Source organism: Manihot esculenta, chromosome 4 (genome assembly GCF_001659605.2).
Source record: "Manihot esculenta cultivar AM560-2 chromosome 4, M.esculenta_v8, whole genome shotgun sequence".
Classification (NCBI taxonomy): Eukaryota; Viridiplantae; Streptophyta; class Magnoliopsida; order Malpighiales; family Euphorbiaceae; genus Manihot; species Manihot esculenta.
In genome coordinates this window covers 32522873-32667051 of record NC_035164.2, presented here as the reverse complement: position 1 = coordinate 32667051, position 144179 = coordinate 32522873, and the positions used below count along the sequence as shown (strand labels likewise).

General features: G+C 31.8%; 8 protein-coding genes and 2 long non-coding RNA genes across 37 annotated transcripts in view; 4 read left to right on the top strand and 6 right to left on the bottom strand.

The window, feature by feature from the left end:
* LOC110614210 (proline-rich receptor-like protein kinase PERK3) overlaps positions 1-47002 on the bottom strand; it is a 57335-nt gene extending 10333 nt beyond the window's left edge. For 2 of the 10 annotated variants that reach the window (XM_043955758.1, XM_043955759.1), the window contains exons 1-5: positions 46835-46996; positions 46683-46727; positions 46556-46609; positions 46424-46468; positions 46009-46341 (exon numbers count right to left, since the gene is read on the bottom strand). In XM_043955758.1, the coding sequence (XP_043811693.1) occupies positions 46009-46341; positions 46424-46468; positions 46556-46609; positions 46683-46727; positions 46835-46904 (547 nt within the window). In that variant the 5' untranslated portion in view covers positions 46905-46996. Of the gene's footprint in view, positions 1-38480; positions 39235-39623; positions 39810-39951; positions 40097-40191; positions 40269-40868; positions 40940-41033; positions 41121-46008; positions 46342-46423; positions 46469-46555; positions 46610-46682; positions 46728-46834 lie in introns of those variants that run through there. The other 8 variants (XM_043955752.1, XM_043955753.1, XM_043955754.1 and 5 more) reach the window with 8 other exon arrangements.
* Positions 22836-60921, top strand: LOC110614208 (proline-rich receptor-like protein kinase PERK3). 6 transcript variants are annotated; one of them, XM_043955738.1, is made up of 16 exons: positions 22841-23017; positions 23193-23243; positions 23819-24151; positions 24220-24306; positions 25911-25981; positions 26193-26275; positions 26987-27125; positions 27632-27790; positions 30870-30942; positions 31113-31439; positions 31754-31834; positions 31943-32013; positions 32220-32293; positions 32820-32943; positions 33396-33563; positions 60544-60921. In XM_043955738.1, exons 1-16 carry the CDS (start codon positions 22933-22935, stop codon positions 60631-60633), a joined length of 2016 nt encoding a protein of 671 aa, XP_043811673.1. In that variant the 5' UTR covers positions 22841-22932; the 3' UTR covers positions 60634-60921. The 6 variants fall into 6 exon arrangements, with proteins under 6 accessions (XP_043811677.1, XP_043811675.1, XP_043811673.1 ...); XM_021755718.2 differs by lacking the exon at positions 60544-60921 and adding an exon at positions 33777-34074 and having other exon boundaries at positions 22842-23017; XM_043955739.1 differs by lacking the exons at positions 31943-32013; positions 32220-32293; positions 32820-32943; positions 33396-33563 and adding exons at positions 58692-58762; positions 58972-59045; positions 59558-59681; positions 60114-60275 and having other exon boundaries at positions 22848-23017.
* LOC110612679 (proline-rich receptor-like protein kinase PERK1) lies at positions 47876-57685 on the top strand. Of its 2 annotated transcripts, XM_043955773.1 has the most exons (10): positions 47876-48075; positions 48251-48301; positions 48411-48461; positions 48566-48898; positions 48967-49053; positions 50704-50774; positions 50978-51060; positions 51790-51927; positions 52461-52619; positions 57607-57685. In XM_043955773.1, exons 1-8 carry the CDS (start codon positions 47991-47993, stop codon positions 51917-51919), a joined length of 891 nt encoding a protein of 296 aa, XP_043811708.1. In that variant the 5' UTR covers positions 47876-47990; the 3' UTR covers positions 51920-51927; positions 52461-52619; positions 57607-57685. The 2 variants fall into 2 exon arrangements, with proteins under 2 accessions (XP_043811708.1, XP_043811709.1); XM_043955774.1 differs by lacking the exon at positions 48411-48461 and having other exon boundaries at positions 47878-48075.
* A 7500-nt stretch (positions 60922-68421) lies between the features above and the next one.
* LOC110613429 (proline-rich receptor-like protein kinase PERK5) lies at positions 68422-84476 on the top strand. 3 transcript variants are annotated; one of them, XM_021754543.2, is made up of 15 exons: positions 68422-68652; positions 68855-69496; positions 69933-70013; positions 70139-70209; positions 70304-70386; positions 70560-70722; positions 71269-71430; positions 79562-79634; positions 79765-80130; positions 80220-80306; positions 80408-80478; positions 82460-82536; positions 82690-82837; positions 83270-83431; positions 84247-84476. In XM_021754543.2, exons 1-15 carry the CDS (start codon positions 68595-68597, stop codon positions 84337-84339), a joined length of 2337 nt encoding a protein of 778 aa, XP_021610235.1. In that variant the 5' UTR covers positions 68422-68594; the 3' UTR covers positions 84340-84476. The 3 variants fall into 3 exon arrangements, 2 of the variants coding, with proteins under 2 accessions (XP_021610235.1, XP_021610234.2); XM_021754542.2 differs by having other exon boundaries at positions 68424-68652; positions 69930-70013; XR_002487619.2 differs by lacking the exon at positions 80408-80478 and having other exon boundaries at positions 68424-68652; positions 69930-70013.
* Positions 75152-78569, bottom strand: LOC110613432. The gene is made up of 3 exons (XR_002487620.2): positions 78254-78569; positions 75304-75349; positions 75152-75196 (listed from the first exon to the last, which is right to left on the bottom strand). It is a non-coding gene; the product is annotated as an uncharacterized LOC110613432 (long non-coding RNA).
* A 5426-nt stretch (positions 84477-89902) lies between the features above and the next one.
* Positions 89903-91501, bottom strand: LOC122723520. The gene is made up of 2 exons (XR_006350437.1): positions 91032-91501; positions 89903-90907 (listed from the first exon to the last, which is right to left on the bottom strand). It is a non-coding gene; the product is annotated as an uncharacterized LOC122723520 (long non-coding RNA).
* A 583-nt stretch (positions 91502-92084) lies between these two features.
* On the top strand, positions 92085-106657 carry LOC110613430 (proline-rich receptor-like protein kinase PERK15). 5 transcript variants are annotated; one of them, XM_043955895.1, is made up of 17 exons: positions 92085-92103; positions 92838-93045; positions 93319-93479; positions 93597-93743; positions 97508-97591; positions 97713-97783; positions 97881-97963; positions 98133-98268; positions 98845-99006; positions 102998-103070; positions 103202-103567; positions 103644-103730; positions 103892-103962; positions 104445-104521; positions 104635-104782; positions 105152-105313; positions 106080-106657. In XM_043955895.1, exons 2-17 carry the CDS (start codon positions 92873-92875, stop codon positions 106170-106172), a joined length of 2094 nt encoding a protein of 697 aa, XP_043811830.1. In that variant the 5' UTR covers positions 92085-92103; positions 92838-92872; the 3' UTR covers positions 106173-106657. The 5 variants fall into 5 exon arrangements, with proteins under 5 accessions (XP_043811830.1, XP_043811829.1, XP_043811831.1 ...); XM_043955894.1 differs by lacking the exon at positions 92085-92103 and having other exon boundaries at positions 92702-93045; XM_043955896.1 differs by lacking the exons at positions 92085-92103; positions 92838-93045 and having other exon boundaries at positions 93345-93479; positions 93611-93743.
* A 2393-nt stretch (positions 106658-109050) lies between these two features.
* LOC110612981 (60S ribosomal protein L37-3) lies at positions 109051-111785 on the bottom strand. Of its 3 annotated transcripts, none has more exons than XM_021753863.2 (5): positions 111627-111785; positions 111397-111532; positions 110624-110725; positions 110422-110511; positions 109051-109371 (listed from the first exon to the last, which is right to left on the bottom strand). In XM_021753863.2, the coding sequence occupies exons 1-4, from the start codon at positions 111627-111629 to the stop codon at positions 110465-110467; spliced, it is 288 nt and encodes a 95-aa protein (XP_021609555.1). In that variant the 5' UTR covers positions 111630-111785; the 3' UTR covers positions 109051-109371; positions 110422-110464. The 3 variants fall into 3 exon arrangements, with proteins under 3 accessions (XP_021609555.1, XP_021609556.1, XP_021609554.1); XM_021753864.2 differs by having other exon boundaries at positions 109051-109329; XM_021753862.2 differs by lacking the exon at positions 109051-109371 and having other exon boundaries at positions 110256-110511; positions 111627-111784.
* A 5597-nt stretch (positions 111786-117382) lies between these two features.
* On the bottom strand, positions 117383-120215 carry LOC110613340. 3 transcript variants are annotated; one of them, XR_002487592.2, is made up of 3 exons: positions 119764-120215; positions 118828-119326; positions 117383-118703 (listed from the first exon to the last, which is right to left on the bottom strand). XR_002487592.2 is itself a non-coding variant. In XM_021754416.2 (2 exons), exons 1-2 carry the CDS (start codon positions 120015-120017, stop codon positions 118430-118432), a joined length of 363 nt encoding a protein of 120 aa, XP_021610108.1. In that variant the 5' UTR covers positions 120018-120215; the 3' UTR covers positions 117383-118429. The 3 variants fall into 3 exon arrangements, 1 of the variants encoding a protein (XP_021610108.1); XR_002487593.2 differs by having other exon boundaries at positions 117383-118538; XM_021754416.2 differs by lacking the exon at positions 118828-119326 and having other exon boundaries at positions 117383-118538.
* Positions 120216-121549: 1334 nt separating this feature from the next.
* Positions 121550-127248, bottom strand: LOC110613061 (kinesin-like protein KIN-13B). 3 transcript variants are annotated; one of them, XM_021753982.2, is made up of 12 exons: positions 126802-127248; positions 126220-126450; positions 125778-125969; positions 125410-125511; positions 124938-125015; positions 124762-124843; positions 124304-124463; positions 123917-124219; positions 123054-123272; positions 122599-122953; positions 122461-122526; positions 121550-122045 (listed from the first exon to the last, which is right to left on the bottom strand). In XM_021753982.2, the coding sequence occupies exons 1-12, from the start codon at positions 126967-126969 to the stop codon at positions 121866-121868; spliced, it is 2136 nt and encodes a 711-aa protein (XP_021609674.1). In that variant the 5' UTR covers positions 126970-127248; the 3' UTR covers positions 121550-121865. The 3 variants fall into 3 exon arrangements, with proteins under 3 accessions (XP_021609674.1, XP_021609675.1, XP_043811657.1); XM_021753983.2 differs by having other exon boundaries at positions 125778-125870; XM_043955722.1 differs by lacking the exon at positions 126802-127248 and having other exon boundaries at positions 125778-125919; positions 126220-126354.
* Between the last annotated feature and the right edge of the window lie 16931 nt (positions 127249-144179).

The following is a 144179-nucleotide window of genomic DNA, read 5'->3' as shown; positions in this document are numbered from 1 at the left end:
GATAATTAATAGATAATTTATAGGCTGCTTTTTTTATTAATTTTAATTTTAAAATTTATTTCTCATATAACGCTTCACATATTATTTTATAATTTAATTTTTTAATTTATATTATTTTTATGTGAAACTGTAAAATAAAACTCTTTAAAATTTTGCTTTTTTTTTTAACAATTTTTTTACAAATTAAAAGTGAATTTTAAGAGATATATAAGAGATAAATATAAATTTAAATAACATTGTAAGTGGAGTAAAGTTTTAAAGTTAATTTAAACTTAATATTGATATTATTTTTTAATTAAAATGAATGAGTGTTTGATAAAAATATTCGATATAATATAAAATCATTGATATATTAAATTTATATTCTCGTCTTAAAAATTATCTGGTAATTATCGAAATCTACTGTTTTATTATATTTATCTAAATTTAAAAGTTTGAATTTGATGAGAAATGTATTTACCAAAAATTTTTCTGAATGCGAAGTATCGTCCAACCCAAATAATTATCAATATTTTTTTTGACAGATGCGAGGTATCATCTAATCTAAATAATTATCATTTAGATTATAATTATTTTATCAAATAATATAATAAAATCATAACAGTTAAATTTAATATTAGAATTAAATATTAAATCTACAATAATAAAAAAATTTCATAAATAAAATCTTTAACGACCATAAAATTTTTTAAAATTTAAATTTATTTTACAATAAATTAAATATAAAAAAAAATGGATGTTAATTATCTCATTAGATCACCATTCCACATGTAATTTACATAGAATTATGAAGTTTAATTATCTTATTAGATCATAAAAAAGCAAAATAAAAATGTCTATCTTCTAAAAGTGTCTTCTAAAAGTAGCATCAAGCAACAAAATTAAAGAATGGTGTTCCGATTCAAGTAAGCTTTCATGAATAACATAAACTCGAGGAAAATATTTGTGTCACTCATTAGAGACTAAAGCACGATCAAGACATTATTAAATAGCTTGATCTTCAAAATGCTTATTAAAGCGTGTATAAGCAAAACCTTTACATTCTATCTCCATCAAGGCAATTGATTGAATAAAATCATTAAGTCTATTATTTAAGAAAAACGTATCTCACATCCCCTAATTTATCGTCCTAACACCTAATCACATTAAAATCGTCAATACAACACCATAAAATGTCATGAGAACCTCGAAAGCATAGTAAATCATTTCATAAAAGAGCTCTATTACTTCGATCAAGATAATTATAAACAAAAGTTATTTACCATTTGAAATTTATATGAACTAATTGTATCTGACAATCCATAAAATATTGTGAAGCAATCTGCGGTTTCAACAAAATTAAATTCCTCCATAATGAAAGACCCCTGTCTTGCCCATTGGATCAACAAAAATCGAAAAAGGATACTCATATTGTCGTTGTAAACGTTGCATATATGCACACTAATTCTTAATCTCCATAACAAAGACAATACAGTATCTATATTTATGAATAAGCTCTTTCAAAGCTTTTATTGCCAAGAATAACAACTACCTTGGCAATTCCATGCTAAAGATGTCATATTGACTAATCACAAAACTCAAAATACAGAAGCAAAATGAGAGGCTCAATTGTAAAAAACCACTACTATAAAATCTGTAGCTTTAATTGTCTCCGACAGAAGCATTGTTGCCATGTTAATAAAGGGTATCAGGCTCCGTAATCACAAGCTCTGTGGATTTTGCCAGATTCCTGCTTGGTTCCTTTCACAATCAACCATTGACTGATTTAGTATTTTTTTTTCTTCACACAAAAATAAATATTATTTTACACACATACTTTTATTTTATTAATATAATCATATGAACATTTTACCTGATACAACCATTATATTTTATAATTTTCCGCTTTATAGCACCGCCGGCCTTGGGGCCTCTGGTAATGGAGCGTAGGGTGATCCTTGATATAGGTACCAGGTGTCATTTCTCAGCCATATATAATCCATAGGTTCTTTATTTCCTTTTAAGTACTTCAATCACAAAACATATAAACACAATTTTTTTAACATTTAAAGTGGCTATCATATAATTAAACTATAAATTCTTCCGTTTGATTTATATCAAAATCAAGCTTTGACAGAAATAAAATCATGTACCAACGATTGAATTTTCAGAGCAATAATTTTTTTCAAAAAAGGGTTGCTGACAATAAGTTTTTCTTTAACAAAAAATTCAATATCTCTTATGCATGCTGATTAGTGATTATAATTTATAATACACTATTCATTAAGAAACTGTGTGTGCTTAACAATTTATTTATTTGATTTTCCATTGTATTTCAGTTTCAAAAAGTGTCTTACATAAGTTAAAATGATATAATAATAATAATGAGCTCAGAAACAAAAATATAATCTCTAACTTGATCTTTGTACTTACTTGGCTCATTTTTGGACCTATGTCATAGGTTTATAGATACAAGCTGCCTGCACAATAAATCACTCGACTCATTTCTTTTTTGCTATTGTCCTTTTGTAATTTCAAATCAACAAGATTATCCAAATCTTCTTTATTATCTGTTTTCAGAACTTGATTGAAAGGAAAAAGTGTCTGAAATTTAAAAAATATAAAGTGAATGATATTCAAATTGATGCACAAAGGTTACTTAAATATTTCATTAAGCAGAAAAAAGATATTAGTTTCTACTTCTTTTTAATTATACTGGCAATTTTTTTAAAAAAAAGTACATACCCAATTAACTAAGCGCTCATTGTCTCCAAGTATGGCAAATTTCCCTGTAATTAACTCCAAAAGAACAACGCCAAATGAAAAGACATCAGACTTTTCAGTGAGCTTCCCTCTCAGATCAGCTATGTAATACTCAGGAGGTTCATAACTGCACTTTGAAAAAGTTTGCATGAGAATATGAAAACTAAGGCAAGGCAAGGAAAGGTGATAAGTTTAGGTAAGAAACAGAAACAATTAATCTTACGAAATAGTTCCCCTTGGGCCAGTAGAAACGTGAGTATGAGAACTCATAAATTCTTTGGCAAGACCAAAATCTCCAATCTATAAAAAATTAATGAAGAATTTATTGATATATAAGTAAGTTTATTACGTCATATAACATAAACTCAAAAGATCTCCTTACAATTTTTTTTCCATCTGTCTCATATTATAATCCACTTTCATTTTTGAAATAGTAGTTCATTTGTTGTTTTCCTAATATGCCTTCTATTTAATATATCTTGAAAAAGTAAATTTTATTTTAAGAATAGCTTAGTAACATTAGTTATTTAATTTTTAATAGAGAAATATAAGTAGTGCATTAGAAAAAGACTAAACAAAATTTATTACTTTAATCTCCACGTATTTATTTTTTGAAAAATATTTTAGTTAATAAAAAATATTTTTTTATAAAAAAAATTAAACAACTTTTTTAATGACGTACCGAATCTCAATTTCAAATTTACTCCCTTTTCTCGATTGACAATAGACAGGGTAAGTGAGTATCGATCCCACCTTAATCTTGTTTAATTTAGATGACAAATTTAAAATAAAAGAATAGTTTAATCCAAAAAGTGAGAATAAGAGAATTTTTTAATGAGAGGAGTTTTGTCTTGGACAAGCCTGTAAAAATAAACTAAAAAGAAAAAAAAAATAAATAAATAATGTAATTGAAAATTGAGAAACAAACAGTTGATCATTGGTTAGAAAACAAAATATTTCTTATTATTATCTATTGTTTGGTTATAGTGGTCAAACACGCGAATCCCACCAATTCTTCCTTATAAATAAATTAATTCACTTCGCGCTTAAATAAATTCCGTAGTTAACTAACAATCCTAACACGCGTGTAAATTTAATTAGTTAACTGCATTAAGAGAAGAACCCAAACTTGATCAATAAAAACACGCATTTTATTTAAATCAAATCCACTAATTTCTTAATATAAACTAATATATTAATTGTCACTTGTTATTAATCCAATTAAATAATTACGGATTTAATTAGATTAATTAGCAATATGTTGTCTTCCCAAGAGATTCAATGGGCCTCTTGAATTCTCAAGAAAACAACAATGGAGGCGGTGTTCCTCGAATTCAGAAATTAATAGAAAATAGAAAATAAGATGAAAAGAATTAAAGTGCATAACCTCAACTGAAAAATAATTGTTTAGCCACTCATGGCCATAATAAAATTATAACAACTAAACAAAAGAAGAAGAAAAAGAAAAATGGAGGAGAGAGTGGGGGCAGCAAGAGAGGAAATGAGGGTGAGAGGTAGAATATGTTCCCCTAGGTTGAATGCTAGGAGCCTTTATATAGGTACAAAAAGATAAAACTTAATAATTAAAATAAAATCTATTATTCCTATATTATCTCTATCATAATCTTATTTCTATCATCATCTTATCTCTACCCTCATCTGATTGAGTTTGTTTCAACTTGACCCATTTGAATCTGATCTTATCATTGCTTAGGTGGCAAAATCTATCTTTATCTTCCCATCGATTGTAACTTTCCAGTATAAAAATCCTTTAATTTTCAGCCTTTTTTTTTTCATTTTTTCAACTTCTGCTCACTAACCTGTTCAAAATCAAATTCAAATTAAAATTTAAATATTTATATTAAAATTATAGTAAAATCAAGAAATTAAATGAGGAAAAAAAAGTGAATTTTGCAACTTATCAATGACAATCCTATAACCTATGTCTAGGTCTCATAGCTAAGCCATGAGGCATGCAAAAAAAGAGCTATGAATTTTCCCGTTTTGAAGACTCTAATTTTATTCGTCCTCTTTAATTTCATAAATAGCCATCCTATGTAATTAGATGATATCAAAATTCAAACTATAAACTATATAAATGTAAGTTTCTTTATAAAAAAATCACATAATTCACATTCATGTGTTTAGAACGATCAGATTGATTAAAAAATTTCTTACCACGTATTCCAAATTCTTCAGATTTAATAAATTTTATCAACGCCTACTCTTCAACAAAGTTTTTATTAATATTTTTATTATTATTTGAAATTTATTGACAGTTTTTTTAAAACATGGCATTGAAATAACAAGTTTAACTTACAAATTCTCCATAAATTTTAGTTATAAATATAAATAATTATATAGAAAAAGTCTGAGAATTTAAAAAAATATTACATTTGGGATAAATTTATCACCAAGAAGAATATTAGCACTTTTAATATCTCGATAAATAATTTTGGGTTCACTTAAAGGAATGAATGGAAATATATTAATCAGGAAAAAAAGAAAATAATAATAATAAAATAAGCTCTGAATACTCACAGATTTCATGCAAGTATTTTAATCCTTCTGCAATGCCTAAAGCAATTTTCAATTTGTCTAACCACTTAATAGTCTGCTTTTCGTTTCCTGCAATGTTATTTTCCTAGTATCAAAATGAAGAAGAGAAGAAAAAGATGAAAAAAAAAAAAAGATAATTGTAAGGAATCAACTATTATAGTTGTGTGATTTGAATAAGTCTAAAAAAAAAAAAAGATAATTGTAAGGAATCAACTATTATAGTTGTGTGATTTGAATAAGTCTAAGCTTATTTAGGAAACACATTAGAATTAGGATTTAAGCGTTTGAGATGTTGTATTATAATATTTTTCACAAAATTTTATCTCTGATTTACTTGTATACGGCGAATTGAATATAGTTAAATTTTTGTGTTTATTTTCTTTCTCTTTCACACATGTTGTAATTGATGAATGTATTATGTATATAATATTTTGTGCTTATTTCAACTCTGATATATATTTTTTAAAAAAGTTTTACTAGTATAATTTATTATATTTTTATATCATAACAATATATATATATATATTATTGTAAATATTTATAATTATTATGTTTTTATTTTTAATATATTAATAATACTGTAAAGAGAGGTAAGAAAAAAAACATTTCAACTATATTGAAATTTGTAAAAAAAGAAGGTTGCGTCTGTACAATGGTCAGTTAGACTTGTATATAGTCTTTTAATATCGTGGTGAGAAACACGTGAGGAACTAATATAAAAAAATAGTCCTTGTACTTACAAAAACAATAAATATGCCCATATTCTAAAATAATATAATATATAGCATTAAACAACATTTATTTCTATATGCCCCTTGTAAGTTGGAACTAAGATGGAGACCAATGGCAACTTAGAACATAAGTGCTGATGTTGATATGAAGACAGTGGCTTTGTGAGCAGATTTGCAAGTTGTGCAGTGTTGGAGATACGAGAGGGACTAATGAAGCCTCGTTGAAGTTGTTCACGAACTATGTAACAACCAATTACAATATGTTTCATACGCTCATGAAAAATTGGGTTGGCCGTAATGTGCAAGGCAGCATTGTTGTCGCAATAAAGAGTGACTGGCAACTGGATAGGCACCTACAAGTCTTGAAAAATGTAGAAAATCCAGAGTAATTCACACAGAGTACTAGTCATCGCTCGATATTCTGCCTCAGCAGAAGACTTGGACACAGTGGGCTGATTATTGGTTTTCCAAAAAACCAGCAAAGAACCAAAGAATATACAAAATCTAGTAAGGGATTTCCTAGAGAAAGTGCAAGAAGACCAATCAGAATCACAGTATACTGTGAGAGGCATTGTTTCAGTGACAGAAAAACTAAGCTTGGTTTATAGTGCCTTTTAGATATGGAAGGACATGCAGCCTCCCAATGAGGCTTTCTGGGTTGAATATGAATTGACTTAGATGATGAATAGCATAACTAAGGCCAAGTCTTGTTAAATTGACATAGAGTAATCTCCCAATCAATCGTCTGTAAGCATGAGTGTCAGGGAAAATATCCCCAACATCCAGAGAAAGATGCAAACCTTTGGGCAAAGGAAAAGGGCTTGGTTTGCATGACTGCACACTAGCATCCTTCAGAATGTCACAGGTGAATTTAGTTTGGCTTAATATGGCGGCAGTGGAGGATCTAGCCACTTCAAGACCAAGCAAATACTTTAGGAATTCCAAGTTTTTAATAGTGAACTTTGAATGCAAGACATGTTTAATGTCAGTCATGGCAGTGAAGAAGGTACCAGTGAGAATAACACCATCCACATATATCAAAAGAGCTAAGAAATAATTATCAGTATGTTTAACAAAGAGGCAATAATCATAAGCAGATTGATTGAAATCCAAGTACTTAAGAAAACTTGAGAACTCAATATTCCATTATCGAGAGGCTTGTTTAAGCCCATATAAAAATCTTTTCAGGTGGTAGACTTGCCCTAGCAAGGCCTTATAATACCCTTGTGGAGGATGCATATAAACTTATTCTCCTAGAGGGCCATGCAAGAGTGCATTGTTTATGTCAAGTTGGAATACAAGCCATTGTTTCTGAGTACTCAATGCAATAAGAATTCTGACAACAGCTAGTTTTGCAACAGGAGAAAACCTGTCTTTATAGTCTAGACCTTCTATTTGGTTGTAGCCTTTAGCCACCAAACGAGCTTTAAACTTATTAATTTCACCATTGGGTTTGTATTTCACCTTATACACCCATTTACAATCGATGGCTTTCTTGCCTTTGGGTAAGGTTGTAGCTACCAAGTATTATTTAGTTCCAATGCATGCAACTCATGTTGCATTGCATTGATCCAATTGGGATCTTGGGATGCATGAGCATAAGTAGTTGGCTCTTGTGTGTGGAAAACATTCAATATAGGTCTGGTGTGAGGATGTGAGGCAAATAGATGAGAGTGAAGGATGGGCAACAATGGTTGCAGAAGTAAGGTTTAATGGCTTTAAATGACCTCCTAGGACCAGAAGAATAAAAAATAGGTGAAGTGTGAGAGGAAGGAGAGGATAAGGGTGGGAATGGTGTATTTTTTAAGTAAGGTATCAGAATAGGTAACACAACATTTGGAATATCTTGTGATGTTGTAAAAGGGAAGACATATTCATAGAACACAACATCTCTACTAATAAAGATGTTTCCTGTAATACCCGGCTAGACTCCGGTATCGGAATTCCTACCGTCCGGTGGAATCTCGAATGTCGGAGACCTCTAGAAGGGTAGAACCATACTTTCATAAAATGTTTTCATGTTTTTAATGGTTTTAAAGTATGAAACTAAATGAGTTTTTGCATGAAAATAGCATTGGAGGAAAACCCAGGTTCGGCCGCCGAAAGTCAAGTTCGGCCGCCGAACATACATGCGTTTTGAAGGCACGTTAGGCCCCCGAAAGCATGAGTTAGGGAAGTCCAGGTTCGGCCGCCGAAAGTCAAGTTCGGCCGCCGAACATTGCATGGATGCGGAGGCACATTCGGCCCCCGAACGTGGCCTGGCCAGCCACCTATAAAAGGGGCACTTAGCCGAAATGGGTGAGCTTTCTCCCATTTTCGGCCACGGCAAGCTTCCGACCTTCCCTTTGCAAATCTTGTGTTTTTCCTCCAAATCCCCACCATTTTTCTTGAGTTTTAAGCTTGCATTGAAGGTTTTGAGCTTTTAAACCAAGTTTTGAAGCCTTGGGAACTCGGGAGCTCATTTTCGTGAATCTCCAAGTTCGAGTCGTCTTCCTCTCGATCTTCAAGAGGTGAGGGCCGATCTTAAGCTCCTTATATGTTTTAAAGAAGTTTTAAGAAGTTTTATAGGGTAGAATGGCATGTATAGGGTTGTATGAGTTTTTAGGCTAATGTTAGGTTTTATGTGATTTTTGAGCAATGTGGCATGTTTGAGTATGTTTGAAGTGTTGTAGTTGGGGTATATGCTTGTTTGAGGCCCCTAGGAGCTTGTATGCATGTTTTGGTTGAGTGGTATGCATGATTGGTGAGTTTGGAGGCGAAAATGCACAAAGGAGCCAAGTTTCTGCCCTTTGGCAGAAACCAGGTTCGGCAGCCGAAGGCACTTTCGGCCGCCGAACATGGCTGGGGAGGCAGGCCTTTCGGCTGCCGAAGTTGCCCCCGAAAAGAGACTTTCGTCTCTGTCTGGCACTTTCGGCCGCCAAAGGTGCCGCCGAACCTACCTGAGTTTCGTCTCTGTCCAGGACTTTCGGCCGCCGAAGGTGTTAGGAAATCCGGAGATTAATTGCAATCTAATTGCGCAGCGGAAAAATAAAATTTTGGATTTCCTTTCCCAGAATCCGAGTGCTCCGTTTAAATCATAAGAAAGATGTGAGACTAACCTGTTAATCTCGTAGTGAAGATACACTAGCGGACTGATGGTGCTGCCTTTTCAAACGAACACCCTCTATGGTATTCACACGAACGTCTTCTATCCTTCTAGAGTGCTAGCTCTTTTCAAGATGGATAGATTATGTGTTCTATGATCTACAATCTTTTAGATTGAGTTTTCTCAAAACTTTTACAAAACCAAAAAAACCACCTACTCAATCTGTAGAAGGAGTATTTATAGGCCTCAGTCTTTTTATTTTCCCACAACTCTTTTCCTAAAAGAGTTGTGCTTAGAACCCACTATCACAATCTCACAGATACTCAAATATCTTTATGTGATAGAGTCCTTTATCTGTAACACTTACAGATAGACTGCAGATCTTTTAAATATTATTATCTCATAATAATAAATTATTATTATTAATAATAATAACACTTATTATTATTAATTATATTAATAATTAATATTAATAATAATATTAATAATAATAACACTTTATTATTATTAATTATACTAATGGGCTTTTAGCCCATTAATATAGCACATCAACAACGTTCTTGTGTGTGACCCAATAGGCTCATATTAATTGGCAATAGGCCCAGTCCAACAAGGCCTATAAATCATAAGTGGCCTCTAGCAAGACATTATGACTACCCAACTAATATGAGGATCAATAGTCCGATAAAGCCTATTAAATAGAACATGTATTAATCCCTTTGTCTCACGATATCTAGTTTGAACATAAGTCATGGTCAATGTCAAACTTATAATGTTCAAACTTATGATTTCTCGATCTCTAAGTAGACTGATAAATTCAAATGATATTGATCACACTATCAATTCATTTGAGCACGGCCATGCATTTCTCAGTCTCACTTATCGAAGGGCCCAGAAGATATCTCTCTCATAAAGAGGGACAAATCCTATCTTGATTGTTCATTTTCCTCTACATAATTTCTATTATGTTCAATCATAACCTTTATGATTGTCCGATTAAAGACAACGTTTGATTATGTCAAAACATAATAGTCCTTATGTTGGAAACTATGACAATCTCAAGTCAAAGGATTAAGACATAACTACTTTGAGATTCACTTATGACAATGACCCATGTAGTGATCTCAATGCGGGTCCATCCAATACTTTGTTCTCCAACAAGTATTTATGATTATTGAATTATATCAACATATACATAATCATCTCATGATTATCAATCAATAACCATACCAGTTATATTATTATCATCATAATAATAAATAACCAGGGATGATAATCATTATTATGTAACATGCAAACAAATAATAATGATAAAAACCTCTTTTATTAATAACCAAAACGACATACAAAAAGGTCCAAGATAATGGCCTAGGGCATATACACTAACAATCTCCCACTTGCACTAGGCCTAATCATACAAGTATATAATACTTATAGACCTAGTGTGCTGATCATGCTTGACCTGTGAAAGAAGCTTAGTCAGTGGATCTGCAATGTTGTCATTTGTGTCTACTTTGCATATTTTGATATCTCCTCTATCAATGATCTCTCGAATAAGGTGATATCGTCTGAGTATATGTTTAGATCTCTGGTGAGATCTGGGCTCCTTTGCCTGTGCTATGGCACCGTTATTATCACAATAAAGGTCCATAGGTTTTGCAATGCTGGAAACCATTCCCAACTCTGAGATGAATTCCTTCAACCAGACTGCCCTTTTAGCTGCATCTGATGCTGCTATATACTTAGCTTCTATTGTAGAATCTGCTATAGTGCTATGCTTGGAACTCTTCCAACTAACAATTCCACCATTTAAATTGAATACGAATCCTGACTGCGATCTGAAGTCATCTATGTCGGTTTGGAAACTAGCATCTGTGTAACCACTTACAACTAGCTCGTCTTCCAATCCTCCATAAACTAGGAATGCATCCTTAGTCCTTCTAAGGTACTTTAGGATATTCTTAACAGCTGTCCAGTGACTCTCACCGGGATCTGTCTGATATCTGTTTGTTGTGCTCAAGACATATGAGACGTCTGGTCTAGTACATAACATGGCATACAAGATAGATCCAATAGCGGAAGCATAAGGGATCTTATTCATCCGTTCTCGCTCATCAGATGTCATAGGACATTGATTCTTGCTAAGATGAATACCATGAGACATGGGCAAGAATCCTCTTTTGGAATCTTGCATGCTGAACCTTTTCAGCACCTTGTCAATATAAGTACTTTGACTCAGACCGATTATCCTCTTGGATCTATCCCTATAGATCTTAATACCAAGGATATATGCGGCCTCACCTAAGTCCTTCATTGAAAAAGAATTCCCTAACCAAGTCTTAACCTTTTGCAAGGTAGGGATATCATTTCCAATGAGTAATATGTCATCCACATATAGAACTAGTAACACAACTGCACTCCCACTAACCATCTTGTAAACACAAAATTCATCTTCATCAATGAGTAAAAGTTCACGATTATCAGTCATGAGAAATCCATATCTCTCAGGCTGATGACGTGTCTTATCAGATCTGCATGGGACTTGTGTCACCCTTTCAGTCTCCACAACTGTTTGTGGTATTGGAAGTGGTTCTACTGGCGGTTCAATGCTCTCTTGTGGTGCTTGAGTTTTCTCAAGTCGCACTGTACTCCCACTGAATCTCTGAGAGATAAATTCCTTTTCCAAAAAGGTACCATTTCAAGCAACAAACACTTTGTTCTCTGAGGGAATATAGAAATAGTATCCTTTGGTTTCCTTAGGATACCCCACAAAATTGCACTTGATAGATTTTGGAGCTAACTTATCTGAAACTGGGCGTTTCACATAAGCCTCACAACCCCAAATCTTAAGGAAAGACAAATTGGGCATCTTGCCAGTCCATAACTCATATGGTGTCTTTTCAACCGCTTTCGATGGTACTCGGTTTAAAATAAATGCAGCTGTTTCCAAGGCGTAACCCCAAAACTATAAAGGGAGATCTGTTTGACTCATCATAGATTGAACCATATCTAATAAAGTTCGAATTTTCCTTTTAGAAACACCAATCCATTGTGGATTTCTTGGAGGAGTTAATTGTGAAACAATTCCACAGTTTTTAAGATGTTCATCAAACTCTTGGCTCAAATATTCACCACCTCGATCAGATCGAAGCATCTTAATAGTTCTACCAAGTTGATTTTGTACTTTATTTTGAAAAGTTCTAAACATTTCAAAAGATTCATGCTTATGTTTCATTAGGTAGACATAGCCATACCTACTGAAATCATCAGTGAATGTAATGAAGTACTGATAACCTTCCCTGACACTAATGCTTAGTGGGCCACATGCATCTGTATGCATTAAGCCCAATAAGTCTGAAGCCCTTTGACCTTGTCCAGTAAAAGGGTCCTTTGTCATCTTACCTAGCAAACAAGATTCACAATTTTCAAATGATTCAAAATCAAACGAATCTAATAAACCATCTTTATGGAGCTTAGATATGCGATTCTCATTTATATGGCTAAGACGACAGTGCCATAAATATGTTGGGTTTAACTCATTTGGCTTAGTTTTCTTAGAAGTTATGTTATAGATATTGCTGTCTCTAGAATCATCTAGATAAAGGACATAAAGGCCATCATATGAATTTGCAATACAATAAAGCAAATCATCTTTATTAATGGAGCATTTCTTATTCTTAACAAGAAATGAAAAACCTTCATCGTCCAAAACTGAAACTGAAATAATATTCCTACTCAAAGTAGGAACATAAAAGCAATTGTTCAAAACTAATAAAAGCCCATTGGGCAACACAAGTTCATATGTCCCTACAGCTATGGCAGCAACTCTTGCTCCATTGCTTACACGTAGGTCCACTTTGCCCTTTTTCAGTTTTCTACTCCTTTTGAGACTCTGCACATTTGTACAAATGTGAGAACCATATCCGGTATCTAATACCCATGAAGTAGAAATAGATAAATTAATATCTATAACATAAATACCTGAAGTCGTAGTCTCACTACTCTTCTTCTTCTTGTACTCATCCAAATAGAGTTTGCAATTTCTCTTCCAATACCCTGGTTCCTTGCAATGGAAGCAGATTCCTTCCTTAGGAACTATTTCCTTAGGAACTTTTGCCTTGGATTGCCATTTAGGTTTGCCTCGTCCCTTAGGCCCATTTCCACCTTTAGACTTGGGCTTCCCCTTATTTTTCATGGGCTTTGACATTCAAAATTTGGGTAGGCCTTTTCTTAATATTTACCTCAGCTGTCTTTAGCATCCCATGCAACTCAGGAATGGATTTCTCCATATTGTTCATGTTATAGTTCATGACAAATTGAGAAAAACTGCTAGGTAAAGAATGTAGGATCAGATCCGTAGAAAGTTCTAAACTCAAAGGATAGCCAAGCCTAGCAAGGTGATCAATGTAGCCTTTCATCTTTAAAACATGAGCACTAACTGAATCACCTTCAGCCATTTTGCAATCATGCAATGCAATGGTAGTTTCATACCTATCCTGCCTAGCTTGTTGTTGGAAAGCTTGTTTGAGATGGACACTCATCTCATAGGCCTCAAGGTGCTCCAGATCCTTCTGAAGTTCTGGGCACATAGTCGCCAACATAAGACATCCAATGTCATTAGAATCATCCATATGCTTCTTATGCTTGTTCTTAACAGCATTAGTAGCATCAGCAGGAGGTGGTTCAGGGACAGCTTCATCAAGCACGTAGGACTTTTCTCTTGCTTGAGAACAATTCTCAAGTTTCTAAACCAGTCAATAAAATTAGTCCCATTTTCTTTCAGTTTATCCTTCTCAAGGATGGATCGCAGTGATAAGGTGGAATTGTTATTAGCAGCCATAATAATCTACAAAATTATGCAAATATAATTAATTTAATAAACAAATTAATATTGAGGTGATAATAATCTCCCACTAAAATATAACCCTCAAAATAATAATAATATTTTAGTGGGCTAAGATCCATATTTCACCTAATTCTAAGTCAGCTTTGGCATGACGCTTAGAATTAAGTTATTTAGGTAGGTAACCCCTTACCAATTACATCTAATGTAACTCTTATATTATGAGGTATTGACATCATATGTCAAATGCATGTTATACCTCATCTAATGCCTTAGGCCCAAAACCGTTTTGATAGCCTAATTAAGCTCAACCAAAATTAAATAAATGAGTAACCATTACTCATCCTACCTTACTAGGATAACCTAATGCACTTTGCTTTGGCAAAACCTGCATTTTGGTGATCTTAGTCTTGATAGGTTTTTAATATATGGGTGGCATTAAAACTTAAAATTTTGAAATGAGGGTTCAATTTTAATTTTAATTATTTTGTCTTGCATGTGTATATATTATGACATCCAATATGCATACATATATAAACCATCATGCATAGTATCTCATACTAATGTATAACAAAATAATAAAATTATTTTACATAGTCATTTAAATCTGATTTAAAGACTAAAATAAAATAATTTATTTTCTATTTTCTTATAATTATTTTGTCTTGCATATATATATTATAGCATCATATATGCATATATATATATAGACAATAATGCATAGTATCTCATACTAACACATGACAAAATATAGTCATTTAAATCTAATTTGAAGACTAAAAGAAAATAATAAAATATAGTCATTTAAATCTAATTTAATGACTACAAATAATAATAAAACATAGCCATTTAAATCTAATTTAAAGACTAAAGAAAATAATTTAAAATATAGTCATCTAAATCTAATTTAAAGACTAATAATTTTAAAATTTATTTTCTTATTATTATTATTTTAAATGTTAATTTATTTTCCTTTTTTTTTTTTTTAATTTTTATTCAGGGGCAAAAACGTAATTTTGGGGCATCATCTTCTTCCCCCAGCTTCTGCCCGAAGGTCCAGAAGCCCGCCGGACTCTCCGGTCGTTGCCCTCATCGTCGCGCGACTCACCGGCGGGCGAACCACCGATGCATGACCCACCGGCGCGCGAGGCACTGGTCGAGCGATCCCCGGGCGCGCTACCCCTTGGGTCGCGCGACCCACGGGAAGGCGCGACCCACTGGGAGGAGCGACCCTCCGGTCGTGCTACCCCTCGGGTTGCGCGACCCACCGGTCGCGCGACCTGCGGGGAGGCGCGACCCTCCGGTCGCGCGGCCCTTCCAGGGCGCGCGATCCTCCGGGGCCGGCCTTCTCAGTCACTGCGTTCCAGGCAGTGACGCCGGCTAGGCTATTGACGGCCGAAGAATCAGTCGTTCCTCGCCGGCGGCGGCAAAGACACTCTCTGCAGGTGGTCGCGAGCGTCACACGCCCTCCACGTCCGCCCATCAGCCTCGCCAATTTCTGGGTTCACGATGACTGTTCATCGTGAATCCAGTTGCAAATATTTTTATTTAATTAATTTAATTTTCTAACAAAATTAAAATTATTTAAATGATCTAATCATTTATCTGTAACTATCATGCCATTCTTATAAACATATATCACATATATAATATCAATCATAGCATAATTAATTTAAACGAAAAGCACAGGTAGGCTCTGATACCACTGTTGGAAATCCCGAAATTAATTGCAATCCAGTTGCGCAGCGGAAAAAAAAAAATTTTGGATTTCCTTTCCCAGAATCCGAGTGCTCCGTTTAAATCATAAGAAAGATGTGAGACTAACCTGTTAATCTCGTAGTGAAGATACACTGGCGGACTGATGGTGCTGCCTTTTCAAACGAACACCCTCTATGGTATTCACACGAACGTCTTCTATCCTTCTAGAGTGCTAGCTCTTTTCAAGATGGATAGATTATGTGTTCTATGATCTACAATCTTTTAGATTGAGTTTTCTCAAAACTTTTACAAAACCAAAAAAACCACCTACTCAATCTGTAGAAGGAGTATTTATAGGCCTCAGTCTTTTTATTTTCCCACAACTCTTTTCCTAAAAGAGTTGTGCTTAGAACCCACTATCACAATCTCACAGATACTCAAATATCTTTATGTGATAGAGTCCTTTATCTGTAACACTTACAGATAGACTGCAGATCTTTTAAATATTATTATCTCATAATAATAAATTATTATTATTAATAATAATAACACTTATTATTATTAATTATATTAATAATTAATATTAATAATAATATTAATAATAATAACACTTTATTATTATTAATTATACTAATGGGCTTTTAGCCCATTAATATAGCACATCAACAACGTTCTTGTGTGTGACCCAATAGGCTCATATTAATTGGCAATAGGCCCAGTCCAACAAGGCCTATAAATCATAAGTGGCCTCTAGCAAGACATTATGACTACCCAACTAATATGAGGATCAATAGTCCGATAAAGCCTATTAAATAGAACATGTATTAATCCCTTTGTCTCACGATATCTAGTTTGAACATAAGTCATGGTCAATGTCAAACTTATAATGTTCAAACTTATGATTTCTCGATCTCTAAGTAGACTGATAAATTCAAATGATATTGATCACACTATCAATTCATTTGAGCACGGCCATGCATTTCTCAGTCTCACTTATCGAAGGGCCCAGAAGATATCTCTCTCATAAAGAGGGACAAATCCTATCTTGATTGTTCATTTTCCTCTACATAATTTCTATTATGTTCAATCATAACCTTTATGATTGTCCGATTAAAGACAACGTTTGATTATGTCAAAACATAATAGTCCTTATGTTGGAAACTATGACAATCTCAAGTCAAAGGATTAAGACATAACTACTTTGAGATTCACTTATGACAATGACCCATGTAGTGATCTCAATGCGGGTCCATCCAATACTTTGTTCTCCAACAAGTATTTATGATTATTGAATTATATCAACATATACATAATCATCTCATGATTATCAATCAATAACCATACCAGTTATATTATTATCATCATAATAATAAATAACCAGGGATGATAATCATTATTATGTAACATGCAAACAAATAATAATGATAAAAACCTCTTTTATTAATAACCAAAACGACATACAAAAAGGTCCAAGATAATGGCCTAGGGCATATACACTAACAGAAGGTGCCGCCGAAAGTGCCCTGTTCAGCCACTTCATGCATATCTCTATGTGATATTTTCAGGATGTTTTAGGGGGTTTTTGGGGAATGTAATAGAGTTATGTTTATGTATGTTTGGTCCCTCATTGGAGTCCACCTGTGTAGGTTCGGACCCGAGGAACCAAGGACCCCAGCAGTGAACCAGCTGCTACAGAGTTTGTCAGAGTCAGCCAGAGGTGAGTGGAACTAAACTTAACTTTTTAAATTAAGAAATGAAATGCTTTATTCATGCTTCATGCATCATGATCATATTATAGGTTGTTTGCATCAGAATGCACGACTATGCCGCATTGTATTGTTGTGATAGATGATAGTGGATGGACATTAGGATGATTCATTAGCCTTCTGAATACGAAGTCCTGTGGTGCCCATAATAGGGCCGGGCAATACGAAGTCCTGTGGTGCCCATAATAGGGCCGAGCAATACGAAGTCCTGTGGTGCCCATAATAGGGCCGGGCAATAACTCCGAGTACGAAGTCCTGTGGTGCCCATAATAGGGCCGGGCAATACGAAGTCCTGTGGTGCCCATAATAGGGCCGGGCATGGAGTTGAGGGATTTTTGAATCAGTCCATCCGTGGTGTGATTTGTTTGTGCAGTGACGCATTTCATGATAGCATGTTTTAAATATTCTTTTTTACAGTTCTACTCACTGGGCATCTAGCTCACCCCTCTCCCCTAACCCCAGGTTTGCAGGTACGGGATAGATAGAGAAGGCAAGAAGAAAAAGTCATATGTATGTAATAGTTAGTGTGTGGACATGACAACTGTATTATGATGAGATGTAGAAATATTCAGGATGTTATGTAATGAAGTCATTGAGGATAGAGTTGTGCTTGACCATAATGTATTGTTAATCCCTTTTGTATATACATGATCTTATGTTATGATGTTTATGTAAACTAACTCAACACAGGTTGTTTTGCCTTTAAGGCTTGATGAGATCCCACAGAGGGACTATGTTATGTATATGTTCAGAGTATGCACAGGTTGAGTTAGTTGATGACAGTATGTATGAAGAAAAGTTTTAATTTTTATGCATGTTGTTGATCATGTATGGGATTATACAGGTTTACAGGTTATATGTCAGGCTTGCTACGGGTCCCGGCGGCCTTAAGTCGACCCGGATCCTAGCGCCGGTAGCGGTCCGGATTTCCGGGGCGTTACATTTCCAGTAGCTAAATCATAAGGTTTATAGGCCTTGTGGTTGCTGGCATAGCCAATTAAAGCTGTCTGAATGGATTTTGTGCCAATTTGTCTTTGTGATTACTGGTTTTCGTGGCAAAACAAAGGCATCCAAACTTTTTGAAGTAGAAGTAATCAGGAACTTTTCCATAGAGCCGTTGATAAGGACTCTCCCACCCAAATTGAGTCATAGGAAGGTGTAGAGATAAATGTTATTTAATGTTGTATATTATGTTATTTTAAGATATGAGCATATTTACTGACCTCCTGTTGTAAGGAGTTTAATATGTCATTGAGTTCATTTATTTTAGTAGATGTGTCAGGTATATCAAAGGGTGTATCCTTTCCTTCAGGGAGACCCTCAATAACAGCTACTACCTTTTTTTCAAGCTCTATGTTTCTATTTGTTTTGAAGGACTGCCCACTAATCTTGGTTTTGGTTTTAAACCACTCAGAATATCCTATAAGTTTAAAACAACCATTAAGAGCAATGTCCCTTTTGATAGTCAGGCTTTTTCTGTCTCCCTTGGTATTGTCCCGGTGTCCTATTTAGCAGAACAAGGGGTTCAATATTCCCACTCATACTTTCTAATATTTTCTTTTGAGACACAAACTTAAGTACCATAGAGTAAGCCTTATTTATACAGGGTAGCGAGTCCATACCAAGAATCTAGTATCTCACAACCTTGTAGGTATCACTTAAACTCATGAGAAACTACATGAGCTTGTTTCTATTATTTATCTCATTAATGGCTTTGGATGGTCCACAAGTACATGGAGGAGGATTTCCATCGATCCCAATTCATTCTAAAGCCTTTTTAGTTTTGTCAAATAAACAGATGCAGATGCATTGTCTTAAGATATTAAGGAGATCTTCCTATGTAATTTATAGATCATGGTCCCATTACATTCACCAAATCTTTCAGTGAATTCGAGTCAGAGGTCCCTAGGTAAGGTTGTGTAAATGAAGCCATCGACTCATTCTTTAGATATAGAGTTTAATATCCAGAATGTGATCATGAAATCACATCGTTTCCATTGTTCATAGGAATCAAATACTTTATCAGGCACAAAAATTGTACCTTCTATGAATTCTAGTTTCTACTTGGCTCTTAGGACTATCCTAATGGCTCTATACCAAAATCAGAAATTGGTTCCTATCAGAGGAGCTGAAACTAAAATCATACCTGGATGGTCTGAAGATTGGAGAGTAAGAGGATCTCCAAGATTTTGAGTCGCGATCTGGCCTTTGTCCTTCGCCCTTGTGGTTGTGCCTTCTTTGCTGTTATTTTCTCATTCTGCTATTATTAACGAGATATACTTAACATGCAAGGGAAATCTTGGTGTGAAGGCGTGAGATCTGGTAAAAAGAATGACCGATTTTGAGAAGGGAGAAGATGGGGACAAGATAGAAAACTTAACCCGCTTTAATACCATGTAGAGAGAGGTAAGAAAAATACATCTCGACTGTATTAGAACTTATAAGAGAAGAAGGTTGTGTCTGTACAACCGTCAGTAGGACTTACATATAGTCCTTCAATACATATGGTGAGAAACACGAGGAACTAATATTAATGTAAAAACTCGGCCCAAAATGATCCAGATAACTTTTAAATCCATTTTTCACTTATTTGAAATGGTTAATTCAAATTATTTAATAGTTGCATGCTAGTTAATATGTACAATTCCATTTTTTTCGTAATTTTTTGATTTGGGACATTTCATTCTCCTATGCTAAATTTTGCGACGTTCTCATCGCAGCTGAATTGAATACAATTGCTAAGTCAGGACCGTACTCTCAGGTATTGTGGTTTACTAGTATTTCGGGTGGCTCTATCTTGTCTCGTATGGGTAACCCTTTTCTCACAGACCCACTAGTTTCGCACAATTCAAGATAGCTCTAATACCAATCGTAACAGTTTGGTCCAAACTCATTCAAATAACTTTTAAATTCATTTTTCACTTGATCCAAAATAATTAACTAAAATTATTTAATAATTTTGTACTAACTATTATATATAATTTTATTTTTTCGTAATTTATGGATGTGAAATGTTTGAATAAAAATTGTTTCTACACTTAAAAAACAGCAAATATGCCTATATCCTAAAATAACATAATAAACAGCATTAAACCCCATTTATCTCAACAAATACTTTTATTGATATTTCTCATGCTCTGGGTTAGCTTGATGTTTAAACCTCTTAATTGCAACAACTTCACCATTTGGAAGTTCTCCTTTGAAAACTTCACCTGTAAGACCATCGCCTAGCCGATTATTGTCGCTAATGGAGAAACAACGAGCTGCTTTTGCTAGTTCTTCATGAGAAAACGTCCGAACACTTGAACTACATAATATAATTAAATATGAAAATTCTACTTATTTTTTGTTAATCAAAACATATCAATTAAGAAAAAAATATATTATTTTCTCTGTTAGCAGCTGCCTCAATTGGAATAGCACTTTCCTCAATGATCTCCAAAAGAAAATAAAAATCAAGAACTTATATGTGGGATAATTATGTGCAAGATGAAACTTCAAAAGATATTATATGTCTTTTTCTGTGCTGATATTTGCCTCAATAGCAATAGCAGCTTCCTCTTTGATCTCTAAACGAAAATAAAATAGAAGAAAAATTAAGAATTATGTATGCAAGATGAAAGTTCACAAGATATTGTATACCTTGTTCTTTGTTGACAGTTGCCTCAATTGGAATAGAACTTTCTTCTATGATTTTCAAAAGAAAATAAAATAGAAGAAAAATCAACAACTTATTAAATGGCATGGAATTTATACGCGAGATGAAATAGATGCTAAAAAAAATACAGAACAATTTTTAAATCATGCATGATATAAAAAATAATTTTAAAATTATGTAAAATTTAAAAATATTTTCAAATTTAGTATATACTAATTCGACATCCATAATGCATGCAGTAGATGGCCTGCATGCATGCACCTATGGATGCAGATAAGGAAATAAAATTTAATATTTATTTTAAAAATATTAAATTAAAATAAATATTAAATTTTATTATATATTAAAAAATATTTATAAAAATTTAAATATAAAATAAAATTAATACTATATAATTTATTTATTATTATAATATGAAAATAAAATAAATAATAATTTTAAAATAATAAAAAATAGAACGGATGAAATATTTTAAAAAATTAAATTATTATATTTTGAGAAAAATTATTAAATTTTATTACCTATTTAGTTATATTTATTTTCAAAAATTTAACTTTTAATAAATATTAACACAAATTTATAACAAAAATTATTATAACAAAAATATTAACTAATTAAAAAATTAACTATTTAATTTCTAAAAATTAACTATTTCTAAATTTCTAAAAATTATATAAAAACTTATATTAACAATATTACTTCATCTTAAATATCTTATATTTTTTAAATTAAAATTTAATATTTTAATTTTTACTTAAGTGAGAAAATTATATATATATTTAAAAAATATAAAAATTTAAAGAAAAATCTTATTACAGTAGAGTGGAAGAAGATAAATTGATTAGTATTAATTTTATTTTATTTTTAAGTTTATGTAAATATTTTGTAATATATAATAAAATTTAATATTTTTAAAATAAATATAATTAAAAAAATAAAATATAATAATTTTTTTATTAATATAATAATTTAATTTTTAAAAATATTTCATCCGTATTAATTTTTTTTAATTTAAATATTAAATTTTATTTTTTTACCTGCATGGACTTTTTAAATTTAAATATTAAATTTTATTTTTTTATCTGCATCTATGCAGGTGCATGTATGGAGTGCATGCATACAGCTCTTCGGCACTATAAGTGCCGAAGAGTTTTCTGACTTTTGACACCGTCTTTTGTTTAACATCGGCAGTCATTGACACCATCATTTATTAGACGTCGGCTATCGTTGGATTGCCATACAAAATTTAAAAATATTTTTAAATTTTATATAATTTTAAAATTATTTTTTATATTATACATTAGTAAAAAAATTGATATGGATGGGTGATTGCTGCTAAACTTGCGAGAAAATGAGAAAGGAGCAAGGTTTTATTTTTATCCTATAATATGTATTAACCACTGTCCTTCCTTTTTTTTTAATTAAAAATACTTTTATGATATTTATCTTTATCTTTATTTATTTTATTTTTTTAATTCCTAGGCCAGTTGTATTTTTGTGAATCCAGCTAGCTAATGGAAAGATGATCACATGAAAAACAGGTATGCTTTTTATAATTTTTTTATTAACTTTTTTATTTTTTATTTATATTTTATATCGAGTAATTGTAACACATTCAAATAATAAGATAGTATTCGCTGCCAACTTGCTTTTGCCTCAATTATTGAATAAGACGAAATATTACAAATATCGAAGTCTTTAAATATTAATTAATAAATGCAAGTTGACAAAGACTCATGGAATAAATTTCTGTGGGGGCTGTTCTTAAAATGTTTGTTCAAGATTAAAATTTATAAGAGAAACATGTCCAAGTTAAAAGCATAACGCATTCCGCCCAGCATTTAGGCACCATGGGGAAAACTGTAGGGACTCTGCAACTTTTGATCGGCTGCTGCAAGACCACTTCTGAGTCAGATCGCTGCCAAAACGACACAGGTATTATTTACCGGCTTTCTGTAACTAATCGATCCAAAGTAATAGAACGCAGAGCCACTTGAGTTGTATATGCTTCCATCGTAAAACTGATGCTTCTTTCTTTCAATATTGAAGTTGTCTGTGTACTCTGTTTTTTTTCCCCTAACTAATTGTGGCTAGTTGTAATTTTTTTCAGATGATAGATCCAAGTTACCTGCACCGCCACCTTACCAGTTGAAGGAATATGGTTATAAAGAACTAGCAGATGCTTCTTTCTTTCAATATTGAAGTTGTCTGTGTAACAGCCCAGCCTTCCTCTGGGTCCGGCACTGTTACCGCTCACGGCTCAGGGCTATCCCTCGCCTGGCCTCTTTGCCACCTCGGGCGTTCCACTGGCGTCGTGAGCAGCTCTTAACATCCCTTCACCCTCACGGGTTCCAGGCAGGATTTGTCCCTCGGGCGAGCGCACAATTGGTACTCACTCTCACCAGACTATTCCCTTAAAGTGGGAGGTCAAGGGTTCGAGCAGTGGGGGAGGCGACCTAATTCCCAGAGAAAGGAATTGGGCCAAATCCACTCGGGCTAGGGCGGGCCGTAATGGCTCCCCGAGGGACAAATCCTGCCTGGAACCCGTGAGAGTGAAGGGATGTTAAGAGCTGCTCACGACGCCAGTGGAAAGCCCGAGGTGGCAAAGAGGCCAGGCGAGGGATAGCCCTGGGCCGTGAGCGGTAACAGTGCCGGGGATCACGTCCGGGCTGTTACAGTCTGTGTACCCTGTCTTTTTTTCCCTAACTAATTGTGGCTAGTTGTAATTTTTTTTAGATGATAGATCCGAGTTACCTGCACCGCCACCTCACGAGTTGAAGCTATATGGTTATAAAGAACTAGCAGTTGCAACTGAGTATTTCTCCCAAGACTATCTCCTTGGGGAGGGTGGTTTTGGACAAGTCTACAAGGCAACCTTAGATGGTGAAGAAGTTGCTATAAAGAAACTTAAAATAATAAAGCTGGAAAAAAAATTGGAGGAGAGTGAGTTCCTTACCTGTGTGAATCATCCAAACATTGTTAAGATGATTGGGCTTTGCAGGGAGGGATCCAATAGAGTGCTTGTTTTAGAGTTTGTTCCTAATAAGACATTGACATATCATTTACACGGTGAGTCCTTTTACTCAAATCATAAATATAATCTTATTTTTTAGTATGATTTATTATGTCTTTAACAGATGAAAAGAACAAGATTCTGGACTGGCCAACCAGAATGAAAATTGCCTTGCAATCCGCAAATGGGTTGCTATATTTACATCAAGGCTGTGAGTATTTTTACTGCTTTCTATGATTTTTTTTTTCTTTTTCAAATCATGTTGAAAAATTAAAAATCATGTATAACTAAAATGTAAGTTCGGAGTGTGTGGCATACTTATTCAAAGCGTTGAATAGCCAGCTTGCTGACGTGGCAGATTTATTCGACACACATACCATTTCAATAATCATTTCAATAATTATGTAGCTCATTTTTTAATATTAAATTTATATTATATTTTTTATATTAAATTTAGTTATTAAAAGATAAATATTTAACAATAAATTTTTTTATTTTGAAAATATTATTTTCGTTATATAAATTATTAAATAGTTTTTTTTAACAATTTCAAAACGAAATGAAACTTTTTAATTTTTGAAAATAAAATTTTAATGTTAAATATTTATTTTTTAATAATTAAATTTAATAAAAAAATATAAAAATATTTCTTTTTATCAGTTTTTTTTTATTATAGTAAAAAAAAGAAATTGTTCTGGATTTAAATAAAGAAACTAGGTGACCGTTGTGGTTTTTGAATGGTTGGGTCTATAAGTGTCAAATAAGAGTTGAACACTATAAGTATTGAAAAAATTATTCAGTAGTTTATATAATGAAAATAATTTTTTAATTTTTAAAAATAAAAAAATTTAATTTTAAATATTTATTTTTTAATAACTAAGCTTAATACAATAAAAATACAATACAAATTCAACACATAGATATAATTTTCAACCTCCAACGCATCACTATCATGCCAAAATTTATTTTTCTAAATTTTCAACATTGCTATTTCATAGGCATCCATCTTAGAATTGACTAGCAATTTTCACCATTGATTTTAGTCCGGCATGCTTTATTGTCCTCTTGTAAAAATACAAGAATTAGTCTGTAACTCTCGTCATTGCTATTTGATTTTTTAATTTATTTTCGGAGTAATCCCAATATCGTATTTAATGTTATTATACAATTCTAGCATAATACACAAGAAGCTACTGTCTCAATTTTATTTAAGGAGATCACTACCTTAAATTTATCTCATGAGGCTATTGCCTCACTTTTTATTTAAGAAGGCAATTACTTCAATTTTATCTCAAGAGACCACTGTCTCACTTTACTTTAAGGAGGCCATTGCTTCACATTCATTCAAAAATATCACTACTCCAAATTCATTTACTTTTGTTTTAAAATCACTCAATTGGTTGTCATTTCTAAAAAAGGAATTTTGGGTTGGTTCCACCACCTTAGGCTACTTGTCACTTATGGACAACTTGATTATAACAATTTTTAGTGCCATCCTCTCTTGGATGCAAGCTGGTTGGAGGCTTTGGGCTGTGCTGGTTGATTTGCAAGGGCTTAACTTGAGTATCAGTTTAGTCCATGTATTAGGGGAAGTTGCCACATCAGCAAGCTAGTTATTCAACACTTTGAGAAGCATGTCACCCATCCAAAATTTAAAAATAAATTTCGATTATACTTAATTTTATTTTTTTTGTTTTTCTGCATGATTTAAAAAAAAGAACTGATTTTCTATGCTATAAATAATTGTTCAAAGTATACATATATTGTTAATTAAATTTTTTTAAACTCTTATTATATGTGTAATTTTTTTTTCAGGTAAACCGAAAATTATACATCGAGATATGAAAGTAGATAATATTCTCCTTGATAATAATTTTAATGCGAAGGTATTACTTATATATATATTAATTAATAGTGTTTAAACTTTAACCTAAATTTTAAGATATCTTTTGATAATATTGAAAAACTTGTATGATTTTATCAATTTGCAATTTGAATATAAATAAATAAATTTATTACATTCTGTTTTGTTTTCAAAAAAAAATAATTATATGTTAAAAAAAATCTAACAATTTATATGAATCGTTATTGATTCAGGTTGCTGATTTTTCACTTTCTAATTTTTTGTCGGATACTGATAAAGTTTCCCACATCACCAGTCTATTTAGGGGAACTAATGGGTAAGTATATATACTTTTTCCTTACAGTACACTTTTGAATTATAAAATAAAAAGTATAAAGTAAAATAATGACGGGAGCTTATGAAAACAAAAAAATTAAGTAAAATGATAGTTACTTTTGCAAAGTAATTCTTTATATAAAAATTTTAAATTAATAAAAAAGACTATTTTTCAGATACATATATTTTTTACAATTATATTAAATTAATAACATTTAATTAAGTTATTTAATTATAATAATAAAAAGTTATAATACAATTATTAAAATATTTTATTCTATTGTCCATAAATTTTTTTTTTGGTGTTTTCTGAAAATATCACTATATATTATTATATATCAATTTATTAATTTTTCATAAAATAATCACTTTAACATACCTACAAATTTATAGAATAAAAATGTAAATGTCAGAGTGTTTAATTTTTTAAATTTTACCAAAAAAATATATTTGCATATTTTTTAATTATTATCATGTTTTGTTAATGTAGAGGATATTCTCTGTATTATGGTTGATTTATAAAACTAGATATTACTTTAAAAAATTTGAAGTAAAACATAAAGTTTCTATAAAATTTAATTTCTTTTCATCTCAAAATAATTATACTTGATTTAAATAAAATGATGGAGAAAAAACTTTATTTTCAAAGATTTATCTAATTAAAAATTTTAACTTATGAAAAATTTTTAACTTAATTTTTTTATTATTGCAGTTATGCAGATCCAGAATATGGTAATATTCAAAAAATTTCAGATAAATTAGATATATATTCTTTTGGCGTTATACTTTTAGAATTAATTACCGGACGAAAACCTTGCTCTGATTACGGTGATGCTACAATAGTCAAATGGGTAAGACACTAACACATGCATATATGTTGATTTAATTATAAATGATTAGATAAATATTTCTTTTCTTTATAATATTCAAGATTTTTTTATAAGTGAGAGCTTTCTAATTTTTTTTTCCCTCTAAAACTATGTTTAGACTAATTGAGAACTCTGTTTTCTTTTTCTTTATAATGTTAAGATTTTTTATTAATTGAAAGCTTTTTAAATTAACATTTTTTCTTTATAACTATGTTTAGACTAATTGAGAACTTTGTTATAACTAAAGTTATATAATTCAAATAAATTATACCTATTATATATTTACATTTCAAATAAGTTCACACCTCTTATTTTTTACTTTGACATATTATAAATAATCAATGGAAATTTTCAAGTACCTTAAGTCATATATTTTTCTCTAAATTAAACTATTACATCTAGAAAAAGAAATATTGTAATGATAGTTATAGAAAATTAAAGCTTTAATTTGATAAAAAAAATTATTAACAAATTATATTTTCATTCAGGCTAAAAGTAGGATTGGACAAGCTTTGTACGAGAATGACTATACGAGTCTTGTTGATCCAAGATTGAAAAAGTATGAGGAACTAGAAATGATAAGAATGATTTATTGCGCTGCTGCTTCTTTATATAAACCTTCATCTTTTCGACCAAATATAAAACAGGTAAGAGTTTATATATGTAATTAATTAAATGTCGTTATTTTATTTTTTAGCCTTAATTTTATTTATTATATAATTTATATTTTAATTTTAATTTTATTTATAATATAATTTATACCGCATTACCTAATAATAATAATAATGGTTTTTAAAGATATTTTTATTCAATATTAATATATAACATTTAAAAAAAAAGTAATTTCATATAATTAATAAAACTCCAATAAACATTGGGAGTCTCATCCCAAACATGAAAGCAAGAATGATTAATGAACTCTCTAGCTAATGTGTGAGTTGCGATTGTTGCTTGTCTCCTATCCCACTTAACCAAGCTATCAACTCTAGAGTTCAAAATTTGTTTATAATATGAAATAACGAGACCAAGCTCTGAAAAGTCTCGAAGAATGCTGTGTAAAGATTGGACCACATGCTGGCAATCCGAGATGATGCAACCATTTAATGGCAAGAATTTCTCGTCATTGTTAGAGTCCTCGATCACAAAGCCATATCCTTTCGAGAAATCAAACACAGCTCGTCATTGTCAGAGTCCTCGATCACAAAGCCATAGCCAACGAAATTCTGAGCTGGGAACATTGCTCCATCAACTTAACTGAACCATTCACAAAAGTTTGTGTGAACAAAGTAGGTGTATAAATTGGTTTTGAGGCGTGAAACAAAAGGAAAAATGCATTTTTTTAAAAGTTAATTATCTCCTTAAGCTTATTGGAGGGTTGTGGGATACAATAAAGTCAAGAAAATTACATGCAACAATTCTGTAACCTTTTAGAAGAAATTCATATTAAAATTTAAGAAGGAATATGAAAAGAGTTAAGCATCTCTTCGATAAATACAGACATGTTTGAATAGAAAACAATAAAAATATTATTTGTCTCAATTAACCACGTGTTCAAGTGACAAGTCTTTGATTTATAATATAATATATCCAAGGAAAAATTACTTTTTTATTCCTGAAGTATAGCGTAATTAACGGATTCGTCTCTCTATTTTTAGAACCCAACACTTTCATCCCAGTCCTTGAGGTTTAATTTCTTCAAAATTAGAGATCCATCCATAAAAAATGTCGTTAGTGACACAAAAAAATGACCAAATTACCCTTTTTAGAACCCAACACTTTAGTTCCTGAAATTTAATTCCTATAAATTTATAGGTCGCTTTCTCAAAGAATTGAATGAAAAAATACGTTTTCATCCCTAAGATATTACATAATTAACTGATTTGTCCCTCTATTTTTTGAATTCAACACTTTATTCTCTAAAGTTTAATTTCGTCAAAATTCAAGGAAGAAAATCTCAAATTTAATCTCCATAAACAAATAAAACTTTTAATAAATTTAGGATTCAAATTGAGCAAAAATAATAAAAATTAAAATATATAAAATTTAAATTATTAAAAATAAAAAGTTAAAACTCAATATAAATTATTTTTGTGATGGTGCTCGCTGTCGATCGTTGCTTGCTATTTGAAAAATTCATTAAAACTTTTCTGACATTTTAAAAAGTTTATTAGTTAGTCTTTTCATTAATTTTATCGTTAAGTATTATAAAAAAAATTTAAAATACCCTGATATGGAGGGATTAATTAGTAAATTTTTTAATAATTTGAGGGACCAACTAATAATTTTTTCTAAACTATAGAGACTAAATTATAAAATATTTAGTGATAAAATTAATAGAGGAACTAACTAGTAAACTTTTTAAAATGTCGGAAATATTTTAATATATTTTTTAAAATTGAGGGACTAAATAGTGAGTTTTTCCATACTCTAAAAACTAAAGTCATTTTTTCATTTTATTATTAATAAGAGTATTTTTGAGATTATACTTATTCTCTTTGATTTGATCGAGTGAAAATTATTGACTTAACAAAAATTTTTGATGAAAAAATCTTAAATTTTAAGGGAATTAAACTTTAAAAACGAAAGTGTTGGATTCTAAAAATATAGAAACAAATCCCTTAATCATACTATATTTCAAAAATTAAAAAATATTTTTTTCTATATCAATTTTAAATTCTCTCCAAAATATTTTATATTTTAATTAAATTTTTTCACAAAATAAATACTTTGAAAAATCATATAGTCTTTCTATATGAAATTTTTTACTTTCTATTTTCGCAATTTATTAAACAGCTTGTTGACGAGACACGGCCGGACGGCGAACTAATTTCCATTGTGGGACAGTTAGTCCGCTGCTGTCCACTTGACTGCTGGATGCTGACACCTGGACCTGTTTTGCTATTCTGACAGGCCTGCCAGTCAGATATCCATCGAGTAGCGACCTCTACTATTTTTGCGTTGGTTTGGGAATTGTGCTGGCATAGTTCCAAGTTGCGAGCTGACCATAATTTCCAAGCAATGGCAGCACATTCAGCTGCTATCTCTTGTCCCTTAAGCATCAAGAACTGCATCAACGAACTCTCCAATGAACATCTAGTAAATTGCAAACAGAAGACCTTAACCTTCATTCGATCGGGTCCGCCGACAGGGAAGATATACTTTTAGTATCATAATCAACGAATTCTCCAATCAAAACCCAGAAATCAACATATACAAAGGTATATGCAGTGGGTCTTCATTATGCTTAACCGCCTTCTACACCAGAAGAAACCTATTAACCATGGGCCTCCATCCACCACCCGTTCAAAATCAACGATGTTATAAAAACGAAACAAAAATCTTTTCGCTTCTAGGGCACCATAGACACTCCACCCAACGGATGCCTCAGATGGGCCATCATAGATTTCATTGACTGCACATTAATGGAGTTGTAGGTTAAAAACATTCCTACCATGCAAAACTCATAGTTCGGTTTGGGTTCCTCTTTAGAGATTCTAACAAGTAGAGGAATAGGAGTATCTTCTTCTTCATCCAATGAAAGATGGGTGAAATCTTGTTCCATGATTAGAGACAGTCACGAAGAACAGAAAAAAAAAGAGACAAAGAAAATTACAGGGACATAGCTACCACATAGGGATCACAGAGGGAGACTATTACCTGTAGTTAATTTATTTAGTTGATTATATATATGGAGTAACATTTAAAGATTATATATTTGTGATGCAGATAATTGAAGTTCTTGATAGAAAAATGTTGCCCGAGGAGATAATGGATAGGAACGACATCGACGGTCTGCTGGGTATTATATATGAATTTCCATTTCTAATAAATTTGTCAAAAAGTGCTTTTTTATGGAAATTCAGATTCTCAAATACATGAGAGTGTTCATATACCAAATCAAAAGGAAGTTTTATGCATTTTTGCTCTGTTTTCTGTTTTACTAGCTGTGGCTTGTTATTATTTGGTCAGATGGAATACCTCCAAATACTCAAATAAACATGCCAAAGATGTATGGTTTTGAAGAACTAGCAACAGCAACTGAATTTTTCTCCAACGCACATCTCCTTGGCGAGGGTGCTCTTGGTCAAGTGTTTAAAGCTACTTTGGATGGTAATGACGTTGTCATCAAGAGACTTAAACGAATCCGACCAGAAAATACGCTGAAGGAGATGAAATTCCTTGGCGTTGTGAGGCACCCAAATCTTGTCAAAGTGATTGGGTACTGCAGCGAGGGAGCCAATAGAGTGCTTGTTTCAGAGTTTGTTCCCAATAGAACCTTGACATATCATTTACATGGTGAGTGCTTTTTTATTGCCATCTTCCCTATAATAATTAAATAATTTAAGTTAATCATTTTAAATTTAAATAAAAAATAAAAAAATTATTTGGAAATACGGTGTAAATTAAGTTTTTATTTGCCATATAATGACTTGTTAGAGTCTTACAACTCAGTAGTCTATTCCTAACATTATTTCACAGTTACATAGGCAAAGCAAAAATCTGATTCAAGAAAATTAATCATATAAATCCTAAATTAATTAAGTAAAATAAAATCATGATAAAAGAAATTTAATTAAAATATATATTCTAATTTTAACTGATGTATACAGGAAAATATATTTTGGATTGGTCAAAAAGAATAAATATTGCCATACACTCTGCAAAAGGGTTGGAATATCTTCATGAAAACTGTGAGTATTTCCACTCTGTATAGTTTGTAATTTGTTCTTTATATATGTATTTTTTTTATTAATTTTTTTATTGAACCTTTTAATATCTTTTTGTATTTATATTTTTAGGCAAACCTAAAGTCTTACATGGATATATCAAAACAAATAATATTCTTCTTGATGATAATTTTGAACCGAAGGTAAGATATTTTTATAAAAAATATTAGTATTTTCATTTAAATTTACAATTAAATGCTAAAAATTTTGAAAGATATTTGAAAAAATTTTGTGATTTTATTTATTTAATTAATGCTAAGATGTAAGGAAATCTTATTCCGGTTGCTTGCTTTTTTTCCATATATAAATATGGGAAAATTTTTTTAATTTTTGTAAATTATTGATTCAGATTGCAGATTTTGGTCTTTATGATTTTTTGCCGGATCGCTTTTTTAGTACCCACATATCGACAGGAAGTATATTGTAAGACATTTTTCCTTATTAATTAAATGATCAATGGAGTACAATTACACTTTAAACAGTTAAAATTTTAAAATAGAAGAATAACAGAAAAAAAATATTAATTTTAAAACTCTATTTATCTGTGAAAAATAATTTATATTTATAAAGTATTTTTATCTTAAAATAAATTTTATGAAAAATATTTTTTATAAAAAATATTTTCTAATCAGATAATTTATTTTTTATTAGTTGATTTTAATTTAAAAAATAAAATTTATTAATAAATTTATATATAAAGATTTTAATAAAAATATTAATACGTAGAAAATGATTTATTGCTTTTAAGAATGAAGTCTTTTTTTTAAATAATTTTTTTATTATGAAAATATTTTTTATTAATTAAATTTTTTAAATGTTAAAAAATATGAAGAATATTTTTTTAAAAAATATTTTTTATAAATTAAATGGAATCTAATCGTTCATTAAACGAAGATTTTTCATATTTTTTTGCAGGAAAAAGAAATTCTAACCTTACTTTTCATTGCAGTTATGCTGATATTGATCAACAAAAACTATCAGAGAAATCAGATGTTTATTTTTTTGGCATCATACTTTTGGAACTAATTTCTGGAAGAGAATATATAGTTAATGGCTTCCCCATTTTTTCTTGGGTATGACACTAACTCTTCATACGCATAGCTTTTATTTATATATAAATATGTGGTTAACAATTTTTTTATTTTTTAAAAGGTGTTAATTTCAATCATAAATTATTAATTAGTTTTGCACCCAGTCCACAGTCAACCCATAAAGCTATTTAATTTCAATTAAAAAAAACTTAAACTAATTAATTAAATTTAGAAAATATATATGTTTAATAATTTTACATATTTTATCTATATGCATGATTAAATATAAGGAGACCAATATTTTTTTATAATTCATATAATTTATTTATGTCTTCTTTTCTAATTTATTTATAAATATATACGCACCAATATAATTAAAATAATTAGAGTTTTATAAATTTAATGATAGTTATAGATTATTCATGACACAAAAAAAGTTTATTTCAATTTTTTTTTTAAAAAAATAACAAATAGTTTCACTATTCAATGTTCAGGCTGAGGATCTGATTAAGCACGCATTGGATAATGGTGAATGTGAATATACCAATCTTGTTGATTCTAGATTACAAGAAGAATATGACAGGGAAGAGATGCTCAGAATGATTTACTGTGTTGCAGCTTCAGTATATAAACCTCCAAGGTTTCGACCAAACATAAGCAAGGTAACTATAAAATTTTAATTAAACCTTAAAAAAGATTTTCTTAAATCTTGAATTTGTGATTATATTAATATTATATAAATTAATTGTTGAAATAATTTTTTAAACAAAAATTTTGAATTAATTGGGTTTGCTACTTACCTGTCAATACTAATTTATTAATTAATTAACTAAGATTTATACGTTTAAGCATTCTTCCCTTGCTAATTGATGCAGATTGTTCAAGTCTTAGAAGGGAGGATGCCTTGGAGCATAATCTGGGGAGAAAATGACAACGCTTTCCTTAACTCTCTCGTTCGACCCTTTGATCTTTGATTTTTTATTTTTGTCCTCGTGGCTTGATCCATCTTTGTGGTTTGATTATGGTTATTAGTTCAAATATTGTGATTTCGTTGTCTATTCTCTTATGATATTAAGTTTGAGGTTTTGAATTGTTTTAATTGTAATCTCAGCTTCTTTTGATGAGAGATTCCTACGAGAAAATGGTAGAAAAATATGATCGATTCCACCGCCAGTACATGCATGTAAATTTGACAGTTTTTTCGCTTTGCATAATTTATTTTAATTTTCATCGAATTTGAAGAGCCTAATGATCGGATTAGTTACTTTTTCAAACTAAAATTTTTTAATTTATTAAAAAGAAATTTTATTTATAAAATAAAAGATTTGCTAAATTTCATTTTTTAAATCATTGTAAGCTCCATTATTAAAATGTTTAATGAGAACATTATATTCCTTGTCATTATTAATTATTAATAATAGTAAAAAAATTATTGTAAAAAATAATTGATGATCGTGATTACTTATTAATATTAGTAAAAAAATGATTGTAAAAAATAATTGATGATTGTAAAAAGTAATCGTAGTAAATTATGTTAAAAAATAATATAAAATAATAAAGTTTGAGTGGTGTTAGATATTATTCTTAAAAATTTATTTCGTAATCATTTAAAATTAAACAAGTTTTTCTGAAATTTAATTTTTAGGATCAAGATAACATGAATTTGTCTTTAATTTATAATTTAGCAAAAAGTATGGAGAAGAGAAAAAATAAAATAGAAAATGATTTCCTTTTTGAAAATGCGAAAAAAATAGCAGTTCTAAACTGTTATAAAAATTTTGAGATAATATAATAAAATTATAACGGTCAGATTTAATATTAGATTTATATATCAAACCTGTAACAGTTTAAAAATCTCATAAATAAAATTTTTAACGACCATAAAATATTTAACGATCACAAAATCTTTTGAAATCTAAATTTATTTTACAACAATCCCCCTACATATCTCAAAAGATTTTTGTTACTGAATTTAAAAATTTAGTGTATATGTTTTAAATATGGTATTTTTTGAACTATAAACTAGACCTGGATTAATGAGATTGGACATACAGAGTAATTTGTGAAACTTTTGTTTCTATGAATCAAAAACTCTTTTTGTATACTAATATCTCATCAATCTCATAATACTCTATAGATCTCGTTGTCAACACTGTTTTGCGCTAATAAATCATACAAACACTTAGTAATTCATAGGTGCTCTAGAAATTATACAACAATCTCATAGAAGTAACTCCACTCTACATTTATATAGGTGATATCATTAAGTGTGTACTGCAATTTATACACTATCCATAAGGGATAAGAATATCATTAAGAGTTTTCATCTCATCCTTTCATTAATGCAGTCTAGCACTCTTCACACCATAGAAAGGAACAATGTTAAATAGTGCTAATAAAACTAACACGTTACTTGTTATTACCCATAGGAATCTTCAATAACAAAAGTTGAGTTCCTATCACTGTTAATTTCATATTGCCTAAATCCCATTCCTCTCGATATTTTATTTATTAACTTTTTTCTTAAAAGATTTTTTCAGAAGATTGGCCAAATCTACTTCTGACCCTACATAATTAATAGATATAATTTTATTTCTTAGCAACTGCTCAACCATATCATGACTTAGACAACTATGTCTATTTTTATCATTTAAAGTTTTATTCTTTGCAATAACTACTACCGTTTGGCAATCACAATACACGAATGATATTGATTTTATTCTCAACATAGTATTTGTTAAGAAACTTCTTAGTCACTCAAGTCTCATTGTTATTTAATTTTAAAGCAATAAACTCTGACTCAATAGTGGTTTTGACATTGAGATGCCTAATTTTTTTTAGAAGAAACTCAATACTAATGCTCTTATAATATAATTATATTATCATTCATCCTTATAAATTTAATATCCTAAATCAAATTTATAAATAGAAAAGCATTTAATTTCACATGCTACATTATAACTTGTCTCGAATATAAGTATATCATACATATATAAACAAATAAGAATATGGATATATATACTAACCAAAACTTGGTAAAATATCTCATGTCACTCTTTAGATGCTCATTTCAAACCATATAAAAATTCAAGAATTTTATTTTCTTAATTAAAAACAAGACAACTCTTAACCACACAGAATATAAGCATATTTTTAGCAAAATACTTTTGCACTTTTAAATATTTTAGGTTAATCTTATAAAAAATTTCATAATTCATAGGATTCTTATGAAATTATTATTTTATTTTGTTCTATTGCATTACTCTTAATGCTACCATGAATAAAATAAAAATAAATGCAAGCATACGTAAAAGTAATAGTATTTCATAATAATTTATTACTCTAAACTTTTCAAAATTAAAAGCCCACTAAAACTCCGCTAAAAAGAATTTAGGTACTACTTAGAGTTCAACGATAAAGTTGTTGTATCTAATAAAATTCTTAAAATTTTTTTTTAATTTTTCTGGAAACTTTCTCAACATGTGTTACAAGAATATAGCATAATTATTTATCAAGAATTAAATTAGAAAAAGATTAACATTGAATAGCCCAAAGAATGAAATACTTTTAAAAAAATCACATGTGTTACATTAATGCACGTTGAACTGTTAGAATCAATAATTAATTTTTCAAATAAACAAATTATTATCTTATGACATATTCAATAAACAAGGTCAAATAAATTAACGCTTACTTGCTTTCTAAAACAAATATGGATTTATATCAATAACAATATTATAAGAGTGTGCATTTCTCAATAAGAATATGGATATTATATAATAAAATAAGAATTTTTTTCTAATAAATGAAACTAAAAAATAAAGATAAATGGATAAAATTTAAGTAAATAATAAAATTATTAAATTTTTCCAACAATATCAGTATTTGCAATTTGGATACTTAAAAAAAAATGATTTTCTTATCCATCAAAATCTAGTTTGTCGGCTATTATTTCAAGTATTTCCACTTCAAATCATGATAAAGTGAAATTTTACAATTGACATATTCATCTCAATATACAACCTCAATTTAGATAATGGAAACCAATTAATTAATATCTCTTTCAATTTATAACTTAAGAGAAGCATAGTGAGTTTCGGTGATCATTATAAAGTAATTAAAAAAAATGAATTCATCTAAACATCGTTGCACAAGCTTCACAGAATCATATGAATAATGACTAGAAAGTTTTACAAGTGCTTTCTACGACACTTTTTAAATTAAAAATAGCTAAAGTCATAGAAATAAAAAATAAATAAAAGCATAAAGCCATAAAAATAAAGAATCAAAATAAAAGAAAAATATTAAAATGTAAAGAACTAACCTTAATAGAAATTTTAAAAGTGATATCCACTTTAACATTGACCTTAATAATTATGATTCTTTCAATCTTTCAATATTTGATATTTCAATCATTATCTCAAATTTTCGGCTTGCTATGATTTCCTTTGTTTCATTCTCTTTATTCTTAACTACCGTATTTCTTTTCTATCATTGAAAGAATAAATCCTTAAGATTGTTGAAAAAATATGATAAAATAATAAAATTTGAGTCGTGTTAGACATTGTCCTTAAGAATTTATTTTACAATTCCCCAGGATTAAACAAGTCCTTTTGAAATTTAATTTTTAGAATCAGAACAACAAGAATTTATCTATAGTTTATAACCCAGCTGAAAGCATAGAGAAGAAAAAGAATAAAGTAGAAAATGAGAGTGACTTTCTTTATAAGATGCATGATATTTATAGTGAAAAAAATAGCCATTGTAAACTGTTATAAAAATTTTGAGATAATATAATAAAATCATAACGGTTAGATTTAATATTAAATTTAAATATCAAATCTGCAAAAGTAAAAAAAATCTCATAAATAATTTTCAACGATCACAAAATCTTTTGAAATTTAAATTTATTTTACAATAAATTACATATATAGTAAAAAATAGATGTTAATTATCTTATTAGAGCACCATTCCACATGTAATTTACATGGAATTATACAGTTTAATTATCTTATTAGATCGTAAAAAGCAAAATAAAAATATTTGTCTTCTAGAAGTAGTATCAAGCAACAAAATTAAAGGATGATGGTCTGATTCAAGTAAGGATTCACGAATAATATGAGCTCGAGGAAAACATTATTGTCACTCATTAAAGACTAAAGCACGATCAAGACATTGTTAAATAGCTTGATCTCCAAAATGCTTATTAAAGCATGTATAAACAAAACCTTTACATTCTAACTCCATCAAGGTAATTGATTGAATAAAATCATTAAAGTCCATTACTTGAGAAAATATACCTCACATCTCTCTAATTTATTGTCCTAGCACCTAATCGCATTAAAATCACCAATACAGTGCCATGGGATGTCATGAGAACCTCGAAGGCGTAGTAAAGCATTCCATAAAAGAGCTCTATTGCTTCGATCAAGATAACCATACACAAAAGTCATTTACCATTTTAAATTTGTATGAACTAATTGTACCTAACGATTCATAAAATATTGTAAAGCAATCCGCAGTTCCAACAAAATTAAGTCATCCCACCATAATGAGAGACCCCTGTCTTACCCATTAGATCAACAAAAATAGAAAAAGATACCCATTATGTTGTTGTAAACGTTGCATATATGCACACTAATTCATAGTCTCCATAAGAAAGACAATACACGATTGATATTTACGAATAAGCTCTTTCAAAGATTTTATTGCCAAGAAATAACCACTACCTTGGCAATTCCATGCTAAAGAAGTCGTATTGACTAATCACAAAGCTCAAAGGTACAAAAACCAAATGAGAGGCTCAATTGTAAAAAAATACTACTATAAAATCTGTAGCTTTAATCGTCTCCAACAGAAGCATTGTTGCCATACTAATAAAGTGTTGAAGCTATGCCTTTACAAATAGTGTTGGCATACAACTCACATGCCCAAATTCCTCTCCGTCCTGTTGGCCACTTGCACCGCACAGAGATTGGAAAACAAAAGTTCACAAAACTGGTATCAGGCTCCTTAATCACAATCTCTGTCGATTTTGCCAGATTCCTGCTCGGTTCCTTTCACAATCAACCATTGACTGAATTAGTATTTTTTTTTTCTTCACACAAAAATAAATATTATTTTACACACATACTTTTATTTTATTAATTTATTATATCATATAAATATCTTACATAATACAACCATTATATTTTATAATTTTCCGCTTTATGGCACCGCCGGCCTCAGCGCCTCTGGTAGAGCGTAGGGTGATCCTTGATATAGGTACTGGGTGTCATTTCTCAGCCATATATAATCCATAGGTTCTTTATTTCCTTCAAGTACTTCAACTATCTGTATCACAAAACATATAAACACAAATTTTTTAACATTTAAAGTAGCTATCATATAATTAAACTATAAATTCTTCCGTTTGATTTATATCAAAATCAAGCTTTGACTTGTACCAACGATTGAATTTTCAGAGCAATAATTTTTTTCAAAAAGGGTTGCTGAGAATAAGTTTTTCTTTAACAAAAAATTCTATATCTATTATGCATGCTGATTAGTGATTATAATTTATAATACACTATTCATTAAGAAACTCTTAGCAATTTATTTATTTGATTTCCATTGTATTTCAGTTTCAAAAAGTGTCTTACATAAGTTAAAATGATATAATAATAATAATAATAAGAGCTCAGAAACAGAAATATAATCTCTAGCTTGATCTTTGTACTTACTTGGCTCATTTTTGGACGTAATTTCATAGGTTTATAGACACAAGCTGCTGCACAATAAATCATTCGACTTATTTCTTTTTTGCCATTATCCTTTTGCAATTTGAAATCAACAAGATTATTATACTTTTCCATATCCAAATCTTCTTTATTGTCTGTTTCCAGAACTTGTTTGAGAGGAGAAAGTGCCTGAAATTTAAAAAACATAAACTGAATGATATTCAAATTGACGCACAAAGGTTACTTAAGTAATTCATTAGGCAGAAACAAGATATTAGTTTCTACTTCTTTTTAATTATACTGGCAATTTAAAAAAAAAAAAAGTACATACCCAATTAACTAAGCGCTCATTGTCTCCAAGTATGGCAAATTTCCCTGTAATTAACTCCAAAAGAACAACGCCAAATGAAAAGACATCAGACTTTTCAGTGAGCTTCCCTCTCAGATCAGCTATGTAATACTCAGGAGGTTCATAACTGCACTTTGAAAAAGTTTGCATGAGAATATGAAAAGTGAGTAAGCCAAGGAAAGGTGATAAGTTTAGGTAAGAAACAGAAACAATTAATCTTACGAAATAGTTCCCCTTGGGCCAGTAGAAACGTGAGTATGAGAACTCATAAATTCTTTGGCAAGTCCAAAATCTCCAATCTATAAAAAATTAATGAAGAATTTATTGATATATAAGTAAGTTTATTACGTCATATAACATAAACTCAAAAAGATCTTCTTACAATTTTTTTTTCCACCTGTCTCATATTATAATCCACTTTCATTTTTCAAATAGTAGTTCATTTGTTGTTTTCCTAATGCAAAAAAAGAGCCATTACAGTATAAATTTTCCTGTTTTGAAGACTCTAATTCTATTGAGATGATATCACAAATAGTCAACCTATGTAATTAGATGATATCGAAATTGAGAAAAACTTATTTGAACTCGATACACATAAATTCAAACCATATAAATATAAGTTTCTTTATAAAAAAATCACATAATCCACATTCATGTGTTTCGGACCTATAAGTTTCTTCACCACTTATTTCAAATTCTTCAGATTTAATAGATTTTATCAACCTCTTCTCTTCAACAAAGTTTTTTATTGATATTTTTATTATTATTTGAAATTTATTGAGAGTTTTTTTTAAACGTGGCATTGAAATAATAAGTTTAACTTATAAATTCTCCATAAATTTTAGTTATAAATATAAATAATTATATAGAAAAAGTATGAGAATTTAAAAATATATTACCTTTGGGATAAATTCATCACCAAGAAGAATATTAGCACTTTTAATATCTCGATGAATAATTCTGGGTTTACCTATATAAATAAATATTATTATAGAAGAATTAATGAAAATATCTTAATTAAAAAGAAAAAAATAATAATAATAAAATAAATTCTAGATACTCACAGATTTCATGCAAGTATGCTAATCCTTTTGCAATGCCTAAAGCAATTTTCAATCTATCTGACCACTTAATAGTATGCTCTTCCTTTCCTGCAATGTTATTTTCCTCGTATCAAAATAAAGAAGAGAAGAAGAGGGGTAAAAAAAGAAGGATAATCGTAAGAAATCAACTATCATAGTTATGTGATTTGAATAAGTGTAAGCTTATTTAGGAAACACATTAAAGTTAGAATTTAAGCATTTAAGATATTGTATTATAATATTTTTCATAAAATTTTCTCTCTATTTTGCCTATATGGACCTTACGGCAGATTGAATATAGTTAAATTTTTGTGTCTATTTTCTTTCTCTTTCACACATATTGTAATTGATGAATGTATATAATATTGTGTTTGTTTCAACCCTGATATATATATTTTTTAAAAGTTTTACCAGCATAATTTACTATTATTTTATATCATAACAATAGTTATATATATATATATATAATATTTATAATTATTATGTTTTTATTTTTAATATATTAATAATACTGTAGAGTGGGGTAGGAAAAAAACATCTCGACTGTATTGAAATTTGTAAAAAAAAAAGAATGTGTCTGTACAATGGTCAGTGGGACTTATATAGTCCTTTGATACAGTGATGAGAAACACGTGAGGAACTAATATAAAAAATAGTCCCTATATCTACAAAAACAACAAATATGCCCATATCCTAAAAAAACATAAAATATAGCATTAAACAACATTTATCTCTATATGCCCCCTGCAAATTGGAACTAAGAGGAAGACCAATGGCAACTTGGAATATAAGTGTTGATGTTGGCCTAAAAGATAATGGCTTTGTGAGCAGATTTGCAAGTTGTGCAGTGGTGGAGATATGAGAGGGACTAATGAAGCCTCGCTGAAGTTGTTCACGGACTATGTGACAATCGATTGCAATATGTTTCATATGCTCACGAAAAATTGGGCTAGCATTAATGTGCAAGGCATCATTGTTGTCGCAGTGAAGAGTGACTGGCAATTGGATAGGTACCTGCAAGTCCTGAAAAATATAGGAAATCCAGAGTAGTTCACACACTGTACTAGCCATTGCCCGATATTCCGCCTCAGCGGAAGACTTAGATACAGTGGGCTGATTGTTGGTTTTTCAAAAAACCAGCAAAGAACCAAAGAATATACAGAATCCAGTAAGGGATTTCCTAGAGAAAGTGCAAGAAGCCCAATCAAAATCATAGTATGTTGTGAGAGGTATTGTTTCAATGACAGAAAAACGTAAGCCTTAGTTTATAGTGCCTTTTAGATATGGAAGGACATGCATAACAGCCTCCCAATGAGACTTTCTGGGTTGATGCATGAATTGACTTTGATGCTGAATAGCATAACTAAGGCAAGGTTTTGTTAAATTGATATAGAGTAATCTCCTAATCAATCGTCTGTAAGCATGAGCGTCAGGGAGAATATCCCCAACATCCAGAGAAAGATGCAAACTTTTGGACAAAGGAAAGGGGCCTGGTTTGCATGACTGCATACCAGCATCCTTCAGAATGTCAGAGGTGAATTTAGTTTAGCTTAATATGGTGGCAGTGGAGGACCTAGCCACTTCAAGACTAAGGAAATACTTTAGGAATCCCAAGTCTTTAGTAGTGAACTTTAAATGCAAGGCATGTTTAATATCAGTCATGGCAGTGATGGAGGTATAAGTGAGAATAATGTCATCCACATATATCAAAAGAGCTAAGAAATAATCATCAGTATGTTTAACAAAGAGACAATAATCATGAACAGATTGATTGAAATTCAAGGACTTGAGAAAACTTAAGAACTCAATATTCCATTGTCGAGAGGCTTGTTTAAGCCCATAAAAAAAATATTTTTCAGGTGGCAGACTTGCCCTAGCAAGGCCTTATAATACCTTTGTGGAGGATGCATATAAACTTCTTCTGCTAGAACACAGGCCATTGTTTCTGAGTAGCCAATGCAATAAGAATTCTGATAGCAGCTAGTTTTGTAGCAGGAGAAAACCTGTCTTTATAGTCTACGCCTTCTATTTAGTTATAGCCTTTAGCCACCAAAAGAGTCTTAAACTGATCAATTTCACCATTGGGTTTGCATTTCACCTTGTACACCCATTTACAATCGATGGCTTTCTTGCCTTTGGGTAAGGTTGTAGCTACCTAAGTATTATTTAGTTCCAATGCATGCAACTCATGTCGCATTGCATTGATCCAATTAGGATCTTGGGATGCCTGAGCATAAGTAGTAGGCTCTTGTGTGTGCAAAATATTCAATATATAGGTCTGGTGTTAGGATGTGAGGCAAACAGATGAGAGTGAAGGATGGGCAATAGTGGTTGCAGAAGCAAGGTTTAGTGGCTCTGGATGACCTCCTAGGACCAGAAGAATCAGAAATAGGTGAAGAGTGAGAGAAAGGAGAGGATAAGGGTGGGAACTGTGTATTTTCTAAGTCAAGTATGGGAATAGGTAACACAACATTTGGAATATCTTGTGATGTTGTAAAAGGGAAGACATATTCATAGAACACAACATCTCTACTAATAAAGATGTTTCTAGTAGCTAATCATAAGGCTTATAGGCATTATGATTGCTGGCATAGCCAATGAAAGCTGCCCAAATGGATTTTGTGCCAATTTGTCTTTGTGATTACTAGTTTTCGTGGCAAAACAAAAGCATCCAAACTTTATGAGGTAGAAGTAATCAGGAACTCTCCTATAGAGTCGTTGATAAGGACTCTCCCACCCAAATTGAGTCATAGGAAGGTGTAGAGATAAATGTTGTTTAATGTTGTATATTATGTTATTTTAAGATATGAGCGTATTTACTGACCTCCTGTTGTAAGGAGTTTAACATGTCATTGAGTTCATTTATTTTAGTAGATGTGTCAGGCATATCAAGGGGTGTATCCTTTTCTTCAGGGGGACTCTCAACAACAGCTACTACCTTTTTTCCATGCCCTATGTTTCTATTTGTTTTGAAGGGCTGCCCACTAGTCTTGGTTTTGGTTTTAAACCACTCAGGGTATCCTATAAGTTTAAAACAACCATCCTAATAGGGCCATCCATGTCACAGTAGGAGCAATGTCCCTTTTTATAGTCAGGCTTTTTCTGTCTCCCTTGGTGTTGTCGTTGTGTTCTATTTAGCAGGACAAGGGGTTCAATATTCCCACTCATACTTCCTAATATTTTCTTTTAAGACTCAAACTTGAGTACCATAGAGTAAGTCTTATTTATACAGGGTAGCGAGTCCATACAAAGAATCTAGTATCTCACAGCTCTATAGTCATCACTTAAACCCATAAGAAACTACATGAGCTTAATTCTATTGTTTATCTCATCAATGGCTTTGGATGGTCTACAGATACATGGAGGAGGGTCTCCATTGATCCCAATTCATCCTAAAGCCTTTTTAGTTTTGTAAAATAGATAGATGCAGATGCATTGTCTTGAAATATTAAGATCTTCCTATGTAATTTATAGATCATGGTCCCATTACATTCACTGAATTTTTCAGTGTTTTCGAGCCAGAGACCCTAGCCAAAGCTGTGTAAATGAAGCCATCGACTTATTCTTTAGATATAGAGTTTAATATCCAAAACGTGACCATGAAGTCACATCGTTTCCATTGTTCACAGGAATCAGATCCTTTATCAGGCACAAAAATTGTACCTTCTATGAATTCTAGTTTTTGCTTGGCTCTTAGGGCTATCCTAATGGCTCTATACCAAGATAAGAAATTAGTTCATATCAGAGGAGCTAAAACTATAACCATACTTGGATGGTCTGAAGATTGGAGAGTAAGAGGATATTCAAGATTTTGAGTCTCGATCTGGCCTTTGTCCTTCTCCCCTGTGGTTGTGCCTTCTTTACTGTTATGTCCTCATTCTGCTATTATCGACGAGATCTACTTAACATGCAAGGCAGATCTTGGTGTGAAGGTGTGAGATCTAGTAAAAAGAATGACTAATTTTGAGGAGAAGGGAGAAGATGAGGACAAAACAGGAAACTTAACCCGCTTTAATATCATGTAGAGTGAGGTAAAAAAAATACATCTAGACTGTATTGAAACTTGAAAGAGAAGAAGGTTGTGTCTGTACAACAGTCAGTGGGACTTATACATAGTCCTTCAATACACAAGGGGAGAAACAAGCGAGGAACTAATATCAATGTAAAACCTCAGCCTAAACTGACCCAAATAACTTTTGAACCCATTTTTCATTTGTCCTAAAATGATTAATCTAAATTATTTAGTAGTTTCATGCTAGCTAATATATTCAATTCCATTTTTTTTGTAATTTTTCGATTTGGGACGTTTCATTCTCCTCTGCTAAATTTTTATGACGTCCTTATCGCAGTTGAATCGGATACAATTGTTAAATCGGGATCAGATCCTAGGGTATTGTGGTTCACTAGTACGTCGGACGGCTCCACCTCGTCTCGTATGGGTAGTCCCTTCCTCGTAGACCCATTAGCTCCACACAATTTTTCTGATCCAGAGTAGTTTTGATACCAATTGTAACACTCTGACCAAAATCATCCAAATAATTTTTAGACTCATTTTCTACTTGACCCAAAATATTTAACTAAAATTATTTAATGATTATGTACTAACTATTATATATAATTTCATTTTTTCCTTATTTATGGATGTGAAATGTTTGGATAAAAAATAGTTTCTATACTTACAAAAACAGCAAATATGCCTATATCCTAAAATAACATAATATACAGCATTAAACAGCGTTTATTTCTGCAAATACTAAATACTTTTATTTTTATGTTGTTAATATGTATTTTTTTAAAAAATTTAATATTACACGTAATTTAATATTAAAAATAGTTAGTTATTTAATATAATTATATTAAATCATCATAATTAATTTTAGTAATTTTATTATTCTCTTGCTCTTTTCGACTTATATATATATATTGTTGAAAAATAATAAGTAGGAAAAGGACTAACCATGCAAACAAGACTTTAAAGAGTTGTTGGGGACAAACTCATAAACAAGCAATCTGTTGGATGCATCATCACAGTATCCTATCACCTTCACAATATTTTGGTGAGGCTCAATGCGGCTGAGGATTTCAGCCTCCATCTCATATTGATTTCTCGCCAGTTTCTCATGCTCTGGGTTAGCTTGATGTTTAAACCTCTTAATTGCAACAACTTCACCATTTGGAAGTTCTCCTTTAAAAACTTCACCTGTAAGACCATCGCCTAGCCGATTGTTATCGCTAATGGAGAAATAACGAGCTGCTTTTGCTAGTTCTTCATGAGAAAACGTCCGAACACCTGGACTACATAATATAATTAAATATGAAAATTCTACTTAATTTTTGTTAATCAAAACATATCAATTAATAAAAAAATATACCTTTTTTTCTGTTAGCAGCTGCCTCAATTGGAATAGTACTTTCCCCTATGATCTCCAAAAAGAAAATAAAAATCAAGAACTTATATGTGGGATAATTATGTGCAAGATGAAACTTCACAAGATATTATATACCTTTTTCTGTGCTGATATTTGCCTCAATTGGAATAGCAGTTTTCTCTTTGATCTCTAAACGAAAATAAAATAGAAGAAAAATTAAGAACTATGTATGCAAGATGAAAGTTCACAAAATATTATATACCTTGTTCTTTGTTGACAGTTGCCTCAATTGGAATAGAACTTTCTTCTATGATTTCCAAAAGAAAATAAAATAGAAGAAAAATCAACAACTTATTAAATGGCATGGAATTTATACGCGAAATGATATAGATGCTAAAAAAAAAAAAAAAAAACCTGCAATGGGTGGGTGATTACCGCTTTTCCTCCTATTCCCCCGCCCACAGAAGCAACAGCCAGGCGCCATGGCTGCCCCCGAGGTTTCTTGCAGGCGTGCTGCTGAACTTGCGAGAAAATGAGAAACAAGCAGAAAGGTTTTATTTTATCTTATAATATGTATTAACCACTATTCTTCCCTTTTTTAATTAGAAATAATTATATGATATTTTATCTTTATTTTTATTTATTTATTTATTTTTAATTCCTAGGCCAGTTGTATTTTTGTGAATCCAGCTAGCTAATTGGAAAGATGAAACAGGTATGCTTTATCGTTTTTATAATTTTTTATTATACTTTTTATTTTTTATTTATATTTTATATCGAGTAATTGTAACACATTCAAAGAATAACATAGCATTCGCTGCCAACTTGCTTTTGCCTCAATTATTGAATAAGACGAAATATTACAAATATCGAAGTCTTTAAATATTAATTAATAAATGCAAGTTGACGAAGACTCGTGGAATAAATATCTACAAGTCAATGAAGACACCTAACCAAAATATAATAATAATTGAGTTTTTTTTTTTTTTTTCAAATTATTAAGTGCAAGTTGACAAAGATTCGTCGAATAATTATTTTCCGCAGGTCTCTGTTAAAGAAAAAAAAAACTCACGTGAAGGAAGACCCTCAACGAAGATATATTAATATTATTTGTGTTGTGATAACTCTCGTTTTAGATTTTTTAAATATATTTAATATTAACAATATAAAAAATAATTATTTAAAAAATATTTTAAATAAATTATTATAAACTTTTTAAAATTAGTATTATTAATTAATTTTATTAATTTGAGTGAATAAATTTTAAAGAAGAGATAAAATATGCATTATATTAACTGATTAGCAGCAACCTTTAGCTTTCTTAAAGTTTAGTAACTAATCTTTTACTAATTCAAAACAAAATTTTTAATCAGATAAATATTTCTAACATTAACTCAATTGATTACTTGCCATAATACATCATTTCAATTGGAGAGCTGGTGGAAGGTATATTCGTGGGATATGCTTGTTTTTTTTGTGGGGGCTGTTCTTAAAATGTTTGTTCAAGATTAATTAAGAAAAACATGTCCAAGTTAAAAGGATAACCCACTCCGCCCAGCATATTGTCACCATGGGAAAAACTGTAGGGACTCTGCAACTTTTGATCGGCTGCTGCAAGACCACTTCTGAGTCAGATGGCCGCCAAAACGACACAGGTACTATTTACCGGCTCTCTGTAACTAATCGATCTAAAGTAATAGAACGCAGAGCCTCTTGAGTTGTATATGCTTCCATCGTAAAACTGAAGCTTCTTTCTTTCAATATTGAAGTTGTCTGTGTACTCTGTTTTTTTTTCCCTAACTAATTGTGGCTAGTTGTAATTTTTTTCAGATGATAGATCCGAGTTACCTGCACCGCCACCTCACCAGTTGAAGGAATATGGTTATAAAGAACTAGCAGATGCTTCTTTCTTTCAATATTGAAGTTGTCTGTGTACTCTGTTTTTTTTTTTTTCCCTAACTAATTGTGGCTAGTTGTAATTTTTTTTCAGATGATAGATCCAACTTACCTGCACCGCCACCTCACCAGTTGAAGGAATATGGTTATAAAGAACTAGCAGATGCTTCTTTCTTTCAATATTGAAGTTGTCTGTGTACTGTGTTTTTTTTTCCCTAACTAATTGTGGCTAGTTGTAATTTTTTTCAGATGATATATCCAAGTTACCTGCAACGCCACCTCACCAGTTGAAGAAATATGGTTATGAAAAACTAGCATATGTAACTGGGTATTTCTCCGGAGACTATCTCCTTGGGGAGGGTGGTTTTGGACAAGTCTACGAGGCAACCTTAGATGGTGTAAAAGTTGCTATAAAGAAACTTAAAGTACCAAAGCTGGAAAATAAATTGGAGGAGAGTGAGTTCCTTACCTGTGTGAATCATCCAAACATTGTTAAGATGATTGGGCTTTGCAGGGAGGGATCCAATAGAGTGCTTGTTTTAGAGTTTGTTCCTAATAAGACATTGACATATCATTTACACGGTGAGTCCTTTTACTCAAATCATAAATATAATCTTATTTTTTAGTGTGATTTATTATGTCTTTAACAGATGAAAAGAACAAGACTCTGGACTGGCCAACCAGAATGAAAATTGCCTTGCAATCTGCACATGGGTTGCTATATTTACATCAAGGCTGTGAGTATTTTTACTGCTTTCTATGAATTTTTTTTTTCTTTTCAAATCATGCAGAAAAAATAAAAATGGTGTATAACCAAACTGTATTTTCGGATTCAAGAGTGTGTGGCATGGTTATTCAAAGTGTCAGATCAGCCAGCGTGCTGACGTAGCAAATTTGTTCAACACACGTCAACTGATCATTTCAATAGTCATGTAGCATATCTTTTAATATTAAATTTATATTATATTTTTATATCAAACTTAATTATTACAAAATAAATATTTAAGATTAATTTTTTTTTATTTTGAAACATTATTTTCGGTATATTTTTAACAATTTCTAAACAAAATGAAACTTTCTAATGTCTGAGAATAAAAATTTAACGTTAAATATTTATTTTTTAATAATTAAATTTAATAAAAAAATATATAAAAATATTTCTTTTTACTAGTATTTTTTTTAATTATAGTGAAGAAAAGAAATTATTCTAAATTAAAAAAAAAAATCGGGTGACCGTCTTGGTCTATGAATGGTTGGATCTATAAGTGCTGAATAAGAGGAACTTATTTAACACTTATGCTAAAATGGTCTTGTGCTGAAATGGCACTTGTTGAACACTACAAGTATTGAAAAAATTACCCAATAGTTTATATAATGAAAATAATTTTTTAATTTCTAAAAATAAAAAATTAATTTTAAATATTTATTTTTTAATAACTAAGCTTAATACAATAAAAATATAATATAAATTCAACACATTTATACAACTTCCAATCTCCAATCCAACCAAAATTTATTTATTTTATTTGACATTGTTTACCTTATAGGCATCCACTTTAGGATTAACTAGTAACTTTCAACCTTGATTTTAGTCTGATCTGCTTCATTGACCCTCTCGTGAGAACTAGTCTGCAACTCTCGTCATTGTTATTTTATCCTTAATTTACTTTTAAAGTAATCCTCATATCGCATTTAATGTTATTGCATAATTTTAACAGAATACACAAGAGGCTACTGTCTCAATTTTATTCAAAGAAATAACTGTATTAAATTTATTTTCAGGGACCATTATCTCACTTTTTATTTAAAAAGATCACTGCTTCAATTTTACATCAAGAAACCATTGCCTCACTTTACTTCAAAGAGTCCACCGTCTCACTTTTATTCAAAAAAATCATTATTCTATATTTATTCACTTTTATTTTAAGATCACTTTACAGGTTGTCACATTTTTAAAAGAGGGATTTTAGGTTGGCTGTACAATCGTGGGCTCCTTATCACTTATAGAATTAACTATTACGATCAATAATTGCTCATTTTTTCTCTTTTAGCAACGCTATGTGTCGGTAAAAGTATCAATCTTTAGTGTCATCCTCTCTTGGGTGCAAGATGGTTGGAGGCTTTGGGCTGTGCTGGTTGATTTGCAAGGGCTGGACTTGGTGTCAGTTCGGTCCATCGTACCAGGGAAATTGCCACAGCGATAAGCTAGTTGTCCAACACTTTGAGAAGCATGTCACCCACTCGATTATATATTTAACTTTTATTTTTTTTATTTTTCTGCGTGATTTTAAAAAAAGCTGATATTCTATGCTATAAATAATTGTTAAAAGTATAAATATATTATTAATTAAAATTTTTTTTATCTCTTATTACATTTTTTTTTTCAGGTGAACCAAAAATTATACATCGAGATATGAAAGCAGATAATATTCTGCTTGATAATAATTTTAATGCGAAGGTATTATTTATATATTAACTAGTAGCATTTAAACTTTAATCTAAGTTTGAAGATATCTTTTTGATAATATTGAAAATTTTGTGTGATTTTATCAATTTGGATATAAATAAATAAATTTATTACATTCTGTTTTTTTCTATAAAAAAAAGAAATTATATGTTAAAAAAAAATCTAACAATTTATATGAATCGTTATTGATTCAGGTTGCTGATTTTTCACTTTCTAGTTTTTTGTCGGATACTGATAAAGTTTCCCACATCACCAGTCTATTTAGGGGAACTAATGGGTAAGTATATATACTTTTTCCTTACAATCCACTTTTGAATTATTAAATAAAAAGTATAATGTAAAATAATGACGGGAGCTTATGAAAACAAAAAATAAAGTAAAATGACAGTTATTTTTGCAAAGTAATTCTTTATATAAAAATTTTAAATTAATAAAAAAAGACTATTTTTCAGATACATATATTTTTTACAAATTAATATTAAAAATTATATTAAATTAATAACATTTAATTAAGTTATTTAATTATAATAATAAAAAGTTATAATACAATTATTAAAATATTTTATTCTATTGTACATATTTTTTTTTTTGGTGTTTTCTGAAAATATCACTATATATTATTATATATCAATTTATTAATTTTTCATAAAATAATCACTTTAATCTACCTACAAATTTATAGAATAAATATATAAATGTCAGAGTGTAATTTTTAAAATTTTACCAAAAAAATATATTTGCATATTTTTTAATTATTATCATGTTTTGTTAATATAGAGCATATTCTCTATATTATGGTTGATTTATAAAACTAGCTATTACTTTAAAAAATTTGAAGTAAAACATAAAGTTTCTATAAAATTTAATTTCTTTTCATCTCAAAACAATTATACTTGATTTAAATAAAATGATGGAGAAAAAACTTTCTTTTCAAAGATTTATCTAGTTAAAAATTTTAATTTATGGAAAAATTTTAACTTAATTTTTTATTTTTTCATTATTGCAGTTATGCGGATCCAGAATATGGTAATACTCAAAAAATTTCAGATAAATTAGATATATATTCTTTTGGTGTTATACTTTTAGAATTAATTACCGGAAGAAAACCTTGTTCTGATCACGGGATGCTACAATAGTCAAATGGGTAAGACATTAACGCATGCATATGTTGATTTAATTATAAATGATTGGATAAATATTTTTTTCTTTATAATATTCAAGATTTTTTATAATTGAGAGCTTTTTATTATTTTTTTCCCCTTTATAACTATGTTTAAGACTAATTGAGAACTCTGTTTTTTTTTTCTCTTCATAATGTTCAAGATTTTTTAATTAATTGAGAGCTTTTTAAATTAACTTTTTTTTCTTTATAACTATGTTTAGACTAATTGAGAACTTTGTTAGAACTAAAGTTATATAATTCAATTAAATTATACTTACATATGATTTATATTTAAATATATAATTATATATTTACATTTCAAATAAGTTCACACCTCTTATTTTTTACTTTGACATATTATAAATAATCAATGGAAATTTTCAAGTACCTTAAGCCATATATTTTTCTTTAAATTAAACTATTACATGCAGAAAAGAATTATTATAATGATATTTATAGAAAATTAAAACTTTAATTCAATAAAAAAATTATTAACAAATTATACTTTTGTTCAGGCTAAAAGTAGGATTGGACAAACTTTGTACGAGGATGATTGTACGAGCCTTGTTGATCCAAGATTGAAAGAGTATGAGGAAGAAGAAATGATAAGAATGATTTATTGCGCTGCTGCTTCTCTATATAAACCTTCACCTTTTCGACCAAATATAAAACAGGTAAGAGTTTATATATGTGATTAATTAAACGTCGTTATGTTATTTTTTAATTTTAATTTTATTTATTATATAATTTATATTTTAGTTTTAATTTTATTTATAATATAATTTATATTGCTTTAACTAATAATAATAATAAATTTTAAAGACATTTTGATTCAATATTAATATATATAACATTTTTTTAAAAAAATAATTTCATATAATTAATAAAACTCCAATAAACATTGGGAGTTTAATTCCAAACATGGAAGCAAGAATGATTAATGGACTCTCTAGCTGATGATTGAGTTGCCATTGTTGCTTGTCTCCTATCCCACTTAACCAAGCTATCAACTCTAGAGTTCAAAATTTGTTTATAATATGAAATAATGAGACCAAGCTCTGAAAAGTCTGGAAGACTGCTGTGTAAAGCTTGGACCACATGCTGGCAATCCGAGATGATGCAACCATTTAATGGCAAGAATTCCACCGCAAAAGTAAGACAGCGAGCAAAGCTAAGGCTTCTACAACCGCCTGTGAGTCATTTTTTTCCGAGAAATCAGACACAGCTCGTTGTCAGAGTCCTCGATCACAATGCCATAGCCAACGAAATCTTAAGCTGAGAATATTGCTCCATCAATTTGACAGAACAATTCACAAAAGCTTGTGTTAACAAAATATACGTATAAACAGGTTTTAAGGCGTGAAAAAAAAAATATTTTTTTTAAAAGTTAATTATCCCTTACGTTTGTTGTAAAGGTGTAGCAATACTCTTTCAGGATACAATAAAATCAAATCACAGAAGCAATTTTGTAACCTTTTAGAAGAAATTCAGGTTAAAATGACATGGAGCAACTAGTCTTGGATTTTACGATAGACTTGGACCAGGGTTAACTTTTGTATTTTAATTATTATTTTTGGATATTTTGGGTATTTTTATAATTTTGCACATTAGGGTTTTGTTTCTATTATAAATAGTCTCCCTTGGCTATTAGAAATGGACTTTTCAATTTTTGAGGAATTTCAATAAGACTTTTTGTCTTTCGTCCTATCTTTTCTCTTATTTCGTCTTAGCCAAACGATATTGGTTGAAACTCCTGACGGAGTTTAAATAGTCCTTTATCAGATTGGTATCAGAGCAAAGTTCGACCATGACAGATAACCAAGAGGTGCGACTTACTGCGATTGAGGCATCTTTGGCAGAATTGAGGGAGATGATCGGACAATTGACCCTACAGCAGGGAATTCACCAACCCGCTGCCGCCGCACACCCCCAGCCAGTCGCCAATCCTGAGGTCACCTATGTAGTGAAAAAAATCTTATGTTCAACAAAACAGGAGAATGAGACGCAAAAGAGGAAGATTGTCCAGGCAAAGTGTCGAGTATGAGAGGCAATTCGCAGGCTAATTATAGATAGCTGCAGTTGTGAGAATCTGATAGCTAAGCAATTGGTGGAGAAATTACAGTTACCTACACAGCCGCACCCTTCGCCATACAAAGTCGGATGGATTAAGGAAGGTCCGACAATTGAGGTCAACAAAATCTGCAGCGTGCCTATCTCGATCAGTAAATCTTATGCTGAACTTGTTAATTGTGATGTTGTGAATATGAATTGCTGTGAAATTTTGCTAGGTCGCCCTTGGCAGTTCGATGTTGATGCGTTGCACAAAGGAAAAAAGAATTCATACATGTTCACGTGGAATCAAAAGAAGATTACTATCTTGCCTTCCGGTTCTGTTAAACATTCTAAAGTGGAAGGGAAGAATGTTGTTGTTGTTTCCATGGGAGTACAGAGGCTATCAGGCACAGTTGAGAAATCTGAAGGCACATTGGCCTTATTGGTGAGAGCAAAAGGTACAATGGAGGATGCACCATCTTTAACACCACCCGTCAAAGAGCTGTTGAAGGAGTTTCCTAAGATAGTGGAGGAATCATTCAAGCTTCCATCTCTGCGAGATATTCAATATCAGATTGATCTCATTCCTAGATCAAAACTATTGAATCTACCTCATTACAAGATGAGTCCAAAGGAGAGTGAAATCCTTCAAGACCTGGTGGAATTTGCTAACAACAGTGTTGTCCATAGCTCCGCAAAGATGTCACCATTTGCTGTTGCGTACAGGAAAGTCCCAGCGCATACAGTTGATCTTGTTGCTCTTCCCACAGGTTCTCACAACAGTATTGTAGCAAGCAACTTGGCAAAGCAGCATGTGGATGTTTTCAAACAGGTACAACAATGCCTTACAGAAGCCAATGACAAATATAAAGGTACAGCTGATAAACATAAGCGTTTCAAGTCCTTCAATGTCGGTGACCAAGTTATGGTGTATTTACACAACGATCGTGGTGGAGGACAGAAAAAACTTGACGCCAAGAAGATTGGTCCATTCCGGATCATTCAGAAGATCAATGACAATGCCTATGTTCTTGACCTCCCACATGAGATAAAAATTTCCAATACGTTTAATGTGGCAAATCTATTTCAGTACTACCCTGCTGATGACAACTCGAGGTCGAGTTCTTTACAAGTGGAAAAGAATGACATGGAGCAACTAGCCTTAGATTTTACGGCAGACTTGGACCGGGGCTAACTTTTGTATTTTAATTATTATTTTTGGATATTTTGGGTATTTTCATAATTTTGCACATTAGAGTTTTATTTTTATTATAAATAGCCTCCATTGGCTATTAAAAAGGGACTTTTCAATCTTTGAGGAATTTCAATAAGATTTTTAGTCTTTCATCCTATCTTTTCTCTTATTTCGTCATACCCAAACGATATTGGTTGAAACTCCTGATGGAGTCTAAATAGTCTTTTATCATAGAATTTAAAAAAATATATAAAAAATACATATAGAGTTGGGCATCTCTTTAGATAGACACGGAGATGTTTGGATAGAAAATAATAAAAACAGTATTTGTCTGAGCATAATTTCTATTTTAATTAACCACGTGTTCAAACGACAAGTATTTGATTTATAATATAATATATCAAAGGAAAAATTACTTTTTTATCTGCGTAATTAACAGATTCGTCCTTTTATTTTTAGAAACCAACATTTTCGTCTTTTAGGTTTAATTCTTTCAAAATTAGAAGTCCCTCCATAAAAAATACCGTCGGTGAATTATATAATTAATAGATTTGTCCTTTTATTTTTTGAAATTTAATTTCATCAAAATTTAAGAAAGAAAATCTCAAATTCAATCTCAATTTTTATAAACAAAATAAAAATTTCAATAAATTTAATATTTAAATTCAGAAAAAATAATAAAAATTAAAATATATAAAATTTAAGTTATTAAAAATAAAAAGTTAAAACTCAATATAAATTATTTTTGTTATGCCGCTCACCATTGATTACTGCTTGCCATTTGAAAATTTCATTATAACGTTCTTGACATTTTAAAAAGTCTACTAATTAGTCTTTCTATTAATTTTAGTCGTTAAATATTATAAAAAAAAATCTAAAATACTCTGATATGGATGGACTAATTATTTAACTTTTTAATAATTTGAGAGACCAATAAATAATTTTTTTCTAATCTATAGGGACTAAATAATAAAATATTTAGTGATAAAATTAATAGAAAAACTAACTAGTAGACTTATTAAAATGTCTCTATGTCAGAGACATTTTAATATACTTTTCAAAATTGAGAAACTAAGTAGCGTGTTTTTTCATACTCTGAAAACTAAATAGTAATTTTTTCATTTTATTATTGATAAGAGTATTTTGGGATTATATTTATTTTCCTACTTTTGATCAATCATTGATTTAACAAAAATTTTTTACGGAGAGATCTTAAATTTTGATGGAGAGATTTTGAATTTTGATGGAGGAAGTGTTGATTATAAAAATAGAGAAACAAATCTGATAATTATGCTATACTTTAGAGATTAAAAAGTAATTTTTCTTATATTAATTTTAGATTCCCTCTAAAATGTCTCTCCAACATACTTTCAGTAAAAATGTTTCACAAAATAAACACTTAAAAAATCTTATACCGTTTATTTTAGCAGTTTATTTAAACAAACTATCAAGTTTTTTTTATAACAGCTTGTTGACGAGACACGGCCGGACGGTGAACTAATTCCCATTGTGGGACTGTTGGTCCGCTGCTGTCCACTTGACTAATGGATGCTGACACCTGGACCTGTTTTGCTATTCTGACAGGCCTGCCAGTCAGATATCCATCGAGTAGTGACCTCTACTATTTTTGCGTTGGTTTGGGAATTGTGCTGCCATAGTTCCAAGTTGCGAGCTTACCATAATTTCCAAGCAATGGCAGCACATTCAGCTGCTATCTCTTGTCCCTTAAGCATCAAAAACTGCATCAACGAACTCTCCAATGAACATCTAGTAAATTGCAAACAGAAGACCTTAACCTTTATTCGATCGGGTCCGCCGACAGGGAAGATATACTTTTAGTATCATAATCCACGAATTCTCCAATGAAATTACCTAATAATCAAAACCCAGAAATCAACATATACAAAGGTATTGCAGTGGGTCTTCATTATGTTTAACCGCCTTCTACACCAGAAGAAACCTATTAACCACGGGCCTCCATCCACCACCTGTTCAAAATCAACGATGTTATAAAAACGAAACAAGAATCTTTTCGCTTCTAGGGCAACCATAGACACTCCACCCGACGGATGCCTCAGATGGGCCATCATAGATTTCATTGACTGCACGTTAATGTAGTTGTAGGTTAAAAACATTCCTACCATGCAAAACTCATAGTTCGGTTTGGGTTGCTCTTTAGAGATTCTAACAAGTAGAGGAATAGGAGTATCTTCTTCTTCATCCAATGAAAGATGGGTGAAATCTTGTTCCATGATTAGAGACAGACACGAAGAACAGAAACAAAAAGAGAAAGAAAATTATAGGGAGATAGCTACCACAGAAGGATAACGGAGTGAAACTATTAACTGTAGTTAATTTATTTAGTTGATTATATATATGGAGTAACATTTAAAGATTATATATTTGTGATGCAGATAATTGAAGTTCTTGATAGAAAAATGTTGCCCAAGGAGATAATGGATAGGAACGACATCGACGGTCTGCTGGGTACCATATATGAATTTCCATTTCTAATAAATTTGTCAAAAAGTGTTTTTTTATGGAAATTCAGATTCTCAAATACATGAGAGTGTTCATATACCAAATCAAAAGAAAGTTTTATGCATTTTTGCTCTGTTTTCTGTTTTACTAGCTGTGGCTTGTTCTTATTTGGTCAGATGGAATACCTCCAAATACTCAAATAAACATGCCAAAGATATATGGTTATAAAGAACTAGCAGCAGCAACTGAATATTTCTCCAACGCACGTCTCCTTGGCGAGGGTGCTCTTGGTCAAGTGTTTAAAGCTACTTTGGATGGTAATGACGTTGTCATCAAGAGACTTAAACGAATCCGACCAGAAAATACGCTGAAGGAGATGAAGTTCCTTGGCCTTGTGAGGCACCCATATCTTGTCAAAGTGATTGGGTACTGCAGCGAGGGAGCCAATAGAGTGCTTGTTTCAGAGTTTGTTCCCAATAGAACCTTGACATATCATTTACATGGTGAGTGCTTTTTTATTGCCATCTTCTCTATATTAGTATAACAATTAAATAATTTGAGTTAATCACTTTAAATTTAATAAAAAATTAAAAATTATTTGAGAATACTGTAAATTAAATTTTTATTTGCCATATAATGACTTGTTAGAGTCTTACACATCTCACTACTCTATTCCTTACATTATTTCATAGTTACATAAGCAAAAACAAAAATCTGATCTAAGAAAATTAATCATATAAATCCTAAATTAATTAAGTAAAATAAAATCATGATAAAAAAATTTAATTAAAATATATATTCTAATTTTAACTGATGTATACAGGCGAATATATTTTGGATTGGTCAAAAAGAATAAATATTGCCATACACTCTGCAAAAGGATTGGAATATCTTCATGAAAACTGTTAGTATTTTCACTCTGTATAGTCTGTAATTTGATCTTTATAATTATATATGTATCTTTTTTATTAATTATTTCATTGAAGTTTTTAATCTCTTTTTGTATATGTATTTTTAGGCAAACCTAAAGTCTTACATGGATATCTCAAAACAAATAATATTCTTCTTGATGATAACTTTATACCGAAGGTAAGATGTTTTTATAAAAATTATTAATGTTTTTATTTAAATTTACAGTTAAATGCTAAAAATTTTGAAAAATATTTGAAAAAAATTGTGATTTTATTTATTTAATTAATGCTAGAATGTAAGTTAATTTTATTCCGGTTGCTTTTTTTTTTTTTTCATATCAAATTATATGGGAAAAATCTTCTAATTTTTGTAAATTATTGATTCAGATTGCAGATTTTGGTCTTCACGATTTTTTGCCAGATCGCATTTTTAGTACCCGCGTATCGACAGGAAGTCTATTGTAAGATATTTTTCCTTATTAATTAAATGATCGATGGAGTACAATTATACTTTGAATAGTTAAAATTTTAAAATAGAAAAATAACAGAAAAAAAATATTAATTTTAAAATTCTATTTATTTGTGAAAAATAATTTGTATTTATAAAATATTTTTATATAAAATAAATTTTATAAAAAATATTTTCAAATCAGATAATTTATTTTTTATTAGTTGATTTTAATTTAAAAAATAAAATTTATTAATAAATTTATATATAAAGATTTTAATAAAAATATTAATACGTAGAAAATCACTTATTGCTTTTAAGAATGAAGTCCTTTTTTTTCCAGTTCAAAAAAAAAAGGATGAAGTCTTTTTTTTAAATAATTTTTTTAATTATGAAAATATTTTTTATTAATTAAAATTTTAAAATTTTTTAAATATTAAAAAATATATTTTATACATCATCAAATGAAGATTTTTCATATTTTTTTTCAGGAAAAAGAAATTCTAACCTCACTTTTCATTGCAGTTACGCTGATATTGATCAACAAAAACTATCAGAGAAATCAGATGTTTATTTTTTTGGCATCATACTTTTGGAACTAATTTCTGGAAGAGAATATATAGTTAATGGCTTCCCCATTCTTTATTGGGTATGACACTAACTCTTTATACGCTTAGCTTTTATTTATATATAAATTAATTTTAATCATAAATTATTAATTAGTTTTGCACTCAGTCCACAGTCAACCCATAAAGCTATTTAATTTCAATTTAAAAACTTAAACTAATTAATTAAATTAATTAGATTTAGAAAATATATAATGTTTAATAATTTTACATATTTGATCTATATGCATGATTAAATATAAGGAGACCAATATTTTTTTATAATTCATATAATTTATTTATGCCTTGTTTTCTAATTTATTTATAAATATATGCGGACCAATATAATTAAAATAATTAGAGTTTTATAAATTTAATGATAGTTATAGATTATTCATGACACAAAAAAAAAAAAAAGTTTATTTCGATTTTTTTGAAAAAAAAAATAACAAATAGTTTCACTATTCAATGTTCAGGCTGAGGATCTGATTAAGCAGGCATTGGATAATGGTGAATATACCAATCTTGTCGATTCCAGATTACAAGAAGAATATGAGAAGGAAGAGATGATTAGAATGATTTACTGTGTTGCAGCTTCAGTATATAAACCTCCACGGTTTCGACCAAACATAAGCAAGGTAACTATAAAATTCTAATTAACCTTAAAAAAAGATTTTCTTAAATCTTGAATTTGTGATTATATTATTTATTATATAAATTAATTATTGAAATAATTTTTTAAACAAAAATTTTGAATTAATTGGGCTAGCTTCTTACCTAATTTAAAACTAATTCCTTAATAATCTATTAGTAAGTTAATTATAATCTTCCCTGTCAATACTAATTCATTAATTAATTAACTAAGATTTATACGTTTAAGCATTCTTCCCTTGCTAATTGATGCAGATTGTTCAAGTCTTAGAAGGGAGGATGCCTTGGAGCATAATCTGGGGAGAAAACGACAACGCTTTCCTTAACTCTCTTTCGACCCCTTGATTTGAGAATTTTGTCCTCGTGGCGTGATCCATGTTTATGGTTTGATTATGGTTATTAGTTCAAATATTGTGATTTGGTTGTCTATTCTCTTATGATATTAGGTTTGAGGTTTTGAATTGTTTTAGTTGTAATCTCAGCTTCTTTTGATGAGAGATTCCTGCGAGAAAACAGTAGAAAAATGTGATAACTGTGAGTTTTAACTTTTAATCACCTAGTTGTACATGCAACAGCAGAAACACAAATGTAATATGCATCTTCTTTTGTTAATGATCAACTCCGTCGCCAGTACATGCATGTAAGTTTCACAGTTTTTTCGCTTTGCATAATTTATCTTAATTTTGATCGAATTTGGAGAGTCTAATGATCAGATTAATTACTTTTTTATACTAAAATTTTTTAATTTATTAATAAAAAAGTTTATTTATAAAAAAAAATCCGCTGGATTTCATCTTTTAAATCATTGTAAGCTCTATTATTAAAATGTTTAATGAGAACATAATACTCCTTGCCATTATTAATTATTAATAATAGTAAAAAATAATTTTAAAAATAATTGATGATAGTAAAAAGTAATAGTAGTCAATTGTGTTAGAAAAATATAATAAAATAATAAAATTTAAATCATATTAGACACCGTTATTAAAGATTTATTTTGCAATTCCTCAAAATTAAATAAGTTTTTCTACAATTTAATTTTTAGGATCAGGATAATAAAAATTTATTTTTAATTTATAATTCAGCCAAAAGCATAGAGAAAAGAAAGAATAAAGTAGAAAATGAGAGTGACTTTCTTTGTGAAGATGTAAGCTATTTATAGTAGAAAAAATATAACTATGGTAAACTGTTATAAAAATTTTAAAATAATATAATAAAATTATAATGATCAAATTTAATATTAGATTTATATTGGAAGATATAGGCATTGCTAGGGTGGCTAACTTAATTAACCATAGGGTATTGAATTGGAATCATTAGGCAGTGAAGTATTTGTTCACTCATCACTATGCTATAGCTATTCTATCTATCTCGGTAGCCCCTATTGGTACATCAAATTCTCTTGTTTAACATTATGTATGGGCAATACAGTATAAGATCCGGTTATAAGCGACTCATGTGTAGTCTACCTGCTCAACAGAAAATATATATTGCCTTCTCTTCTTCTAGTATACAACCAGGTACGTGGAAACGCATATGGTCTCTTCAGGTCTCTATTTCGTTAAGGTGCTTTGTAAGATTCCAAGTACTCCATTTGTCAATCTTCCTCTAAAACTTTGGAACATGTTTTCTTTTAGTGCCCACATGCTTGTGCAATTTGGCTCATTGGCCCTTGCAGTTATAAGCATGTTCCTATGGGCTTTCCTACTTTTGTAATATGGTGGGACGTCTTATTGGAAAAATTTCAGATAAACACAGAGGGTCCTCGGTTACTGACCTTAGCTACTCTTACTTTATAGCATATCTTGAATGAAAAAAATAAATGTGTTTTTGAGTCTGTACAGCCTAATCCTGTAGCTGTATCGCATCATATCTCAATTGATTTTAATATTTTTCAGTAGAATAGTGTATTTTTGCTTATTCTCCCTCTTAGCCACATATGTTTTTTTTTCGATTGCTGCTTGGTGTTCTCCCCTTTGAAATGTATTAAGCTAAATAGTGATGTGGCTTGGTTTGACTAATTTATCCACGTTGCTACTGCTATGGTAGCTAGAGATAGTACAAGTAGGATTGTGCATGGTACTGCAATGTGAATATAGTATTCTTCTATTGTGGCAGGAGAAGCACGTGTTGTACCGGCAGCAGTCAGAATGATACACTATGCGGACTTTTAATCTATTGCATGTGAAACTGATTCTGTCATCGTTTATAATACTCTTTACAATTCTTCATTCGATATACCATGAGATATTAAAATTTCAATTCTGGTTATGCTTGATATTTGCTTTCGTATCCTAAATATTTTTTTACATTTTCTAAATATTTTTTTACATTGAGTTTCTCATCATATAAATAATATTATAGATATGGTAACTAAACTTTACCTGCAAAATTTATTATCGCCAAAGTGGCATTAATATCAAATAGCAAATTATTTTTCTTGTTATACTGAAATTTTACTGCAAAATGCAGCCATATAATGCAAATATTAATTTGAAGAGTAAAAGAAAAAGGAAAGCTTTATCGTATTTCTAATATTTTATTATAAATTCTTTTAATTTTTAAATCAATTATTTGTGAAAGAAATAATGCTATGGTCAATGAGCTTTTGGTCTTGGTCTATATGTAGAAAAACTGAACAGAGTTGAACTTTGGTAAGTATTCATTTTTGTTTAATAGATTTGTCCGATATACATAAAAATTAATCGAATATGAGTTTCTAAGAAACCGAATGAAAGGAATTAGAGAACTTTTTATCTCTTTATATTTCTATTATTTATATATTTTTCAACTATTTTTTGTAATAATAAATTAAATAATTTTCATTAATTCTTATAAAATTATGTATAATTTTTTCGCTAATAATAAAAAATAAATAAATTTAATTTAATTTTTATGAAATCTTTAATTTCAAACAAAATATATAAATTGTTGATTTTCGGAAAACTCTCATCACACACATAAAACCTATCAATTGGCCTAGCCCGATAAATTACATCAGTAATAAATAAATTCAATTAAAATAAAACAAAACAAATAAATTAAAAAAAATAAATAAATTTCACTCCTTTCAAATATAACATAATTATTTTAGCATAGTCGATGCAGCTCTATATAGCATTGAAGACAATTTAATTAAAGGAAGTTTTTAAATAAAAGAAGGTCAAACATATCATTTGCTTTTTAAATTTTAATTTTTTTTGTAGAGTTTTTATAATTTTAATAAATTATATTTTAATTTTGAAATGTAGGTGGATAGTTATCACGTCCTTCATAATTTAAAATAACCAAAAATTAAAATACATGTTTATCTATTACACATACATAAAAGAATAATTTAAAATTAAATAATATTTTTTATCTATAAGTATATTACTATAAAATTAAATTATATTTTTATCACTGGTTGTAATTTTCCGGATTATCACTTGGGTGGACGAGAGCGTTTGCTCTTGTCACTTTCCAGGGCCATACTTTAATAAATCTCTACTTATTTGGAAAAAAAAAAAAAAAACTATAATTTAAGTATGGAACATAATTAGATCGAGCTCTTGATCAATTGATGTCGGCTCGTCCAACGGACTATATCATCAATCCGGCCAATGAGAGTGATGATCACATAAATTTAAAAATAGAACAACTTTTGCAGAAAGAAAAGTTGTTTGAACACCCAAACAGAGCTCTAAGTGGCCAGGTTTGGAGAATTCTTTTTCTAGAAGTAAGTGTTTTTCATTTGACCCGTCTTTAATATGATCACAAATATTTGCTTGCCAAATTCCAAAACTTTACTTTTGGACCCTAGATTCTTCTTTCTTTTAAGTTTCAGACTGTCTAGCTTTCACATAATGAATTCTATAGTTTCATGCATCGAGCTTAGGGCTAGAATCAAAATAATTTTATGGGGTCTCTTTCAAGTTTGTCGAGCAGGTTAAGGATATGGAATAGAAATGTATTTGGGAATATTTTTCAACAGAAAAAAAAAAAGATTGCTAGCTCAAATAAATGGTATTCAGAAATATCTTGATAATAGGTCCTCGATATACTTATCGGAGCTTGAGATCGAGCTAAAAAAGGAACTTGATTCTATTTTTGATCGTAAAGAGCTCCTCTAGTATTAGAAGTCCAGAGCTGAATGGATTAAGTGGGGTGACAGAAATAATGCCTATTTTCACTCTAAAATAACGAGAAGGAAAAGAAACCAAATTGAGTTTTTGCAGAATGATAATGGAATTTAGGTTAATAATCAAGATGATCTTAAGAAGTTTGCATCATCGTTTTTTCAAAGCCTGTATAATGAAGAAAATACTTCTTACAGTGATTATCATATCAAAGGTAAGTTTTCTTGTATTTTGACTGATGCAATGTTTATTCTAAATCAAGTTGTGATTGCAGAAGAAGTTCAGGCATTGTTATTTGACATGAAGCCATAGAAAGTTCCAGGTCCAGATGGCTTTCAAGTAGGCTTCTTTCAAAGCCAATGGGAGTTAGTTGGTAAGGATATTTTTTATGAGGTCAAAATCTAGATAATGGCTTGAACCATACTCTTATCTCTTTCATACCCAAAATTTCTCATCCTGTAAATATTAAGTATTTCAGGCCTATTGCTTTGTACACGGTCATGTACAAAATTGTGGTTAAGCTAATTGTCAACAAAGTTAAATCTATCTTACTTTCTCTTGTTGGCCCTAACCAAACTAGCTTTGCCCTGGGAATGAAGATAACAGATAACATCATTATAGCCCAGGAGATCATGCATTCTATGCATGTTAAGAAAGGTAAGAAAGACTTCATCACTCTAAAAGTTGACTTGGAGAAAGCCTAAGACAGAATTAGCTGGGCCTTTCTTCAAGACACACTAATAGAAGTGGGGTTGCCTTCTAATTGTGTCCTCTATATCTATGCAGGCTGTTTGGAATGGAGAGCTTTCTACTAGCTTCCAACCATCAAGAGGTTTAAGACAAGTGGATCCTTTATCTCCCTATCTTTTCGTTCTTTGTATGGAATGCTTAGGTCATGGAATTACTGATGTTGTTGACAAAAGATGGTGGAAACCTGTGATCCTCAATCGGGGTGGTCCACCCATTGCACATCTTTTCTTCGCAGATGACCTTATCCTGTATGTTGAAGCTTCTCAAGAGCAAGTTAATGTTCTTAATAATATGTTGGATGGATTCTGTGAAAGTTCAGGTCATAATATCAATAAAGATAAAATCTGAGTCCTACTTTCTTTCAATATCTCTATTCATGATAGAGGAATTTTGAGTAAGCAGCTTGGAGTTCAGGTGACTGATGATTTGGGTAAATATTTAGGGGTGTCATTAATTCACTCCAGGATTAATAGGTCTATATACCAATACATCATTAAAAATATCAAAGGAAAATTTGAAAATTGGGAGAATAAAAAACTTGCTCTTACCGAGAGAATCACCCAATCGGCTATTACCGCTATTCCTATGTATGTCATGCAAACTGCCTATCTGCCTACATCAATATGTAATGAGATTGATAAACTTTGCAGACGTTTCATTTGGGCAATTCAAGAAGGAATAGTAATATTCCGTTAGTCAATTGGCATAGAGTACAATATTCCAAAGAAAGTGAAGTGCTAGGTATCAGAAGTACCAGGAGCACTAATCATGCTTTCATGATAAAATTGGCCTGGGGAATTCTAACCAATCATCAAGTCTTGTGGGTCCAAGTGTTGTGATCCAAATATAAGATTAAGAATTTTGATTTCCCTTGCCTTCTTCTCAAAAATCATTGTTCTATTCTTTGGAGAGGCATTATTGCAGTGTAGGATAGGCTTAAGGCTAGATCTATATGGCCCTAGTGAATGAAAAATCGCTTAATTTCTAGTTGAATTTTTGGCTTACGGAGGACATCTGTTTATCTCAAATGGTGATCATAAACATTCCTGATAGAATGAGGAAAGAAACAGTTTCTGAATCACTTAGGACAGTGGGATCAAGGACGGACCCGGCCTTGGGCCACCTCTGAAAATTTTAAAATTTTTTAAAGGTATATGGGTAATTTTTTCTAAAATATGAAAAATTATCATTAAATATTTATATATTTAAAAAAAACTTACCGACTCATCTTTATTTCAAAATTATTTAATTAAATCATTATTATATTTTATAAGATCAAACTCTTTAATCTATTTGTCAAAGAAATTTTTACTATTTAGTCTCTCATCTTCTCTATTATTTTTCAATCCAAAAAATTTACTTTTTATTTTCAAGATTTCAAATGCAAATCTCCATTTAAACTTTTTCTTAGGTTATTCATTCATTATTTGATTTAATTTTATATACTATTTTTATTATTAAGTGATATTTTTTTATTTATTCCACTTAATTACTAATCTATTTATATGATTGAAATTATACGAAAATAAATTTTAATGGATTAAAATATTTATTTATTTTAAAAAAATTAAATTTTAATAGTAAATCATATATTAAAATATTATATTATTTTAATAGTATTATTTTTAAAAAAATTTACATGTTATAACCATAGCGAAAATAGATTTTTCTGTAGTAAATATAATTAAAAGTCGACTTTATAGTAATGAACCATAAATAATTAATCGATAACTTATATTGAAAGATATATTTGCAAATATTTATAATGATAACATTAAGAATATATTTCGATTAATAAAAAATAAATGAGAATGATTATGATTTAATTATAATAGTTTATTCACTTTTTATAAAAAAATTATTTTTTGAATATTTATTAATTTTATACTCTCTTTATTTAATAATTTTTATCCATTTTAATTTTTCATACATATTAAAAAAGATAATTTATTTTATTGACTTTTTAATTATACTCATCTTAAAACCATTAAATTTTATTAAATACTAAGAAATATTTTAAATACTTATTTAAAAATAATAATAATTAATGATAAATTAATTTATAAATGACATAAAATTAAATAGAATTATAATAATCAAATATATGTTCCTACAATTAAAGAAAGTAAACAATAATTTTATGATAATAATAAAAAAAAAACAAAACAATGAAACAGGAAATAGTATGTTTTATTTACTTTAGTTATTTATTTAAATTGGGTCTCCTGAACTAAATTTATGCATCCGTGACTAGGTGGAATTAGGCTCATTTGGAAGATCTTTTGCCTGCATCTTCTCTTCTCTCTATCTTGAATCATCTCCTCCAGCTCCTTACTTGAATCAAGATAACATGATCTGGAAATTTACAAATTTCGAATAGTATACGGTCAAATTTGGTTATAACAATGTGCGGGGATCCTTTCCATAGAGAAGACAATGCATGGAGTTTAATCTGGCAATGGAAAGGACCACAGAGGGTTAGAACATTCCTCTAGCTAATGTTTCATGGGCGAAAGAGCGAGCACGCAGACATCTCTGTGCAAGCGCTAAATGCGAGAGTTTTAACAGTAAAGTTGAAACCATCTTTCTGTCTAGGAGCTTTTTATGTATGGAATAAGTTGGTCCCTAGCGGCATGCATGAGAATTTTTTTTACACTCACGAGTGAACTCATGAGTGAACTTACAGGAGTGATTGCCTCAGAATCTACGTGACAATGGTAACCAGATACATGAAATTCCTTGGACCCTTATTTTCGGACTAAACTGTTGAAAACTTTGGCTATGCAGAAATGCTTTTATTTTTTTATCAACGCTCTCTTAATTTCAAGACTTTTATTCATTTTTTGTTGAATGAAACTTGCTCGATTCTTATTATACTCGAAAAGTTACCAGTGTCAAATTACAATGAGAGTCTCACGAGATGGAAAATAATCTAAACCACCAGATAGAATTGTTAAACTAAACATTGATGCTGTTATTTCCTAAAGAAGAACATTTCTTATGGAGGAGGCATTATTCAAGATTCTATAGGTAAATGGTTATAAGGCTTTATCATTGGGCTTGGTAAAGCATCTGTTCTAATCGTTGAGCTAAAAGTTATCCTGTATAGTCGGTAAAAGATCCAGCTAGTTGTATTTTTATTGATTCAACTGACTTATAAAACTTAATTTTTAATAACTTAATTATAAATTATTTTTATAAGTTAAAAAGTCAAATGTTTTATATATTAATTTATGAAAATGACTGTTCAAAAAATTTTTAATGAAAACGAATTTATTTAATATTATAAAAATTTTAAATTTTAAAATTAAAATAATTATAAATGATCAATAATTGGCTGCTACCGACGGTGTCTATAAAGCTGTCAAGCCAGCGCACTGTTAGTTGCTACGGACTTTTGTTGCAGTGATCATGATTGCAAAAGTATAGCAACTTTCGATGGGTTGCTTTGTGAGCAAAATCACTACTGAGGCGGATCGTCGCACCGGCACTAAAGGTATTCCCTTAGCTGACACTCTATACTGAATCCAAAGTGATGGAGGCTTTTGATTTATGCTGTTGTTTATTTTCCATTATTATAGAATCTCTTCTCTCTCTCTCTCTCAGTCAAACTATTTGAGGTGTTTAGATGCAGAGTCTTTTCGGTTCTAGTACTTCTTGAATTTTCTTTCCCCCCTAACCAATTGTGGCTTGTTCAGACGATGATAGATCTAAGTTACCTGCACCGCTACCTCATCAGTCAATAGATCCGATTGAATCTCGCTCCTCTTCTGATGACGATAATCAAAGTCATCCGCCTGCAACGCTCCCTCTCCGGTCACCGGCTCTTGATTTTTTTGAATATAGCCAGTTTTCCGATGAGGAAAATCGAAACCTTGCACATCCACCGCCACTTCACCAGTCACCGGTTCTAGATCCGATTGAATCTAGTTCATCTTCTGATGAGGAGGATCGAAATACAGATCCGATTGGATCTGGCTCACCAAATTCTAATAAGGAGAACGGAATTGACGCAGCAGCCTCTGAGGATACTGAAAGAAATAAGATGATGGAGTATGGTTTTAAAGAACTGGCAAAGGCAACTGATTATTTCTCCAACAATTGCCTGCTTGGGGAGGGAGGTTTTGGTCAAGTCTTCAAGGCAACCTTAGATTGTGGAGAGGTTGCCATTAAAAAACTTAAGAAAATAAATTTCGAAGATAAATTGGAGGAGGGCGAGTACCTTAGATGTGTGAGTCACCCAAATATTGTCAAAATGATTGGGCACTGCAGTGAAGGAGCCGATAGACTACTGGTTTTAGAGTTTGTTCCCAATCATAGCTTGGCAGATCATTTACATGGTGAGTACTCTCTTTCCTGCACTCCGCTATTCACGACAAAATGTTATTGAGCGTTTAAGCCGTGTTTAAGAGGCAAACAAACACTATTTTAACACATTCAATATAAATTTTTTTATAGTTACTAGTAAAAAAATAGAGTTGCAAGAAAGTTATAAAATTTTGACCCATCTATACATAGATGTATATTTACCAAGTCCACATCATACATACAATCAATCATAATCTGTCTTTCTGTGTAGATTATTCTGCATAAAATAGTAGATGTATTATATGATTTTTCGCAGTTGATACTTGCATAATTATACACTCTTGTACAACTCGCACACACCATTTCTCCAACCCCTGATTGATAGTCTAATCTCAAATCAGAATTGAAAATTTAATTTGAAATGTCAAATTTAATGTTAATTGAGTTTGTTTTATGTATTTTTAGTAGAAAAAACTAAGGTTTTGGAGTGGCCGACAAGAATGAATATTGCCATACAATCTGCAAAAGGATTGCTGTATCTACATGAGTGTGAGTAATCTCCCATCTTTCCCTGCTATGATTAGTTATTGGTGCTTCTATTATTTCTTTCTAATTTTTCAGAGATTAATTTATTTCATTAAAGTTTTTTTAATTTTTATTATATATATTTTTAGGTAGACCCAAAATTATACATCGAGATATTAAATCAGATAATATTCTTCTTGATAACGATTTTCAACCAAAGGTATGATATTCTTATTAAATCATAGTTATATGCTAAAATTTTATATTAAATTGCGGTAAAAGTTTCTATTAATTTAGGTAAATTATTGATTCAGGTTGCAGATTTTTCACTTGCATACTTTTTGCCGAATGCTAGTAATGTTAACCACATTACTAGTATATTAAGGGGAACTAATGTGTAAGATGCATATTTTTTTCTCATTAGTTAAGTGGTTGAGTGTTATTTCATGGATATTTTAGCTTTAATAATTTAAAATATAAAATAAAATGATAGTATAGATAACATCACTTTTATTTAAGGGGTTATTTAATGAAGATTTTAAAAGATATCAATTAAGTTTTTTATTACAGGTATGCTGATCCAGAATATGGTGATATCCAAAGAGTTTCAGAAAAGTCAGATGTCTATTCTTTTGGTGTTGTACTTTTAGAATTAATCACTGGAAGAAGACCTATGGAATTAATCACTGGAAGAAGACCTATGGATAAACAAGGCGATACTATTATTAATTGGGTAATAATATATATATATATATATATCTTTTTATTTAATGATATATGATTACTCATAATTTTACAAGTGAGTTTTGCAGGTGGAATGATTTTTCCAAATTTTTTTTTTCATATTCTGTCTCATTTTAAACTATTTAGTTTTTTTTTTAAATATAATTATTTAGTTAATTTCTTTTGGATTTACTTTTAATTAAACTCAAACTTTGCAATTATTCTTTTAAACAAAATGCATTATGTAGACAAAAAAATAAATATTTAAATTAGTTTATTAACTAACTTTTTTGAAAGATATATAATTAATTAAATAAATTAAACTTAATTAAATAAAAATTTTAATTATTAATTAGACGAACCTAAAAAAATAATTTATTAGCAACTAATTACATATTTCTTTTGTGGGTGTTTTTAAGGGTTATCTCAAATCCCTCAAATAATATATATTTCAGATTAAGCTGTTGTATTCAGGAGATAAACAATTCTAATTATGGGGAAAAAATATCCATTTTGATAAAAATATTAAAAGATACTTTCATATATTAATATTCAGGCAAGGTATCGCATTGGACGAGTTTTGGAGAATAGTGAATACAACGATCTAGTTGATCCCAAATTGCAACAGGCGTATGATGAGGCGGAAATGCTAAGAATGATTACTTGCGCTGCGGCTTCGGTATACAAACCTTCACGCTCTCGACCTATAATGAAACAGGTATAGCAAAGTTTGATTAAATTACTATTTTATTTTTTAGCTTTAATTATACTGATTGTATAGTTTATGGTCCTTCAATTTCATAATAATATAATCATGATAAAGTAAATTAAAATAATAACTTAATTTTAATCTAATTAAAAATGACGTAAATTAATTATTAAATTAGTTTACAAACATTTGATAGATTTACTCGAATATTCATGTGATATGTGTGAATGAACATATAGTTCTTTCATTCTGCAATTTATATTCCTAAAAATATTATAAAATAGAAAATGCAAAAAATACTAGAAATTTAATGAAAAATTATTGTACACAACTATTTCAACATACAACAGTTAGATATTAGTGGAAAAGGAGAGCAATTCCCTTCTCCTTTTTAATTTAAAATTTTTTGTCTTGTAATTTAAATTTAATATTTACTCTCATTCTCAAAAAATAAAAAAACTAAAAATAAGAAAGCAAAATAAATATATTTTGTATCTTATAAATTTTGATATTCGAACTTATCTGTTATACTTATATCCATTGAAAAATCATCTTATATTATAAAATTAATGAATAATTAGTTATGTAGTAAAATTAAATATTAATAATAATGTTGCTTGAAATACCTTCTTTATGAGCCGATAATCTATAACCTGTGAAAAAAAAATGTGAGGTACTGAAATCAGTAATTAATTTAAATAGGTGAATAAAAAGATAAATAAAATAGTAGAGAAATAGTAGTTTTAGTGTGTTAGGATGGTGTACCTTTAACTTGTTAAATTTAGATCAAACCTAATACACTTCAAAAACTAATTCAAGAGTAGGAGTGTCTAAAGTCCTTATAAGGGGTACATTATCTATATCCCAAACTGACGTAGAATTAGGAATGCCTAAAGTCCTTATAAGGGGTACATTATTCATATCCCAAACTGATGTAGAATTCAACACACCTAGACCATAGTGGAGTATGACATATTTACAAGAGACGCAATTTCAGTGGGAAACTCTGATACCATTTAAATTTGAGTTAGATCTAATCCATTCCAAAAACTAGTTCAAAGGGAGGAGTGTCTAAGGTCGCACTTCAATATAGTCCTTTTCTTAAATCTCACATCCATTTAGAATAGAGGTAATGTGCCCTTATAAGCTTATAAGGTATTGAGCATTCCTTTCCTTGAATTAGTTTTTGGGTGAGTTAGGTTTGACTTAAATTTAATATGGTATCAGAGTTTTTTACCGATATTGGATCTCATATAAGTATATCACATTTCAGTGTAGTTTTACGCGTAAGGGATGTGTTGAATTCCACATCGATTTGAAATAGAAATCCGTGTTTGTAGCTATTTTGATGATTGTAGTATAATAATTATTAAGTGTTTGAAATTGGATTACTTTTTGAGAGAAAGAAAAATTATGAGAAAAAGGGAAAGGAAAAATAAAAAGTAATTTTTCTTTTTTACTTAGAAACCTGCTATCAGAAGATATGTTTTTTCAAAAAAAAATGAAGTTGGTAATAAATCGAATTTGAATTTGCAACAACGAAACAATACTAAAAGTTTTGGTCTGCTAGTAAAAGCTACCCTATAAAAGAACAATGACAGTATTTTGGAAAAATAAAATTGATGTTGTCCTAGATAAACTCTCTTATTAGGTAGGTTAAACTTGCAAAAAGGAAAAAAAAAAAAAAAAGAATTAATGACAACGGATAGGTTGGTTACTTAAAGGCAGAAATTGGGTAAATAGAGTAATGGTAGTAACTTTTTTTTTGTCAAAAAATATCACGGTAATAATAGTTATATAAGGGCTGCACTCCAAGACTTAGTCTGGTGGAAAGTGCATCCTGTAGCCTTGAAAGGTCTAAGGTTCGACTCCCCCAACCCCCTATTTCAAAAAAAAATAGTTATATAAGGGCTATTATTTATACTAAGAGAATAGATATAGCTTTAAATCTCCCAAGTATATATAACATGACTGGAATTCTTTTCATATTGTGATCCTGATCTATGTAGTTGTTATAGTAGAGCATTAGAAGTCTAAGACTGATCTCGAAATTTAACTTATGCCTCGTATAAATGGATCATCGAATTTTTAAATATATTGAAATATCACCTTTTTTTTTAAAGCAAAATTACTGATTGTATTAATAAAATTTAATCAAATAAAGAGAGATATCATCCCAAATAGAGAGACGGTTATATCTAATAGATTCTCTAACCAAATTATGAGTAGTTAGAATAGTATGAATAGCTAGAGTAGCATTACGACGAACTCATCTAACAGAAATATCAGTTCTAGAATCTAACAAAGATTTACAATCATTCAAAATCAAACCCCTGCATAAAATAATTTGGCAAAAATGCTTCTTAAGTGCCTGTCTAAACTCCAGCGGCAAAAATGCTTCTTAAGTGCCTGTCTAAACTCCTGCATAAGATAATTTGGCAAAGATGCTCCTCTTTTCTCATCTCTTGAACATAAATCATTAAAGTCTCCCAAACAAAGCCACGAAAGCGAGCTTCTATGAGATAAACCTCGAATAAGGTTCCAAGACTGACATCGTCGTTGCGATTCTGAAAACTCATAATAACCAGTAAACCTCCATTGAACATTACTTTCCGAAACAACCGAATCAATAAAATTTGAAGAAAAACCAACCACAGAAATAGACACATGACTTTTCTACATTAACGAAAGGCCTCCTCCCAATCATTGTCTATTGACTGAGAAGCAACCATCAAAATATAAAAAATTATGAAAAAATTCCATACGAGAACTAAAAGTTTTTGTTTCCATCAAAAATAAAATATCTGGTTTGTAACTAGTAACCAAATCCTTCAATGCATTAACTGTTCAAGGATTGCTGAGTCCTCGACAATTCCAACACAAGACGATCATTGTTTTCGGCTATCTCAACCTTTAACGAGATGAGTCGCTTCACTGTTGCCTGTCAAATTAACATTCGCAGAGGTGTTGTTAGAGGCATCTTGTTGAGAGGAAGGAAAACCTGTAACAACGTTATGTTTAGTGTTTCTTGGCCTTTTTTTAGCATCATCATTTCTTCGGACTGCAATCTCCTCATCAAGCTTATCAGAACTGCCTTGGCCAATAGAATTCTTGTCCATGTCCATAATATGGTTCTCAGTCTCCTTATTTACAATGGGTTGACTTTTGCCAAATAAGGAGAATTGCCTATTATGTGCTGCCAAATTAATATTTTCAAAATTGTTAGTTGATGTTAATTCTGCTACAAATCCCGGTGGAGCAGAATTGCCGGAATCACGCAGCCACAGGCTTGTCGTTCTTTGGTTCTGACGAACAAGTGCTCTAAGAAAATCACCCCAACTAAACTTAATATCTTCTTTCTTCAACCTCAGGCGTAAGTTACAGAAAGCCTTCACATGTAGGGATGGCAACGGGTAGGGTACCCGCAAAATTGAGGATACCCAAATCCGAACCCGATTATATATAAAATTCCCGAACCCGTTCCAAATCCGTTTAGTATTTTAATTTTACTACCCGTACCCGTTCCAAATCCGTTTAACAATACCCGCATAATACCCGAACCCGACCGAATCCGATTTTTACTTCAATTCAATGACAGTGAGAAAAATTCTGCTAATTCTGCACGAGTTGGGATAACAGGAACTAGAAAGTTCCCAAATGGTGAATCAAAAATTCTAAAATTTGCCGTGCAGCCCTCTTGTTGTGCCTGTGCAACTGCAAAATTTTTTGCCTGTTGGATCCTGTAATCTACTCCATGAGTCTCGGGTGCTGCAACCTACATATTAGTGACATGAGTAATGCATAAAATTATATAAGATAGCTATGAAGCTACTGCTTCCAGTAGAAAACAAAAGAGAACATATTTAACATCAAATTACTCACTGATGTTGCATCTACGGGTTTCTTTGCTGCAGGTGAAGAGCCTGTCCTGCAATAACAGAGAGGGTTCAAAACTTCAAATCCTATCACTATTTCAAATATGGATCACAAATTCTCATTTACTGAGTCCTTGGATGAAATGTTGGTGGGATGTACTGTAGAATGATTCATTTGTCGGGGCAACTAGCCTTGGATTTTACGGCAGAGTTGGACCGGGGCTAACTTTTATATTTTAATTATTATTTTGGATATTTTGGGTATTTTTATTATTTTGCATATTAGAGTTTTATTTCTATTGTAAATAGCCTCCCTTGGCTATTAGGATTTTAGACTCCTATTAGGATTAGGATTATTTTGCATATTAGAGTTTTATTTCTATTTAGCCTCCCTTGGCTATTAGGATTTTAGACTCCTATTAGGATTAGGATTATTTTATTTCTATTATAAATAGCTCCCTTGGCTATTAGAAAGGGACTTTTCACTTTTCAATTTTTGAGGAATTTCAATAAGACTTTTAGTCTTTCAGTTTATCTTTTCTCCTATTTCGTCTTAGCCAAACGATATTGGTTAAAACTCCTGACGGAGTCTAAATAGTCCTTCTTTTCTCTTATTTCGTCTTAACCAAACGATATTGGTTAAAACTCCTGACGGAGTCTAAATAGTCCTACATCAGATTGGTATCAGAGCGAAGTTCGACCATGGCAGATAACCAAGAGGCGCGACTTGCTGCGATTGAGGCATCCTTAGCAGAATTAAAGGAGATGATCAGACAACTGATCCTACAGCAGGGAATCCACCAACCCGCCGTTGCCGCACACCCCCAACCAGTCGCCAATCCTGTGGCCGTCAATCCTATGGCCACCATTCCTATGGCCGCCAATCCTAAGGTCACCTATGTGGTGAAAAAAATCTTATGTTCAACAAAACAGGAGGATGAGACGCAAAGGAAGAAGATTTTTCAGGCAAAGTGTCGAGTAGGAGAGGCAATTTGCAGGCTAATTATAGATAGCTGCAGTTGTGAGAATCTGATAACTAAGCAATTGGTAGAAAAATTACAGTTGCCTACACAGCCTCACCCCTCACCCTACAAAGTCGGATGGATCAAGGAAGGACCGACAATTGAGGTCAACAGAATCTGCAGCGTGCCTATCTCGATCGGTAAATCTTATACTGAACCTGTTAATTGTGATGTTGTGGATATGGATTGCTGTGGAATTTTGCTAGGTCGCCCTTGGCAATTCGACGTTGATGCTTTGCATAAAGGGAAGGAGAATTCATACATGTTCATGTGGAATCAAAAGAAGATTACTATCTTGCCTTCCGGTTCTGCGAAACATTCTAAGGTGGAAGGGAAGCATACTGTTGCTGTTTCTACAGGAGTGCAGAAGCTATCAGGCGCAGTTGAGAAATCTGAAGGCACACTAGCCTTATTGATGAGAGCAAAAGGTACAATGGAGGATGCACCATCTTTACCACCGCCCGTCAAAGAGTTGTTAAAGGAGTTTCCTAAGATAGTGGAGGAGTCATCAAAGCGTCCACCCCTGCGGGATATCCAACATCAGATTGATCTCATTCCTGGATCAAAATTACCGAATCTGCCTCATTACAAGATGAGTCCAAAGGAGAGTGAAAACCTCCAAGGCCAGGTGGAATTTGCTTACAACAGTATTGCAGCAAGCAACTTGGCAAAGCAGCACGTGGATGTTTTCAAACAGGAGCGTGGTGGAGGACAGAAAAACCTTGACGCCAAGAAGATTGGTCCATTCCGGATCATTCAGAAGATCAATGACAATGCCTATGCTCTTGACCTCCCACATGAAATGAAAATTTCGGAGACGTTTAATGTGACATATCTATTTCAGTACTACCCTGCTGATGACAACTCGAGGACGAGTTCTTTACAAGTGGAAGGGAATGATACGGGGCAACTAGCCTTGGATTTTACGGCAGAGTTGGACCGGGGCTAACTTTTATATTTTAATTATTATTTTGGATATTTTGGGTATTTTTATTATTTTGCATATTAGAGTTTTATTTCTATTGTAAATAGCCTCCCTTGGCTATTAGGATTTTAGAGTCCTATTAGGATTAGGATTATTTTGCATATTAGAGTTTTATTTCTATTTAGCCTCCCTTGGCTATTAGGATTTTAGACTCCTATTAGGATTAGAATTATTTTATTTCTATTATAAATAGCCTCCCTTGGCTATTAGAAAGGGACTTTTCACTTTTCAATTTTTGAGGAATTTCAATAAGACTTTTAGTCTTTCAGTTTATCTTTTCTCCTATTTCGTCTTAGCCAAACGATATTGGTTAAAACTCCTGACGGAGTCTAAATAGTCCTTCTTTTCTCTTATTTCGTCTTAACCAAACGATATTGGTTAAAACTCCTGACGGAGTCTAAATAGTCCTACATCAGATGTACTGTAGAATGATTCATTTGTCGAGACATATCAGGAAGAAACAAAATGTTATGAAGTCTCAAACACTGAGCTACTCGAACAAAAAGGAAAGCAAATATGGACTTTGTCATTGCTGGGGTTAGAAGCTCCAAATCAAATCATAACTAATGAATTTAGACCTCCTAAGTTAAGAAAGTCTATATATTCAGATTTCATTCATCCACAAGCCCAAATCAAAGTAATTGAAAATTTTCTGAACCATAAACCAACCCTAACAAAATCTTCCATGGATGAAAAGCAATTGGTTAATCAACAGAGAATTCTTTTTTAGCTCCAGATCAAAATAATAGGAATTGGGAGAAGCATCAAATTAGTTGCAACTATTAATTTCAACGAAACGAATCATAAATCAGCCTAATTAGATGAAGATACACATAGACACATCACCAATTTCCACAACTCTATATTAAAACCCAGTTCACAGAGCATTCAAAAGCAGAGAGTATTAAAAGAAAAGAGAAATCATAAATCTGAATAACCAGGAGACATACCTGCGACGCGGTTGGTGGCTCGAGTTTCCTCCTCTTGGGTTCAGGTGCCGACTGGGCTGCCGGCAGTGAAGTGGGGGAGAGAGTCGATCGAGGGAAGCGGGGGAGAGAGGCGCCGACGGAGAGAGGGAAGTGTATGAAGTAAAATGAAAAAAGGAATTAGGGTTAGTTTTGTAAGTATAGCTAATCGGGTTCGGGTAATGGGTATCCAATCACCTAACTTCGAACCCTACCCGAAACCGAGACGGGTAAAATTTTTCAAATCCGAATCCGCCCAAATCCGTTTTGTAAAAACCTAAATCCGTCCTAATAGGATTTGGACGGATCGGGTACCCGTGAAAACCCGCCCGCTTGCCACCCCTATTCACATGACCCAGTTTCCCACATAGATAGCAAAAAATAGTCAGCTTTTCGTATTGAAACTTCACAGTAAACACAGTACCATCATCTCCAACAAACTTCTTCCGCCGTTTCAAAGGTTGCCGAATGTCCAAACAAACTTTAACTCTCATAGGGTTCGGCGACATAGCTGAAGCATTTTTCATATTATACTCTTTATAGTGGCCAACAAAATCCCCGACCAATTTATCCAACGTCTCGTTATAATAACTAGAAGGGATGTCTTTAATCAGAACCCAAAAATCAGAATGAGTTAGTGGAATATGGAGAGGATTTTCATTACCTTGTATCTCCTTCCAAACAAACAGAAATCGATTGTACAACCAAGAGCCCCATTCACTATATTTTCAAAATCAACATTATTAAAAAATCGAAACATATATCTTTTTGCCTCTAATTTCATAATAGATACCCCCTCTAAAGGATGCCATAAATCTACTAAAGAAGTCTGCATATTCTGAAAATTGATTGGATTGTATGTAAAAAATATCCCCACCGTACAGAAATCATAAGTGATGATCGAAATATCTTTGGAGCTCTTAATAGAGACAACAATATCTTCTTTTTCATCGATAGTCAATTGACGCAGATCGTCTTTCATGGGGAAGGGAAAAGAAGAAGTTAGGTTTAAGGAAAAGGAAAAGGCGAGAGCATCGAGCCACAAAGGGACCACAGAGAAAAACTTGCATCGAAAGTAATCTCTTTAGCTTGATTAGTTTATAAGCTCTAACAATTAGTTAACCAATTGTTTATTGAAATATCGCCTTTTATAACTTATACAAACTATGTAACTTTAATTTAGTATGATTAGATTAATTATCCAAATTTGAATTATCTGATGTAGCATCACAATAATATTTTAGGTAATAAGTATTAACAATATATAAATTTTAATATTACAATGACATGCAGATAATTGAAGTTCTTGAAGGAAATATGTCTCACATGAAGATAATGAAACGGAAAGACGTTGAAACTCTACAAGGTAATATATATAAAGAATATTTCTTATCTCTGTAGATAAAGTATGTGGGGTTACTAAATCTTCTGTAAATCCACTATAACTCTCTTTATATATGTATATATTTTATGTATCAATTCACCTTCACATGCAGGAAGGGCTACTACTAATCTAGAATCAGTACTTGGCGTTGAGAGGATACAAATAGCTCCACAAAAAATATTTACTTACAAAGAATTAGCAAAGGCAACTGGTGGCTTTTCTAATGCCAACCTCATTGGCGAGGGTGGTTTTGGTCAAGTTTTTAAGGGAATACTTCCAAATGGTGAAGTTGTTGCAATTAAGAAGTTTAAATCTTCGCCTAACCAGGATGAAGGTGATTTTCCGGCGGAGATTACAACGCTTAACCGCGTCTATCACAAACATCTAGTGAAGATGATTGGATTTTGCAGTGACAAAGCAAATAGATTGCTTATCTTGGAGTTTATTCCCAACGGATCTCTACGATATAATTTAAATAGTGAGTCCCTAACTTAATTAGATTTTCCTTTTTATGCATCCAAATAGAAAAGGAAAAATCATCTACAAGCAAGCTTTCAATAATTGCAGGAGAAGACAAAGTGATTATTGATTGGCCTACCAGAATGAAAATTGCCATAGGTTCTGCAAAAGGATTGGCATATTTACATGAAATCTGTGAGTATTTAGCTAACAAGCCAGATTCTTATATTTTGTTTAAGGTTTTGGCATGGTCATTGAATTTCACATTAATTTTACTATAATATCTGTATTTTTAGGTAATCCTAAGATCATACACAGAGGTGTCAAATCAAATGATATACTTCTTGATCAAAACTTTGAACCAAAGGTAAGATTTACATGGGATAAAGCTTTATACATGATACTTCAAAATTTTGCTAATTTCACTACAGATGCGTGCATGTGCCTTGATAATTTGAGCTAAAGTCATGAAATTGGAAAGGGATTTATAGAACAGATAATAAACCGCATTTGTAAGAAATTAGAAGGTGAATAGTATGCAAAATCCTCAAAGAACTGCTTGCAAGAGAGACAAAAACATTTAAATTATAAAAATAAAATTACTATTACTTTATCTTTATATTTTTTTCAAAAAATAACTCATATCAAAAAAATATTTTCTATATAAAATATTTTCTGTAAAAGATACTTTTTACAGAAAAGATTTTTTTTAAAACATAATTTATTTTCCAAACGCTTAATTTTGATAAGAATATTAATAAATTTATATATAGTGATATTAATTAAATTTTTAAAATATAATTTTTTTTATAAGAAAAAACCTGTTTTTTTTTAATTATTAATGGGTGTCAAATATAGTAAAATAAATAAACAAATATGAACCGTGAATATAATCAATCGAATTCATAAGAGCGATGAAGATTAACTAAATAAAATATAACAAAGAAGCAATTCGATTGTGCAATAAATAATTAAATTAATTAATTTAATTAAAAAATATCTAATCGTAGAAGTATTTTAGCATTATAAAATTGATCACAGGTGCAAATAATTTTATTTCAATTCCTTAGTTATTACACTAATTAATTAGTTCTTAATTAACAAATAAATCTATATCAATTTTATAAGATATGATTTTGCGAATACTATTAAAAATTAGGAAAACATACTCTAGCAAAAAAACTCATACCAGTACTGTTACTAAAATTAAAATATGTAATTCTACACTAACAAATATTGCTTGTTATAATTATCAAACTTATTTATAAGTGAAATAATCATATATTATTTAATTACTTAATTAAATAATTGAATTCAATAAATGAACAATAATTTTAAGTATATAAAAATAATATAGAAATTAAAAATATAAATAGAACATTAAGTTTAGTATGATCTCATATTTTTACAAATTAAACCTCAAAAATTCTTTATCTACATAAAAGAAATTAATTGTTTTGAGTACATGTCAAAACCAAAATAATTATATCTAGAAAACAGTGAAGCTAAATATAAAACTAAATGTTAAAGAGAAAAAGAAAAAGAAAAAAGTTCCATGCTAAAATAATTTCCTTTTTATAAAAGATTCTTCCCAACAACATATCTATCTCCTAAAATAAGAGTAAAAGACAATTTGTAAATACAAAATATTCTCCCTAAAATTTATCTGAAAAGATCCTAATTGTGACTTTCAAAACAAAATTTTTGGCTCTAGAATTCTCTCAGCTCCGGCGTAAGTCTTACATAAGGTTTTTCTAACCGCTTATTCCTTTACGTACGGCTTAAGCATGTTCATAACTAGATTTATGACTCTACTTCTGATATTTATCTAAACCTTTCAAATTTAAGTTTTTCTTTTTTTAATATATAAAATTTACTAAAATAATCAAAATAGATAAAATATCCATAAATTAATAAAATCAAATCCAATTATTAAGATAAAGAAACTTAAATCATTAAAAATATTGGCTTTCAGATTATTAAGAGAGTATTCAAATCAATTGTTGAATGTAGTAAATAACTAATAAGTATTCAAATAATTAAATTATAGTGTTTGAAAAATTTTAAAAAATAGTTGTTAATTGATAGGCAGCTAAAGCCACTTTTTATATCAACTCTATAATGAAAAAATGTTTCTCATCAATTAATTCTAACTCTTTATTTAGAATATACAGTTATATTAATTATAATCCGCTATTAATTATTGATTGTATTTTATTCCTAAAAATTGTATTTTACAACTAAACTAAGAGTAAAAGATTTCAGTTTGAAATATAAAATTATTCGCGATTGTCTTTTGATTTTTATTTACAATAGTATTAATTATCATATCAATTCTTTCTTTTCAGATTTCAGATTTCGGGCTTGCCAAGGAATTGCCAAACCCTTATACCCATGTGACCACTATGATAAAGGGAACCATGGGGTAAAATATACATACATGTATATATATATATATATATATATATATATATATATATATATATATATATATTATTGGGGTAATAAAATAATTTTCATAATTTTGAGAAAATTTATAGAATAGGTTATTTCTCACGCACGCTTTCTCCACGTGCAGTTATCTATGCCCTGAGTATTTCAGAACTAATCAGCTCTGTGACAAGTCCGATGTATATTCTTTTGGGGTGGTGCTTCTGGAGTTGATTACTGGGAAACCAGCTATTCTCAGGGAGCACAATGTTTTCATTGGATCCTTAACTTCCTGGGTACGTCTCTTTCGCTCTAGGAGAAATTTTTAGATAAGCTCGGTTCACATAACATTAGATTTTATATGATTTTTTTATGGAGAGATAGACAGAATCTAGACAAATTATATATATATACATTTATAATGATTTTTTTCTCTTACTCCATGGGTTTTTTTCTCCTTTTTAACAAAGTAACTTTATCAATAATTACAATTTAGGAAAAATTTAACGTTGTTTCATTTTCTTTTAGACATGCTTTTAATTTCTTTTTTTTTTATGAACTATTTTTTCTCCAAATAAATGCTTGTTTTAAACTTATGAATGTTAAATTCTAAATTTAATATTCAAAATTTCAATTTATAAAAAATGCAACCTAAATGAACATTGATGAAGATATGATGATTTTGTTAATGATATATTAATTAATATTTATATTTTTCAAAATTTCAGGTAGCCCCTCAATTGAGACAAGCTCTAGACACCCATAATTATAATGATATTATTGACAGTAAATTGCAGAATAATTATAAAATAACAGAGGTGATTCGAATGATTCACTGTGCAACAGCTTGTGTTTACAAACCTATAAATTATCGTCCAAAAATAAGCCAGGTATGTAGTCTTTAAGATTTTTTTTTAATTTATTACCATTAAAGTATTCTTTTCTTATATTATTTTATTTTTCTAGTAATAACTTTGATTTTTAATTTTTAGTTCTACCTATTTATTTGTTTAATTATACATTCTCTTTTGTTTAATTATACATTCTCTGCTCAACTAGAGATAAAAATTGAGCACGTAGCAAAAATAACAAAACTCTATATTCTTCGATTGATCTGTATTATTTTTGTATTTTTTAAAATATTATCTTTTTTCTTCAATCGATCCGTATCATTTTTATTTTTTTAAAATATAATTTTTTTATATTAAAATGTTAAAAGATTTTGTATATATATGATCAGTAGTTTCCCATAAGAAATATTTAATTTTCCTACAACTTATGTAAAGAAAAGGAAATTGGATGCTGTCAATTGTATATATGTGTGTTATTATTTTTGAATTAATTCCTTTTTCTTAACTTGAATATTTATTTTTTCAATTTTAGTGATTTGTTGTGAATTTGTAATCATCTTCATTGATTAACATTAGTCGTTGAAAATGTGTTTAGTGATTACTGATTATAATAAAAATATTATTTTTAAATTTATAAATACACTTTTTTTTTTAAATTTTGAGGTCCATATACTTGGATCTCATAATTAATGTTTACTTTGGACCAATGGACATAAATTACAGACAAGCTTTGGAATTAGTACAAACCTACTGAAATTAAAAACATATTTAAAAAAGTTAATAAATTATCTAAAAGCTAATTATCCTCCCCTGGGCATAGTATGGACTCTAGTAATGCTATATATTTGATGCAGATTGTTGAAGTCCTACAGGGAAATTTGGCATCTGAAAGTATATGGCTAAATAGTGACAACGCTTTCCTTCAAGATCCCTATGGCCATTACTGAAATCCTAGATCTACCTCTATCCAGTGAACTGCATCAGCCCCTGTAATTTTATGTATCCGGTTCCCTTTTTGTATATCCACATCTTCATCAAATACAATTCTCACTGTCTTAAATTTCAAAATTTTCCTTTCACAAAATCTTTACGTTAATTGAGGTGTGTATATATAAATTATAGAGAATGATTCTTATTACAACAGTCGTAATTTTAACTTAGAGTCTCTTATTCTTTAATTTTAAATCTCCATTAAATTGTAACATATTAATTTAATTAGCAAAAATGTTACGTTTTTAAAGGTAGAAATTTCCGTTTTATTTACCTGAGTTAGAGGCCGGATCTAAATGTTTTTTTTTTTTAATAAAAGTCAACTCTTCAAGCTTAGCAAGAAGAAGCTCAATTAAGTGAACGTGGACTGGCCAACCAATGTGCACAACAATCGGCCACCGAGTAAAATATGAATAGTCACCTCCCACTCTAAAGTAACATCTTCTGAGTACATACACCAATTTCAAAATAAAAAATGTCATTGTTAATTATGTCACTCCAGCATCCCCTGCAAAAACTCTTGGACAGAAGCTAAATAGAGACCTTCAAGCTACAAAACCTCCTGCCAGGCACCAAAACCAACAATATCAAATTTGAGAATGTTGGACTCCGGGACGATTTTTTACACAAATTGAAATCAAAACTGAAATGGATTTTTAAAACTTTTAGAATTGGAACTAAAATTGAAAATTTATTCTTGAAATTTTTTAAAATCAGAATCAAATTTATTACAATTACATTTAGACTTTACAAAAATAATTAAATATTTCTAATATAGAAATAATATTATTTAAACTAATAGCACATATATTACTTATATTGACTGTGACTGAATTATATAGTTATTTTATTTTATTAATAGACATTTCATATATATATATATATATATATAATAGAAGGTTAATAATAATTGTAAGTACATGTGCATTGGTTTTAATAATTTATATTTTATTACTTTAAATTCCATTAATGTGAAAATAGTGTAATTATATATTTATTTTGTGAAGGTTTTCCTTCATGTACTTGGCATGAATTTTTTCATACAGAATCATTAACCCGACTAATTCATATTTGCATTGAACAAACTCATTCAAAAATAAAATACAGCATTTCAAATTTTAAAAATACTGAATATTCAAGATTTGAATTCAATATTAATTTATCAAGAAAGATAGGATCCATATATCCATCTTACTTGTTGAAGAGTTGAGAGGAAAATTTACTAATACTCTCCTTTTCTTGCACTTTTCTAGTCTAAGTGAATAATACTATAACAAGACACCAATTATAATTTGCAGTCCTTATCTCTTCAAAAAAGACTGATATTAAATTATAGTTCAACCCATGCACAAAAATTACTTCAAAAAGTTATCAATGTTAAGAGTGTTGTCAGGATTTGCACTTGGACAAAGGTGAGAAAGTGACTTCACTACACAAAAATCTAAATGCTCCTTATCTTGAAATTGACTAGGTATTGATCTTTAGCTACCAACCTCATGCAAGACAGCCTTCACACAGGTGAGAAAGTGACTTCACTACACAAAAATCTAAATGCTCCTTATCTTGAAATTGACTAGGTATTGATCTTTAGCTAACAACCTCATGCAAGACAGCCTTCACACAGAAGCAATTGATTCATGGGTCCATAAATTCAAAAAATGGGTAATACAGGAATTATCATAATAAGCTTTTTCTCACCTACTCACTGCCTTTAGATTTGCATCTTAATCAATATAGCTAAATTTTGTCAAACCATTCAGAATTCAGAATCAAATAGGGCTACTTTTTGTTTATAGTAAAGGCAAAATTTAGATGATTATTCACAGTTCCACACATACCTAGAAATCTATTGATAACTAATGCATATATTTAAAGCCTTGCCTTCCTATCTATGATCATGAAATCCAACGTTGCTATTCGCTAGCTTCAAACAATTCCACAGTAGAGAGACAGAGCAATATAAAGAAGGGTGTGAACAAAGAAAAGCCATTGAAGCAAAAGCAGAACAAATATTGCTTTTAGACCCAATTGCTTTTGTCTCTTGGGGGCCTTCAGAGCCTTTAACTGTCTCTTTCTTGTCTGCACACATTGGAGAAGAGGCCAGACAGATTAGGGTTGTGTCTGTTATTGCAGTTAAAGACACTGAGGGATCAAACAAGCTATGGATAGAGCCAAAAGATGGAGCTTGGAGAATCCATCCGGAAGACCAAGATGTTCTTGCACAAGACTCTCCAACATCTCAAGTCCCTCTTCTTTGTAGGGTATGAAAAGCTGCCCATGCCAAGCCCTTCCCATGTGCCACCAGCAGTATAAAAAATCACAAAACAGATCAATATTACACTGACTTCTGCAATGAGTGGGAGTGTGATCTAGAAAAGGCAATGAACAGGAAGAAGAATGGTATCACATTATCAGAAAAACTGGCAAGAGAAGAAGATGGGTGTGTCAAAAGTCCCTTGAAGCTTCCTCAGAGTCCATTGAAGAAGAAAGAAGAGAGAATAGAGGAAGAGAAGAGCAAGAACAGTTCCACTTCAAGAAAAGAGTACTCAAACAAGAAGGATGAAGGAGGCTATGCACTAGCAAAAAAGAAAAGTGATATAGAACATTTGTTGGATGTAGAAGAAGCACTTCACTATTACTCTCGTCTTAAAAGGCCTGTATATCTTGACATTGTATTCACTGATATCTACAAGGAATTCTCTGTTCCATAGGGGTCTGCAGACATCAAAAGTTCAAAACAAAGACTTGGTTCAATTAGACTATAGATGGATACCCATGTTTGCAAGTTCTTCCTTTGTGCATATGCATTTGTTTCCTCTTCCTAATTGTTGCGTATCTTATTTGTTATTTTGCATAACTGATTTGCTATTCAGCTTTCTGAATTGCTATTCTTGATCCTGTCAGTTAGGTGGATGAAAGTTTTGGAAAGCAGGAATTGAAAATTTCCCTTGCCTTATGCCAGTTGCTCCTCGAGCTCCTTCATCCTCCCCATCATCCTGTCCATTTCTGCCCTCAGGAAATGGTTCTCCTCTTTCATGGCAGCATTCTCCTCGGAATGGGCATGCCTAAGTGAAGGGCTGTGCATTTAAGAATTGTTTTAAATAGAGGAGCATTTTTTCAAATCATGCAAAAATGGAGAAATATTTTCAAAAACATGCAGGATCCGAAAATATTTTCGGATTCTTCCTTCTTCGACACCATGGGTGTCGAACAAGCGTGTTCGCCAGTATGACTGGCGAACACGCTGCGTTGACACACAGGATCCGAAAATATTTTCGGATCCTGTGTGTCAACGCAGCGTGTTCGCCAGTCATACTGGCGAACACGCTTGTTCGACACCCATGGTGTCGAAGAAGGAAGAGTTCGACACCATGGGTGTCGAACTCTGTCTTGCTAAGCTCACTATGAGTGGCGAACAAGCTCGTCTGCACTGCTCCCATGGCACGCCAGCTTGGCGGAAAGAATTGTTCGCCACTTAAAGTGAAGTGGCGAACAATTGTGCTGAGCATGGAAAAGTGTTCGCCACTTATAGTGGCGAACACTTTTTTCACATGCATGCAAGATACCACAGGAATTTGTTCGCCAGCGATGCTGGCGAACAAATTCTTGTAAAAATAAAATTTTTAAAATAAATATATATTTAAAAAATTTAGAAAAATTAATAAAATTTTATACTAAATTAAAATATATTTATTGATATTAATTAAAATATATTAATATTAAATTTATTTTGTATACTTAAAATTATATATTTTTTAATCATCAATCAATTAATAACTTATTTCTAATTTTATTATAAAATTAATTTTTAATAATATTATTGTTATAATATTTAAATTTAAATTATCTAATCTATTATTTAGTAAATTTATATATTTTAAAATTAAAATATTTTATAAATTTAAATAGTGTATGAAAAAATTATTTATTATTAAAATATTATATATATATTTTTATTTTTAAAAAATTAAAATTTATTATACTGTTAAAAATAAAATTTAATATTTTTAAAATAAATATAAATTAAGAGATAATAAAATTTATATTTTTTGAAAATATTTAATATATTTTATTATTTTATTTTAAAATTATTTTAATAAAATATTTTTATTTTTTTATTTTGAAATAGTGCCGAATAGCAGATGCAGGGCCGTACCCTGCATGCACGTAGGGGCATGCATGTGGCCTGTATGCACGCAGGGGCATGCATGTGGCCTGCATGCACGCAGGGGCATGCATGTGGCCCTGCATGCATGCTGGCGAAGAGCTGATGCAGGGCTGTACCCTGCATGCATGTTCGCCACGGGAGCAAATTGCACTGCTCCTGTGGCCCGGACGAGCTTGTTCGCCACTCATAGTGGCGAACAAGCTCAGGAAGGCAGAGTTCGACACCCATGGTGTCGAACTCTCCCTTCTTCGACACCATGGGTGTCGAACAAGCGTGTTCGCCAGTATGACCGGCGAACACGCTCCGTTGACACATAATATCCGAAAATATTTTTGAATCCTGCATGTTTTTTAAAATATTTCTCTATTTTTGCATGATTTGAAAAAATGCTCTAAATAGAGTATCTTCATAAAGAGATGCAATAAATGCAGTCACAAGATTTATAAGATTTATAATTCATTTTTCATACGACAGAAAGGTGCAACAAGTCATTGAATGTCTCCTCTGCAAATAAGCATAATGTCAGTGATGAAACAATTCAGCATGCTCTAAGGGTAGAGGAGTGCTGCATATCGTACAAATTTAAGATTTATAAGAATGTGTTAGGATTGTAATCGAACTAAGCCGAGTTTTGATAAATTCATACTCGTTTAGAAAATAAATTTAAAAGGTCGAGATCGAATTCGACTCGAACTTCATTTATAAACTCGAACTTGATTCATAAAATAAATATTAAACTCGAACTCGATTCATAAATTAAATATTAAATTCAAGTTTGATTCGTAATAAGCTCGTTTATCACGTTAACGAGTGAACTCAAACTTCACTCAATAAGCTCGAATTTTAACTCATTTAGACTCGAATTTGAGTTCGAATATATTATAAACAAACTCAATATAATTTAAATTCATTTAAATTAAAAGTAAAATTTAAATTATAAGATCGTTAAGAGACTTTTAAATTAAATTTTTTTATTTAATTGAAATTTCTGAAATCCAAAACTAAATAATATAGAAGGGTTGTTCTTTTATAGATAAGTCACAGCCCTCTATATCCCTTCAACTTTCGACAAGGGATTAGTGTTGGTGACCGAACTCACGAACAAGTTCATGAGTTTATTCATAAACTTAAAAACGAGCCGAGCTCACGAGTCTAAACGAGCCGAATACTGTTAAACTCAAACTCGGACTCATTTGTTAAATGAGTTTAAAAAGTGAGTTCGAACTCGACTCGTTTAGAAAATAAACCGAGTTCGATCAAGCTTTTATCGAGTCGAGTCTTGAATAACTCATGAACAGTTTGGTTCGTATATAACCCTAGTGCTAATCCAATTTGAAAGGGAAAAAGAGAGATAGAGAAGAACTTGAATTTCATAGATTTTGTTGAACAAGCATTGGACAGTTTGGTTTTAATCTGGATACTAAATATACAAGTAAACAACAGAAATTTATCTAAATTCCTCAGTATTCAAATTCGTGACAACAAAACCCAGAAAGTTAGCGTAGGGAAAACTGGATAAAAGTCCTTCTTCCTAATCAATCTCCTCTATGCCACCTTCGAACAATTGAGCTGGACCTGACCCACTGAACCTGTGAAGATTCTTCGTCATCATTGTTCGGGCAAAGTCTCGGTGGAACAAGTATGCATCTGAAGCATATGCTCTAACCTTAATCCCAGTTTCTTCCCCAGACATTAGTTATTGATCGGTATAGAGGATTCCTCTACCTTGGAGAAAACTGGTGGTCTACTGAACCAACATGTTTCCAGGTCCCTCATAGGCCAAATTGATTCCTGGATCCTCTAGTGAGGACTATAGTGAACCTTCATATGAAACTTATGGTGTCGTTGAAGACAATAGTGAGAAAGACAATGAGCCTTAGAAGGAAAGTGATAGTGGTGGTGCTGACGAGTTGCATCCTTCCTTCCCCGGTCCCCAGAAGATGGAGAACGTAATCCGCTACGTGAAGTTGATGATACTGCTGACGATGATCCGAAGCAGTCTTTAGAAGCTTAGGATGCTGGTGATGAGGGCAACAACACATCAAAGGAAGGTGCTGCTGCTGAAGTAACTGATACATCAACGTTATTGCATCAATTGAAGATCAAGAAAGGGCTCAGGCTTATTAGTCCCACCAAAGTTGTGGATGCTGTTTGTGAAGAATTTGCAGCGGATCATTCCAACGCTGTGAACACCTAGAAGTAAATGCAAGGGAACAATTAGAAACGTTAAGATTCTAGGTCACTACAGAATGCACATCTGAACAAAACTGAGGCTAATCAAATACACCTCTGTGGATTCATACAGATAAACATAAAGTACTGGGGAAAGTGTCTGATAGCCATTCTACAGAGTAAAACTGTAAGAAGTTCAAACACGGAAAACATTATGAAATCATTCGGTGGATAATATGATGATTGATGACAACAATAAAAGAAAAAAAAAAGTTAATGTGAAGAGAATCATATAAACAAAAAAATCACCAAAAGCTTGCATGCCACCACAAGGAACTAGGAGAGAAGGGAAGCATTATACTCAATAGACTACAGCTTCTCTTTCATCAAGACACTTAGGTGCAAAACATGCAACGGCTTCAGGTAAATCAGCTAGAGGTGAAGGAAGCTCGTATGTTGCTGTCTGCAAAAGAGACCAAATCATCTCTTCTGCCCGTTAATAATGGATAGAATGGACCAATGGCCTGAAATTCACATGTCTGGTGAGAAGCTGAGAGAGAGATTTGAGGTAGAAGGTGGGAGGCACTGGGATATATACTTGAACAACACCTCTGGCTGCTAAAACAACTATATCAGCGCAAGGAACAACTTCAGGACACACTTCTCAAGTTGTGACTTGATTCTGTCTATTATATCAAACCCCTTCAGCCTTTCGTTGGGGTAGAATCTTTCTCATTTTTCAACAATTCAGCAGCATCCAATAAAACAGAAGCATCACAGCTCTGCTTAAGTTTCATTATTAACTCAACCTTATATAGCAACTGAAATAGTGACAAGTCAAAAGAACCCCAAGACATCATCAACTTTTGAACAAAAATAGTGAAGAACCCAAAACAAAATCTGCCAGAAAGAACAGGACTTTGGCTTCAGATAACTTTAAAAAAAAAAAAAAAACTACAAATAAAGAAAACTTTACTTGTTGTAACGAAATTTTACTGCAAGTTACAATAATATAATGTAAATATTGATTTGCAGATTGAAAAAAAAGACTTTATCGTATTTCTAATCTTTTATTATAAATTCTTTTAATTTTTAAATCAATTATTTGTGAAAGAAATAATGCTATGGTCAATGAGCTTTTGGTCTAACAAAAGCTGAACTTTGGTAAGTCTTCATTTTAGTCAAAATATCTTATTTTAAAATACAAAAACTTATTCAAAATACTTTCATAATAAATATAACTATATTATAATAATACAAACTATACTTTTTATTAAATAGTTCAATAATCAAAATATAATACTATCGACCACTGAACTTTTTAACTTTTTAACTATTAGGCCCGTAGTTCAATAATCAAAGTACCAGATGCTATTATCAGGTACTTGTCGCTGTAACCTTCTGTGATTGGATAATTTCGTGTTTTTGCTGCACATTGATTTTTAATGTGGTATCTCGCAAATTTGCTTAAACAAGTGGTTAAATGATTTCTTCGGTATGCAGATAGATCATAAGTATCTTGTTTTCTTGGTTTGTTTCCTATTGCATTAGTAATGGTTAAATTCAATAATTTTATCAAAAACAAGAAATGGGTCTCTCTCTCCTTCTTTAAAGATCATTTCTCATATGTGGAGAACTGGACATCTTGGAATACATTTTAGGTAAATTACAGAAGATTAAAATCTTTGTCTCTGTTTTTGATGATTGAAAGAAAAAGAAGGAACTCGGCTTCTTGTTATTTTGTAGCAATTTTGGCTTTACAGCTGGGCCTATTTGTTGAGAAATTGGTGTCAATTTCAAAATAACCGTACGGATTTTAGTGGTAGGATATTATTGTTAGATTTTAAGGAGACCATATAGTCAGTGAGGTTCTCAAAATTTAGCATTTTGCTTCGCGCAGCCAAAATCTAGCCTCTTATTGCAATTAAATGTTTTTTTCTTAAAAATTTTATTTTGCCCCACTCCAATGTGATCGTTACTGATAAAAAGTTACAAAGTAGCTTAAGCATTAACCAAGAGCATCTTGTTCCTGCTATATCATCAGCTTGAAAGAGTTCGTTTGGATTACAATCAACTTGTTAGCTATCTCATGTATCTGGTTTTGACATAATGCAGTTATTTTGTACATCTGAGGAAGATAGAAAGTCAAAATGGTGAAACTGACAATGATTGCTCGTGTCACTGATGGGCTTCCACTGGCCGAGCGTGATGTGAAAGATATTGAAATCTACAAACAACAAGTAAAGCCGCTGTTTAAGAATCTTGCTACTCGCCAAAATGAACCTTCTAGGATGTCCATTGAAACGGGTCCTTATGTGTTCCAGTATCCTGCTCATGTTTGGATTTATTGATGGGATTGCCTTTTAAAATTTTGGACTCATAACTTAAATTTCTGTTTCTTACATTTGATTTTGCTGAACTGAAATGGTCCCTTGCTTTAAACATCATTTGTTTATTTGATATTGTTATTGTGGATGTATTGGTCTATTATTGTGTTCAAAATGTGGTACAATTATTCCATTGCTTTAGTTAACTTATAAAAATATGTACATGCACATTTATCTTTGTCAGCATTTCCCTTGACACTGGAACTTAGTTATATCATGGAAGGACATGTTTGTTACCTTACTATGTGTGATCGCTCTTACCCTAAGAAGCTAGCCTTTCAGTATTTGGAAGATCTGAAAAATGAATTTGAGCGCATCAATGGGGCTCAGATTGAAACTGCTGCCAGACCTTATGCCTTCATTAAATTCGGTAGGTCTTTGGTTATTTTTGTTTTATTGAACTTGTCCTTCACACATGCGATTTTGTTTACTTTGTTTTCTATACCTCTGCTAGGCTTGATTCTGTTTTCATGCTTATGTTTTAAAGATACTTTCATACAGAAAACAAAGAAATTATACCAGGACACCCGCACTCAGCGGAATATTGCAAAGTTGAATGATGAACTCTATGAAGTTCACCAAATAATGACTCGCAATGTGCAGGAAGTACTCGGTGTTGGTGAAAAACTAGACCGTAAGGTATGCCCCTTCTATTTTCAAGATCACTTGATTTCGGTGTCTTGTACTGTTTTTCTTTTGCTCAAATGGATCCCAAAGAATACAATTCTCAATAACATAATTAGGATGTGAGGAAGATCTAAGCTTGCATTAAGCATTTGTTCATACATATTATGAAATGTACATGATGAGTTGATAAATGTATGCAGATGACAACTTTGGTTAGATAGGTTAAGAAAATATATGGTAAAATAATTCAAAACTCAAACTTTTTGTGTTTGTTAATGCAAACACCTTGGCTTGCATTTTTTTTGAAATATGAAAAATTATCATTAAATCTCTATATATTTAAAAAACTTACCAACTCATCTTTATTTCAAAATTACTTAATTAAATTATTATTATATTTTATAAGATCAAACTTTTTAATCCATTTGTCAAAGAAATTTTTACTATTTAGTCTCTCATCTTCCCTATTATTTCTCAATCCAAAAAATTTACTTTTTATCTTCAAGATTTTAAAGTCAAGTCTCCGTTTAATTTTTTTTTTTTAAGTTATTCATTCGTTATTTGATTTAATTTTGTTTATCCTACTTAATTACTGATCTATTTATATAATTGAAATTATACGAAAATAAATTTTAATGGATTAGAATTTTTATTTTAAAAAAAATTAAATTTCAATAGTAAATCTTATATTAAAATATTATATTTTTTTAATAATATTATTTTTTAAAAAGTTTGCAAGTTATAACCGTAGCAGAAAAAATTTTTTCTGCAGTAAATATCTTTAAATAAAGAATATCATTAAATAAATAATTAATCAATAATTTATATTAAAAAATATATTTGTAAATGTTGATAATAATATTATTAAGAATATATTTCAATTAATAAAAAATAAATGAGGATGATTATGATTTAATTGTAATAGTTTATCCATTTTTTATGAAAATTTATTTTCTGAATATGTATTAATTTATACTCTATTCGATAATTTTTGTCAATTTTAATTTTTTACGCATATTAAGAAAGATAATTTATTTTATTGACTTTTCAATTATACTTATTTTAAAACCATTAAATTTTATTAAATATTAAGAAATATTTTAAATACTTATTTAAAAAATAATTAATGATAGATTGATTTGGAAATGATAAAAAATTAAATAGGATTATAATAGTCTGTTACTATAATAAAAGGAAAGAAAATAAACAATAATTTTAGAATAATAATAAAAAAGACAACAAATAAAAAAGACAAAACAATGAAAAGGGAGATAGTATGTTTTATTTACTTTAGTTATTTATTTAAATTGAGTCCTCTGAATTAAATTTTTGAATCCGTGACTGGGTGGAATTAGGCTCGTTTGGAAGATCTTTTGCCTGCATCTCTATTCTCTCTATCTTAAATCATTTCCTCTAGCTCTTGACTTGGACAAAGATAGCATGATCTTGAAATTTACAAACTTCGGATAGTATATGATCAAATTTGGTTATAAATGTGTGTGGAACAATGCACGGAGTTTAATCTGGCAATGGAAAGGACTACAGAGGGTGAGAACATTCCTCTAGCTAACTTTTCATGGACAGATCCTTACAAATGAGGAGCGAGCATGCAGATATCTCTTTGCAAGCGTTAGATGCGAGAGTTGTAACAGTGAAAACCATCTTTCATGTGTTACCAGACTGTCCAGGGACTCGTTATGTGGAATGAGTTGGTGTCTAGTGGCATGCATGAGAATTTTTTCACGCTCATAGTGAACTTAGAGGAGTGGTTGTGTCAGAATCTACGTGACGATGATAACCAGATACATGAAATTCTTTGAATCCTCATTTTCGGACGGAACTGTTGAAAACTTTCACTATACAGAAATGCATTTATTTTTTAGCAAGACTCTCTTAATTTTCATTTTTTGCTAAATAAACCTTGCTCAATTCATGTTGTAATTAAAAAGTTAGCAGGGTCAAGTTGAATTACAATAAGAGCCTCACGAGATAGAAAATAATCTAAACCGCTGGAAAGAATTATTAAACTCAATCTGTTATTTCCAAAGAAACAGCATTTCTTATGGAGGAGACATTATTCAAGATCTAAAAGTTATCCTGCATAGTCAATTAATGATCCAGCTAGCTGTATTTTTATTGATTTAACTGACTTTTAAAAATTAATTTTTAATAACTTAATTATAAATTATTTTGTAAGTTAAAAGGTCAAATGTTTTATATATTAATTTATGAAAATGATTGTTCAAAAAATTTTTAATGAAAACGAACTTATTTAATATTATAAAAATTTTAAATTTTAAAGTTAAAATAATTATAAATGATCAATAATTGGCTGCTACCGACGGTGTCTATAAAGCTGTCAAGCCACAGCACTGTTAGTTGCTACGGACTTTTGTTGCAGTGATCATGATTGCAAAAGTATAGCAACTTCGATGGGTTGCTTTGTGAGCAAAATCACTACTGAGGCGGATCGTCGCACCGGCACTAAAGGTATTCCCTTAGCTGACACTCTATACTGAATCCAAAGTGATGGAGGCTTTTGATTTATGCTGTTGTTTATTTTCCATTATTATAGAATCTCTTCTCTCTCTCTCTCTCTCTCTCTCTCTCGGTCAAACTATTTGAGGTGTTTAGATGCAGAGTCTTTTCAGTTCTAGTACTTTTTGAATTTTCTTTCCCCCATAACCAATTGTCGCTTGTTCAGACGATGATAGATCTAACTTACCTGCACCGCTACCTCATCAGTCAATAGATCCGATTGAATCTCGCTATGACGATATTCAAAGTCATCCACCTGCAACGCTACGTCACCAGTTACGGGCTCTTGATTCTTTTTATAGCCAATTTTCCGATGAGGAAAATCGAAACCTTGCACCTCCACCGCCACTTCATCTCCGGCCACCGGTTCTAGATCCGATGGAATCAAGCTCATCTTCTGATGAGGAGGATCGAAGTCCAGATCCGATTGGATCTGGCTCACCTAATTCTAATAAGGAGAGCGGAATTGACGCAGCAGCCTCTGAGAATGCTGAAAGAAATAAGATGGAGGAGTATGGTTTTAAAGACCTGGCAGAGGCAACTGATTATTTCTCCAACAATTGCCTGCTTGGGGAGGGAGGTTTTGGTCAAGTCTTCAAGGCAACCTTAGATTGTGGAGAGGTTGCCATTAAAAAACTTAAGAAAATAAATTTGGAGGATAAATTGGAGGAGGGCGAGTACCTTAGATGTGTGAGTCACCCAAATATCGTCAAAATGATTGGGCACTGCAGTCAAGGAGCAGATAGACTATTGGTTTTAGAGTTTGTTCCCAATCATAACTTGGCAGATCATTTACACGGTGAGTACTCTCTTTCCTGCACTCCGCTATTCACGACAAAATGTTATTGAGCGTTTAAGCCGTGTTTAAGTGGCAAACAAACACTATTTTAACACATCCAATATAAATTTTTTTTATAGTTACTAGTAAAAAAGCAGAGTTGCAAGAAAGTTATAACTTTTTTACCCATCTATACATAGATGTATATTTACCAAGTCCACATCACACATACAATCAATCATAATCTGTCTGTCTATGTAGATTATTTTGCAAAAAATAGTAGATGTACTCTGTGATTTTTCGCTGTTCATACAAATATAATTGTACACCCTTGTACAACTCGCACACACCATTTCTCCAACTCCTGATTGATCGTTTAAACTCAAATCAGAGTTAAAATTTTAATTTGAAATGTCAGATTTTATGTTAATTGAGTTTGTTTTATGTATTTTTAGTTGAAAAAACTAAGGTTTTGGAGTGGCCAGCAAGAATGAATATTGCCATACAATCTGCAAAAGGATTGCTATATCTACATGAGTGTGAGTAATCTCACTTCTTTCTGCTGTGATTAGTTATTGGTGCTTCTACTCTTTCTTTCATTTTACAGATTAATTTATTCTCCATTAAATTTTTTTTTACTTCTATTATATATATTTTTAGGTAAACCTAAAATTATACATCGAGATATTAAAGCAGACAATATTCTTCTTGATAATGATTTTCAACCAAAGGTAAGATATTTTTGTTAAATCACAGTTAAATATTAAAATTTTATATTAAATTATGTCATAAAAAATTTCTATTAATTTATGTAAATGGTTGGCTCAGGTTGCAGACTTTTCACTAGCATACTTTTTGCCGAATACTGGTAATGTTAACCACATTACTAGTGTATTAAGGGGAACCAATGTGTAAGTTTTTTTTTTTCTCTCATCAATTAAGTGGTTGAGTGCAATTATATGGATATTCTAATTTTAATAATTTAAAATATAAAATAAAATAATAGTATTGAAAACACCAATTTTATGTAAGTGATTATTAAAGATTTTAAATAAATATTAATCGAACTTTTTATTGTAGTTATGCTGATCCAGAATATGGTGATATTCAAAGAGTATCGGAAAAGTCAGATATCTATTCTTTTGGTGTTGTACTTTTAGAGTTAATCACAGGAAGAAGACCAACAAATGAACAAGGCGATACTATTATTAATTGGGTAATAACATATACATTTACGCACATATTGTTTAGTCCCTCATAAATTTAGTTGAAATCATGCCAGTCCTTTTAACGAAATCACAAATAATTACTCATAATTGTACAAGTGAGTCTTATAGTTGGAATTTTTTTTCGGATTCTTTTTCTCATATTTCGCTTCATCTTTCAATTTAGTTAATTTCTTTTGGATTTACTTTTAATTAAACTCAAATTTTGCAATTGTTTTTTTTTTTTAAATAGAGGAAATGCATTATGTGGACATAAAAATTAATAAATATTTAAATTAATTTTTTTTACCATGCATTTATAGCATTTAAATCCTTTACTAGGGAAGAATTTAAATTAGTTAAATAACTAACTTTTTTTGAAAGATATAAATTATTTAAATAAATAATTTAAATTAGTTAAATAACTAACTTTTTTTGAAAGATATAAATTATTTAAATAAATAAACTTAATTACATAAAAATTTTAATTATTAATTAGACATACATAAAAAAATTAATTTATTAGCAATTATAGGTATCTCAAATCTCCAAATAATATATATTTCATATTAAGCTATCGTATTCAGGCGAGATATCGGATTGGACGAGCTCTGGAGAATAACGAATATAAGGATCTCGTTGATTCCAAATTGCAACAGGAGTATGATAAGGAGGAAATGCTAAGAATGGTTACGTGTGCTGCGGCTTCGGTATATAAACCTTCACGCTCTCGACCTACAATGAAACAGGTATTATAGTTTAGTTAAATTATTATTTTCTATTTAGCCTTAATTGTACTGATTCTATAGTTTATTGTGAAATTCTATAGTTTATTGTGCTTCAATTTCACGACAATATAATCATGATAAAGTAAAATTAAAATGGTAACTTAATTTTAATCAAAATTACAAATGATGTAAATTACTTATTAAATTAGTTTACAAATATTTGATAGTTTTACGCAAATATTTGTTTGATATATGTGAATGAACATATAGTTCTTTCATTTCTGCAATTTATATTCCTGAAAATCTTATAAATTAGAAAATGCAAAAAAAAAAAAAAACTATAAATTTAATGAAAAAACATTATAACAATAATTTGATATTAATAGGTCTCATGATGGGATCTTTACGGAATCTATTATAACCAATAGTTGTGATACAACTTTGTATATGTATGGTGAAATTTATCAAATTTAATAGTATTCAGATCATGTGCCCATGAGACAAATTGTAATGACCGTGACTAGCTATGAGGAGTTTTATTTTTTATATTTTTTATATTTTTTTATCCTTTATTATTATTATATTTATTTTTTATTACTATATTATAATTATTGAATAGATATTTATCTAAATTGTATACTTGTTTTAATAATATTATGAATAGAAAGACTAATTAATACAAAACATTTCAAGCTAAAAAAAATCCATAACATATAAACTATGGTTTATTAGTATTGAAGTTGTTTATAAAGTTGTGAGGTCTCCTGTTCAATTTTTGATAGAAACTACCATATTTGAAAACACTCTATATATTCACGAAAATAAAGTTAAAATAAATCTTTGCAGAATATAAAAGGAATTAAAATGAAATGCAATATTCTCATTGATGGCTTAACATTTAAACGGGTAAATTATACTCTCAATTTTAAATTTGTTTCTAAAAATACTTGAAGTTTAACTTTTTTTAAAAAAAATAACCTACGATAGAAAATTTTAATAAAATAATGAAATTGTCTATTTTGCTCTCTCTAGAAAAATACGAGAAGCCATCATTTTTATTTTTATTTTTTCTTTTTCTCTATTAGTTGATAATTATTAATTCATAAAATCATTTTATTTTATTTATTAAATTTATTAATAAAATATTACTTTATCTCATTTTAATTCATAACAAGCTCATTTTTTAAACAGAAAAATTATATAGTTTGTTATTATTTTATTAATATAATAATTATACTTTTGTTTTTAATTTAAAAATAAATATACATTACATTATTATTTTAATAATTTGATTAATTTAATTTATACTTTAGTTTTTAATTTAAAAGTATATGTACATTACATTATTATTTGAATAATTTGATCAATTTGATTTCAAATTAAAATAATGGAGAAAAACATAATATGAAATCAAAATATGGAGAAAATCAAGTTAACTGAATTAAAAACTTTGATTAGGTTTGATTCATCGTTTTTGTCCTTCTCGGTCAAATCTCAACAAACACAAAAATCAATGATTCTGTCGTAATAAAAAAATTAAAGATAATAATAAATATATTCTACAAAAATTCATGTTTTAATCGGGATAATTATAAAAAAAATTTACTCGGATAGCAAAATAATATTTTTTTTTTCTTTTAACATTTTTAATAGATGTTGATGTAATATTTAAAAATTAATTAAAAATAATTTTTAATTAAATTAAATTATATTTTAATTCTTAAAATTTTATAAAATATATAATTTTACTTTATATATTTATTAAATTTAATTATAAAATCTTATGTGATAATAAAATAGTTTTTTAATTATAATTCATCTCAATATTTTTATAAATTAGTCTCTACATATTATAATTATTTATAAATAATTACTTATATTTTTTACAAATTAATTTCACATAATTTATTAAATTTAATATTTATAATTAGAGATAAATTAATAAAATAAAAATTAAATCAAGAATCTTAACACATTATATATCTAAATTTAAATTTAAAAAGTTTTCTCTTATTTAACTTTTCTTTAGTCAATAATTTTTTATTTAATTAAGAAAAAAATATTTAATTTTTTATTTAATTTTTATTTAATTAATTTTCACATATAAAATATTAAAACCTAATAAGTAGAGAAATTAATTTATAAATATAAGAACTTGTTAATAATTATAATGTTTAAAGAACAATCTATAAAATATAAGAATTTATTTTAAGTAGAAATATAAAATTTAAATTAAAAAATTATTTTATTTAACAAATAAAATTTAATGAATTAAATTTAAAATATAAAAATTAAAACATATTTCTCACTAAAGATTATAATTTATCAATAATATTTAATGGTATTATAAAAAAAATCTCATTTTGCACTCCGAGGCTTAGCCTGGTGGAAAGTGCATCCTGGTAGACCTGAGAGGTCTGAGGTTCGACTCCCCCAACCCCCTGTTTCAAAAAAAAAAAAAAAATCTCATTTTATTAATGGTATAAAAATATAAAATCTTACTTGAAAATATACTAAACTACAAGGTAATTTTTATAATTATACCTAAATGAAAATTCAACTTCTACCTGAAATTATAACAAGCGAATGGAAGGACAATGAAAATTCAACATGCCGGGATCGAGTAGCCGGAGGTCTAGAGAGCGGCAAAAAGGGTTGTTAGTTTATAACAATAAAATTTTTATCAATTATTTTGTATATTAAAGTTTATTGACCTAATTTGATTTATAGTAAAAAAAAAATCAGATTTGAAGCATATCCACTTAACACTTAAATCTTAAATTTAAGAATGAAAAATTCTTTAAAAATGTGAGAATTATCATAAAAATGAGTTTATATTTTTAAAAAATTTTTACTCATTAATAATATTTATTTTTTAAATATTTTTAAAATTTAAATATAATTATCTCATCGTATAAATTTTATATCGGTTGAAAATTTTATTTATGAAATTTAAATTTGATATTTAAATTTAATTTTAAATTATTATAATATTGTGCAGAATTATCTAAGATTTTTTATAATAATTAATAACTAATTTTTTCTGTACATTAAAAAAAACTCCCATTTCTTACTTTTATCATTATCTTAAAAAAAACCTGTTTTCCAACACTGACACTGGTGTTTTTGTGGTAGTGGTGGGTGTAGCCTGAGGCCACAGCTATGTTTATATTTGATAGATTAGATTTTCTGTTTCTAAGTATTTCTAAGGGAGAAGAAGTTTTATGAGAGGGTAAAATGCGGGAAATGGGAGACCTTAATTAGAAATAAGACATGTAAAATAAAATAATTCTAATAATATTTATTATTAAAATTACAGGTGAATAATATTCTTTTAAAACAAAATTGAAGTTGAAATATCTCTTGATAATAAATTGAATTTGAATTTATAAAAGTGAAACAATACTCAAAATTAGGGTATATTAGTAGAAATTACCCTTAAAAAATACAACTAATAGAGTAATTTTACTCTAAATAAAATTTTAAAAAGATATAAAAGGATAGGTCAAATCTCCAAATAAAAACTAATGGTAGTAGATAGATTAACTGTTATAACCACTCTAATCCGTGAATTCGCTAAGTTAAAAATTGAGTAAAAAAAATAATAAATAATAAAACAACGGAATCATTATAGTTATATCTAACAATTGTAGCTACTATTTATATTACAAAAGTTGAAATAGTTTTAGTGCTCCGAATATATCATGATCAGAATTATTTTTGTTATCACGATCTTTCCGGTTGTTAGAATAACATTAGGAGTCTAAGATTAATGTAAGGGTCTAATTGATGCCTCATTATATGAGATGATTGAATCATCGAATTTTAGAATATAATAGAATATCACCCTTTACAATTTATACAAATCGTCCAACCTTAATTATACAATCAATTCAATTATTTAAATATGAATTATCTAATGTAATATCACATATTTATATATATATATATATTTTTTAGTTATTAAGCTTATTGGCAAAATGTAACATTTTAAGATTGTAATGTTATGCAGATAATTAGAGTTCTTGAAGGAACTATGTCTTATATGAAAATAATGAAACGGAAAGACATTGAAACTTTACAAGGTAATAGACATTCCGTTATTATCTTTTTTTAGATAAATTATGTGGATTAGTAAATTTTCTATAAATCCACTACAACTCTATGATCTTTTTGTATGCATGTACTTTATGTATCACTTCACCTTCACATCCAGGAAGGGCTACTACTGATCTAGAATCAATACTTGGCGTTGAGAGGCTACAAATAACTCCACAAAAGATTTTTACTTATAAAGAATTAGCAAAGGCAACTGGTGGCTTTTCCAATGTCAACCTCCTCGGCGAGGGTGGTTTCGGTCAAGTTTTTAAGGGAACACTTGCATATGGTGAATTTGCTGCAATTAAGAAGCTTAAACTTTCATCTGACCAGGGCGAAAGTGAATTTCTGACGGAGATTACGACGCTTAACCGAGCTCATCACAAACATCTAGTGAAGCTGATTGGATATTGCAGTGACAAAGCGAATAGACTGCTTGTATACGAGTTTGTTCCGAACGAGTCTTTGCGATATATCTTACATGGCGAGTCCTTAATTTAGATATTTCTTTTTATACATCCAAATGGAAAAGGAAAATAATGTTGATTTATTAATTGCAGATCAAGACAGAGTGATCATCGATTGGCCAACCAGAATGAAAATTGCTATAGGTTCTGCAAAAGGATTGGCATATTTACATGAAATCTGTGAGTATTTAGTTAATAAGTCATATTCTTCTTTCCGTTGAAGGTTTTGGCATGGTCATTGAAATAATTTCACATTAATTTTATCATATGTATCTTTAGATAATCCTAAAATCATATTCATTGAAATAATTTCACATTAATTTTATCATGTGTATCTTTAGGTAATCCTAAAATCATACACAGGAATATCAAACCAGGCGATATACTTCTTGATCAAAACTTTGAACCAAAGGTAATATAGTTCTTATCAAAACTTTGAACAAAGGTAAGACTTATATTAGATAAAGCTTTATACATGCTCCTTCAATTTTTTGCTAATTTCACTACATACATGCATGTGCCTTTATAATTTGAGCTAGAGTCATGAAAGAGAAAAGGGATTAAAGCAGATGAATAATTATATCTTAGTATTATATTTTTAATTATTATATATTTTATGTAATATTATATATATATACATCAGCAATAAAATATATTCTTATATATAAACACCTTTATTTATCAATTTTTTTATATTAATACTAATAATTATACATATTTTATCAAAAGTTTATGGTATATCATTTACAATTCGCTATTAACTATCTACTTTTTTTAATAACTGAATTACAGTGATTTCAGTTTAAAATACAAAATTACTTAAATTAGGCTTGATTGTCTTTTGTATTTTTATTTAAAATAGAATTAATTATCGAAACAATTCTTCCTTTTCAGATTTCAGATTTTGGGCTTGCCAAGGATTTGTCAAACTCTTATACCCATGTGACCACTAGGATAGCCGGAACCTGGGGGTAAAATATACATGCATATTTATATATATTGTTGGGTTCATAAAATAATTTTCATAAGTTTGGGAAATTTTATAAACTAGGTTATTTCTCACGCACGCTTTCTCCACGTGCAGTTATCTATGCCCTGAATATGCCACAACTAACCAGCTCAGTGACAAGTCGGATGTATATTCCTTCGGGGTGGTGCTTCTGGAGTTACTTACTGGGAAACAAGCTATCCTCAGGGAGCGCGATGTTTTCACCGCGCACATAATTAATTGGGTACGTATGCAACATCTACAAAATTGATATTTTAAATTTTTATTAAAAATTTATAGTTAAACATATTAAAAATTAAAATTTCAAAATATCCATTATTGTATGTATAGCAAAATAATTTTATTAATAATTGTAATTCAAATAAAATTTAACATGCGACATCTTTTTCTTAGATTTCATTTTCTTTTAGATATATTTTTTTATGAACTATTTTTTTCAAATAAATGCATGTTTTAAACTTATGAATTTTAAATTCTAAATTTAATACTTAAAATTTAAATTTGTGAAAAGCAACCTAAATGAACATGGTGAAAATATAATAATTTTATTGATGGTATTATTAATTAATATATATATTTTTTTAAATTTCAGGTAGCGCCTCGTTTAAAACAAGCTTTGGACACCCATAATTATAATGATATTGTTGATACCAAATTGCAGAACAATTATAAAATAATAGAAGTGATTAGAATGATTCATTGTGCCGCAGCCTGTGTCTATAAACCTGTAAATTATCGCCCAAAAATGAGCCAGGTATGATTTAAATCTATTTTTAAATATTTTTCATTTATTATCTTTACCTGACCTTTTGTAGTTATAACATTAATGTTTAACTTTTTGTTCTACCTAGTTATTTATTTAATTATACATTCTCTGCTTAACTAGACATAAAAATTGAACACAGAAAAAAATATATATTATATATATAAAAAACCTTTATTTTCTTCACTTGATTCATATTTTTTTTCTTTTTTTTTTTAATATTGTCTTTTTTGTTTTAAAATGTTAGATTGTGTATATGGAATTGCCTACAACTTATGTAAAGGAACGAAATTCGATTATGCCAATTGTATATATATGATGTAATTATTTTACATTTATGTTCTTTTTTTAACTTGAATATTTTTTTTTTCAATTTTAGTGGTCGGTTGTGAATTTTTAATCGTGTTCATTGGTTAAAATTAGTTGCTGAAAATGCGTTTACATGATAACTGATTATAATAAAAACATGATTTATAACTTATAAATCCACATAATTTTTTTTTTTTGAATTTTGAGGTTCATATACTTGGATTTGCTATAAAAAAATGATTAACGTTTTATCAAAATGTGCTATAAAATGTTTACTTTTGACCAATGAACATAATTACAAACAAGCTTTATTAGTACAAACCTACTGAAATTGAAAACATATTTACAAAAAGCAAAAAAAAAAGTTAATAAATTATTTAAAAGTTAATTATGGTCCCTGGGCATAGTATTAAATATAAATTCTACTAATGCTCTATATTTGATGCAGATTGTTGAAGTCCTACAGGGAAATTTGGCATCTGAAAGTATATGGCTAAATAGTGACAACGCTTTCCTTCAAGATGCCTATCAACTGCATTAGCCCTTGATGGAAATCTTACATTTATCTCTATCCAATTAAAGGGTGGTTAAGGTCTGCGGACCAAAACAATCCTCGCCCTTGGCTGCAATTTTATATATCCAATTCCCTTTTTGTATGTCGACATCTTCATCAATGTAATTCTCACCCTCCTTAGGCTCCAAATTTTCCCCCAAAATCCTTCGGATCTCACATTAAAAGGTGTCAGTGTGTATATAGGAATTATATAGAGTCCAGAACCCTCGTTAGAATCGCCATAGCTTTAATTTGTGATACTATTCTATTCCTAATCTATATGTGCATTCTATTTGCTAAAAGACGGAATCATTCAGATCTCACATTAAAATATGTGAATGTGTATATAGGGTTTGTACAGGCTAAAGAACTCTCGTTAGATTCATCGTGGTTTTAACTTGTAGTCCAGTTTAGTTTTCACTCTCTATCTACGTGTATTTTATTTATCAAAAGAAAAAAATACTTCCCTTCTAGGACCTCTTTTTTCTTTTTTGTTTTTTGTTATGAATTTTGAATATGATCTATGTGGCTTGTTTGTGGATTCAGATGGTTTGTTTTGGATTATATATATTGAAAATATTACCTTATACTTCATCCGTATTCACGTTACTTAATTTGATATTCTTCTCTTTGTAATTTAAAAAAAGTTAACAAATTAACATCTTTATGAACAATAAAAATCACATGTAATTATTATCAATCATATTCATAATTTATACAAATTTTGTTAATTAAGGATGGCGGCCATTAAAATTTTTTATATTATTATTATATAAAATCATATAAAGTTACTTTATTAAATAATATTTTTTGTATGAATTCATTTTATTTATTGAGGAGCAAAACATTTCATCTTTTATATCTAGATTTTAAAATTGAAATCATTATCGATGGAGAATGGATCCTAACATTTTATTTTATCTCTTAAAATTTAAAATAATATAAGAAAAAAATTACAATATAAAATGTTTAATTTTATCAATATACTTTATTTTATATATTGATTAAATATATAAAATTGTGGTGGAGAATTAAAAATTTAATTAATATGCATCATTTACAATTTTAGAGTAAAAAATTTAAAAATTTCAAATGCTAATAGAGGATAAAATCATTCTCATCAAACTTAATTGTATAAAGAAAATTAAAAAATTTAATACTTATTATCCTATATTATTAATATTTAATAATAAATTTCATTTAAAAAATTATATTTTTAAAAAAATAAAATTTATTAAACTCTAGTGAGCGATGAAGGAGGAGAATCATCTGCTTTATTACAATACTCTTGTAAATATGTCACTTTTTTGAATTATAAAATTTAATGTATCAATCATATTAGACCAAAACTATTTTATAATAATACGAATGATTTCACAACAATTATAACTTAGATATATTTTACGGTGAAGAAAGAATATAATGATTTATTCAAAATATGCTTGAATTTGAATTAAACAATCCCAACATAGGGTTGAGTTGGTTAGCGAGTTATGTAGTCATGCATCCCATATTAAATATTAGAAAGAAAATACTAGTTATTTGAAAATAGAGGAGAGAATTATATAAAGAAGTATATAGAATATAGATTGTACTATATAAGTTTTATATAGAATGAAAAAGTTATATTTTTACAGAGAGTGAAAAAACTAAAATTATCACAATTATTAATAGAATAAATTATAATAATTCAGATTTAATAATTTAGTTTTTCAATATTAACAACGATTTGATTTAGAATATCGGAAATACTATTTTACTTTTCATTATATTTTAATTATTTATGTTTATATATTTTTTTAATTATTTAAATTAAATAAAATTTTAATTTGTTAATATTTTATACGATTAGTTTTATTAATTTTTTAATTATTTTATACTTTATCACAATTTAACATTTTTTATAATAATTTTAATTAATTATATATATTTATTTTATATTAGTTAATAATTTTTTATAATAATTTTAATTGATTATATATACTTATTCTATATTAGTTATTCATAAGGAAAATATATATAGCATTGGTTAATTAGATTATATTAGATATGGTTTCAAAAAATTATCAAATCAATAAACAAAACCTACTGAGGATAATAAAAACTTTTTATATAATCTTTTGTTATGGAATTATTGTCAATATATATAATTTTTATAAATATAATTTAATATTTTATTTATTATTAAAATAAAAAATACAATAAACTTTCAATATTAATACTATATTATATTAAAAATTAGTAGAAAATCAAAAACTTACATAATAATGAAAATCAATATAATAAATTATATTTATTATATTAAAAATAATAGAAAGAAATTAAAAAGTCATACATTAATAGTAATGGTAAAAATAATAAATTGTATTTAATATATATAGAAATAAAATTTAAAATGTATAAAAACATATTAAAATTTTATTTTATTATGATTAACACATCATATTAAAAAATTTATAGAAAATTAAAAGATAATATACTAATAGAAATAGAAAAAAATTAAAAAGATATATACAAATTGTAATAATAAAGATAATAAATTATATTTATTATAGACATATTAATTAGTAATATATGAAAATATAACTTAAAAATAAAAATAAAAAATATTACGTGTATTATTTAGTATAAAACAGATAAATTTAAGTATGTCATTTTTCAATTTTAGAATTTACATTTTTTCACTTATTCTAAATTTCTATCATTTTTATAATAATAATAATAATAAAAGAATATTACTTTTTTTTTTGGAAAGGATATTATCGCTTATTCCTTCATAGCAAATCTCTATTAAAATGTAGCATAATAATTTAATCGGTAAAAACAGTATCTGTAGGATACATTTGATAAAGAATTAATAAAATAAGATTAATGGTGCTAATAATTAACTCCAAAAAACAATTTCTTTAATGATATTTAAATTATTAACTTTTTTATATAATATCAATATGCAGAATTGGCCACCGTATAAAATATGAGTCATAGTCACCTCCGGCTCTAAAAGTAACATCTTCTGAATACATAGACCAAAGTCTCAGCATTGTTCCAAAATCAAAGATATCATTGTTAATTATGTCACTCCAGCATCTCCCCGCAAAAACTCTTTGACAGAAGCTAAATGGAAACCTTCAAGCTACAAAACCTCCTGCCAGGCACCAAAACCAACAATATCACCACCAAATACCCCCTGAAATTTGAGAATGGATGGATCCATCAGAGTACTTCAACCAAAGGATAGAGCGAGGCAACCATCGAATCCAAATCACATCTTTCAAGCAAATACTAAACAGTAAAAGAGCAACTTGCTATGACACTCGAGCAGTGGTAGCTTCAAAAGACACCACCTAGTTCATCAGGCATTGAGGTTCTACAAACCCTTCATCAAACATAAATTCAGTCGAGGTCTATATAGACCTGCAGTGTCCAAGTATAGGATTTCATATGGCCCCACTATCATTTTAGATTCAGGTAAACTCAATCTAGATAAGTTTTTCCGTGTCCCCAAAACACTCAAAGTTGACCACAACTGCCACATCACTAATGACGAACTTCTTTGCTAAGGGAGAAAAGAAAACATCTGAAACCAATCACTTCATTAGTGTGCATGAATTTGCTTTAACAGTTCTATTTATCAAATAATAGCAATTTCACAGAGTAAGAGTTAAACTGCCTTTGAGAAAAATTGAATTGCAAACTGTGAAGGGGTTCCTCCTGACCTTAAACCACTCAGAAATCCTATCAATAAACATATTGTATATGCCTAATCTTCCCTAACAAAGACGATTCTAAGTTGGTCTCTAATGTGTTCAAGCTCTGCTGCATTAACTTCAAGCCAATACAAACAGAGAGTAGCTTAAATTGCACAACTTATAGATTCAATCCACACCATTAATATGGCAACACACATAAACAAAAAAGAATTGTTACATTGTGTTACTTTGGGCATTGAAACCTGAATTTGGTACAGGTTTGCACATAGTATTATATATCAAGGCAAACAATAAAACTTATGATGGTCATCAGGTAATTAAATTGTCAAAAGTTTCAAAATCCCCATTAAAAAAACAAAACTACAGTAAAAAAAAACTACTACACTAAATAGCATCAAATGTGAATAACAACCATCAAACAATGTTCTCATAAAAAAATATCTCAACACATAATTGTTGACTAAATCTATAATAGGATATCCAAATTCTGCTCATAATTTGTCCCAATACATAATTGTTGACTAAACCTGTAATAGGACATCCAATATCTGCCCACAATGACCTCTACCCTTAAGCAGATGTTGCAGCTCCCTTCTTCCTTGGTGCTGCTTGAGTGCCTGAACAAAGAGCCAAAAATGAGTCAAAACAAAATAGAACAACCAAGGGAACTTTTAGCCAGACCATAGCATAGGTGTGGAGGTAAAAATTCAACCAACCAAAATCATTTACCTTCTCTGAAACCACTCTTGAACCTGCGAGGTACATGACGCAGGTATCTCATTCTTCCAGTTCCAGTTGTCTTTCTTCTAATGGCCTTCACACTCCAATTATCTGAAAACCACATCAAAAAAATATGTAATCTTGTTACAAGCAAAGTAAAATACACACCAAGTATACTGCACACTTAAAGCCAATCAAGACATTGGCCAATGGCTTTGGCTACACATTTGACAAACTTCTACATACACCTATGCCTACAAAAAATGGAGTTGAGACAGGGCTTGTATCGCCTACAAATCCAAATGTACATAGAAGATGATATAATTTTTCACATACAAAGACACAGAGCCATATCATATCGTATGAGCCATAAACAAGCATGCAAAAGTATCAATCTTTGGATACAAAATTGACTATCATATCAAATTAGTGATATCTTCATTCATAAACATGACCATAGAGGAGGGGACATAGGCACAAATTGAACGACTAGTTTCCTTATAGATGCAAAGTTTGCTAGTCACATAATTGCTAGTCACATAATTGCTAGTCACATAATGACATGCTAACAACAAATCCAGAACAAACAAATTCACATACTCAACAAAAATCATTAATAATTGAACACACTACATGATAACATAGGCATATAGGGACGGGCATCAGCTTGACAAAAACATCACTTCCTACCCAATTATACATGTCAAAAAGCAGGTTTGTGTATTGCATACAGTAATTAAAGAATAGAAAATAAGCAGTAACCAAGGAGTTCATATACATACACTTCCTCTTGCGAGCAGCAGGGAAAGCACAGGCAGCACAACGGCTCTTCTGGAGGTGGAAGCTCCGGCGGCCACACCTGACACAAAGGGTGTGGGTCTTGTTCCTCCTCTTACCAAAACTCCCTGTTCCCTTACCCTGCAATTTTCATCATTTCTAACGATTAGTTCACAGTGACGCAGAAAAAGATCGTTGCTTTCTTAAAATAGAGAGTGAGAGAGATGGGATTAACCATCGCTGCAGATGCAGAGAAGCCTTAGCTCTGGAGAACAAGGAAGCGGCGTTAGTCAGAAAGCGGCGTTAATTTTGGGTGAAGGAAAAGGGGAAAGTGTAATTTATACTAGGGTTTTTAGCGTTGGTCATAAAGGGAGTTGCCGAGTTGATAATCAGCTAGGGCGTGTGCGGTTTTATTCGAATCGATTTTTCGAAAAACCCGAACCAAATTGAATTTCAATTTATTTTCAAAATCAAAATTAGAATTGAATTTTGATTCTATTCATTGATGCTTTAATTTGGTACTAAATCAAAAATTTAATTGTTTCTTATTTTTCAAATGCAATTACTATTTCATGAAATGAAGTTCAATCACCATAATGCATATATACTCTCTTTATTATATAATTTTTATTTATTTTTTTAATTGTTATTTACTTTTTTAAACTATAATAATTATAAATTAACTATATAATTTTATTTTATTTTATTTTATTTTAAAAAATTTTCTTAAAATATTTTTTACTATTTAATAAAATTTAATATATTTATATTGGATATAATTAAAAAATAATAAAAAAATTATATTTTTTAAAATAAATGTAAATATAAAATAAATAAAAATTATTAGACGATAAAAATAATTATTAATGATAATTATTTATTTTAATAAAAAGTTGATAAACCTTTATAGGGTCTGCTTTTAGGAGTATCTATTCATCCACTCAAAATATCGTAAGAGAAATAAAAAGAGAGAAAGACTTGTTGAAGATCACCGGTTGGCTTGGATTCAATAGCAGCTGAGTCAATTGGGGGAAGTTGGTGCTTAAATGGGCATTGTTTGCCTGACTTCGCGAGGGAAAATAATATGTTTTTATAAAAAAAAATAATAGAAAAGGCATTTAGTAGACAACATTTTTTTTTATTTTAAAATTTAAAAAGTTATTCTCATATTCTATCTGACAAGTAAAAAAATCAATTGTTTACTCTTGTGTCGTCGAATTGATAAAGATTTCGATAAGGTTAAAATCCACTCTATTTTCTCAATTATAAAAAAATTACAAAATTTATTTTACTTCTAAAATATTTTAATCTAATATTTTTATTTTATAATGACATAATTAATTTTTATTACTTTAGATAAATATTTTTAAAATAGTTTATCAATTTTGATTATCAAAAGTTTATAATTTAATTTTAATTATTAAAAAAAACATCATATTTCGTCTAGAAAACTGTTGAAAAAGAAAGTTTTTGTTATAAAATAGTGAAAAATGACTTAAACATGTTATTTTCTAAATCTCAATTAAATTTTGAAAAATAAAAAATTTATTTTAACTTTCTATTTTTTAATTATTTATTTGGAAAATTGACATATTAACCTGAAAATATCTTCAACTTTCATTTTTGTAATAAGTTTTTTTAATAATTTTTTTTATAAATACACATATCCATAATAATTTTGAGTAATCAACGAGAAATAAGAGTATACAGAGAATTAATTTTAGAGAGAGTTTCAGAAAACGCGAGAAAACGAAAACGAGAGGGATTCTTTTTATCGATCAGTGGCTCTTCTGCAGCCCAAGATGTTTGTGTGAAGCCGGAAAAGCTGGCATGCTAAATTAGTATAATATTTTTTAGGGTAATTTACGATTTAGTCCCTGGATATTGCCATTATTAATAAGTCAGTCCCTGTATTTTTAGAAACCTATTAAAACGTCCTTATGTTTTATTTCCGTCAAAGAAATAGTCCTTTCGTCCTATTTTCCGTTAAAATTAGATAAAAGAGGAGAGAGAAAATTTTTAAAATCCAATTTTACCCTCAAATAAAACCATTTATTTAGTCCTTGTATATTGTAATTATTAACAAGTTAGTCCTTACATTTTTAAAAATCTATTAAAATATTTTTATCTTTTTTCATATCTATTAAAACGTCCTTATTATTTTTTTCCATCAATGAAATAGTCCCTATCTTTTCTCACATCTATTAAAACATCCTTATCGTTTATTTAAGGAAAAGAAGAAGAAGGAGGAGGAGGAGGAGGAGGAGGAGTGAGGAGGAGGAGGAGGAGGAGGAGTGAGGAGGAGGAGGAGGAGGAGGAGGAGGAGGAGAAGGAGAAGGAGAAGGAGGAGGAGGAGGAGAAAGGAGAAGGAGAAGGAGGAGGAGAAGGAGAAGGAGGAGGAGAAGGAGGAGGAGAAGGAGAAGGAGAAGGAGAAGGAGAAGGAGAAGGAGAAAGGAGAAGGAGAAGGAGAAGGAGAAGGAGGAGGAGAAAGGAGAAGGAGAAGGAGAAGGAGAAGGAGAAGGAGAAGGAGAAGGAGAAGGAGAAGGAGAAAGGAGAAAGGAGAAGGAGAAGGAGAAGGAGAAGGAGAAGGAGAAGGAGAAGGAGAAGGAGAAAGGAGAAAGGAGAAGGAGAAGGAGAAGGAGAAGGAGGAGGAGAAAGGAGAAAGGAGAAGGAGAAAGGAGAAAGGAGAAGGAGAAGGAGAAGGAGAAGGAGGAGGAGAAAGGAGAAGGAGAAGGAGAAGGAGAAGGAGAAGGAGAAGGAGAAGAAGAAGAAGAAGAAAAAGCAGAAGAAGAAGAAGAAGAAGAAAAAGCAGAAGAAGAAGAAGCAAAAGGAAGAAGAATTGATGAAGAAGAAAAGGAAGGAGGAGGAGAAAAATAATTGGGGGTAATTTAGTCTTTTACTATATTTTTAACGGCAAAAATAAACAGAAGGACTATTTCGTTGACGGAGAGAAAACATAAGGACGTTTTAATAGGTTTCTGAAAATATAGAGACTGACTTGTTAATAATGGCAATACCCAGAGACTAAATCGTAAATTACCATATTTTTTAACTAATGTTGAAATAAATTTAATTTAACTTTATCAAATAAAATTTTAAACTTTATATTTAAGTGAAAATAAATATTGATCTAATAAAATATTAGTTTTTTGTGATTTTAATACTAAATATTTACTAATTTTATTTAAAATAAAACTAAAATATAAATTGAAGAATAAAATTAGATATTATTTTTAATATAATACTTAAAATTATATAAAAAATAATATTTCATTATTTAAAAATAATATTTATTAGTACATGAAATATTTGAACTAAATACAAATTTAAAGCTTTTATTTAGCTAAGAAAGTCAATTTAAGATTGTTTGAATTTTGATGAAAAATAAAAAGGACAATTTGAAAATTTTCCCTTGGAAAAACAAAAGGACGTTGAAATATAGTTTCTCATTTTAGTTCTTATTATTTTATTAATAATTAAAAAATATATTATTATTTCATATTATAGAATGTCTTAAATTTGATTTGCATATCAATAATAAATTCTGAAACTTTTTTAGTAGAATAAAATTTTGAAATTAAATATATAAAAATAATACACTGTATGTCAAATAATAATAATAATAATGATATGTATGCAGCTTTCTACATTGTTGTTTAATGTGTATTCTGCATCTGATTACTCCAAAGGAAGTTTCTGCTGCTGCATCAGTTTTTTGAATTCAACAAGAAGACACAATGACAATTTAAAGGTTGAAATTTTTTTGCGACTTTGGAGGAATAATTCATTGTAGAAGCCATTGATGCTAATCTCACCACTGGAAATGGGTACCTCAGCCAGTTTGCAAGAAAGAGCATCTCAAGCCCAAGGTTGAGGTGTTCTATTTCTGGTCAGATAGGATTGTATCTTATTTTGAGAAGGTTTTCCTCAATGTACTTTAGTTTGAAAAAATTCAGAATCATTAATCCGACTAATTCAGATTCACGTTGAAAAGAACCACTAAAAATAAAATACGTCATCTCAAATTTTAAAAATACTATATATTTAAGATTTAAATTCAATACCATTTATTAAGAAAAATAGGATCCATATATCCCATCTTACTTCTTGAAGAGTTGAGAAGAAAATTTACTAATACTCTCCTCTTCTTGCAAGACACCAACCAAACTTCAATTTTTAATGAAGTCCTCAACCCAAAGAGCTAAGTTGCAATCTAGTGTATTTCTTCATATCACCAATTATTATTTGCAGTCCTTATCTCTTCAAAAAAGACTGATATTAAATTCTAGTTCAACCCATGCACAAAAATTACTTCAAAAAGTTATTAATGTTAAGAGTGTTGTCAGGATTTGCACTTGGGCAAATGTGAGAAAGTGACTTCACTACACAAAAATCTAAATGCTCCTTATCTTGACATTGACTAGGAATTGATCTTTAGCTACCAACCTCATAGCACACATCAATCTCTTAAATATAAATTCAATTGAGGTTCTTCACCAATAGATTCCTTTGGCATGGAAAACATCAATCAAGGATCAAAGGCACCCTTAAAGAAAAATTAATGTAAGCTCATGCAAGACAGCCTTCACACAGAAGCTATTCATTCATGGGTCCATAAATTCAAAAAATGGGTAATACAGGAATTATCAGAATAAGCTTTTTCTCACTTACTCACTGCCTTTAGCTTTGCATCTTAATCAATATAGCTAAACTTTAGACAACAATGAGTCAAAATTAAACATTTGTAATTATTGGATTCCTATATACATGCTCTCTTAATATTTTATTAAATAACTTTTGCTCAAATAGGGCTACTTTTTGTTTATAGTAAAGGCAAAATTTGGATGATTATTCACAGTTTCACACATACCCAGAAATCTATTGATAACTAATGCATATATTTAAAGCCTTGCCTTCCTATCTATGATCATGAAATCCAACGGTTGCTATTCGCTAGCTTCAAACGATTCCACAGTAGAGAGACAGAGCAATATAAAGAAGGGTGTGAACAAAGAAAAGCCATTGAAGCAAAAGCAGAACAAATATTGCTTTTAGACCCAATTGCTTTTGTTTCTTGGGGGCCTTCAGAGCCTTTAACTGTCTCTTTCTTGTCTGCACACATTGGAGAAGAGGCCAGACAGATTAGGGTTGTGTCTGTTATTGCAGTTAAAGACACTAAGGGATCAAACAAGCTGTGGATAGAGCCAAAAGATGGAGCTTGGAGAATCCATTCGGAAGACCAAGATGTTCTTGCACAAGACTCTCCAACATCTCAAGTCCCTCTTCTTTGTAGGGTATGAAAAGCTGCCCAAGCCCTTCTCATGTGCCACCAGCAGTATAAAAAATCACAAAACAGATCAATATTACACTGACTTCTGCAATGAGTGGGAGTGTGATCTAGAAAAGGCAATGAACAGGAAGAAGAATGGTATCACATTATCAGAAAAACTGGCAAGAGAAGAAGATGGGTGTGTCAAAAGTCCCTCGAAGCTTCCTCAGAGTCCATTGAAGAAGAAAGAAGAGAGAATAGAGGAAGAGAAGAGCAAGAAAAGTTCCACTTCAAGAAAAGAGTACTCAAACAAGAAGGATGAAGGAGGCTATGCACTAGCAAAAAAGATAAAGGAATTGGAAATGATGGAAGGGAGTGATATGGAACATGTGTTGGATGTAGAAGAAGCACTTCACTATTACTCTCGTCTTAAAAGTCCTGTATATCTTGACATTGTGGACAAGTTCTTCACTGATATCTACAAGGAATTCTCTATTCCATAGGGGTCTGTAGACATCAAAAGTTCAAAACAAAGACTTGGTTCAATTAGGCTATAGATGGATACCCATGTTTGCGAGTTCTTCCTTTGTGCATATGCATTTGTTTCCTCTTCCTAATTGTTGCGTTCAGTATTACAGTTCAGTATATCTTATTTGTTATTTTGCACAACTGATTTGCTATTCAGCTTTTCTGAATTGCTATTCTCGATCCTGTCAGTTGGATGAAAGTTTTGGAAAGCAGGAATTGAAAATTTCCCTTGCCTTAGGGGCTGTGCATTTAAGAATTGTTTTAAATAGAATATCTTCATAAATAGATGCAATAAATGCAGTCACAAGATTTATAAGATTTATAATTCATTTTTCATACGACAGAAAGGTGCAACAAGTCATTGAATGTCTCCTCTGCAAATAAGCATAATGTCAGTGATGAAACAATTCAGCATGCCCTAAGGGTAGAGGAGTGCTGCATATGGTCCAAATTTAAGATTTATAAGAATGTGCTAATATATTAGACCATCAACCAATTTGAAAGGGAAAAAGAGAGAGATAGAGAAGAACTTAAATTTCATAGATTTTGTTGAACAAGCATTGGACAGTTTGGTTTTAATCTGGATACTAAATATTAAAGTAAACAACAGAAATTTATCTAAATTCCTCAGTGTTCAAATTCGTGACAACAAAAGCCAGAAAGTTAGCGTAGGGAAAACTGAACAAAAGTCCTTCTTCCTAATCTCCTCTATGCCCCCTTCGAACAATTGTTCCGGAACTGACCCACTGAACCTGTGAAGACGTCATCATTGTTCGGGGAAAGTCTCGTTGGAACAAGTATGCATCTGAAGCATATGCTCTAACCTTAATCCCAGTTTCTTCCCCAGACATTAGTTATTGATCGGTATAGAGGATTCCTCTACCTTGGAGAAGACTGGTGGTCTACTGAACCAACATGTTTCCAGGTCCCTCGTAGGCCAAATTGATTCCTGGATCCTCTAGTGAGGACTATAGTGAACCTTCATATGAAACTTATGGTGTCGTTGAAGACAATAGTGAGAAAGACAATGAGCCTTAGAAGGAAAGTGATAGTGGTGGTGCTGACGAGTTGCATCCTTCCTTCCCCGGTCTCCAGAAGATGGAGAGCGTAATCCGCTACGTGAAGTTGATGATATTGCTGATGATGATCCCAAGCAGTCTTTAGAAGCTTAGGATGCTGATGATAAGGGCACCAACACATCAAAGGAAGGTGCTGCTGCTGAAGTAACCGATTCATCAACGTTATTGCATCAATTGAAGATCAAGAAAGGGATCAGGCTTATTAGTCCCACCAAAGTTGTGGATGCTGTTTGTGAAGAATTTGCAGTGGATCATTCCAACGCTGTGAACACTTAGAAGTAAATGCAAGGGAACAATTAGAAACGTTAAGATTCTAGGTCACTACAGAATGCACATCTGAACAAAACTGAGGCTAATCAAATACACCTCTGTGGATTCATACAGATAAACATAAAGTACTGGGGAAAGTGTCTGATAGCCATTCTACAGAGTAAAACTGTAAGAAGTTCAAACACGGAAAACATTATGAAATCATTCGGTGGATAATATGATGATTGATGACAACAATAAAAGAAAAAAACAAGTTAATGTGAAGAGAATCATATAAACAAAAAAATTACCAAAAGCTTGCATGCCACCACAAGGAACTCGGAGAGAAGGAAGCATTATACTCAATAGACTACAGCTTCTCTTTCATCAAGACACTTAGGTGCAAAACATGCAACGGCTTCATATAAATCAGCTAGAGGTGAAGGAAGCTCGTATGTTGCTGTCTGCGAAAGAGACCAAATCATCTGTTCTGCCCGTTAATAATGGATAGAATGGACCAATGGCCTGAAATTCACATGTCCGATGAGAAGCTGAGAGAGAGATTTGAGGTAGAAGGTGGGAGGCACTGGGATATATACTTGAACAACACCTCTGGCTGCTAAAACAACTATATCAGCGCAAGGAACAACTTCAGGACACACTTCTCAAGTTGTGACTTGATTCTGTCTATTATATCAAACCCCTTCAGCCTTTCGTTGGGGTAGAATCTTTCTCATATTTCAACAATTCAGCAGCATCCAATGAAACAGAAGCATCACAGCTCTGCTCAAGTTTCATTATTAACTCAACCTTATATAGCAATTGAAAGTACCCAGCTTCAGTTAACATAAACACAACATGACAAGTCAAAAGAACCCCAAGACATGATCAACTTTTGAACAAAAATAGTGAACCCAAAACAAAATCTGCCAGAAAGAACAGGACTTTGGCTTCAGATAACTTTAAAAAAAAAACTACAAATAAAGAAATTAAAGATTAAGCTTTCTAGAGATTATATTAATAACCAGGAAAACTCAATACTCAGGATAAAAGAGCAAGAAACAGACGCAGTTACAGATCAACAAGAAACTACAAATCTGAGCAGAAAGACTATAAACCCACATCAAATTACATCTAGAATTGAGAATCAATCACAGAAAAGAAAACAGAACAATAAAACAAAATCCATAACTGACCTAAACCCAATTTGACCAAGAAACAGGGAACATGATAAGAAAGAACATCACCTCAATGGAACAATCAAAGCAAGCCTCAAGAGAGCTGAAGCCACACTGGAATGGACTTTGTAAATTTCCAGAATCACCTCTGGCTTGGTTTCCTCATCTTGTGGACAAGAATCACGATAAATACTCCAGTGATCGTTGAGGGTGGCCTTCTTCTTCGTCCTCCATAGACAAGGATATCGAAGGATACAAACCCCACGAGGAAGAGGACCAATATGAGTTATAAATGATGATCGTGACGATGATAAGCCTTGCATGGTTTCTGCATTTGGTTCTCGATGGAAATCAAAGTACAGAGTAGGAATATGAGAAGACTCAATTTCCTTAACGTTTGCCACTTCAAATTAGATTAACCTTGAATTGATTGATATTTATCTTCTGTTCAGTTACGGAGGCCTGTTCATATGGATAATTTTTTTCAAATCTAAAGTTCACCTGGAAACTGAATGTTTCCATATCCTTATGCAACGCTACTAAATAAAATTAACCACTGACACTCAAGAATATTATATCATTGACAGAAAACAATGTATTTATTATAAAAAAAATATTATAAAAAATTGAAAATTAGACATCCTTATTTATTAATATAAATACGTACTCCATTAGGATGATAAATAATAAAAAAGAAATACTTTTTATAGATAAATTATAATATTATTCTATATACTAACTCAATTTTTAATTGAATTATAAATTATGCATATACATTTTAATCTTATAAATAAGAGAGTACATATACTAAATACTTAAAATAATTTATTCTTATTAAATCCAAAAACAACTGATATTTGGATGTATAATTTTAGTTTTATATAAATTAAATTTAATACTTATTAAATTAAGTGGGCCATCAAATTAAATTTGATAATTTTGTAAATTTGGTTTTGAATTGAAGTTTGATACTAAGGACCACAAGATAGTTAATTGATATTATTCTAGATCTTATTTAGTATTATTGTGGAGTGATCAAGATTTTTCTTTTCCAAAGTTACCAAGATACCCATAGCATTTGTAGACTGTGATTTCACTACAAAAATTGAGAATTTTGGGTCTCCGAAATAATCCACTAAATTGACTAATAGTGTGGTTTGAGTTAGATCCATTGGATTGATCGGTTTAATTCAAAAAGTGAACACCCATAGTTATTGTGGGGTTTTTCATTTGAGAGAAGAGCACAGGGAAGCATAGCAGCGAATGGTGAGTTGCAGAGAATATTGAGCATGGGAAATGGCTAGAAAAGGAACACGATATGACTAAAATACTCTTGAGTTTGTTAAAGTGGAGTTTAAAGAGAGAACTTGCTTCTGGGACGATAATGCCCTTGAATTGGTTAGGCCTTTGATTAAGGCGTTGAATCATATGGTCAACAAACTTACTGGGCACAATCATGGAGTTGGATGTACTATGGTTCATGAAAGCCGTTGAATGAGAATGCCAAAGTGCTTACACCCATCAGTGAATGGCAAATTATTAGGTTCATCTGGTGCTATGTACTTTTTTATGCACAAGTACTGCACTCTATATTTTAAATTCATTTTCCAAATGAATGATTACATAGTGGACACTTCCACATATGCACATTTTAAAAGTAAGAGGAAAATCAGCAAACTTTTTCCAAATTAGCTTCATATGTGATAATTGATCGAGCATAAAAAATGAGACAGCACCCTAGAATATACAAGGATTTTCCTATAACCAATGGATATATGTATATATATATCAAAAGCCAAATACTGCATGATCCAAAGATCATGGAAACTTGTCTTTATCGGTAGAAGAAAGCAAATAGTAAACAAGTATTCCATTAATGAATGAAATCATAGTGCATCATAACTTTACATAAGCATGCCAGATGGCCTTTAATCCAATGCTTGCCTACTTCTTGAGCAAATAGGCAGGTACTATAATGTGAAAACAAAGAAGGATATCCATCAATCTCCAAGCCCTCAAACCAAATAAAGAATACAAGAAATGCGTAATGGCCAGTAAATCAACAGAATAAAACTCTTCGAAATTATTACCCAAATCGAAGCCAAAAATCTTGCAACCGACTATCAAAGAGGTAACCTTTTACCATTTCTTAGATGTCCATTTCCTATAGACTAGTACGCTGAAGAAGATACTAAAACATTATGCTCCTTCAAACGCTTCTGAAAATGTGCCAAACGGTTTTGTAATTGGAGTATTCCTGCAGCCTTCTGAGAAAGAATAGCATTCAATCTAGTAATATAATTGTCGAGCTGATTCCCTGGTTGGTCAGCCTCAACCAAGAGGTTCATCTCCTGCAATTAAAATAAGAACTTCCTAAATATGCATGTATTAAGTATTAACCCCTAGTATATAGATTTTCTTTTCAAGCTCCAAAATCCTCACAAGGCAGGCATGCTACAGATCCAAGTTTCTCAGTAAGGTTGGTTTGGCGAGAAATGTGTTCTCTCTAGTTCTCCAAATACAACTTATGACAAATTTCCCGAGGAAGACATTAGAGTTCCCATCTTGTGGAATGCTGAACATATTTTGATGAGGACATCAGAAGCAACAAACCATCTCCAACCCACCCCAGTTTATTCACAACAGCTAAACTACCCAAGGGCAATGAAGTACATGAGTTATGAACAAAAATGGAAGAATATGGGTTTAAGGCTCAAGTACAACTATAGTAAAAAAGTTTGTGTGATTTTGACCATATTTACGTACCTCTCTAACAATGTTCATGGTTTCCTCCACCTTTTCTCTGTGAGCATTTACGAGATCCTCCTCTTCCTGAGAATATGTATCAGAAGTTTAATATGCAAAATTAGGTTTCTGCATATTAGTCATTATTTTCTGAATTACCTGTAGCAAAGCATTTAAATCATCTGAATATGAGTTCTTAAGATCAGATTTTGACAGATCCTTCCATTTGGTCTGACCATTGGGTTTCCGTATTTTATCCTCTGAAGTAGATAGATTATATGATTCAACCTTCACATTCTCCTTCCGTGTTGGTTTCTCTTGTTCGTATGAATCCTCAGATGCATCAAAATCATCTCTTTCATCTTCTTCTGCCCATGCATCAGTTATCTCATCCTCAAAGATAGATGTAGCAGGTAAACCTGAGGATAAGGGCATAGTAGTTGATTCCTTCAGATTTAAGGTTGAAGATAATATGTCCTTCTTTGGAGCATTTCCTTTTGAAAGGCTCTTGACCCTGGAATTTAATTTTCAAAGAAACGGCAAATTCAGGTGTCTCATGATGTGAGTAACATCACTTTAAGAGATATTTTATAGTTCATATCATTTTTATTCACCTGTCAGCATATCTTAAAGTGTTAAGAGTATGTTCACATGATCCTGAGCTTGGTGAAATGCAGGATATCATGACAGTGCGGGAATTGCCAACAAAAGAATCCCTGAGAACCTCAGTCAATTTGCTGCCTCTGAAAGGAATATGACTCTTGTCATTGTCAAGAGCCCTAATGCATTCCTTCAACGCAAGTAACGACTTGTTGATCTCTGCACCTTCCATTCTGCATCATTTATAGGAAAATCAAGTTAATACAGATAAAGCAAGGAATATTTCTTTCATAAAGAAAACCACTGGCTGATGTTGGAAAAGACCAAGAATTGGAGTACAGTGTTCAGCTTTAAGTGTTAAGTACCAGTGTAGACAAACCACCTCTGTGCTACTATGAATGAACACTGATTTGAAACAGAAAATTACGTTGTTAATGAAACTAGAAAACAAGACAATTTGAAAAGGCATTAAACAACATCTATATTCAATGTCATTGCAATATAGTCCTCATAATATTTTTATTCCTAGATAAGTTGTCAAACGTGGCAATTTCTTTCTGCAGAGTTATAATGGGACAAGTCCGGCATTTTTATTGCCCTTGACAATCCAAAAGCTTGTTCAATTCTGCCATTAGTGGAAAATGTTTCTGTTTTTATTTGCTAACCATCTAATCCAGTGACCTGTGAAATATCAATTTCTCTAGCCATAAGGTAACGCTAAGGGTAAAGCAACAAATATCCCTAGTTTACCACACTAACAAATTCTGCTCCAAATGCTATATAGATTTATATCCTCAAGTTCATTGAAATCTTAAGTTTGCTCAGTGGTTTTGCCAGTGGCATTCTGTGAATAAAGAAAATATAAAGTAGATTATACCTTGTTTGTTTATCATTGTCCGTTGTATCTGCACCACGTTCACTTCCTGCAAGATCTATAAAGGACAGTTTGCCCACTAGACGTGGTGGCTTGGACTCGGTGCCATCAATTGACCTCTTGATAGCAAGTTGAAGTATGGCATGTGAACGAGAGGATTCCTCATTTGCACCCGTCGTGCCAGTACTTCTAGTGGCATTTCCTTTCTCAATGAGGTCCTTAATACTCTCTACATCTGATACTTCATACTCTTGCAAACCAACAATGCAAACTTGCTGCTTGCCATCCTCTCTCATGCAAAGTTTTCTACAGAAGCAGAATTTCAAATTTCAGAAAATTCAGAGCCCAAAAAAGCTACATAAACAGACAAGGAAAGATTATGCCCCTTACTTCCGATCACTGAGAAGATCAAATAGTTTTCCCCCGTATATTTCGAAGAAACTGACAAATAGCTGAAATCCTTGATTCCTGTAAGTGTGATGCATCAACCTCAATATATCTCGTGAAGCCTTGAGAGGTAATGGATTCATAGTATAGGTTTTCCCACTTCCTGATGAAACATGATAAAATCAGTACAATCTGGTGTTACAGCAACAATTTTTTTTTTTCATTTATACCATTACATAAGTACTCGAAAAGGTCAAGGACTTCAAAATGGGTTTTGCGATGATTCAAAATAAATTACTTTGTCCTTGCCAAAAAATCACATGACTGGAATATAATTCAACATGATTTACGGATTTATGAAAATAAATAAAAACAAAATTTCATTTAAGAACTAATCCTTCAATGATCATCGTCCAAACCCAAGAATGATATCTACTCAGTATTTTAGGCATCACAATTACCTGTTTGCCCATATGCAAAACAAGTTGCTTTTGTCCGTTCAAAAATAATTGGAACTATGGGCTCTACTGTCTCTCGATATACCTAAACAAAATTAGTAAATATAAGCTGAGAAAAGACTTGAATCTGGAAGAATCATTTTCTTCGCTGTTCTCAATTACTCGAGCATTACACTCACCTCATCATTTGAGACTTCCTCATTCAGCACCGCATCAAAGACAAATTCATGCTTCTCAACATATTCTGTTAGATCAACCTGCAGAATATTGATATCTAAATTATTAGAAACAGTTACAATTAGCTATTATAATGGGCTACGCAAGACCATAAATAACGGTTCTTACAGAAAAAATCAAATAACAATTAGATACATGTTCATTATGGTTACATTAATATCAGTTTCTGGATGTCTTGCATATCAAAAATGTATACCATAGAAAATCTCCATCCATTAAAGATATTCAATTCGTCTTAGGTTTGAGGCTTTTTCCAATTATTTTTCATTTACATTTTCCTTAGGATTACATGATGGAGCAAACTTGGGAAACTTAGATTCAAGGTTGGCTGGAATAGGTTTTATCTATTTACTTTGACTTATTCTCCATTTACAAATTGAGCCCAAAATGGTGAATATTACCATAGACACGTACCTTGAGCTTGGTCTCATGGACCGTTAGAGCATTGGAATATGTTTCAATTATATCTTCTTCATTTTTTGCCAGCTCCTTTTTATTCAATGGTCTCTTCCGCACCTGCATTGAAAAGCATTACTGGTGTATGACGAAAAATAATACTTGAACAATTGTCTTCCAAGTAGGTTAAACAGTGTTTTGGCAGAACAAATGACAATAAATGTGATTCAGAGGGCATTATCAGGATCCTCCAGCTTCAAACAATGACTGTTTAACCTTCTGGTGGGTGCACAATTTTTTTATTTTAGGGCAAAAGAGTAAAACAGTAGCTAGTGAGTAAAAAATTATATAGACAAGATGGTAAAGCATAAACTAAGAGAACATACCACAACTTTAATCTTTGCAACAGAACTGGTTTTCTCTTTGTCTGCAGGAAAGCTCTTCAGGAGATTGTTATCTGGTAAAACAGCTCTACCAGTCTGCTTGTTGGTTGAAATAAAAGGTTCAGAGCCATCAAAGCTTCTACCTCTAACAGGATGAAACAAGGAGGAACTATCATACAGGCCAGGAACTGTCATCTAACCACAAAGTAATAACAATAAGCAGAGCACAAATAGAATATCAAAAGGCAACTCACTCTATTTCCAAAATGAATTCCGAAATTTATATTGGCATGTATAACTAGGCAAAGCTAAGGAGAAAAACGGCTAGAGGCTATGATTCTTGAAAACAACAATTTCAAATTCATATCAGGTCTAACCACACATGTTCCTGATTAAGACCTGAAATCCATCAAAACATGGATGCAATTCGCTATAAGAGACCCACCTCAGAAAGCAATTCGGTATCAAAGGATTGCAGATCCAAGAGCCCAGGACTGAACACATTTGGAGATTCTTCGCCATTCTTCCTCTGGCTAGATGGCCGTGAACTGGCAGGAGGAGTTGTAGGCTCTGCATAAAACTCATTCGTTACATTAGAACTCCTCTGGGCATTCCGATACATTCTCATCCCCTGCCCTAATTCTCCTCCACCAACACCACCATAGAAATTATAGTCCTGTTTTAAAGCCAAACAACAGAAAATATTAGCATCAGATCTAGAAAATCATTCAAATGAGCTATCGTCCAAATAGATTTTTGGATAATCCGAAATGAGATGCCATTGCAAACTTTAAAAAAATTAAACAAAAGATCAGTTTTTCACCGTGTTAAAAATTTTCGAAATATTCAGATCTGTAATTTTCGCTCCATCTAAAACCCATTTCTAAAACTAGCTAAAAAATACCCACATAAATCCCTATCAGACCTCGGAGCTCTATGCCACTTAAAAAACCTGAGCTGAGTTCAAAGACCAATGCTAGAAAAACGTGAAATACAATAAAATTGAACAGATTGAAGAATTAAAAACCTGAAGATGAGGAATAGAAGAAGCAGAAGAATTTTGGAGGTGTTGAAGACCAGCAGATTGAAGCCATCTACCATTGGAAGAAGTATCCAAAAAATTATCAGAGAATTGTCTCTGGTGATGCACCGCCGTTGCTCCAGATCTCTGTCCTTGCCTTCCCATTCCGTTCATATTCCGTTTAAAGCCAAACCAGGTTCCACCAGTAGCTGAGTTCTTTATCTATCAATCTGTGAACATATATATTTGCAAGTGTAAAAAAATGAATTAAGGTTGAAGCCTCGCTTTCGTCTCTTTAAGAGCAAATAGATATAAATGCTTCGATCAGAGCTGCTCTTCTTTGTCTCTCTGAGAGACAAGTATTTTTATGTTGGCTCCTTTCCACTCTCTCACTAGAAACGCTCTCCCTTTCTAAATTCAAATCACAAAGAAAGACCTCGCTTTCTCTCCCTAACGACCACTTGCCATTACAAATATTTTAAATTATTATATATTTTATATAATAAATTAATATTTTATATTTATTTAAATTAATATAATAAATTAATATGTATTTTAATAGTTATTTTATATATTAATTGTATTAATTAAATATAATATATTAAATATTTAATCGTAATTAGTCAGTTATTAACACCAATTATATATTTATTCAATAATTAAATCAACTAAGTATTGAGTTTATTTGCCTGTGGCGTTTTTAGATTTGAATTTCGTTGGTTGGAGGGATCTACTCTAGGGTTGACACGTGTGCCCGGAGAGGTGGGTGAAGCTCCCATGTGATGAGACCCACGTATGAGATCGTACAGTTGCATTTAAAAATCAGTACCAGCAAAACAAAGATCACGAACGTAGATTTGTCACTTGATTAGAAAACAAGTCGGAGCAGGGGACACGTGGGTCCTGCTGGAGCCTGATCCGCGCACCTATTGGCTATTCCTATTCGATGGGATGGATGGATTGATTAAATTTCTTTTTGTTTTTTCATATACGCACAACACATGTTTTAAAAAAATTATTTTTTAATTTATGTCGTATAACATAATTAATAAATTTATTTTTTTAATTTAAAATTTGACACCTACATTTTTAAAATTTAACTTTATAAAAATTTAAAATTATTCGTCAAAAATATTTATTAAGTTAATCATTTCTACTTCATTCAGAAGAAAAAAAAAATATAATTTTAAAAATATTCTTATCAATAATAAAATAAAAAATTACTATTTAATTTCTATAATATAAAAAAACATATTATTTAATCTTTCAATTTTTAAAAAATATATTAAAATATTCTTAAAATTTTAGAAAGTTTACTAATTAATTTTTTTATTAATTTTATCATTAAATATTTTACTATTTAATCTCTATATTTAAAAAAAATTATTAATTGATTTATCAAATTATTAAAAAATTTATTAATTAATCCATCTATATCATAAGTGTTTTAAATTTTTTTATAATATTTAATGACTAAAATTAACGAAAAAAATAATTAATAGATTTTTTAAAATATTAAAGACGTTTTAATAAATTTTTTAAATGACAAGTACTGATAACAGCGGACGGTATTATAAAATTAATTGAGATAATGACTAATAAATTTATATAAATTAAATTTCATGAATTAAAGTATTCGATTCTAAAAAGATAGTTTGATCATTTTTTTCACTCATTAACGATATTTTTAATGGAAGGACCTCTATTCTTTATAGAATGACCTCTAATTTTGACAGAATTAAATCTCATAGACGAAAGTATTAGTTCTAAAAATAGAGAGACGAATCCGTTAATTATGCTATACCTCATAAATTAAAAAGTAATTTTTCTTATATTTTTTTTCAGTTCATTCAATAAAAAAAAAAATTATTATTTTTTATATTTATATTATAACTTTAAAATTTTAGATAATAAATTAATCTTTTTATATTTATTTTAATTTTAATTAATTTTAAATAAAAAATTTATAATTTATATACAAGTAAAATTATTTCTTAAAATACCTATTACATAAAAAATTTGATCAAAACATCTATTATATAAAAATCTAAATATTTATACTAATTCATATTTATATCTAAAATTTTAAATTTTAAATAATAAAATTAAAATTTTAAATATTTACATCGATTAATATTTATATTTTAAATTTTAAATTTTAAATAACAAAATTACTTTTTTTCATTTATCATAGTTATAATAAAAAATACTAAATTGAATATAAAAAAGTTAATAATAAATTATAATATAGTATTTTATATTAAAAATATATTTATTTTATATTTATTATATGTAATATTAAGTAAATATTTATTATAAATAAAATTTTCACTATATAAAATATTACATATAATATTATATATTAAAGTATTTTATTAAAAGTTTATACATATTTTAAATATATATCAAATTATCATTTATATTAATAAATAAAATAAAATAAAATATTACAATGTTTTAATTTATAAAATCATCTTATTTATAATTTTTATAAAAATTTAAATATATTAATTACGTCTCTGATAAATTATTTAAAATATTTGATATTTTTTATTTTACTCTAAGGTAAATTTATAATGTATATTAATTTATTTATTAGTTTAATAAAAAAATTATATTTCATATCTATAATATTTAAAAATATAAAATATTATATATTTTATACTATAATTTTTTATATTTTAAAATTTTATTAAACTATAATTTAGTTATAAAAATGAGAAAAATAAGTAAATAATGTGATTAACAAATAATGATATTGTTGAAATAAAAATATATATTTTAAGAACTATTTTATTAGTTAAATAAAACTTCAAAGAGTTATATTATAATTTTCTGATAACTTATTTAATTTAGTATTTTTGTTAGAATGGTAATAAATTGAAAAAGTTTTAATTTTATTATTTAAAATTTTAAATTTTAAATATAAATATGAATTAAAATAAATATTTAAATTTTTTTATCTAATATGGTTTTTAGAAAATAATTCTACATGGTGACGCTTGAATTATAAATATTTTGGTTAAAATTAATTAAGATAAATAATTAAAATTAAATTAAATGTGAAAAAATTAATTTTATTGTCTAATATTTTATGATTAAAATATAAATGTGAAAAATTGTAAACGTTTAAATTTTTTTGTGTAATAAGCTCTTTTTATTTAAAATATAAAATTCATTATTGATGAATACATAACATCTAAAACTTCCACATACTTTGAACACTATGAATTAAGGCATTAGAAAAATATATAACAAAATAAAAGAAAGTCAATTCAAGTACAATTCTTAAAGCCCATAAGAAAAATACAAAAAAAAAACAACAAACTTTAAAATTAGAAAAAATATTTGACCCATAATTTTGATTCAGCAGCAACAAAGTAAAGGTTGTTGCTTTTTCTTACAAAAGCTCTGGTAGCCTCGCCGACGATATTCATAGTGAGAAAATTCTGACTAAAGATCAAAATCCAAATACACCAAAAGAAACATGGAAAGATCTCTCATAGTCTAAAAAAAACGATAGCAACAAAAACTTATACTTTTAGAAAAAAAATAGAATTCTTCATAAAACACATAAACAATGTCAAAGACAGAGATAATCGGTGAAATTAAAACAATACTGAAAAAGAGAAATTTTTTCAATCAACTCTAAAAATCATAGTACCCGAGCCAATAACTGAAAATTCCAGACTATGAAAACCTCTCAATAAAGAGAAAAAAACTTTATCTGAACTCAAATTTATGCGTTGATATTATTATCCATAACCAAAGAAAAGGTCTCGATTAGCACATATCATAGAGCTTTTAGATATACAATACATCAACAAGAAAAGAAAAAATAAATAAAAAAAATGACAACCAACTAAAATAAACATCTCTCATCAAAACACCACTGCCTTAACTAAAAATAAAATAAATACATACATTTCCATTCGATGATAAAGAGGTAAATTCAACATCCGACTACAAAGAGCCATTACAATAAAATAAAAACTACGGACAATACTAAAAAAAATCTAAAAACTCATAAAAATGAAATTCTCTATTTCCATGTGGAGAACTAATACCAACAGTTACTAACAAAGATTATTTAACATCAACTTTAAAATCAATTATATATAATTATTTAAATTATGATGATCTGAGATCCAATAGAATAGGGTTTTTTCAGGGTTTTGTGTTACAGAATAAGACTTAAACTTTCTGAGGAGGGGACTCCTCTTTTATACATTGTCTTGCTTGCTGGTGACGTGTAAAGGTCTCTCCAGGATTGGGCCACGCGTCTCTGCCATACAGATTCGGGTGTACTAGGGTATCAGCTGCCTGCTACATGCGTAACGGCCTCTGATTCTCCTCATGCGTACGTTCGAGCGGATCTGCCAGGCTGTCTGGTGAGTACTGTTCTGGACCCCGGGCTGGGCCGAGAGTTGGGCTGGACGCTGGGCCTGAGAGGGGTCTGCTGGTCAGGGATCAGGCTGGACTGAGCGAGGAAGCTTGGTCGAGCCCGGCCCGAAAGCTGGGATGAGCCAGGCTTGTTGGGGGTATCAAGTACGTGGGCCTCTGTGTCATGGGCCTTTGGCTGTGGTCAAGCCCCTGTTCTGGGGTGAAGAAATCCAGCGGTCATCAATTGCCCCTTCACCTTCTCGGGAGTTATTGCTTCAACTGCCGAGGGGGTGAATATCAAGAACCATCATGGCCGTGCCTGTTCGTGTCCAGGTGTCTTTATAATACTCTTTCATTTTTTTATCTTTGCGCAGTTTCTGAATCCTATCTGCTCTTTCCTCTTTCGGACTTTTCTTTATTCTCCGCGTTCTCGGTTATTTTTGCTTTCCTGTCACTGTTATCTGGACATGTCTTTTCTTTCCTTTCTCATGAACATCTTTTAAGGATTCTGACAGCATTAATTGAGAATTCGGCTCTACCTTGTCCTGCAAAACATAAACTTTTGGGTATATATATTAACCTCACCTCTTTATCATTCCCAGGCACTTTGTTGGAACAGAGAGATTTTCTTGTTTTATCTGTGAAGGATCCATTTGGTGCCTTCTTCAAGCGGGCGAAGGCGAGCTTGATATTACATTGCTGTGTTGCCCCAGGAATTTGTTTTAATCTTACTTTTATCATCTCGACGGAAAATTGTGCTAACTTATCTCTGTTTTGGGATTCTTTCGTAGTACCTGAGACGAAAATGAGTCAATTCAAAATTTCAGAGGAGTGGATGTTACCTCTAAGGAGTTTGAATGTTGCTTTGGAGATCCGTCTGGTAGGGCGGTCGATGGGTGGGACCATTCGGCAAGTTGCTGAAATTATTTTGCCCAGATCTTCTGGCCGACCTCCCCCGTTGTTGCCTTCTTTGGATATAAATGGAAGGGGCTCAAGTGCTCGGCTTGTTGTTTTCTTTGATGTGAAGCTCCAGTATTATTAGTCTCTTTGATGTGAAGTACCAGTATTACGCGAGACTGAGATCTGCTACACTCAGCCAAGCTTCTGCTGGTACCTTCACATGTTAGCCCGGCGATCCTTCTGAGGTCGTAATCTGAAGCCCGTGTTTTTTTATGCGTGATATACACACAGCATATGACATGTGAGTTTGCCACGCGTATCACACTTGGGCAACCGAATGCCGACCTACAGAGGATCCATGGGAAACGCTTATGAGGATTAACTTCTTGGCTTTCTGCAGCTCTTTCTGCCAAACTCACATATCGAGCTGCGAGAGTTTCTCCGAACCGAAGGCCGAAGTAGTAGGATAGGTGATAACGATGTAATTGTTGATGATGATGCATGTGGCTATGTAAATCCTTTAAGGATAGTCTTTCGTCCCGTAGTGTAGGCCTTTGTAACGTGCTGTAATGTGCTTTTCTTTTAATGAAGTTCTCGTTTTCGTTCATACTTGAGTTGTTCTTCCTTTATCATGTGTAAAATACTTTAGATTGCTTCGCCTTATAATTTTAACCAACTGAGCTCTGTCTTTCTTTTTGCCGAGCTAACCATATCTGCGAGCTCTGATGAGTTGCACTCCGGATCCACTTAGTCAACTGGGCTTTCAAGTTTCCGAACTGGACTGTCTGACCGACCTGTGAGCTTGGTCTTCACTTTGATGAATTAAGCTTTGAGTCTCCTTCATCCGGCCGGGCTCTCGTGTCGTGTTGTCCGAGCTGGACCATCCGACCTGAGAGCTCTGTCTTTTGCTTAGTGAAATGAGCTCTGGGTCTTCTTTACCTGACCGGGCTCTTAGGTCATGTTGTCCGAGCTGGACTAACCGACCTGAGAGTTCTGTCTTTACTTAGTGAAATGAGCTATGAGTCTCCTTTATCTGGCCGAGCTCTCAAGTCACGTTGTCCGAGCTGGACAAATCCGACCTATGAGCTCGGCTTCTGATGAGTTGGACTCTAAGCTCTCAGCTCAGTATAGATCCGAGGTACCCTTGTCATCTCGTTCCGATTGCGTAACCCTTGCTTTAACTATAAGTCAAATTCTGGGAGATGAGTAGGTCTAACCTTTATCACGCTTTCATCTGTTTGCCTCTTTGAGTTTTTCCTTCTATTTCCTTGATACTTACCACGAATGTGGTGAAGTGATGAATCTTGCGGGTTAAGCTGTCTTGGCCGAAGATCAGGTCCGAACAAGTTGGGCTTGCCTGGGCCTTTAAGTGATGGGCTATTATTGTGGACCTAGCCCTTGATAGATGTAGACAAGCCTAGCGATCATCCTTTTGCCCCTTTACCTTTTCTCCGGTTATTACTTAACCGTTGAGAGGGTAAACTTCGAGAGCAATTAATGATCGCGCCGCTCCAAGACAAAACTGTTCAGATCAACTTTCCGTCTCATCGTTGCCTTTCATTTCGAATTCCTTCTGTTTTCTGAAGAAATTAGCTCTCTTCTGTTCTCTGCCTTTCTGCGACTCCTTCTGCGTTTTTCACCTTATTGTGTTCTCAGGTACGCTTCCTTGTTCTTCAATGGCAAGTTCAAAGCTTCCGGATGTTGTCAACCTTGAGTCGCATATTACATCTTCCAATATAGCTGATCACATTTCTCGGAGGCTCTTAGATACTCCGCTGTATCGTATTCGAGCGCCTCTTCCGAATGAGAGGATAGTTCTTCCTTACCCTCCCCCTCCTGGTTTGATCGATCCCCAGGGGAATCGCTGTATAGTATTTTTTCTAAAGCAAAGGGAATTTGGTCTGCCATTGCCTTTTTCCCCTTTCTTCATTGAGGTCTTCGAATACTTCGGGGTAACTCCTCGGATGTTATCCCCAAACTCCATTTTATTCATGTCCTGTTTTGAGTCTATCTGTCTGGGTTGGGGTTTCGCACCCACGGCCTGTCTGTTTGTCACTTTTTTCCGCCTGGTTAGGGCGAGGCAAAACTTCTATTACTTTTCCCCCCGTAGTGGGCTATCTCTTCTTACGGGCTACAAGGATTCTATAAAGGGATGGGTAGAGAATTTCCTTGTGGCGGAGCTGAAACTAGGGTCCTGCCGATTATGGGATGTGGACCTAAGGTGGGGGGAGATCTTTCCAGGATGTAACGATCTGCCCGAATTGAGTCTTATTGAGCAGGTCGGGCTGTTTCGACTGACTTCCTTTGAAAGGAAGTATGATGTCGAAAAGTGTATGTTTGCTGCCAATCTTAGGGATATCCGTGACATGGGTATAGTGTTTTGTCCAATTATTCTGTTTCTTCTTTGCTCATAATATCAGAAAATATGCTGACTCTTTATAACTTTTTGCTTTTTGCAGCTTCTGAAGTTAGAATGGATAACATCAAATTCCCCAAGAACTTTGCCCTGTCTCGGGAGAATATGCATGCAATTTTTGACGCCTTTGGGGACGGGCGTTCGGTAGTTGAGATTGCTGCAGAGCTGGCTCAGGCCACTTCCTCCAAGAAGGTCAGCCATCCTCCTGTCAAGGCTGCTTCTCGATCTTCCAAGCCGGGCTCCCGCAGCTCCAAGTCAGCTCGGCCATCTAATCGTGATGGGTCGAGCTCAACTTCGACGCCTGCGGAAGGATCCAGGGAGACTTCCTTAGCTATTGTGGAGCAGGCCCAAGCTATTGGACAAGTGGGGCAAGATGTTGCCCATTCTGCTGAGGAGGTGTTAGGGGGAAAGTCTCAGTCCCCTGTTGAAGACAAAGAGACCTCCGGGACTGGGATGGAGATCATCCTCCTAGAGGATCAAAGCCCAGAGGTTTCTGTTGAAGGTGCCCCTGCCCCTATGAGAACTGAGCCTGAGGGCATTCCAAAAACTGGGGAGAAACGTTCAACCCCTTCTGGAGCGTCTGCCCCTTCTCCCGCCCGGAAGAAACCCAGAACTGCTGTCAGGCCTTCTCCACCTCTTCCTCCTATTGGGAAAGAGAAGGGCGTTTCTGCTGTTCCTTCGTCATCCCCTACTGTCGACGTTCTAGATCCGTCAGCTATTACCTCTGAATCTCCGGCCAGTGCCGTTGCCGCACTTCTCAGGAAGCGAATGTTCAGCGGAACAACAGAGGCTTCGGATCCTCGCCTTCTGGCTCTGACTGGCCATCTGGCCAGTTCGACTAAAGAGCAGGTGTCCTTCCGGTCTCGCTCTCGTGAGGAGCTCGGATCCACAATTAGAGAAATGCTCCTGATGGTAAGTTATTGTTTCATTTCTCTCTGTGTTTGGTTTATTTCTTTTTTCCTAAATGTTGGCTTCTCTTACCAGGTGACAGGTCTTTTTATGGAAGTTGATGCTCGCGACCACTCTCTCCGGGAGTCCGTGGACCGCCAGATCGAAGAGGCGCGACGTAATGAGAACCTGACTGCCACCAGCGACGCAAGAGGTCACCTGGTAGCCGCCCGGGAGCAGATCCAGACTCTCCAGGTGGAGTTACATTCTGCGCGGGAAGCCACTAAAAAGGCTGAAAACAAAGCGGCTGAGGCAGCAGAGCACAGCAAATCCCTGGAATCAGAGCTGTCCCGTACTTGCGGGATTCTCCAGGAGACTGACAAGAGGGCAGCTGAAGTGGAAGCTCGTTGTGTAGAGGTTGTGAAACAGCTGTCCTCTATGACAGCGGCTCTTCAGGAGAGGGATGATGCTATTGGCCAGAAAGCTGAAGTCCAGCGCCAACATGAGGCCTTAAAGGCTGATTTCGAAAGACTTCAAGCTTACCTGGATGAGGTGAAAGCTCAGAAGGGAGGTGCCCTAGCCCGGGTGGAGGTCCTTGAGCAGGAATTGGGTGCAAGTTCTGTGGAGTTCAACCTTCGCCAACAACAGCTTAAAAACGAAGTCAGGGCTGTGGAGCGTAAATGTTTAGCCCTGCTCGAGGTGGTAAAGTATGCCGAGGGGAAGGCTCAGCTAAATCGTGAACAGTATATAGCGGAGTATCAGGAGTCTGATGAGCTGAAGGTTAAAATTGAACAGGCCTGTGAAGCTCATCTTCAGGACTACAAAGACTCTTCTGAGTTTAAGGAATTTGTAGCTGAGGCCTGTGAAGAATATCTCGATGAGTTTAGAGCTTCTGGTGAGATGAAAAAGGCTATCCTTGATAAGGCCTTCCGCATGTATGCGACTGGCTACAATCGCGGTTTAAGAGAAGCTAGACAGGCTCCTGATATCCCTTTGGCCCAGCTTCGCAAGCGTGAAGTGGACTCAGATGGTGAGTCAGTGCTGTATGGGGAGGATGATTTCCCTATGCCCCGAGGAGATTGCCGGAGGAACCGAGATCGGCCAGCTGAGTCTTCTTCAGAGGGATCCGAGCTAGGGTCGGAGGAAGACGATCCTGATTCTGTGAAAGAAGGCCCTCACCCTGGGTTAGATGTTGCCCCTGTCATTAATGTTGAGAGCTCTGGCCCAAGGGACACCGAGCTTCCTTCGGAGGGGGCTGTAGATAGAGATAATATAGGCGAGGGTGTTCTCACTGGTGTAAGTCCTTTAAGGACTATTTATCCTCCCACCTCGCCGGAGGGATAATTTGTAATTATCATCTTAATGAAATATCAGTTTCCTCTTTTCCCCTACTATTCTTGCTCTTCATGTGTCTTCTTTATGTATCTTTGATTTTATCTTAAGTGGCGAACTCAGCTCTTTAGCTGATAGTCAGAGAGAGCAAATCTCATACCTTTTTATTGGCGAATTTGCCTGTTTGCTTTTTGCTCTGCCTTCTTGGCTGTGACTTTGTATGTTTGTTCCAGATAAACTGATGTAGGCTTTGATTGTAGCCTTAGTATCCTTTCCAAGGATTTATGAGTCCTTCTATGGAGGGAGCTCGGCCTTTCTCTTTGGCCTTTGTATCTTGATCTTTTGAGGATAGGAATTTATCCGAGCTGGGAGCTCGGTTTTGGGCTTTCAAGGATATTGGTCCGAGCTGGGAGCTCGACCTTTTCTTCTGTACCTTGAGTTTTTGAGATAAGTTTTTCCGAGCTGGGGGCTCGTCTTTGGCACTTCTTTAGCTTTTACGTCTCTTTAGTAAGTCGGAGCCTTAATTTTTCTTGGGAACTCCGGACCTCTCTGTGTTTGTGAGGTCGGAAATATAGCTTTGTAAGTTATCCCTGCATAAAGTTGTGGGAAATTTTCATTTTTGGGAGGCCCTTAAGTCCCTCACCAACTATTTTTACTTTCCAGAGGTCTTACGAGATCCTGGCTGTGCCGGGGTCTTACGAAATCCTGGTTGTGCCGGGGTGACCTTGGGGCCTCGCCGGCTATCCTTTATTTTGTAATTCCGGGAGATCTTGGGGATCCCGGTCTTCTACCTCCAGGAGGTCTCTATGTCTCAAGGAGGTTTTCTTTTGCCAGGAGATCTTGGAGATCCTGGTCTTGTAATTCCGGGAGATCTTGGGGATCCCGGTCTTCTACCTCCAGGAGGTCTCTATGTCTCAAGGAGGTTTTCTTTTGCCAGGAGATCTTGGGGATCCTGGTCTTGTAATTCCGGGAGATCTTGGGGATCCCGGTTTTCTACCTCCAGGAGGTCTCTATGTCTCAAGGAGGTTTTCTTTTGCCAGGAGATCTTGGGGATCCTGGTCTTGTAATTCCGGGAGATCTTGGGGATCCCGGTCTTCTACCTCCAGGAGGTCTCTATGTCTCAAGGAGGTTTTCTTTTGCCAGGAGATCTTGGAGATCCTGGTCTTGTAATTCCGGGAGATCTTGGGGATCCCGGTCTTCTACCTCCAGGAGGTCTCTATGTCTCAAGGAGGTTTTCTTTTGCCAGGAGATCTTGGGGATCCTGGTCTTGTAATTCCGGGAGATCTTGGGGATCCCGGTTTTCTACCTCCAGGAGGTCTCTATGTCTCAAGGAGGTTTTCTTTTGCCAGGAGATCTTGGGGATCCCGGTCTTCTACCTCCAGGAGGTCTCTATGTCTCAAGGAGGTTTTCTTTTTCTTGTTCTTTCTTTTTCAAAGAGAAGTAACATTCATAATGGGGATAACATCATGGCGTTATTTTATTTATTTATGCTTTTCAGGGTACAATATTTTTCTTTACACCTATTTCAAGGGAAGTACCTTTTTAAGTGCTGGATGTTCCAAGCGTGGGGCTCGGGGTTTCCTCGCATGTCTTCAATTCGGTATACCCCAGGCCCAACCACTTTTGTCACCTTGAACGGACCTTCCCAGGTCGGTGCTAGCTTGCCTGCGGCTGCTCTTTTTCCTGTGGCTTCCAGGTTTCTTAAAGTCAGGTCTCCCACCTTTAAGCTTCTTTCTCTGACCCTTTGATTGTAATACCTTGCCGCTCGTTGTTGATAAACAGCAGTTCGGATTTGGGCTTCTTCCCTAACTTCTTCAAGAGCATCGAGGTTACTTCTTAATTTGTCCCCATTGGTGTCCTCACTGACAAATTGAATTCTATGAGTGGGGATCTGTAACTCAATTGGAACTACGGCTTCTGTACCGTAAGCGAGTGCAAACGGTGTTTCCTTAGTGGGTGTTCTGGGAGTAGTTCGGAGTGCCCATAGGATGCTATTGAGTTCTTCTGCCCAGTTTTCCTTTGCACCGTCCAGCCGCTTCTTTAATCCTTGGAGGATTGCTCTGTTAGTGACTTCCGTTTGGCCATTGGTCTGAGGATGGGCTACAGAGGAGAACTTATGCCATATGCCAATGTTTGTTGTGAAGGCTCTGAAAGTGCTGCAATCAAATTGTTTACCATTGTCTGAAATAAGTACTCTTGGTATGCCAAATCTGCAGATGATATGTCCCCATACGAAATCTATCATCTTGCGAGCTGTGATTGTGGCTATTGCTTCTGCCTCTGGCCACTTCGAGAAATATTCCACAGCCACTACTACAAATTTCCTTTGCCCCGTAGTCTTGGGGAAAGGTCCCAGGATGTCAATTCCCCATTGTGAGAAAGGCCATGGACTGGATATGCTTGCTTGAGGAGTGGCAGGGGTCCTGATGGCATTAGCAAATCTCTGACATACGTCGCATCTTCGGACGAACTCTTCTGCTTCTTTTTTCACAGTGGGCCAGTAGTATCCTTGTCTGAATATTTTGTTAGCTAATGTCCCTGCTCCCTCGTGAGCCCCACATAGGCCTCTATGTATTTCCTCCATTACCTTTACGGCTTCTTCTGGACTCACACATCGGAGCCATGGGCTGGACTTCCCCTTTCTGTACAATGTTCCCCTTATTACCTGGTAGTTGGCAGCTCGAGCTGCTATCTTTTTGGCTTCGTCTTTATCGTCAGGAAGTTCGCCCTTCTCTAAATATTTCAGATAGGGGCTCATCCAAGTTAAGCTCTGTTCCACCTGCAATACAGTGTTTGTTTTCTTGTAAGCAGGTGTGAGGACATGCTGTATGTATACTTCGTCAGGGAGCTGCTCTAACTCTTCTTTGGTCAATCGACTAAGCAAGTCTGCCTCCTCATTTTCGTCCCGAGGTATTCGTTGAAATCTGACGATAACTCCCCGTTCTGTGAGCTCGGCTTCTATGGTTTTTACTTTATCAAGATAGTTCTGCATGACTGGATCTCTGGCCTGATATACCCCCGTTACCTGGTTGATCACCAGCTGAGAGTCACTATTCACCTCGAGGTCGGTTACCCCTATTTCCGAGGCTACCAACATCCCATTCACCAAGGCCTCGTACTCGGCCATATTGTTAGAAGCCTTGAATTCTAATCGCAAAGCATAACACACTCTGAAGCCCTCCGGCCCCTTAAGCATTATCCCCGCGCCGCTGCCCTCAGAGCCTGATGCTCCGTCTACATATAGCTTCCAGCTGAATTCTTGGGAAAGCTCTCCCTCTCCTTCCTTTCTAGGTATCTCCGAGGATGATCCTTCCTTCTCCTCATTGAATGAGCATTCTGCTATGAAGTCAGCCAGCGCTTGAGATTTTATAGCTGTCCGAGGTCGGTACTCCAGACAGTAAGGGCTGATTTCCACGGACCATGCTAACATCCGTCCTGAAGTTTCCGGCCTGCGTAAGATCTTCCTTAAGGGTTGGTCCGTCATCACAACTCCTTGGTGGCCTTCCAGATAAACTTTGAATTTCCGAACTGCCAACAGCAAGGCATATGCCAGTTTTTCAATGCTCGAGTACCTGACCTCAGTGTCTCTGAGTACCTTGCTGATGTAGAAAACAGGTTTCTGCTCTCCTTCTTCCACCCTTACTAGTACCGCGCTGACTGCCTGTTCTGAGGCTGCCAAGTATATCAGAAGCTCTTCCCCTTTTATGGGACTGCTGAGCACATGGGGCGAGCTAAGATACTTTTTAAGTTCCGCGAAAGCTTCTTGGCAATCCTTTGTCCATTCAAAATTCGGAACCTTCCTCAATTTTTTGAAGAATGGCAAACACTTTTCTGCCGACCTCGACATAAATCGGTTGAGCGCCACTACTCTCCCGGTTAATCTCTGGACGTCCCTTACGCAGGTCGGCTCTGGCATATTCAATATGGCTTCTACTTTCTCCGGATTGGGCTCAATGCCTTTTCCACTCACCATGTATCCCAAGAACTTTCCCCCTCTGATGAAGAAAGCACACTTTGCTGGATTTAACTTCATTCTGTATTGATCTAACACCCCAAATATCTCCTTTAGATCTGCTACATGCTGTTGAAAAGTTGAACTTTTAACCACCATATCATCCACATACACTTCTACATTTTTGCCGATCTGGTTCTTAAAGATTTGATTCATTAATCGTTGGTAAGTTGCCCCGGCGTTTCTTAATCCGAAGGGCATAGCTTTGTAGCAGTAAGTCCCATCTTCAGTTATAAATGAGGTCTTTTCCTCATCCGTCTTTTCCATTGGGATTTGGTGGTAACCAGACATAGCATCCAAGGAAGACATGTAATCGAAACCGGCCGTTGAGTCGACCATCTTATTAATATCGGGGAGGGGGTAACAATCTTTAGGACAGGCCTTATTCAGGTCGGTAAAATCTATACACATCCTGTACTTGCCATTGGCTTTTTTGACTAACACAGGATTTGCCAACCACTGTGGGTACATAACCTCCCTAATAAAGCCTGCCTCTTCTAGCTTCTGCACTTCTTCCTGGGTAGCCTGCTGCTTCTCTCTTCCCACTACTCTCTTCTTTTGCTTTACTGGTTTGGCCTCGGGGAGGACGTTCAATCGGTGTGTCATCACTTTGGGGTCAATTCCAGGCATGTCTGAGGGCTTCCATGCAAAGGTCAGCGCGTGACTTCGAATCAGGGTCATGACTTCACCTTTTTGTTCTTTGGTGAGGCTGGCATTAAAACTGAAAACCTTGCTTGCATCTGCTTCTGATAAAGGGAAGGTCTCCAATTCTCCGACTGGCTCTGTCCGGGCTTCTTTTGTTTCATCTCTGACCTCCAGAACTTCTGAGTCAAGTGCTTCTCCAGTTGAGCTTGGCTCTGTTACCGTGGCCAAGTATACCGCCCTTGCTTCTTCCTGGTTGCCCCTGACCATTCCCACTCCTTCTTCCGTTGGGAACTTGAGTGCCAAATACCTGATGCTAGTGACAGCTTCAAAGTTGAACAACGCCGGCCTCCCCAAAATCACATTGTAGCTCAGCGGGAGTTTGACCACCACAAACACCTCATGATGGGTGCGAGCTCTGGGTGCTTCTCCCAAAGTAAGGGCCAACTTTACCTTCCCTTCTACTAGTACTGGTGCTCCTCCGATCCCTTTGATGGGTGACTGGTCTCGAACAAGCTGTTCCTCTGGGATTCCCATCTGCTGGAAAACCCGATATGGCAATAAATTGACCTTACTCCCATCATCCACCAGAACCTTTTTCACCCGAAAATTATGAATGACTGCTTCAATGACAAGTGCGTCATCATGGGGCATCTGAACGCCCTGTGCATCTTCTGAAGAGAAAGCGATGGTCATGGGAGAATGTTCAACGATCTGCATAACCTCGCCGTTGCTGGTCTCCCCTTCCCGGTTTCTCTTCTTTCCTCGACGGCTCATCCGTCCTCCGGTTCCTCCAACAATCATATTAATAGTCCCACTGGACCCATCATTCACTGGTCCGGCTCCAGTTCTCCTGGGCATCTGGGCTGCCGGACCGGGTTGAGGCCTCTGCCCCTCCGGTTTCTTCACAAAATTTTTGAGATGCCCCCTTTTTATCAGTCTTTCAATCTCCGTGATTAATTGAAAACAGTTATTTGTATCGTGGCCATGTGTCCGGTGGTACTGACAATACTTGTCGGGATTCCTCTGATCTGCTTCCGACCTCATGGGTTTAGGCCACTGGAGGAACTCCTTATCCTGGACTGCCATGAGCACTTCGGCTCTAGAAGCGTTGAGGGGAGTAGGCTTCTCGGGCACCCAAGGAGGGAGCACTCGTGGTTCATGAGCCTTGAGAGGAGGGGGAGGCCTTTGATCTCTTCTTTCCCAGGCCTGCTTGTACGGCTCAGACCTCTTTCCACGCTTCTTCTCGTGTTTCTCCGGCCTCCCCTCCTCTGGGGCTTTCTCCTTTTCTGCCACCCCTTTGGCGAATCTACTCGTTACTAAGGCGTCATCCTGCCTTATATACTTTTCTGCCCTCTTCATCAACTCGGCAAGTGAGGTCGGAGGTTTCCTGCTCAGAGAACCAAAAAACTCGGCAGAGGTTGTTCCCTTTTGCATGGCCTCTACCGCCCTTCCTTCGTCAAGCTCGGGGATCTGCAAGGCCTCCGTGTTGAAACGGGCGACATACTCTCTGAGGGATTCACCAGCTTTTTGTCTCACTGTTTCCAGATAGCTCGTCTTTCTTTCTGCTGGTACCCCGGCTACAAAACGGCTGATGAAGCGGATGGCAAGATCTCCAAAACTCTTAATGCTTCCGGCCTCCAGGCTGTTGAACCATGCCCTCGCTGGTCCCGAGAGGGTTGTTGGGAACACCTTGCACATCAAAGCATCCGACATGGTTTGCAACTCCATGAAGGTCTTATAGTTCATGACATGCTCCCTCGGGTTACCAGCCCCATTATAGGCCGCCATCGGCAGCATCATAAACTTTTTGGGAACGGTCTCCTGCTGCATTACCTTTGAGAAGGGAGAAGAAGTAGGCAAGGAGGTTTGACTCTGATCTTTCTTACCTAGCTCGGCTAGGAGCTGCTCCTTCAACCTTTTCAGTTTTTGGTTCATTTTCTCGTCTTCTGGGTTGGATCTTTTGCCCAAACTACATTCTTCCTCCTCTGTTTCAGTTCCCGTTTCCCTGGTTGTTTCGGCAGAATAGTCGTCCACCTCTTCATTTTCTATCATCTCTCTTGCCCTTCTCCCATGGATTCGGGCCTCCGGTTCTTCCTCTTCTCCGGCATCGTGGTTGTTAGTTTGGAGGCGGATAGAGGTAGGTCGGGGTTCATCGGTTCTGGGTTCCTCCACTACTGGGAGTGCGTTTACTGGGGTGCTAAGTCCCCTCTGTTGCATTATCTGCCCCAACCAGTGAGCAGTGGTCTGTAACTGGAGAGCCATGGTTTGAATGTCTTGATTAGACAGGGTCATGGTAGGAGTATTCCCTGCCAAGCTTGGCGAGGGATTAAGGGAAATAGGGGTTTGGTTATTCATTGTTGTAGGGCTAGAAAAAGAGAACTGCTGCCCATCTTGGGCAGAGCTCAGGTCATTTGGAATGTTAAGGTTACTTTCTTGGTGGTTTGCCATCGTGGATCTCAGTGGGTTTTGAAAGTGAAAACTCCGGTGATGAAAAGATCTCCTTCGTTTCCCACAGACGGCGCCAATTGATGATCTGAGATCCAATAAAATAGGGTTTTTTCAGGGTTTTGTGTTACAGAATAAGACTTAAACTTTCTGAGGAGGGGACTCCTCTTTTATACATTGTCTTGCTTGCTGGTGACGTGTAAAGGTCTCTCCAGGATTGGGCCACGCGTCTCTGCCATACAGATTCGGGTGTACTAGGGTATCAGCTGCCTGCTACATGCGTAACGGCCTCTGATTCTCCTCATGCGTACGTTCGAGCGGATCTGCCAGGCTGTCTGGTGAGTACTGTTCTGGACCCCGGGC

Coding starts and splice junctions, on each gene's coding strand:
- LOC110613061 (XM_021753982.2), bottom strand. CDS start 126,969: ATGAACGGAATGGGAAGGCAAGGACAGAGATCTGGAGCAACGGCGGTG. Junction 122,954..123,053: donor ACTTTAAGATATGCTGACAG/GTGAATAAAAAT, acceptor ATTAAATTCCAG/GGTCAAGAGCCTTTCAAAAG. Junction 122,527..122,598: donor ATTTAAATGCTTTGCTACAG/GTAATTCAGAAA, acceptor ACATATTCTCAG/GAAGAGGAGGATCTCGTAAA.
- LOC110614208 (XM_021755718.2), top strand. CDS start 22,933: ATGGGGAAAACTGTAGGGACTCTGCAACTTTTGATCGGCTGCTGCAAG. Junction 23,018..23,192: donor TCGCTGCCAAAACGACACAG/GTATTATTTACC, acceptor AATTTTTTTCAG/ATGATAGATCCAAGTTACCT. Junction 26,276..26,986: donor CTATTTAGGGGAACTAATGG/GTAAGTATATAT, acceptor TTATTATTGCAG/TTATGCAGATCCAGAATATG.
- LOC110613430 (XM_021754544.2), top strand. CDS start 96,169: ATGGGTTGCTTTGTGAGCAAAATCACTACTGAGGCGGATCGTCGCACC. Junction 97,592..97,712: donor ATTGCTATATCTACATGAGT/GTGAGTAATCTC, acceptor ATATATTTTTAG/GTAAACCTAAAATTATACAT. Junction 97,964..98,132: donor GTATTAAGGGGAACCAATGT/GTAAGTTTTTTT, acceptor TTTTTATTGTAG/TTATGCTGATCCAGAATATG.
- LOC110612981 (XM_021753863.2), bottom strand. Junction 110,726..111,396: donor TGCTGCTCGCAAGAGGAAGT/GTATGTATATGA, acceptor TGTGGTTTTCAG/ATAATTGGAGTGTGAAGGCC. Junction 110,512..110,623: donor CAAGAGTGGTTTCAGAGAAG/GTAAATGATTTT, acceptor CTCTTTGTTCAG/GCACTCAAGCAGCACCAAGG.
- LOC110613340 (XM_021754416.2), bottom strand. CDS start 120,017: ATGCAAGGCTTATCATCGTCACGATCATCATTTATAACTCATATTGGT. Junction 118,539..119,763: donor GCTTTGATTGTTCCATTGAG/GTGATGTTCTTT, acceptor TTTACTTCTAAG/TGTTCACAGCGTTGGAATGA.
- LOC110613429 (XM_021754542.2), top strand. CDS start 68,595: ATGGGTTGCTTTGTGAGCAAAATCACTACTGAGGCGGATCGTCGCACC. Junction 70,014..70,138: donor ATTGCTGTATCTACATGAGT/GTGAGTAATCTC, acceptor ATATATTTTTAG/GTAGACCCAAAATTATACAT. Junction 80,479..82,459: donor ATCAAAACTTTGAACCAAAG/GTAAGATTTACA, acceptor CTTTCTTTTCAG/ATTTCAGATTTCGGGCTTGC.
- LOC110612679 (XM_043955773.1), top strand. CDS start 47,991: ATGGGAAAAACTGTAGGGACTCTGCAACTTTTGATCGGCTGCTGCAAG. Junction 48,302..48,410: donor TCACCAGTTGAAGGAATATG/GTTATAAAGAAC, acceptor ATTTTTTTTCAG/ATGATAGATCCAACTTACCT. Junction 48,899..48,966: donor ATTGACATATCATTTACACG/GTGAGTCCTTTT, acceptor TGTCTTTAACAG/ATGAAAAGAACAAGACTCTG.